General features: G+C 46.1%; 3 protein-coding genes across 13 annotated transcripts; all 3 read left to right on the forward strand.

The window, feature by feature from the left end:
• The first annotated feature begins 39197 nt into the window (after positions 1 to 39197).
• aktip (akt interacting protein) lies at positions 39198 to 45644 on the forward strand. Of its 2 annotated transcripts, none has more exons than XM_062471354.1 (10): positions 39198 to 39620; positions 40362 to 40489; positions 41942 to 42150; positions 42245 to 42309; positions 42428 to 42528; positions 42850 to 42938; positions 43822 to 43920; positions 44022 to 44129; positions 44295 to 44355; positions 44559 to 45644. In XM_062471354.1, the coding sequence occupies exons 2-10, from the start codon at positions 40442 to 40444 to the stop codon at positions 44664 to 44666; spliced, it is 888 nt and encodes a 295-aa protein (XP_062327338.1). In that variant the 5' UTR covers positions 39198 to 39620; positions 40362 to 40441; the 3' UTR covers positions 44667 to 45644. The 2 variants fall into 2 exon arrangements, with proteins under 2 accessions (XP_062327338.1, XP_062327339.1); XM_062471355.1 differs by having other exon boundaries at positions 40365 to 40489.
• Positions 45645 to 46291: 647 nt separating this feature from the next.
• On the forward strand, positions 46292 to 97281 carry chd9 (chromodomain helicase DNA binding protein 9). Of its 6 annotated transcripts, XM_062470948.1 has the most exons (40): positions 46335 to 46438; positions 46521 to 46592; positions 49371 to 51037; positions 65416 to 65822; positions 73314 to 73425; positions 74586 to 74732; positions 74977 to 75045; positions 75177 to 75232; positions 75392 to 75509; positions 75719 to 75805; positions 76152 to 76289; positions 76560 to 76681; positions 77570 to 77813; positions 78727 to 78903; positions 79021 to 79164; positions 79537 to 79792; positions 80348 to 80558; positions 81721 to 81916; positions 82032 to 82229; positions 82713 to 82898; positions 83077 to 83187; positions 83361 to 83569; positions 83738 to 83937; positions 84095 to 84254; positions 86191 to 86280; positions 87004 to 87107; positions 87225 to 87342; positions 87610 to 87667; positions 87914 to 87962; positions 88090 to 88324; positions 88475 to 88680; positions 89170 to 90084; positions 90263 to 90426; positions 90547 to 90777; positions 91662 to 91836; positions 92065 to 92213; positions 92403 to 92633; positions 92807 to 92950; positions 93043 to 93147; positions 93253 to 97281. In XM_062470948.1, the coding sequence occupies exons 3-40, from the start codon at positions 49490 to 49492 to the stop codon at positions 94219 to 94221; spliced, it is 9039 nt and encodes a 3012-aa protein (XP_062326932.1). In that variant the 5' UTR covers positions 46335 to 46438; positions 46521 to 46592; positions 49371 to 49489; the 3' UTR covers positions 94222 to 97281. The 6 variants fall into 6 exon arrangements, with proteins under 6 accessions (XP_062326931.1, XP_062326934.1, XP_062326933.1 ...); XM_062470947.1 differs by lacking the exon at positions 46521 to 46592 and having other exon boundaries at positions 46292 to 46438; XM_062470950.1 differs by lacking the exon at positions 46521 to 46592 and having other exon boundaries at positions 46292 to 46438; positions 90547 to 90726.
• A 330-nt stretch (positions 97282 to 97611) lies between these two features.
• Positions 97612 to 105023, forward strand: LOC134027811 (retinoblastoma-like protein 2). 5 transcript variants are annotated; one of them, XM_062470956.1, is made up of 14 exons: positions 97612 to 97988; positions 98093 to 98147; positions 99273 to 99403; positions 99615 to 99724; positions 100465 to 100568; positions 100740 to 100877; positions 101527 to 101691; positions 101881 to 101983; positions 102099 to 102296; positions 102476 to 102684; positions 102890 to 103066; positions 103249 to 103434; positions 103643 to 103813; positions 104135 to 105023. In XM_062470956.1, exons 3-14 carry the CDS (start codon positions 99330 to 99332, stop codon positions 104357 to 104359), a joined length of 1860 nt encoding a protein of 619 aa, XP_062326940.1. In that variant the 5' UTR covers positions 97612 to 97988; positions 98093 to 98147; positions 99273 to 99329; the 3' UTR covers positions 104360 to 105023. The 5 variants fall into 5 exon arrangements, with proteins under 5 accessions (XP_062326940.1, XP_062326939.1, XP_062326937.1 ...); XM_062470955.1 differs by lacking the exon at positions 98093 to 98147; XM_062470953.1 differs by lacking the exons at positions 97612 to 97988; positions 98093 to 98147 and adding an exon at positions 98774 to 99034.
• The last annotated feature ends 39156 nt before the right edge of the window (positions 105024 to 144179 follow it).

A 144179-nucleotide genomic window follows, 5' to 3' on the forward strand; every position in this document is an offset into this window, starting at 1 on the left:
CCTCGTTTGACTGGGCTCCAGTTCGTTCTTGTGGCGGTCCCAGCCAAAGAACCCAATCCTTCTGTTCACCAGAAGGTTGCTCAAATTAACATGAAAAGCTTTTCCTGTCCTTTGACCATTAGACAGCCACCGAATCCAAACATGTGACTGTACCAATTCCAGACCCTATCCATTCATCCACCATTGGGGCTGCAGGCAGAATGTTGGTTCACTAATATCAGGTTTGGGTAGATGAAATGGTCCTCTTCTCAAAATGGATCTGAGATGCTGTCTTTGTTGCAGGCCCTTCGTGATGTGGGTGGCCAGAGTTGAAAGGCTATGGGGAGTGGGAGTGGGTCTGGGGCCCCCAGGTCGGAGGTGGGGGGCTGGGGCCCCAGGGGTGGAGTGTCTCCTCCAGGCTGCCCTACCTGTGGGTATCAGGTGTTGGGTGAACTGGGAGGCTGGGCAGAGCCCGGGGTAATTACACGTGCAGTTGAGGGGAGGGCTCTGGGGTGTAATGAGGGCTGGAGGATGTCGCCATCTTTGCGGGTGGTCCCTCTGCTCGACACTGATCCCTCTGCTCCTCTGTCTGCGTGTGCTCACGCGAAACACCCCGTGTCCCCGTCCCCCGTCCCCCTCGACCCCCAACCCAAACTCCCGCCCCGGGACCAACGGACCCTACGAGCTGCTCCCCCGCCCCACACCCCCGTCCCCCCAGCCAGCCATACTCCCCACCAGCCCCAAGGCATTTCATCACATTACATCAGATCAAAAGCAATAAGCTAATTACAAACGACTGTGGGCACGCAAGCAGTAAATACAGAATCAACATAATTGATTTAATCCTCTCAGTGCTAAGTGAAAAACTTGTCAATGCCCTGGCCAAAATTACAGCCTTCTTTTCCGGAGCAACTGCGACAATTGGCTGTATTAAAAGGATCACATGGAGTTCATTCAACCCAAGTAAACTAGCGAGGCACCAATGTGAACCATGCAGTGATGCTCAACAAAATGGAAAAAAGACATAGACATAATCACAGGCCTTGGCAATGCGCTGAAGACACTTCTAGTCTTCCTTGTTTATTTGTTCTTCAGTCTTTTTTCATTCTCGGAGGTTTTTTTTATGCGTATGAGCTGTCTTCAATCATTCATTGCGGCGATAGAGGATGAAAAATGTTTTATGCATAGCGCAATAAGCATCTTAAAAGCAAAAGCATTACGAAAGATACTGGAAATGCAAAAGGTTCGGTCCATCTTTACTTATTCATGACGTTCTGAGGAAAAGAAGCGTGTTTTAGAGCAAATCCGTGTTATCGCTGGAGAAGCATCTTCACCAGCAGTCGTTTCCCACCTGAGGACATGGCCCGTAATGACAGTTTGAGGTGCAGTGCCAGTACATACTGCATGCTCATGACACATGCAACAGTATAGGGTTCTCTCCATAGACTTCTGAGTTATAATAAAATGACTGAATCATCTCACTTATAACTTTAGACACAGGGTCTGTCCTCCAGTAATCATAGCTGAGCTCTTTGATGCAGATCCATGTACTGTCTGTGGCCTACAGTGGCTGACACTCACTGCTCAAGCCTGCCCAAATGTCAGCCTATTATTATAAAAATGTATTTGATTTCACTGGGGAGATCAAATCGGTGTGGAAAATGTGGAGTTGTCCTCAAGTTTCCTCTTGTGTTCTCTAAAAGTACACTTTGACTGATTCATCTATTGCCAGATTCGTCTTCTACCAGTAGTTTTAAGAGGTTGCTGGCTCCTATCTCGACAAGATTATCGGACATATGTACGCTATGTACAGGACCTCGAACATCTTAGGTAGTGCCCTTCACAGAGGAAAACATGGATGGAGCACGTCATGATTATATGTCAAGAGCCTTGTGCTTGAGAGTGTGTGTGCGTATGTGTGTGTGTCTGCAGAGTGTGATCTGTGGGATGTTTGATAGCTCCAGTCATAGGGTTGGCAGTCCTCTTTCTGACCTCTCAAATGTCACATATTGCTCCAGCACTGTTTTCCCTGTGATATGTAGGCTCTTGCCCCATGTTGAACTACGCCCCAACCCCAGAGATGAGAGCAGAGTTTGTTGAGCAAGTAAGCCATCTAATGGACAACAATGGAACAAGGACCTAACAGAATGTACTAAAAGCTCCTTGACTGCATAAACAGCAAAGTTCTTTCTCTTCAGGCATGAACCTCAGGAGAAAGCAGATCTGTGTTTCCTTCACAAGGACACGTCACGATCGTTCTCATCTCTGACGGTGGAACTTAAATAGAAACAAATGGAAAAAGATAGACTTTCCCCATCACTGTTTATTCTGGACTTGTCTACTAGTGTACATTCAGATACAAACAATTGTGGACTCTCTGTTCTCCCAAGGTTCTCCATGCAGCGTGTCTGTCCTGCCCTTGGTGTCCTCAACAGAGCTGTCTGGGACTCGTTACATGGTCATTTCTCCTGTGTAAATAACCTCAAGTTATCGATTAAAAAGCGGGACACCATGAAATTCTTCCTACCTCATCTGGGTCTGATCAATGCTTTTTTACGGCTTGGAATTAAATGTGCTGGAGACACGACGCTTGCATGTATGGGCTCTAGCTGGGGGAAAGCTGCTGGGCCTAGTGGGAAAGTGATCAGGTTTTTTTAGGGACATGTTCCTTAACCACTTCCATGTGGCCTCAGTCAGTCTGGAAGTGTAGAGTGAAGTGGCAACAGTTAATAACACAAATGAAACGCATGGCAGTTGGGAGAAACATACCAGCCAGCCTGTTTGAAATCTATAGTCATCACTCAATGTGAAGACTGCACTGAATCCCATGGGCTGTGTATTCGACCTATTGGGTTTAAAGTACATTCTGTGCTGTTGATGTTGGGCTGTTTATCCAGCACAGCTTGACAGAGTTTCATATCCTGGGTCATGTGTGTGTGTTTCAAAGAGGCGTGTACAGTAGCAGGTGGCTAATGCCTCCATTTTGGTTATTCAACACAAAAGTCCATTATGGTCGGCGAGCCGTGAGAAGACGAAGGGAAACAGCTTCTCGAAATGGAATCTTTAATTTCACAGAGCTCTTGCTATTCCATTGCATGGGAGATTGTGTGACAGAAAAGAGGAATCAAGGCTTTTGAAAGCACATTAACCAGAAAGCAATTAACCGACATACAGTAGTTAATTTTGTATTAATACTTCAACAGCTGGAGCAGATTGGTCCGTCAGTTTATCTCCTCTCCAGCTGTTCTTTTACTGACAAGGACAGTAAAGAGGATTTGTCTGTAATAAAGTGGTTCCATATATAGATGCTTCTCTTAGCAGGGCCCAGAGGGAATGTGGATTTACATAGAAAACTCAGGGAAAATGGACATCTTTTTCAATACCCTGCTGGTCTTCCTTTCAGCACGCACACCCAATTGAGAGCCACTTCAAGTCTTTTTTTTCTCTTCGCGGAGTGTTGTCGTTGGTGTACATTTCAAGAGCCTTTAACAGCATCTACTGCAGATGTGTAGCTCTGAGCAACATTTGTTATGTTGTGAATTGGGAGTAAAGGGTACAACCAGGAATGTCTGATTAATGTTCCTACATCTGGCTAGACTGAATCTCAATGCATGCACTCGTCGAGTACCCTGGTTCTATTATGAAAAGCCAGAAGGCAGGAAAAAATGAAATTAAAGTTGTTTTTTTACGATTTTCTTTGGGGCAACAGCTTTCCATATTTAAAGGATAATGTGGGTTCTATTTCTGTATTTGTTTTTGGATCTGTGGATGCCAGAGTGCTTGCCTGCCCACGGGGTCTTAGTCGACTGTCAAAACAAACAAGGCAGGAACAAGTAGATAGAGGCTGCCACTGGTGCCACATCCGTCCTGTCTGCAACCAGCTTCAACCACAAGACATGTAGTTCTGCGCCCAGGCAGTTATCCCACCATGCCACATGCCTGCCTGATTAAGTGAGTGCTACGTACGGCTGAGCGACAAGCCTTAGGCTGTGGAAGAGCTCTCCGCTCTCCTCTTCTCCGCTTTCCTCTTCTCTGCTCTCCTCATCTCTCCTCTGCTCTCCTCTTCTCTGCTCTCCTCTTCTCTGCTCTCCTCTCCTCCGCTCTCCTCTTCTCTGCTCTCCTCTGCTCTCCTCATCTCTCCGCTCTCCTCATCTCTCCCCTCTTCTCTGCTCTCCTCTTCTCTGCTCTCCTCTTCTCTCCTCTCCTCTCCTCTCCTCTCCTCTTCTCTTCTCTTCTCTCCTCTCCTCTCCTCTCCTCTCCTCTTCTCTCCTCTCCTCTCCTCTTCTCTTCTCTCCTCTCCTCTCCTCTTCTCTCCTCTCCTCTTCTCTTCTCTCCTCTTCTCCGCTCTCCTCATCTCTCCCCTCTCCTCTTCTCTGCTCTCCTCTGCTCTTCTCTGCTCTCCTCTGCTCTCCTCTTCTCTGCTCTCCTCTTCTCTCCTCCCCTCTTCTCTCCTCCTCTCCTCCGCTCTCCCCTCTCCTCTTCTCTTCTCTTCTCTGCTCTCCTCTCTTCAGCCCACAGTGCTTCTTCCTGGCATTCTCAGATATCAGGCACTTGTATGTTAGTGTAAAGAGGTAAACCAGTTGATTGGTTGCAGGTGGTTCTATGTATCTCCTGGAGAAGGTTGGCCTGCAGTATATCCTGATCCAGTCAAAGGTTTCGGTTTGACACAAGAGCCAATCAGCATTCGCAAGTCTGATGTTCCCAGCCCTTTCCAAGAAGAGTGAATGGCAAACTTGTTTGAGCAGTGTGTGGCATCATGGTGAACTCGAAATTGATGGATGTGATTTGCATGTGACACTGCATGTGCTAGGCTGGTGTAATCCAAAGATTACAACACCAAAGAATCCAAATAAGGCTTGTAAGGTAATAGTTCATGAGGAAATTCTGAACATTGAATTCATATATTCACATTGAATAAAGTAATTCAGACAAAGAAAAATGGCCTTGATTGGGACCATTATGACTTTACCAGAAAAATGTGGAGAAAATATCCACCGGTCTAGAAATAACATCATAAGGAACATCTGTATCTTTTATACCCACATTTAAAATCACTGCTCCATTTAGTCTCATTACATTCAATGTTTTACACAGGAAAAATGAATCCCTTTTGCAAGGCCATCTCACTCACACATGCCATATTTGTTTTGTTGCTGGGATACTTAAAGTCTTGTGGAAAAAAAGTGAGAGAGAAGTAAAGAAAGTTTTGGAGGGTAAAATAAGTGGCAAACATTATGTGAGTGAAAACCATTAAAGGGTCTTAATTTATGATTCTGGTCTGTTTGTCATTTGGCTTGGCTACTGCATTGTTTCACAAGACTTGAGTGGATTAATTACATTCACATTCATTATAAAGGACCAGTGTGGGAAGGAGAGGAGCGGGGAGGAAAAGGGATAGGGGAAAAGGAAAAAGAGAAAGATAAGGACTGAGATTGAGGAGGAGAGAGAACAGAATAGGGGGAGAGGGTGAAAGAGGGTGGGGAAAGAAGGAGATAGAAGGAAGCAGACAAGCTACAGAAAGAGGGGTAAATGGAGGCATTCTGTGGCTGAAGAGGAGGATTGAGGAGGCTTGAAGAGGCTTGAGGAGGATTGAGGAGGCTTGAGGAGGATTGAGGAGGAACTCTCAGGCCATGCTTCTAAGATGTGTGGTGGGGCTGTGGACCTGTGTGTTCCCATTTTACTGTAAACACAGGGGGAGAGGGACGAGGCCTGTCACTACACCAGTTATAGCACCACTGAGGACCGTGGCATCTCTCTCTCTCTCTCTCTTTCCCTCCCTTCTCTCTCTATGTAAATACCTTTTTCCTTCTCTTCTCTCTCTCATTATCAATTTTTGTCTCACACACACTCACCATCAAACACTTGTGTCATACACACACACACAACCCGCTCACATGAGACAGAAAGAGAACCAAGCTCACGTTGGACACAGTTTGCACATTGTGGCTGAAACTTTTACAGGGACAGTCAGGCAAAGTGAGGCTGTCTGTTCAACATGTGCTAGTGTCTCAGTTGATTTACAGTTGACATGTTACCTGATTTCACCCCACCTACACACACACACACACAAACATTTCACCCCACCCACACACACCATGTCCCCCCACCCTCTCTCGGGTATCATTCATGTGACTGGGAGCTGTGAGAGGCTGTCCAGTGTCTGGCAGGAAGAGATCTCCTCAGCTGAAGAGACTGGTTCGACACCTCCATACTCCATAAAGCTGTTCCCTCACTAGCCTCCAGCACCACCGTGCAGCACAGGATATCCAGCCTGCCGGGGTGGATGGGACTTGGGGGAACCAGGTGTTACTTCCTCCTGTGCCTTTCTTCTCCTCCCCTGGAGGACGGAGGTGGAAGTTGCGGCCTGCAGGATGGAAGGCATTAAGACCGGGTACGACCTGAAACTTGACCGCCGGTTCGCCCAGCTGCTCGACATGAGAGTGCGGCACGACTCAGGAAACTGGAAGGTATATCAAAAGCATAGCAACACATTTACTAGCTATTTCCACACAAAAAAAGAGCCACACGCTCGATTTGAACTGGAATAGCCCTATATGGAACATGAAAGCATTGTCTGGAGATTGGAGTATTTGTGTAAATACGTATAAAAAAATGTTTATGAGGGATCAAGATGGTTCTCATGCATTTTTGTCACCTTCTTGATTTTTTTTATGTCACTTTCTTTGGCTGTTATGTCCCATAAATGATTTTATTGGGTCCACTGTGCCAGCCAGTGTTCTCACATTTTAGTTGCTTTGCAAAGAATTATGGAAATACATGCTTTTGTGTAATCTGCCTCTGGGAAATATCTCTGACACTGGGTACAAGGCCCGCTACCACACACAGACTCAAAGCATGTTGACTTTTAACAGTGGTGCTGCTGTGCATCACAGTGTTTCTAAGGATTAAGATACAGAAATGAAAGAAAAACAACACAATGGCGGTGCCCATACGAGACAGGATGACAAAGCCCCTACCCTCCTGCCACTCAAAGACCTCCACCCTCCAGATACCCTTCAGCAGGGGTGAGGCACAGTGGCCCTCTTCCCTCAGTGTCCCTGTCACACTCCCCACTGGTCTCATATCCCTCTGGTGTTGTGTAAAGGTCTTTTATAGGCCTCTGTGAATTAACGCCCAACATGCCAGAACAGTTTGCCCTCTCTGTTTCCTGTCAGCAGCTCACTAAGTCTTCAGTACTGTACCTACTCAGGGCTGGTTCTCTTCACCGAGCTGCCTCCCTGACCCTTCTGTGATCATCTGTATTACAGGAGAGGGCCTTTGAAGGGACGACTCACCAGCTGAAATGATAATTATGTTCCAAGATCCAGAACATGGCGTAGGAATATGCTCAAGAGCTCGCGTTTTGTTCGAAAAAGGCTTTCCTTTGATTTTTCCATTTCGAGTCTGGTATCGTACAAATATGCCCCCCTGCCCTCACCCCCCCATCCTCCCCCGATTTGATACATGCTGCTCTCATCAATGAAGAAAAGAGCAAATCCATAATAACTTGCACATGTTGCGCTTTTGTCTTTGTGGTTTTCATTCGGCTATAAATTGAAGGTAGAAACATTTTTTTCCCCTCTACTTTTAGGTGACGTGTAAGACAGGTTTAAATGGGTGTAATTTCGCTTTGAAGCGACTGACTGTGTGACTCATTAAATGGTGCCCGCTTGCGTGTACACATCGTCGTGGTTTTGGAAACCGTGCACATGCAGGCCCTGCGAGTCACCGCTCCCGCTCCGTGTCCTAGCTTCGCAGAAACACATCTGGCGGCCATTCCATTGAACAGGCTCGCGCCAACACGAACACATTAGGCGTTAGACCAACGCTTTCAACCCTCATCTAACACCGAGCGCATGACAACCGAAATCGAAACCTTTCGGTGGAGCTTCGACATTTGCACTTCATTTTCAGATTTCGACTTTCCCCTTAAAAGATCATCCTTGACGCCACACAACATTCTCTGTAGTGAAACGGATCCTTATTGAATTAGGGAGAAGACATCGCACAACCATGTAGCACAGCCACTCTTAAATCTGCTGTGGTCGGGATAAAGGGAACTGTTCATTTCTACATTATACAGACTGGAGGTAATCTGATGAGTGGCATGCTGTCACTTGCTCTCAGCTGACCTCTGGAGTTCATGTTTCTGATTGGTAGAAGGCCAGTTCCATGCAAGGCCTCATACTTGACGGTGGACCCCGGGCAATATTCCCCCTATTCAATGATTAGAATACAAACACATCTTGTATTTTTCTTGCTCTCCCACAGGAATGCTCTTTGGTTATTTGTCTGCAATTCCCCCTACCTTAGCAGAAGTTGTCCCTGAACATTTACATGTGCAAGTTTTCTCAGGGAAACAGTATTCTCTGACTATTAATTACCATACTTACCACAAAGGACTGTACCCAGTCCTTTCAGAACTGTTTGCGGTTTTGAACACTGCCATGTATGGGGACAGACTGTTTATATAAAACTATAATCCCTCATAAACCCTGGCTCCGCACATTTAGCTATGAAACTGCATTTTTTTTAAAGCCCAACAGACTTTTCCATTCATTTATGATTGGAAGAAAACTCATTAAACTACTGGAATAAATGATTGAAATATGTAACTGTACACAAGGTGGAGGAGTGTCACTGTGGGACTTTCAAAAGCCTGTCATGGCGCATTCTTGACAAACCTTTGAGAAACCTCACATCTCAGAACTGCTGGGATCATACATTGTTCAAGATCACCATCTCTTTGAGTTCATTGCATCTTTCCATTAGCTCTGATACAGTACTTGGAAAAATAAAACACATCAAAGATAAGACAAATACAAAATAGAACATATCCAGATATGAGCTTTAGAAAACACTAAAGTATGTGCCTGCGCTGGGGTTTTATGGCTGTCATAAAAGCATTAGGTTGAAGCTGTTGCATCTGGCGGTCACAGTTCCTCAACAGTGACTATGTTACATCATGGTGCCTTTCTTTGAGTGCTAAAGAGGGGTGACTCATTTCTGATAAACATCTGCATCATAAAGACCAGCCTTGCTCCCCTCGCTTCTATGGTGCAGTGAATATCTGTAATGCGGCCACAGCATTTTCGAAGGAGATGAGATTATCAGAAGCATACACAGCTGCCAGGTGATGTATTGGGTGCAGATTGAGTGAGTTCAGGCCTCCTTTCCATGTAGGGCTTGTGCAGATTATAGTGCTGTCATAACGGAATGTCACCAATTGTTATTCTCAGTGACCATACCGTTACTGCTTTATAGTTGTTCCTTACCAGATTTACATTGCACAGGCCCACTGCAGCATAGTTTACAATGAGTATATGTCAGGAAGAAAAGGATAGAATGAAGACTATAGCAAAATCTGGTTTGAGAAAAGTTCCTGAAATTACTCTTTATGAGGTTACTTTTGATTAATTGAGAAATAGAAAAGCACATACAGAATTCTCCATCTTACTGTCTACTTTACGATAAGATGAATATGCCTCTGGAAACAAATGTGCTTATAGCATTAAAAGGACCCCTGGTGATTTTCCCCCTCCAAATCATTCCAGACTAAAAAGGTTTAGTCAGATTGAGTATGGAAGCAGAAGTCAATAACATTACTTACAGACTGCTTGCTAAATGAGACTTGAGTTTCAGCAGTCTTAAATAAAACATTGTGTCCTTGCTCTGAAGCAATACATTATCTCTCCCATAATGGTAGACACATTTCGAGAAACTGTTTCATCCAGTGTGGTTATCAATAGCTGTCGTTTTTATTTTTTTCTTTATTTTTCTCATTAGTTTGTTTGGCTGTTTGTTGTTGCTCAACTACATTTACACGGTGCCTGTTTCCAGACTGTTTATGTGTCTCAAAGGTTGCTGCCTTGTTTGAATCAGCATTTTATCATACGCCAGTCCCTTGTGGAATTCTCTAACAACAGTTCCCAACATGGAGCCCAGGACTTGGTGATGAAGTGACAACACTCGCCTCCACTGTTCTCAGTTCTGAAAAGCTGCCTCTGTCACCAGCCAACACTGTTGTTCTACAAGTGGAAACCTCACTACAATTAAGCCCCACTGGTTTGGTCTGGGGTGGTAATATGGCAGAAGCTCTCTACTGGCATCTCTCTTTCTCCTCTCTCTCTCTCTCTCTCTCTCTCTCTCTCTCTCTCTCTCTCTCTCTCTCTCTCTCTCTCTCTCTCTCTCTCTCTCTCTCTCTCTCTCTCTCTCTCTCTCTCTCTCTCTCTCTCTCTCTCTCTCTCTCTCTCTCTCTCTCTCTCTCTCTCTCTCTCTCTCTGTCTCTCACCCTCTATCTCTGGCTTTTCCACAATTCAAAATGAAAAATAAACTAACTAGAACCAAACTAAAAAGAAACATACTCAGACAAGAGAGCTGATGTCCCTTGAAAACACAGTGACAAGGGTGAGAGTTTCCATTACCAGCAGCCAGTGGAACCAGGGACCCAGTATTTTGAGCGTAATTGGGAGATTAGTGGCCGACCTTGGTAACACGTGTGGAGGTAAAGTATGTGGGGTTCTGAAGGAAGTTTGGCACGCGCACAGCTGTGTGCTTGCAGCCGCTGCTCGTCTGTTTGATCTCCTGTACTCAGGTGTGACAGTGCTTTGGCAGGCTGGTGCAGGCTGTGGCCCCCCTGGGCTCACTTGTACGCTCCATACGAGAGCGTGAGAAAGGGCACCTGCCATGCTTGCAGAACAATGATACGTTTGAACGTTTTGATAGAGGTCAGAAGAACAACCAAATGCATACGATATTACTCTCCCTGAATTTTACATGTTTAGATTGTATGTCATGGAGAACTTCACAAGACAAACAAACTACCAGTTACAAGACTTCCTTAAATCAAAATTCGTACAGTACTCCGTTTATTTTTTTGATGCCAATGATCCACTACGATTTCATGGAGGCATCGCCAGCTCAGCAAATTCAAAGATCTTTTGGGAACCCTGCATTGTCAATAAATCAGTCCAAGCAAGGATTTATGAAAATGACTGCCCGGGTGAACCCAGAGGTCAAACCACGGTTTAATACGGTCCCTGGCAATAAATCTGGGTCATATTCTACAACTGTTGTTTAATGTCCATTTACAGTTGTAGAATATGACCACAAGAATACAAGCTTGAATATCAGGATACATAAAAGGAAACCAAATATCATTTTTATGTGCCGTCTGCAGGACACACCTATTTTTTATAAAAGCATACGTTTGATTTTATCCTATAAACCTTGTCTGCAAAATAGGAAATTAGCCTATTGCCCTTTTGGTTAATGAGTTGCATATTTTTTTCAGGAATCCGAGTGAACAGTTATTGCCATTTTGTCATGGTTTGGCGGCCTGTGTCCCAGCTCTGTGCTGTATTATTTCTTATGGGCTAATTAAGACATTAGCCATTATAGAATTCCTCCACACTCTCTGGGGAGGTAAGGACTTCTCTTTAGAGTTGTTCCAGCTTCCCTGCTCCTCTGTACAGGCATGGCCTCTCGTTCCACTGCAGCTGAGATGTCTGGAGGAGAGACAGGAGTCACCGACCTCTCTGAACTCGTCCACCCTGTCAGTTTCCAAAGCAGACGACAACCTGGAGAACGGAACAGCTGTACCCAACCCCGACGCTGCTCTAACCTTGATAAGACGTACGGTTCTTTCAGTGAATCTCAACTAGAGTTTGTTCATTTTGTTGGTTTGCTGTGTGATTTTTCCAAAGGTCACTGTCTGTGTATTTTTCATTAGCATCTCAGCGGTGCTCTTTGCTCCGCACAGATAATGAGAACCATTGCTTCGGAAGAACACAAGAAACATTCTGGTGTCAGCAAATGTCGCAGCTTGATGGCATACAAATGTAATTTATCAGCGTGTTTATGTTGCCGGTTTAGCAGGACAGTTTTATGCCTCACCAGAGCAGGGATGCAGTGTCAGTGCATAATGACAATGTCACTTCTAATAACACAGATTTGGTATTTGCGGCGTCATCCTCATAAAGTTGCTCTGAACATTTTGTGAACTGTGACAACTTTATAGCTGTATTTTACTTTCTGAAGCTGACTGTAACTTTCAACATGAACAAATGACAATCATCTATTTTGGAGTGTAGCTTCAGAATTGGGCCTAGGTCATGTCCATTTTGATGTCTTAGACTTTTTTATAGTTGTTTTTGGACAGGCTTAAGTAGTAGGCTACTATAGTTCTACTGAAGGTAAGAGAAACGATCTGTGTCCCCGATCAATCTAACTTGCAATAACTCCAATGTGCCAAACCACACTCCATGCAAAACAAACCCGACCACATTCATTCTCATGCGGAGTTTATTTGTTGAGCTTGTCTGGGAAGGACTCGTCTACTTCATTAATGCTTCTCATGTCACATATTTGTGCCTGGTTTGAGATTTATATAGATCTGATAAGTTATTTACTCTAGTTTTATAACATGTTGTTTGCTGGTGTGTCTGTGCGTGTGTGTGTGTATTCAAATGAGGACCAAGTAATGGACATGAAACGATCTGTGTTTTCTCATAGATTTGGCGACGACTGCCCCCCATTTTCCTCCACTACCCCTCTTCCATGTAACATGGCTGTAGATTCTGTTGTTAGCCATTGAAGTATTTTTTTACGTCAGTTTTTAACAATGTGTTCTGCAGAGGTTTGGAGCTCTCTCCTTCCCACATAATGACCGTGTGAGGGGAGAGCAGGGGATTTTTATGGTAACTCTAAAACATGTTGGCTTTTCTTGCTCTGTTTCACCCTCTCTGGGGGAAAAAATGCTTTGATACAGCTCAACGCGTTTGGTTTTTGTTTTGACTTTACAGAATCACCAAGTAATTGTCAGACTTTATCAACGTATCTTTTCACCTCAAACCCCCTGCGGATCACTGGTTTCCAGAGTTTCAGCCTTGTGGCATTACTTGGGCACGTCCCTTCAGTACCTGTCCAAAGATCCTTGTCAATGCTAATTACACTGACCGACTGCTTAATGCATTTAGGAGGATCCCTGGTACATCATGAGTTGCAAGGGTTTTTCCCAATATGCAAACTAAACCAAGTAAATATGTCTACACTGTTTACTGATGTCTTGCCCAACACCGAGGTTTTAGAAGTGTCACGCTTGGAGTCCATCCACTGGACCCATGAAGGAGCATGATAACAGGGCCCATTTGAATGTTCTCATCTTGCACTAAAGCTTCTGCATGCCAGCTCCCCCGTGAGGTATGCATTCCCTATGGATGCAGTCATCACTTGGGCTAGGTGGATTTCACATGGGTGATCACCACTATATCAGAAACAGATTGCTCCAACAATTATCACTTGCCTCTCCCAGCAACTGAAATGCACCGGAGACTCACAATATAACAGGAAAAAAGAAACAAAGAATAAAGTCTTTGAGTCTTAACCCGGGGATGGGGGAGGGGTGGATGCAAACCAAAGGAATCATACGCAACTGGGGCACATTTGTGCACAGAACAAAGATTCTGCAGTGAGCCATCGATGAAACATATTGCTTCATACTATGTTATTTGCAGATTTTCAGTGAAAGTGAAAAAACAAAAGCAGACATTTTTTTTATAGCTGCAGCCTGATGATGAGTTATGCACATGCACTCTTAAAATAGAGACTAATATTTCAGTTTCAAGCCCATAAATGTGTTGTAAACCGCAACACGTGTGTGTCCTCCGTTAATCACAAAGTCAGACCAAGACTTGCACACTGGCTACTGCAGACAGACAGAAAGACAGACACACTGTCATGTCCACTGCAAAACACAACAAAGACCTTGGAGAGACCAGCCATTTCGAAGCCTCGTCATGTTCTTCCCTGACCACCAGCCCATCATTTCAGAGCCAAGTCATCTCCTCTGGCCAACAGAGCATGGCCACAAATGTGTGACACATCGTTTTCAGATGACAGGATCACAGAAGAACAATATTTTTGGACAAGGGTGTAACGTATTTCAGAGACCCACAGTTCCCCAAAGACATCAGTTCATCAATCGTCAAGTTTATGCAGCTAACCCTGACCTGGAGATTGGCTTGCTGAACAATCATGGCAAAACACTTCTGTGGGGTATCGCTTGGTTTTAGAACAGTTAAGTAATTGCTCTCTTTTGCATTGGCTGACATACTGTAGTTTTGTGATCATATTATTGCATAGCTCTGTCTTCACTGCACTGCTAATGGTCTGACGATTGTTAATCCATAAACCTTTCGCCAAAGGAAAGAACCAAGACAAATAAAGGCCGTCCTTGTATAAGCAGGCAGCTTTCATGTTAGGTTGTAGCACAGTTAAAGTGTGCCTACTGCAGTGCTCACTGACAGCAGCTAATGGATAAGGCTCTGGTGAGGAAGAAGGACGGAGAAGGCTGACAGCAGGCTCCTGACTGCATCGACGCTTGCTGACACAGAGCTCCATGGCACCAGTATCTACTCAGAGCTGTTGCACGATGTGTCACACATTTGTGGTTTGTTGCATCTGTGATCTTCCATATATCCCCTTACTGACAGCCTGCATAGAACCCTGTCGAGATTCTCATGCTGCAACACTTTATCGGCCTCAGGGTCATAATTGTATTCAGCACTGGCAATCAGGTTCCCCAATGGAGAAGTTGATCTGGCAACTGGTCTGGATGGATGGATACTCTCCTAGTCTGTCAGTCTTGCCCTCTGCCAGGTCGGCCAAAAAGGAGTTTACAGAACAAAGAGAAAATTTCCAGAGACAATGTGGAGGTATAGTCTAAGAATAGTGTTTGAATTAAAGGCACATTTTCTGGGGGGTTTCTCTTGTTTTACTCTTGTGCCAGAATACACACAAAACATATACCCTAATACTATATTTCCCAAACCCGATATGGCCACCTGCATAATTGAGCGAAAATGTCGAAAAACTGGAGACATCATAAATGTTCTACAAGAAAGAGAGATCAACACAGCAGTGGATGTCCATGTTGTACACCTGGGGATACATGCTACAGTCCCATCACAGTGTGTTGGATATGAATCTTAACAAAGCGTTGGGGATCCATCCTTGTCCCATGAGGAGGTATTATCCACAGGAAGAGAGGTAAGATGGAGGATAAGCTATGCTAGAGAGAACCTGTGTTTCCTTTAAGGAATTATTTTTACCACTGCACTTTATGTAGATTGTTAAGAATTTCCTGGGATGCTAAATGCCTTTGTTCTCTTTCTAAGAAACATGCAAAGCAGTTACTTATGTTTCCTTTTGTACCTATTAATACCGGTTGATGTTTACATTGTAGTACTTATGAATATACAAAAGAAACTATCAAAGGAAGACTTGTTTCTGAAGTTATGTATGATTAGGGTATTCAATTTGGCTTTCAAATCCCTATTCAGATACTTTTGCCACTCTTAAACTAAGCAGAGAACATTTGAAAGAAACTTTTGTAATTGCGTTCTCTCAACTAGCCGCTCACGGCAAAATCGTCTTTTTGGTGCTTGAAATGTGCCCAGGGCAGATACAGGTTAGACACTCAAGCAAACCCCTTAACTCCTACCTATACTCTTGTGGCTGGCAACAAGCTCTGATGTATTTATGAGTTCAGTACATCTTGGTCCCCCTCTCTTTAGCCCCCCCCCCTCTCACAGCACTCCAGGCCTCAGTAAAGTTGACAGTTGAAAGTTGCCTGTTTGTTGCCGTTGGAGCATGTGTGACGGCTCCGATGCCTGATCAGACCGCCATCTCTGGGGTTCGATGTGGGCTCCCTCGCTACGCTAACCAATCAGGTGAAACAATAAATGGATGCGCTGCAGGCATGACGGCATGAGGAGCAGAGCACGGACGAGGCGGCGCGGCGGCACGGCGGCTACTCACCGGACTAATTAACCAGGCAGACAGGGCTCGGCGCCACAGCCCTAGACAATTCCAATCTGAGGAGCTGTAATTGAAGTGACAAGTTAATTACAGCGCGATATTATCATGCTCTCCTTGTATGCCTCCATTGCCCCCCCCCCTTCCCCCCAAAACACATACACATTCTCTCTCTGTCTCCCTGTATATCTCTCTCTTTCTCTCCCTCTCTCTGGTCTAATATTTCAGAGAAGTTCATCAAAGACGGTCAGCCAACAGGTTCTGATTGGAGACGTACGCGTCCCCCCTCTCACCTTTTCACCACTGCTAGATTTATAATTAAAGGGAGATAAGTTCACCGTGTCTCATTTTAATTTACAACATTTATGAGCTGCACTTTGTAGACACCCTCCCCCCCCCTGCCCCCACTTGCCCACTCCCTCCTCCATCACACAGCCCACCAGCAACAACAACCACCATCCCACTCCACCCTATCCCACCCAGGCCCTCTCTCCTCTGCTCTCTCCCCTCCTCATCTCCCTCATCTCCCTCCCCTCTCCAAGACTCTGTAATTAGTGTTAGCATCTTTCTTTTAAACAAGCTACATAAAGTTTAGTGGCAGGATTAAATCGCGTCATTACCATAATGTGGCCATACGATTTGCCCCTATCTCCCTGCTTTTCCGCCACATCAAAGCTCGATGGAGCGCTGGTGTAATTGGGCCATGCAGTCTTGTCAAGATGATTCAGGCTGATGGCTGCTCCTCTCCCTGAAAACCTCCTGGGCATGATAATTAATGGAGAAGAAAGTCAAGGGAACGTGAAGAGCAGAAGACGAAGAGATGAGAAAAAAAAACTTTGGACAGCTCAGCATGAATATTTGACACGTTTGAGTTATCCAGGGTTAACATAATCAATTTGATGTATAATGCATTGATTAAGAGCTTTGTTCCTTCTCCCAGACTTCAAAAATGGACATTTGCTTTGTCCTGGAGCGCTTTCTAAACGATATCATGTGTGTTTTGTTCTGTGTCTCTATTGAATACCAACACTGGAGTCCTGTGGGTGATTCCAAAGATGAAAAGTGCTAACTATCTGTTTGGATGAAAAATTATAATAGATAATAGAGAGTTTCAGATTGACATTGTCTCTTTTGTTGATGTTCTTGTCTTAGGACAGCTGTCCCTCAGCATGTTCAGATGCAGTTCATGTTGTAGTAGCTTTGCCTGTAGACTTCCAGACACAATCCTAGTCTACCATTCCCATGTTAATCTTCTCATCTATTTGTCTCTTCAGACCATCACATGGCATTACTACATCTTCCAGACAAACTAGTGAATATTTATTTTAGTAAATCAAATATTCACAAGCATCCTACACATCAAACTTTCTTTACAGGCCTGTGGTGCCCTGTTGTCTGTTGTTGTTGTTGATGTTTAATAAACTTTGAAGTGGTGATGAACAAGGCAAGACTTCAATCCCAGACGGGTGCCAAGTGTCTTGTGTCCTTCACTATGAATTTTTGTAAGAGAATTTAGTCCGGGTCACCGTTGATTTGTTGCAAATTAGCACCATATGTTTCATCACTGTGTTTACATATGAATGAATCATTCTGACAGGAAACACAGAAGGGGTGGCTGAGGGTGGGTGATGGTCTGAATATCGATGACACCTCTGTATCGGTGGTGCGGGAGGGAGAGAAAAGGTCCTGTCAATCACGCGACCCGTCATCTGTTCACCCAGCGAGGGAGGGCGGACAATGCTGGTGACAGAGGGTGACAGAGAGACAGCTGGCCATCCTGCTGGCCCAGTCCCCCCACCACCACCACCCCCTCTCCCCTTCCATGATCTGCCACGCGGTGACACCTTCGCCAAAGAGGGAGCTCACAACTAATCAAAACAATGGGCCAGGCACCCGCCCTTAGACAGTGTGCGCAAGTGAAGTGTCAGCGAGAGAGAGAGAGAGGCAGAAAAAGAGAGAAAAAGAGAAAGAGAGAGGGAGAGAGGTGCCAAAATATCACGTCAAACAATACCTTCTCTGTCACCACCTCCCCCCCGTCCCTCCTCCCCTCCTCCCTCCTCCCTCCTCCCCTCCTCCCTCCTCCCTCCTCCCGCCTCCCTCCTCCCCTCCTCCCCTCCTCCCTTCCTCCTCCTCAGCCAGACCTCACCCACAGTGTAGGACACCTGGGGTTGTCAGCTAAAACCGAGTAACCTTTCCACTCGTTTCATTTCTTTTCCCCCAAATTTGAATATGAAAAGCCTCTCTTTCTTACCCAGTCAAAGACCATCACTTTAATGACATTTGGCAGTCATTTGATTTATTAGGTTTCAGAAAGGAGGGGTGGTATCCACTAAATATTTCATATGCCATGCTAATCCTTGTAATATTGCCAGCTGAAGCCATGTACCTGCATGGCAGAGAAGTGAAGCTCGCTGGAAATCTCTCTGTTGGATAGCTGGAAAAGCCTGTGAGTCTCCTGAATAATAAAATAGCCTTATTGAAATATTTAGTCTTTGATTCCCATTAAAAGAATCTTTAAAACATGAGATTTACGTTCATGCACAGTTTCCTGAAGAAAATAATAGATAAAGGAGAGACAGCGATCACAACACACTCACACAAAGAGAGGATGAAGTTACTGCCTGTAGTTGGGTTTCTATCCGTAGCCCACTCTGAAATGGATTTTGGGGAAAAAAGCATAGCATTTAAAACAAAGAACATGCTACCATGGAGAGAACAAATTGAGTAGAGTGGTTAGAGTCGTTTTCGGAGTGGTTTTTGTGATTGGATGTGTCGTGTTGCTCAATTGTTGTGGGATAGAAAGTAGTAGTGTGGAGATAAACACATTTATAAAACATTGGATGACAAACGAGGCTTCAGAAATGGAAAAAAAGGCTCTCTAGTTTCAGCAGTTTAGCGAACTCCCAGACAACATCAGCCCCATCAGACATCGACAGCCATATGTGACATTTGACAGCAAAAACAACCGTCAGACATCACACTAAGGATGTGGCATTAGCAATGGCCTTCAAAAGGAGCCAGACGCTTTGACTCGTTTTATTGTTTGACAGACAGACAGTTAGACAGACAGGCAGACAGGCAGGTAAGATGGCAGGCAAGCAGGCAGGCAGGGCAGCAGGCAGGCAGGCAGGCAGGCATGCATGCATATGCATCTTTCTACGCAAGCCCTTAAGCTTAGCCTGTCCTATGTACACTTCCCGGCGGTCATGTGCATGTACTGTATCTGTGTCTGTGTGTGTGTGTGTGTGTACTGTATATGTGTGTGTACTGTATATATGTGTGTCTGTGTACTCTATCTGTATGTGTGTGAACTGTATATGTGTGTTTGTGTATGTATTGTGTGTGTACTGTATGTATGTGTGCAGTACCGGGGCATGGCTGGATGAATTCACTCCTATCCACAATCTCTATGCAGGAATGGCGAGGCCTTTCATATCCAGGTTTGACCCTGCCGTGACATCACCCCAGAGTCATCGATGTTAGTGGTGATGAAACCCCCCCCACAGCTGGCCCACCATGACTGCGCACAAAACAAAAAAACACTTTGAACTCTCTCCCTCCTTTGTTCCAGAGCCGGGGTGGTCAGGCCCAGCGCTGCTTGCCCTCATGTGTGGCTCACATGTGGCCAGCAACTGAGTAATGCTGCCTCTCCGGTCAGACTATGTCAATAACCAGACCGCAAATATTCCAAGACTGAAATAACAACAACTGTAACACAGTAAACGCAACATATTCCGACATGGTGACTTAACCAGCCGTGTCCTCAATGCTTTTTTTTTCTTCCATTCTCCACCGCATGACTGCAGGCTATGTAATCTAAAAGAAATCATGAATACCCAAAGGCATTGGAAACAGGGAGACGAGGTTTAGCTGTTGTCTCTGGAAAAGACTCAGATCTCTCGTCTCTCTCTCACACTTTACTCGGTAAACATTGTGTGCGTGTGTGTCACAGACAGTGGCATGTGTCATAACAGTGTGTTAAGTATCCACAGATTTATACCTTCATGTATTTGCCTGTACATTATCACAAGGCTGTATAGATCTTATGGATGTGCTGGCTGTGTTATGCTATAATAACTGGTTCTCTCTTGAGAGTAGTCTGTGTAACCAGAGACTTCAGCATGTTCGCCTAGCCTATCACAGGACAGGATGACAGCTACCAGGAAGTAGGAACGAGGAAGTAGTAGAACTCCAGTACAGTCACTCCCAGAAGTCTTTACACTGGAAGGTTCCAACTGCTGAGAGGGCGGCATTGTGGGTAATGAGGCAGGTGGCAATGAGGATACCAAATAATCCTCCTCACCACCATCCTCCTCTCCTCCCCCATCATTCTCTCTATCTGCTCACAGAGACAAGGATGACTATGCGCGTGTATTTGCATTTGTATTTGTGTGTGCGTGTTACTGTTACACACATGCACACACACACAGACAGAGCAGGGCTAGTTAGAGGAAGCTGATCAGAGCTGTAGAGAGCCTGATTGGACATAACAGGCGTCAGTTGAGCAGAGTGGGCGGGGGGAGACAGAGCCCCCTTGAAAGCACTGCTGGGTAATTTGCACACAGTGATATTCACGCCGTGACAACTGGAGGCAAACAAATGAGCCAGAGGAAGGAAGGAAGCAGCAAGGCAGTCCCAGCATGCCTCAATGCCCCCCCCCCCCCCCTCTCCCCTGACTGCCAGCCTCGCCACCAGGGCCCCAACACACGGGAAGCACAATTACAGACCAGAGCGACTCCCTAAATTGTGAAGAGGAGGAGAAGTGACACCCATAAGGAGCGCATCACTGTAATGGAACCTAAATGAAGGCTGTGCATAACCAGGGAGCTGCAAGCACCTGGGCAGAGAGGAGGCCAGGCAGCCTGTCAGCACGGTGTCAACACCACTGTTCTCCTCGTCCCCGCGTCCGCATGCATAATTCGACAAATCATTCTAATGTCAATGGCAATCATGTAAATAGGTGGGCTGCGATGGGGAACGTGTGTGTGTGTGTGTTTGTGTGTGTGTGTGTGTGCGTACGTGGGTGCGCGTGTCGATGTGTGGATGAGAGCAGGCGTACCTAGACTTGGGCGAGTGAGTTCAGTTCCATGTGGTGATCAGGATGATGATGATGAGGAAGGAGAGGACTATGCTGTTGATCTGCATAATTGTGGGATGATGACCAATTACAGAATGATGTGGCCAAGTCAAGTTGTTCTCAGTGTGTTGGAACAATTACACTGAGTCACACACAAACACTTGTAAACATGGACACACCATAGTTATTATTATGACATTATGTTTTTTTTTTCTTATTTCTTATGGTTGCTGAAATGTCTCAGTCCTCCAGCCTGGTTTGACGTCATAAAGAAAGCCTGTTATCTGCTGATAGAGATTAATCCACCTTGGTTTATCATCCTTTTCTCTCTCTCTCTTTCTGCGTCTCTCTCTCTCTTATTCTCTCTCATCTGGGGGTGTCTGTGCTGTGTCAGAGGGCCTAATTAGACATGTCTTGGTGGTGTGATTCAGGTTGAGCAGAATATTATATTTAATAAAAATGAGATTTGCCAGAACGGACGCCCGCAGTGGAATTAATCTAAGCATAAGGTTCACCCATGACTGTACGCAATAAAACCATATGATTGGGCCTGGTGGGAGACGGAAAATTTGATAATTCAGTCAAATCCTTATTGGGTCTTAGGGGAAACACTTTGTGAATTTTGGCCACGTATTGAGTCTCATTATTCTGCATGTTGGACGATCGAAGGAAATGTGTTTGGATCGACTAGTGACGGACCTGCCTTTGGGTAAAATTTGAATACATTCATAATCTGGACATCCTGGACATCCTTCACTGGGATCACAATCATTCATATTGAATGTTTCAGTTAAAAGGCCCTTGTACAACTAAACGCCATCGCAGTGTTCAGAGGTCCATTGTCCCCTATGAGTGTGCAATTCCGCAGAGAGAATGAAACACTGAGATGCCTTACTATGGCCGGAACATCTGTTTTCTACTGCATCATCAGAAGTAACACAGACTGTGTGTGTGTGTGTGTGTGTGTGTGTGTGTGTGTGTGTGTGTGTGTGTGTGTGTGTGTGTGTGTGTGTGTGTGGGCATGTTGCAGGAGGTTAAATCACTGCTGTTGTCAGAGGCCGTGCCATGGCCAGGCCACACAGCATCATAATCAGCGCCTCCTGGTGCCAAAGAGCAGGCATTAAATCCCCACCACCTCCCCTGCAATTGAGACTGTCGCCGTCATTAACCTGGGCTGACATACCGCCAGGCCTCTCAGCCCACCGGCTTCCATCCCCACAGACAGCAACACACCACTCGCCTGCTAGTGAGAGACACCTCCTTCCACATGACATCCAGATCTGAGACTGTGCCTGTTTCTGTCACTGCTGGCTAGCTAGCTATCCGCGAGTCTCTCCCTGAGTCGGCTGCAGTACAGTGTAGTCCCAAGCTCTGGGAGTTCTGCATGTGTGTTTTTGGTGGAGAGTCTGATGGTCGGGTTTGTGTCATGAAGCTGTTGTGTGTGAAGCTGAATATATATCAACCACCGTCCTGTATCGGCACTGTGTGTCAGCTATCGTCGCAAATAAAATGGAAGACTGTCCGTCATCCATTGTTTCCCAGCCAATGTCCTCCACCTTCCCTCAAGTGCTTTAAGGACTGAACAAGGATGCTAAAAGAGAAGGTTCATCCCTCCCGAGCTCCTGTCCACATCCCCTGCTCCCTCTGGCCCACACGGCAGGCAGACGCACCCCTAACACAACACCAGGTCACTGGATAGTTAAATCCATTGACCTATCCCAAGGATGAAGATCAGCCGACCTGGGCTTTCACCTGTGCAATACAGACCCAAGGCTTTAGATTCACTCGGCTTACTGCCGAGTTCATATCCTTGTGACTGGACGCAAGTCTGTAGCCCTGCCGGTCAGCGCGTGGCTCTGCTCCCTCTCAAACGGAGTTCTTTCTTTTTCTGTCAGTGAGAGATTTAAAAAAAAAACAGCGGCGCTGCCTGGTCAGCGTGAGGACGGCGACACCCTTTTTAATGAAGGCTTGTACAGTAAAGTGTAACACATGATTTACTGACAGTGAGTTTATTTTATGGTGTTCCACTCCTGCCTGGGGCCTGATGAGGTGGCAGTGAACCGTGGGGGGAAGGAGGGGGGGGGGGGGGGCCGTCTCCCGAGGCTCTGACAAGACATGGGTCTTGTCTTCTCTCTTTACCCCGACAATTATAAGCGATATTCTCCCATTCGTGTGATGGCTCTCTCATCTCCGGCAAGATATATTTATCGGAGGATAATTGGCCATTAAATCCTCACTTGACAACTGTGAAAATGCCACCCCAAGAGTAATCTGGCTGGCAGAAAATGACAACGGTTGGCAGAGCTGTAGACTGCTGGGAGCCACATCAGGAGCGGATGGTGTGTGTGTGTGTGTCCCCTCACACACACACACACACACACACATACACGTACATTCGCATACAAACAAACACACCCCACGTACAACATAACTGGGCAGGCAAAACGAACCTGCTTCCAGACAATCTGCTTTTCTGCTTGTGATATCTGAGAAAGAAACTGGATGTCGTCCTTATTTAAACACAGGCCTTTGTGCTTGGATTCGGACTGCAATATTTCCTATCGTTGGGTCAGTGGAGAAAAGCTTTGATAGTTTTATCACAAGTACTCCATATTCAATTACTGATGTCGGCGGTTCTTTGACAGCCGTTATGTAAAATTTGATTGCACTTAGCTTTGCGTTTGACTGACATAACTTGATCCTTATCAAGAGGTTCAAAGCATGCAAGCTTACCAGCGTTGGGATCCCAGCCAAGGCATGTCAAAACACAAGTTTGTTGCTTTAAATTTTTGTCCCTTAGCCAGTCCAAACGCCTTGGCCATTGCTCAAGCAGTTAATGAAAATCAGACAGCAGATAGCTGTCATTATATACGCAAAGACAGAAAGAAAACAGAGCCTTAATATCATTCAAGTATGAGCCCCCTGGGTGAAAACTTTCCTTTATCAATGTTGTTCTCCTCATTCAAATTCATACCAGATTTTTGATTCCAGTAGTCATTTTAACAAGCGGGGGAAGGGGACTACCAACAGTAAAGCTTGCCGTTCCCTAAGAATGGCATGGCAGCGTGTTGTTGGTGTTGCTCTTTATTCATATTTTCGACGAGAGTACAGCATTTTTGGGGGGCTGACCATGTGAGAGTGTACATTCATCCTTTACAGTGATGCTCTTGGGCGTCTGTCTTACCTTTCTCACCCCTTTATCTGGGGAACACATGTTGGAAATGGAAAATCTATCCAAAGATTTGTTTGTCAGTTAAATGTTTGTGCTCACAGTATGCGACCCAGCCCCTGTTGGTTGGGCGTATGCTGACATCCAAACACTTGGCCCATATCTCCATCCATCATTTTGACTCGACACAAAGGCACCTCCTTGATTGGAAGCCGTGCTGCTGTCTCTCCAGGGCAATGCAGTGGCGGACAGTACACTGTATGTCGACAAGTCACAGGCTTTCAGATGAATTTAGAAATGGGGGGGGGGGGGGGGGGGAGTTGGTGAAGTTTTTCTGGTGTGTCGTCTGTCTGTTCAGATGTCACCGCTGTTGCACATCGAAGGGTCACTTAAGTCACAGCATCCCACTCAAACATGTTTCTTGGAACACTCGGACGGAGGCCCGTCAAGAGTTGAAAGCTTTCTCTGATATACAGTACGCCTGTAGTCTGGAGATTGTCAGCGACAACGCATGAAGATGAAATAATAATAATCTTGCTAATAATGTGATTCAAAAAAAGGTATGGAGTAGGTGGAGGGGGGGGGGGTTGTATCTAAAAGCTCCAGACTCTGTTGTTTATTAATTCAGAGCGGTGTTTCCTTTTCACAATCCATGTTATAAAAAATTACGACATTGTCTTGAGTGCAATCCCATGTTGGAGTGAAAATGGGTCTGGGAAAACAGGTGAATGGGAGAGACCATCAACTATTCACCAGGAAGAAAGAGACAGAGAGAGAGAGAGAGAGAGAGAGAGAGAGAGAGAGAGGTATTTCTGACTCTCTACCTGGTAACAACAGCCAAAACCGACCCACTCTACATTTTAACAGTTTGTCGAAGAGAGCTTTTGTTTGTTCCTTTTTTTTCTTCTTCTCCTCTTCCACATCAGTCTTTTTCTCCCGAGACTTCCTTCCATCCTCGCAAACAACAACTCCCTCCCAGTCGACTCTGTTTGATGGCCTACATTACATTCTCTGTGCGTGGAGGTACAGCGGGTCTTACATGTTGTGTGTGCATAAAAATGTGGTGTAAATGACTCAAACAAAAGCAAGGAGCAGACGTTTGGGGAGGGAAATGAAAGCGTGTTCCGTTGTGGGGGACATGTTGCATCACGAGATGCTCGGTGTAGACTAAACATCGCCAGAGAGAGTTCATGTCATTGATGTTTCGCTGCGTGGGTGCGCCGCGTTTGCGGGAGCGCCGCTCGCGTCCCTCACACATGAAACGTCGCCAAAGCTCCTCCGGGACCTCCCGGCGGTTGTATCTTCCCCCTCTGTTTCAGACGAGACAATGATCCTGTTTGAGCACCGTAAAGCACATGAGGCTGTCTCGCTGGAGAGGAGCATTGATCTCAGGGCACTGTCCCATCAGATGGGGATCTTTACAACCTATCCAGAACATATCGACTCAATTGAGTCTCATGTGGGCCCAGGGTGAGCATGGAGGGAAAGGTTTGATGTTCAAGCATTGCACTGGTGCTGTGTAAGCCTTCCAGTCCGTGTCATAAATCAAATCAAATCAAATGTATTTGTATAGCCCTTTTTACACGCAAGCATGTCACAGAGGGCTTCACGTACGCCCATAGAACTGCCCCTCAACCAACCTAAACCCTCAAGGAAGACAAGGAAAAACTCCCAGAAAAACTCAACAGGAGAAAAAATGGAAGAAACCTTGGGAGGAGCAATTCAGAGAGGGATCCCCTCCTCCAGAGACGGTTGGTGAGAGAGAGGAGCAGAACACAGGCTAAACATAGTCATACAGTGTCGATGGGTTTTGAAACAAGTGTGTCATAGTAACATCATGCTCGCTTCTGGACAGTGTATATCCTTTTCAGCAGAAACACAAAGTTCACATAGTAGGTTCCACAAGTGCGGAACACCCACTTAATAGTGCTCCACCGCAAGTTGGATTTCCCTATTCGTAGGCCCAGACTGGACCCTTGGAGAGTGTTTGCTGTGGCACATCTGAGCTACGCCACCCCAGTGTTACACATCTCCCTTCTGTAGGACTGCTGTAATGTGCCACGCAAACGCCTGTTCATTTCAAGTCAAACCTCACCCCTCAAAGAGTCGTCGCAGGAATGAAGCCCTTGGTTCTCCTTCTGAAAACTAAAGGTTCTGCTGTTATCCGTGAAAGCGTCACTAAAGGAGAGCCAGTTAAGCCCCATTAGGAGCCTGTGTCCTGTGACGATCTCATTGGAAGTGCTGGATGAAAATTGCCTGGATTAATACGTTAATCCACCTCTTTAAAATGCTAATGTCCATTTTATGCCCATTAAATCTCAGTGTGCGTTTTCTTTGATGCATGCAATTTCTATCAATTAAACACAGAGAAGAGAAACAGGCAGAAGGGAGATTAGTTCCCTTGCTCCAAGCATGAATTTCTCCATTTGGTTCCATATTTATCTTGAATGGGGAGACGAGGGGGTGTTTAAAAAAACATGCCAGTATATGAACAAGGGCTGGGATATTAGAGCTCTCTGGGTTCCAAGAATGTGTGTGGCTGTCTAATGCAAAATATATTTCTCTGTTTCATCATATAATGTTCATAACATTGTGAGTGAACGTGTGTTAGTCAAATTGGTTTCTTGCTGACTACAGCAATAGACCACCAGGTTTAATATTAAATGTCATGTAAAGTGAAAAATTGATTTCAATGAAGTCTCATAATCAGTTATATGGTTTTACAGACTCAGTTTGTCATATTGTGGTACATAGTACCATGCAATTTCACAAGTAAATCTTTCTCAGGTTTTGCACGACTGTAATGAGGAAACTAAATATATACAATGTCAGAGTAGCTAAAAAGAAAAGGCTTTACTCAAATGGAAATGAACATTTGCAGGATGCAATGAATTCCAGTCACATTTAAAGGTGCACAATTACGAGAAAATGATGTATGATTCAGAGGTATCATCCTATCATTGAAGAATCAATATCCAGATTGTTCTGTGCCCTTTCTGCGGTCAGCACCACTAAGTCATGTATATTGATCATGCACCACACACACAAATGACTGAGCCGCTTCATGTGTCTGTTCAGGCAGCCGTTGAGGCAGGATAACCATGTGGATAGGAACGAATGGCGTGGTTGATCTTGTGGAATTTCCTGCCTCCACAGATGTAGGGATGACTTTCTGATGCCCTCGCTCTGTGCAGACCAGGAGTGACATGGCTGCTCCAATCACAGACTTGCAGTGTGGCTGGCCATAAACTGCTTCCAGATTTGTCACACATACACATGCACACACACAGACACACGCACAGACACACAGGCTCATTGTTCACAGTCAAAATGGTTCCAGTAAACTTGCATTTATCATGTGAGCGCTATTTTCGAGGTGGAACGCTGAGAATGATTTATTGAGATATTTTGACTTCTCCCTCCCAGCAATCTCTGTCATAAGTCAAATACATTGCCGTAAAAGTAAAATGCATTTGGTGCAACATGGTATAACAGCTCAAACCCATCTTTTATTTACTCTGGCATTCTGACATGCGTGAGGTCACGGTGTGCCGATGTTGCGTGTGTGTTTGTGCCTGTGTGTGTGTGTGTGGTGACTGACTCAGGCGTTATAACATGGTTTCCAACCAGATAAACTTGTGAAGGCAATTGCCCATTTAGCCTGTGGAGATGATTGAAGCCAAACCCACAGCTTTAATTGTTCCTTCTTATAAGAGCTCCCAAGTTGCTAGGCACCAAGAAGTCCTGACACCTTGCCAGTTGTTCTTTTAAGGGTTGCTGATATACCCATGTAAGGCACACACTTGCACAAACACAAACATACATACACACACACACAGTTACCCTCCTCTAATGTTCATGTTAAAACAACTGCCCCCTCCACAGATGCAAACATACTCTCCTCCACCAGACCATGAGCATATGTGGGCTCTTCAACAGGATGGGTCATTCATTAAAATCAACCTAATTTTCCATGATGTATTAAATCTCTGCCTCCATGATGGTGAGCCCATTTCTTTGAGCGAATTAGGCGCCCACTGCTTCTGTGTGATCAGAGCCCCAGAAAATGAGTCCTGCGCTGGTATTAGATGGTGTTCACAGCCTGCTAATGGTCAGGAGATGGAATGGATTACCACGCTCTTCATTATCGCTCTCCGACAAAACTGAGCACCTAAATATGCGTGCATGGTCACAGCAATCTGTGAAGCAGCCCCAACACACACATTAGCAGTAGATGCCTCCTCCGATTACCATACACACTGTATTTATGACTGGATGGCGAAAGGCAGAAGGGGGTATAGCCGTGTTTTGCTGGTTGTTGTCAATCAGCAGTGGTGAGTGTTGCCACTGATGTCTCTTACTGGCCAAATATCAAACTAGCTAATAACACGTGACTCTACATATTGCTATTTTTGGAACCCCAGGAACCCTGGTACTATGGCAACATCTTCGGTGCCCACCTCAGCGGTAGCAATACCCAAGCGCTGCCCATGGCTGATCCCACAGACGAGGCCTTGCTGGATGGAACTGACAGTTTATAAATGGTGGCGCAGTACAGCTTTCTTGGAATTGTTGTCTTTGTTTTCATTAGAACGCCTCATAGGAGGCGGCAGTGATTGAGACAGGTTTTCTCAACTGGATGGGTAGTGGAGCAATTGAAATAGACTGTGATCCTATCTTAATCTCAACCATGGCATTCTGGGGAAAGAAAAAACTCAACTATGTGCTGAATCGTTAGCCAACAGAAAAGCATTTTTGTGGACTTCACATCCAGTTTATTTTCCAAAAACTGGCTAGAAGAGTGGATGGCTTAAAGCATGCAGTTTTCTGTAGCCAAACCACTCAAACCATTTGGCGTAGGAGACAAACAAAGTCTAGTCATTGTCTTGTCATTCTGCTTGTTTAGGGTTGAAGCTAAATTAGCTGCACCAGAGTTTTAGAATTCTAGGTCCAGTGGGACTGCATGCTCACCCATAGCCCAGGCCACCATTTGTTATTATATAATTTGTCATTTCTGTTTCCCAGCAAACAGGAAGTCCTCCAAACCAGTGCAAGACAAGGAGAAGCAGAAAGGGTTGATCGGACTGGACAGCTCCACGCTGGGGTGGTTATCTGACATTTAGGACGTGTGTTCTACCCACTTATTTTCTGGTTGGATCCAGCAGAATCAGAAAGCCTGCCAAGCCCACAGCTACACTGTCATTCTCGAGTTGATTTGCCTTGGTTGGTTTCTCTACTGAGACACAAATGCCATACAATCCAGACTGGTCCAGTACTAAACAGCCAATCACCCATGCTTGTCACAAACCGACCAGTCACAATGTTCCTAGCAGACTCTGTTAGCCATAGTAAGTACATTATGACAGTATCACAGCATGGGCCAACTCCACTGTAATCTGGCCATTTCCACATTCAACAGAGGCCATATCTTAACACAATAGCTTTCAGTACACAATGGTCCAGACACCACCACATCTAGCAATACTGTGTCTCAATGACGTACTTAAGCATTTGTTACAGAGCTCTACTGCAAAATTTTCCTCAGAGGGAGAGAAGACCATTATCTGCAGTATATACAAAAGTACAGGGGCTCCCAGCAGACATGAAGATGATTAAGGGCTAGATGTCATTTCTCATGCCTTACTATATCTCTCTAAATGACTCAATATCTCAGTGTTGCTTCTTCCATTCTCCTTGCTTCTTGAACCCCTGCTTCTTGTAGGGCATAGGGACTGACAACCATGCATGGGTATTATCAGGTCCTGACCTCAGTCAGACACCAGTGCTTTGAGAAACAACCATGGAATGATAAAACTAGAGTGTAAGTCAATGTGACAATTTGAGCACATGTGGAAAACTATCAGCAAGTGCCGGACAGCCAAAAGCGAGTGGGCTTTGTGATGATGGGAAAGTATTAAAGGAATGCACACATAAGAATCACACGCCCTTGGCTCCAGTCTGCCAAAACAATGTAGTTAACCCTGCTGGTCATGGAGCCCGTCGTGTCTCATCTCCCCACTTACTCTGTGCTGTGTAAGACTGCTAGGCTTCCTCTCTAACACCATGCAAAATGACATTAGTATTCAACGAGACAGACAGACCATCAGGCTCAGGTTGCAGGCAGCACTCAGTGTTTGTGAGCATCAGATCTGAGACACAGCAACATCAATAAAGGATCTCATTTCGGAGCCTCACACGAACAACTGTACTTCTTTCAACCTACACTGTGGGTATCAATTGTGCACTGAATAATAAAAGGCAATTATGTAGCTATACAAAGCCCGGCGGTAATGGGCCTTTGTTTTATTTTTGTACTTGAAATGAAGAGACATTCTGTGGCTGAGCGTGTGTTCTTTTTCTGGATGTTCCGGGTCGTGCTCGGGACACACTCCACCACCAGCCTGCCTTTTATTGCGATCGTTGCCATCCAAATGAATTAGACGGCAGGCGCATGAAAAGGGAGCAGATCTGTGGAGACAATCCCGCTAAAACCTTGAGGAAACAGAAGCAGGCTGCTCAGATTGTGTGTCCAGATTAATTATTCAGGCCTTGGCTTCTCTATCCAATGACCCCGGTAAAGAAGCACAAATTATTTAACATGCTGCCAGATTGGCGTTCAGTGTGGGGGCATGAAGTGACAGTTTCCCAGCGAGGTTTCAAAAGACGCATCATGTGTTCCCTGCTCAGGCCACACGCTGCATGATCGAGGGCCTCATGGGTATTCATGGGCAGAATATAGAATATAGTCTCAACCACTATAGGCCACACAAGGCAGATGAGATAAGAAGGGTAAAATGTAAGCTTGTGTTGGCAATGGTGAGTGTCTGGGAACAGATGTAGGTGCAACTAAGCCGGCGACCTGTTCAATGTGAGATGACCTTTTTACTGAGTTCAGATGCTCGTGGGATGTTTAATGGGTGGCTCCACAGTTTTAAGAGGAGTCCTGTGTGGGTGTTTTCCACTGGAAAGATCTTCCGGGTTAACAAGAGTTTAAGAACACATAACTAAACTGTATGAGGGAAACTAAGCTCGTATAAAAATGTATTTTAAAATGTTTGATACAATTATCAGAGTGAAGGTGCCGCCCTCATCTACAGCATCCACTAATTAAACATCAGGGGCATGTGGTTCTGTCTTGAGTTTTTATAACACCACATGTTGAAGCAGTTGGTGTCTATTAATGCAGATGGATCAGGATCCAGTCACTGGCCAGGGAGGCAAGAACTCTTGTCTTCACCAATGATTCACCTATTCACACATTTAGCCACATTTGATTTTAATGGACTGAAGTGGGTAGTCAATCAATTACATCCTTCTAGTAACAGTCGATTTGGATGGATGACTGACCAAGCAATGCTTTCCTGCTGTCTCAGTATTACTCACTGCTTCACAGCTATTTTCTCTGTGACACTGGTGACACGATGCCATTTCTGGAAACATAATAGTCCCTGTATGCAGTTATTTCTGTAACACACCAACGTGACCCAAGATGTATGATTTCCACAGGGAGTCAAAAGGTGTGATAATTTCAGCATGTGCCCAAGAGAGAGAGAGAAAGAGAGAGACAGAGAAAAATACAGAGAGAGAGAGGTGTTGGAAGGAGAGTATGGAGGAGTCTGTTAGCCTTGATCTTGTTAGTGGTGATTGGGGTCTCTAAGACCTCACACTGGGCTGTGGGTGTAATTGCCTCTGGCAGGCAGGCGCGGGCGCCCGTAACCGTGTGGAGAGGGGAGGAGAGTGCCATGCCTTTGTTTGTGGCAGTCACCACATGTCTGCCTGTGTGGCACCGCCGCAATCCTAGGCGCGGGGGCCTGGCTTCAGGGAGATGATCGTTATAGCACTGGTGTTGGCTTTTAAAAACGTTTTAATGGGAATGCATTTCACAGGCGAGAGCAGCGAGGTTTGGGAAACCAAGATTACAGCAACCGGGGCATGGGAGTTCAACGCAGAGCCAGGTGATCCATCAGTGGAGAAAGCCTGCCATCTGCTGGTGCTTCTGGACATAACAGAAGAGCTGTTTGAGAATCTCATCTCATAAATATCAGCATCTGTCCATTTGTATAAAGATAAACTCAGCATAAGAAGTTACAGTAGAGTATTATTTATCTTAACATGTCAAATCCTCGTTGTCCTAATGGTAGTGCCCTATAATTTGGTGGTAAACATCGAACGTATCCCGTGAAGATAAAAGGTAGTACATTCGTATGAAAGAAAATAGTGCAGCTGTAGCCGAACATTTTCTGTGGTAAAATATTTATCTGAAAATAATGCAGAAGTTATTCTGTCTTTTTGGTTGTGTCTAAGGGATTTTTTGGTCTGAAATCAAGGCACATGCATGTGCTCCATTTTTCTTTCCATAAATTGCACTTGCACACAAACAGTGCACATGTCGTCTGTCGTGTAAACACGGTTGTAAAGTAATTACCAAAGATCCTTTCAACACATGACCTTTTCCGTTTACCTAAGGCACTTTGACGCTCTTTCTTAATGAATGAATTATGTAGTAGACTGTACGAATGAAAAGCATTTGCTGCCTAATGCCTTTGCCTCATACTCAAGAGTTGGCCTACCTTTAAGTGGATGTAGGGTAGTCCTGTTACGCCTGCGGTAAGTGTCTAGTTTAATTTAATTCAATAATCCCGATAAATGAAATAAATCCCTTTTGGGACATCCATTTCTTGAGTAGTGAGATAATGAGAAATGAGGTTCACAGAGAAAAATTAGGACATTATGGTTGATTGAGCTTTAACAAAAAGCAGAAATATTAATACCGAAATATTCTTTATGTTTATAATTTGCCTTTAATGAATGAACGCATCCATGTGGAAAACAATCAGAAACCAAAATGGTTGACAATGATTGTCAAGCTTAGTGAGGAAATGAATTAGCATTTTATTTCCACCCCCTATGCAAATTGTTTCACTTAAACTTTTTAAATGCCATTTTGCGTTCTCACTTAGCTAATTTTAATACGTTTGTAGATAAGAAATATAAGCGTGGACTTAAAGACACAGTTATAATACACTTTTATTTGATAGGTTTGTATTGATTCAGGTAAGATATTTTGAAAATTCAAAAATAAAAATACATCTAAGAGAAACCATGTGTTTTTGTGCTAAAGTGTGATTTTTCCGTGTTCCTTAATATGAATAATGTTTTTGAAATAAACCTCGAAGCTTTCATTTAATGTTTGTACGCATATGAATTATGTTGGCTATCTAAACTGTTATAATGTTATAAAATAACATTTAAAATTGTTTAGGCTATATACCTATGTCTCTTTTTTTGGTAAGTACGATCAATCAAACGATCATATTGTAGCCTACATAAATTTGATAAATCAAAAGATTTGATGCTTGCTAGTGCAACAATGCACTAACACATTGACATTTTACCATAGGAGCCTAGTGTGCCTGGAGGTCTCGTGTTTGGGCCTAATGTTTATCCCTGTAGCCTATGAGAGTTCAGCTTACTATTAAATTCGACATGAGACAAAGGACCGTGCTTGTAAATTAGTGATATAGTGGTCTAATATATTTGAACTAGAGGGGGTACAATTTCTGGGGAAATTGTAGGGTGTGCTTGCTTGCATCGGTTGCACAGGGGTCCGTTTTTGAATGACATTTTTACAACTGATATTTCTGTATATTTTATATAAAATGCACTTATTATTTATAAAGATTACATAGATTTAAAATCATATATTTGTTGCTGCTCATTTACAACTCAAAATACGAGTGAAGTGTAGAATGAAATAGATGTCTTCTCATTTCCCCTGCAAGAGGCAGCCTCATAGCTGAATCAAAACGAATAAATTTGGCAGAGCGGTGTAAAAATTGACCTAATCTCTATGACTTAAACGTCCTTTTAAGTTTTCCCTTCTCGTGATATTTTCAGGCATTTAGCCTACTCATATTGCATTCATTCATTAATAAAGAACCCCCTTTGAAGATTATTCTACGACGTAACCGGCAGTAGAAGATGGAATCGCGATTCAAACAGTACCATCTGCTAACTGAAAATATGCCCCCAAAAACGTAAATAAGCTTGACATTTATTTAGTGTAAAATCGCTCATTCATAAAAAGCTCACTGGTAGCGATCATTCATTGTTAGTAACGCAAAATGCGATATAGCCCTGTGTGGAGAAGCTGCCCCGGTAAATTCTACTACGGTACAGTACTAGACTACTGCTGTGTTCGTCTTGGTAGCGATTGCGTTGGTTGAATTCGATTTAACGTTCCGTTGTACGGTTTAGGCTTAAATTAATTATTTTCATGAACAGATTGACAACGTTTAGGCTGTGGCAATGAAGTTCAGGTTAGTAGTTAGATAGACTTTTGATTTAAGTAAGGGGAGTGCCGAACATTTTCTGTCGCTGTTTGACTTCCTAAACAGCTGTGTACTGTTGATGTTTTTGTAGTGTGTCTCGAGTAAGCTACAGCGTTGCAGTGAGCTACACTGGTTTGAAACCACAGGTAATGGGAATTTCACCAACAAATCGTTTACTAAACTAAATCCTACAACGAAAATGTATGTGAGGAATGTTTATTTTAACGATTGAAAACAGATACATCATAGACCACTGTAGTATGTGTTGCCCGGGCAACACAGGCTAATGTCATGATGCTAATACTTCAGTGAAATAGTAGACTACTGTTTCCGAAAGTAGATGTACTTCCTTAATAATATCAGCTTATATTGTACATTACACATCACAATTGTGTGTCATATCACAAAGTAAAATGAGTAAATAGTTATCACCCTGGCCTCTTTGCTTGTGGCGTTTCTGCAGCTGCCTTGCAGTAAAGCTATAGTTAGCCTAGCTATCCCCCAAGTTAACAGATGCGAAACGAATGTTCTGCCAAGGGTAGTCACGCGTGTTTCGTGACGTTAGTGACGTAGTGACGTTAGTAACGTCAGTGACTGTGGCTAGCAAATTAGCCACCGTTAGCTTCACTTTTCGCCACAAAAACTTAACTTAAGCCCAAACCATGCAACGTAAATTCCAATAGAAGCAACTCAATCGCTACCAAGACGAAACTTTTGACACCTACGTTGTCTATGTAGGCCAAATATTGACTGAGTTTTAGGGGGGCAAAAAGAATAATAAGAATAATAATATATATGTGAGAGAACAAAGGTTGTGCTCTCGCCGAAGGCTTGAGCACACCCAATTAGGCCATAATAAGAACGCCGCATTGGCGCTAGTAACCTGCTGTATCTACACTTAGTTTACAGTTATCTGCTTTATCAAACTAATCGCCTCTTAAACTATACCCTACATGGTGTCAATGAACGTGATGCTTTCAATCTATGTTTTAAAAGCCCTGACTCTATTTTTGCAAAGACCTATCCTTGTCTTAGGGCGCCCTCCAGTGATTCAAGTCGAGTTTTCAGAGATGATACCCAGCTGTGCATTACAGGATTGAGTACACGTTTTGTTTTGCGACTCCCCCTTTCTCTCTGTCTCAACCATTGACTGCCTGTGGATCACTCGGGCACACCGTTGCTGGTGGCAGCATCATCATTTGCGAGGTAAAATTGAATAACGTGTCCTTGGACATCTGTTGTTGAGCCAACCCTCAAAGGTAATCACACTAATGGGTTGCTATGTTATCCACACAACCATAAATACAAATATATCTAAAGAGAGTTGCTCACGCCGAGTTGTGTGCTAATCAATGGAGCAGTGGCATCTGTTAATGAAGGTTTGGGAAGTGCAGAGTAAGATATACGTTAAGATCGATTGAAGCTTGGCAGTATGGACTCACCGTTCAATAAGTGACAGTCACGGCTCCACCGGGACCCAACAATTACGCACACGGACTGGCAGTCTTGGCAGTCCTGCGCAACCACACAAACACATGTCGGTCAATTTCTGCGTGACATTCACGCAGCATGCATTGACTGTGAGTCCATGAACAACGCTTTGATTCAAATACAGGTTACACGCTGATTTCAGATACACACAAGATGATGTTGACTTAAGTCACACTTTTAGACATAAAGGCTGCAATATATTTCAACAACATGAAAATGAACAGCACATGAATACACACAATGGTACTGTCTAAGAATAGGAACGCTCCTCTCCATAGAGATATGAACAAATTTCCTTTTAGTGCAAAACAATCAACAGCTCTCTCATCACCATCCATCTATGATGAGAGTAGGACCTCCTTCAGATTCCTCAGAGACAATCTCCCTAATGCCCAGAGAGTGAATCGCAAATATTTTTTGTGCCTGGGCTTATAGGGGCACAGAGAATGTCTGCATTGAGATCAGACCTAGCCAGGCTTTTTGGATGACTTCTGCAGCCGAGCAATATTCATAAATTTAATTTCCAATACGCTCTCCTTTTATTAGTTTGGGTGTTATTAAATGAGATTGCTTCATCTTAATATATTTCCATGGCTGGGGAATGTGGCTGGGAGCTGATATTCAAATCCAATAACATGGCCTGTACTTAGTGCATGGCACTAATAAATGCCAGTGTGTTGATGCTTATGCAGACAGGGCTCATGGTGGAGTCGGAGCAGGCAATAATGCTGTGGATGTCATTCCGAGTTACAGGTCTGTCTCCCTCCACCCCCATGCTCTGCTCTCCTCCGCATGTGTAAGCCCAGGTGATCAGGTAAAAAAGGAAGGGATGTTGTCTAGTGAGGAAAGAAGATGGTAAGGAGATTTGAACGTGTTCCATAATAAATTGACTGGACTAGATGAATTCTGGACAGTGTCTTTGACCTGCTACTGTTCACATGGAAACAAAAGATGTGCATCCAAAACTGACCTCCACAACCCTTTAGTTGGCATTGGTAAAAACACTTGTGTGATGCAATATCCACTCAAGTCCAAAACTATAATTTTGGTCTCTCTGTGTCAGTGGACATCTGTCTAGTTGTTCTGAGTTAAATTGGACATCAATACTGTCTTGCCAAGGGGAGCGACTACAACACTCTCCCTCACATGCCATGTTGGCCCATTGGTTTGTTGCGTCCCTTTCTTGGCCCTGCAGGGTTAAAACATTGACATGCCTCTCCCTTTTCCCATTTTATCAGCCGAGCCAGACAACTGCTCGTGTAAAGGTTGCAGCTTAGGAAGCTTAGCAGTTTCAGACAGTGACCTTTACTTTTATTATGAATATTTCTATTTCATTATTATTATATAGTGAAATCTATGCACATGATCAGCACAATGGATTTCTTTTTCATTAGTTGTGTAAAATGCCAGTCAGGAAGTGTAGGGTATCAGGGGTTGCTCTCCAGATTACCCTCCTCGCTGCTCTCCCTGCTGAAGGGATCTGACAATTGGAATTAATATGCGTGGGGCTTTCTCCCTTCCATTTGCTGGTTGAGGTTTGCTGGGTGACTTTATCAGCAGTAACATTATCGAGAGCTTTGCCAGGAGCTTCTTCATCATGCTCACACCCGAGCCTGCCCAACACTTGTCACTGTCAATCACAAGGTGATAATACACAGATGATTCTCTCATTTGGTTTAATAAAATCTGCAGGCTTATTTGAACTGCAGTCATTACAGCAAATAATTGCTGCATTGAGGTGTTGGCCAGGCCATAGCCTGAGGGATAAGACGAGACTATTGCTATATGAAGGATTTGAAGGAGTATTTTTTTGCCTTTTCACTCCCCAGTTGCTCATATTCCTAAAATGAATATTGCATTTGAATCCATCTCTGGCTTTTCTTATTCAAACTAACATTGTTATTACTTATTATCTGGACGCGGAGTCATCCGTCCTCACTTTTTTATGTCTGTGCTGTCATAGCAGATTTCACCGGGGGCTGCCAATTGCAATTCTTAACTGTCATTTAAACAAAATTGCAGATCTGAATCGGCTGGTTTCAAACTCTCTGGAGGAATAGACTGACAGTAGATATAAATACGGAACATACTTCACCCAGAGTTCAAATTCAGGGTCCCGCTGTAGCCTACTTTGTTTCGCAGGATGTACTGTACATATTTGCAATAAATGTTCTAGGAAAAAACAGATATACTGTATGTCTTCAAACAAACTAAAGCTAACTATATGCACATTGAGCACATCTGGGTACAAGTTAATTGAAGATCCACAATTTGAGGTGTCCTAATATGTGTATGATAAACAGGCGTGAAGTTTCCAAATTTTACAGTTAGACTTCGTGGTCCCTGACCTTTAGGGGAAAAAAAGAAAACTTGATAATAACTTGATAATCTAATTTTAAGTTATCAAATTTAGTTTAATTGTTAAAATGTAAGCTTTTCTGAAAGACCAGTGATTGATGAGACAATATTGAGGATGGAACAGGGCACCTGACCGGCATGTTGTATCAGAATAGGCACATTTGTTTGAGCTGCTAGCGGGGCTTAGAAAGAGGCATTGATCACAGAAAAACAGTGACAGTGACCTTTTAACTTGACCTTTTAATTAAAAAAATTTGTCTGAACATTTTCACCAGGAGTATGGTTGTTTAGCTTCAATAAGTGCTTTTGTAATTAAAAATGTAAATCCAATCTTCTTTCAATTAATACTGAAATGTATGTGGCTGACCATGGAAGGTCACATTAATTGACAAGAAAAAAAATGACTGAAGGTATTCAGGGACATGACTGACTTATCTCAATGTCAATGAAGGCAAGGTTGTCACAAACTTGCTTGTGTTGCTCTTTGATTTGTTTGTGTCACAAAAGTCAGTGACCTTGCATTGTTGACTGCTCCAATCAAGAAACTGGACGTTAATTACCTTTCTCAGTGGAGTATACTTGGGACAAAACAAAACACAGATGATAATAATTAAGTCAGTCATTTGTATTTGCTCTGAAACTCGGACATGCCATTTCCTCCAATTAATTCAATCAGTGATGCATTAAATTAGTTTTTCTCCAGAATTATAACCAAGCGTTTTTGTCAGGAAATCAATCAATCAACAAATATCAAGGCCACTGAAGCATGGTTCACAATAAAGCAATAATGTGAAACAAACGAAAGGCTGATGATGCATTCCCCTTAATGGACTGGAGCTGTACGAGTTTGCTCTGATAACGTTATTCCATATGACTAATAAAAAATCAACTAACATCATTAAATAACTGAGCCAGTTGGTTTCAGTATGTCTATTTATTTATTTGACTCGTATGATATAATCGACATAGTTTATAACCAGGAAATATTATTTTATATTGATCCTAGTTTATAACCCTGAAAAGAGGCTTAACCATAGACCTTTTAGTGCTTTAAAACAAGACTTGAAAAGTCAAAGAATCATACTCCAATTGGAACCGTAGGCAACGCCCATCATCATCAAGTTAGATTGAATCCTGGTGGTTCGGCATTTGTTGTTCGTAAGAGATTACTTGCTAGCCTAGCAAGCTACTAGCAATCTTCGGTAGATTCTATCTAAACAGCTGACTGATATTCAAAGAATGTTGGTGTCCCTGTAACCATATATGTTGTTTCTGACAGTGTCTATACCTAACTGATTAATCATTTATTATCAATTTGGGCTGCAGACATCTAGTCTTAACAGCTCATCAAAAAAATAAGACCTGATTTAATTTCCTGGCCGCTGCGCTGTCAAAGAAGGTAAGTTTACAGCCAGCTAGCTAACGTTAGCATAATTTAGCTTGCTAGCCATGCACTGTTTTGCCACACGACAGCTGTCTTTTTTTATTAGCAATGTTTTATTTGTCAGGCAGGGTGTTACGTTAACTTTTGTCCTAGGTACAAAGCTATACTAACGTCGGTGAGCTACTAACGTCAAGCTACCTAAGCTAGCTAGTGTATATAGCTTGATAGCTAACTTGCGCTAACTGCAGTCGTCAACACAACAGACTGGTGGTGCTAGCTAATGTCAACGTTGTTTTGCTAGTCAGCTAGGCTAGCTAGCTTATGTTACCTTGAAGCTTGCGGACTATTTGCATGGCAGTATACTTTGTCTGTGCCTAAGATGACAAGAGTAAATTTAATTTTAAATTCCACGAGATGTCTGATTTGTTTTGTGCTTTTGCAATGCTACTAGCTGAGGTAGTCTACGATTATCTGGCAGAGAAATTCTATACCATGGCCATTACTAGTTTCAAGGTTGCCAACAGGGCTCAAGTTTTATCATAAGTTTGGCGTGAGAGCGTGTGAAATGGTTAAAATGCATCTCACGGCGATCAGAGACTTGGGAGCCCTAGTTGCAAACCTTTCCAAACTAATGATTATTATGGTGTACTGTAACTGACTAGTTAACAGCCTGCTGTCAGTCAGCCTCAGGTTGCTCATTGTGTGTGTGTGTGTGTGTTTAACTTTTCCAACCATTTGTTCTCCAAATCTAACCAGCAGAAACGCCAACGGATGGCAGAGGCAACACTTGTCGTGGGCCCGACATAGACGGACACCAATTTGGACTTTGATGAGTAATGAACCTAAATCCATTTTGGAGCATGTCTACCAATCCCGGTCGTAAGGTAAAATGACACCTGTGCCATGAGAGGCTTTGTTACAACCCATTTTCACTGCTTGTTTGGAATGAGTTGTATGTCTGTGTATGGCTGTTTTAAACCTATTATCTATCTTAAGTTTCCTAGGAATCTTTTAGGACTGGAATTGTTGTACTGATGTCTAGCCTAACATTAAGGGGGTGGTGTGATTTTCATGGTCTCTTTGGGCCTTTTCAACCATTCATAGCCAGTGACGACTAGTCTTTATAGTCATCCTGATGAGAGTTATGGTTAAGTATACGACTAAGTTGAGGAAATCACAGGGGGGAGTCAGACATGTGACTGAGATGATCACATGCAGAACTGGTGTACAAGGAGCTTGTGGTATGTTCCTATCCGGAACGGCCACCAGCTATGGACCTGTTGGCAACCATGCGTGCTAGATCCCAATAGATTGGATGATTTGGCCTTAAAGGGCATAGTTTAGCTGTGGTTAAAGAAAAGCCCTTGCTTTAGTGAACAAAGTTGTGGGAATTATTCAGGTCTTACCAGCTAAGGGAAATTTTAATCAGACCTGTCAGTGGATTTGGAAACTGGTTGAGTATCGGTCTGTGCTGTGTTTACTATAACTAATCACTGCTATTCTTCATCTAACTGACAAAGCCTACCTGTTTACAGAACTGAAATGTCTGACCTCTCGATACAGAACGTTAAATAAATAGGAGCTGACTGGCTAACCTTGCGAGTAAGGCAGGTACTACCTGCCTATATGGCTGTAACCACATTCCTGGTATTTTCCACTACTCAAAAGAAGGTGTGTCACAAATGTTTTAAGCGGTGCAACGGCTCTGCAATTAGCATGGGTGTGAGTACTCCCTGCCCAGTTCTCTACGAAGAGCTACTGTATGCTCATTGTAGCCAGTAACTGCAAAACATAGTGGTACATGTTATGCTTTAAGGTCTTGCATTCCTGCCGTAGTTGCATTAGTCATATGGGGACATGCTTAGTAGTCCTGTGATGCATTCCTGGCTTCTATTCTGCTGTGAAGCATCCCATGCTGCTTTGCAGGGGCCGGCGAATAGGATGTGAAGTGTATTTTAAAGTGCTGGCTGTCCCAGGCATGATCCAACGTCTGTGAAGGGAGGAAAGAGATCCCAGACGGTCACTGGAACCTGAGAAGGCGCAGCATATGGTCGTTGCCTCGGACAGCTTCTGCTGTCTGACTAATGGTGTCTTATAGCAAGGATATCGTGAACGTGGATCACGGGTTGAGCATGACTAGGCTTAGTTTTGCATAGCCTACCTGGTTTTCCAATGAGGTTCTAAGGCATTTGCAGCTACCAGCTCGGATGTAATAGTTGAATTGTTCCTTCCCCCCCCCCCCCCCCCTTTGTAAAATCAGCAATGTTTCAGGTTTGTGTAGGACCGGCTGACGCCAAATAACAGACTTGCCTGTTGCTCTGTGTGTGACTGTTCAGAGATCTGATAGCGAGGAGCAGAGTGGTCAGGGCGAGCAGAGAGCCAGCCCCGCCCGGCCGCCCTTTGGAAAGAAGCAGCTGCCCTCCATCCCGAAGAACGCGGTCCCCATCACCAAGCCAGCCTCGCCTGCCGCCTCAGTCCAGGCAGCCAACGGCACACACGCCTCCTACGGCCCCTTCTACCTGGAGTACTCGCTGCTGGCCGAGTTGTAAGTACAGCCCCCCCCCAATCATAACGGGTGCATGACCCACATTTTCCACCATCAATGTGACTTTGCCCATGTGTTTGTCTGTGGTTTGCAGCACGCTAGTGATCAAGCAGAAACTCCCAGGAATCTATGTACAGCCATCCTACAAATCAGCACTGAGTAAGAACCTCTCCTATGTAGGCTTATACATGAGACGGAAAATGGCTTATGTCCCATAGGAATGGAAGAATAAAAGGAAAGCATTCAGATTCATTGTTCCCCTCCTCCTTATCTCCAGTGTGGTTTGGGGTCATATTCATCAGACATGGCTTGTACCAGGACGGTGTCTTCAAATTCACTGTGTACATCCCAGACAACTACCCTGACGGGGAGTGTCCTGTGAGTATGCTTTTACTCAGTTACAGTGTGTTTATAAATGGAGCTGAAGGTGTCAGCTCAGTGCTAGGAACGATTGACTGCAGAGCAGAAGGCTGCAGGTCCAAATCTCCATCTGGACATCGCTTTGAAATAAAAATATAAAATCCGCTAAATGAATACGTAATTAGATAAACATTGTTAACACTAAATACACTTGGTCTTTATTTTGTTGTCGGTTTTTGAAAGAGGTCATGCATTGAGGGGGAAACCGGACCATGGAGTTATTGTTGTCAGAGAACCTCTGTATGTTTAGAATGATGACGACTTATTTCTGTATTTCAGAGAGTTGTCTTCGACATCCCAGTGTTCCACCCCCTAGTGGACCCAGTGTCAGGAGAGCTCGACGTCAGCAGAGCCTTCAACAAGTGGAGGTCAGGCCCATATGGTTTCTAAATTTGACAGTTGGAATGCTTTGGAATGTGTTGTGAATAAAGGCAATTGAGAGATTTTCCATCAGTGAAGATGTTTCCTCCATCCCAGCACATAGCCAATGCATAGCTCATCAGAATCAGAAAGTGTTTTAATCGCCATGAAAGTTTGCACAGACAAGGAATTTACTTTGGCAGGAAGGTGCATACATTAAACATGTAGGAATCTTAAAACTTAAATACTATACTAAAGGTTCAAAATCGAACTAATACTAAGGGGTTTTATAATTAAAAAACAAAATGTATATAAAATAAAATATAAAGTAGCCATAATTTACAATATAAAAATACAAATAGTACAAAAGATACAAGTAGTGCAAATTGCAATGTGGCAAGGTGTCATTGTGCAGTTTGTTATACGCTGTACATGACAAATGTCTGCTCTGAACGCATCTTAACACAGCATCACATTGACCCTGTACTGAAGCGCAAGCAAACATACAGAGAGAAGTGAGTCGTACAGTGTCTTTCCCTGAGGTGTGGCTGTATGAGTCATGAGTTATGACCGTCATGTGTATCTCACAAAGGCCCAGTGTTTACTGTGGCTCCCACTGTGCCCTGCCGTGCTCCTGGCCTGTTTGCTCAGCTGGACACGGCCCCTGGACGCTCCCGAGGAGCTAGAGGGCCTCTGGCCCACATCAACTTTGCACATGGAAATACCTGCAGTTTCTCACCAAATGCTGTAGCACACATGGGACGGTAGTTCTGCTCTACATTGCTGTTGTTTTGAAGGGATCATCTATTTGTATTTCAAAGTTGTTGTTTTTTTTTCCTTATCAAAAATAGTTTTTTTTCTTTGAATTTATATCTCTCCGTCTTCCTGTAGACGCAATCACAACCACATCTGGCAAGTCCTGATGTACGCACGCACAGTATTCTACAAGATCAGCACCCTGGAGCCACTTAACCCAGAGGCTGCTGTGCTGTGAGTCCCTGGCTGTTCATACTTTACCCTACCATAGCACCCCCTTTGTGCCCAGGCGCTGAACTCTGGTTGTTTATTAACACTCTTGAATGTTTTCTTAGGTATGACAAAGATGTGCAGCTGTTCAAAAGCAAGGTGGTAGACAGTGTGAAACTATGCAACAGTCACCTCTTCGACCAGCCGAAGATTGACGATCCGTATGCAATAAGGTTGTTGAATGTTCCCCGTGCCTTACATCACACTGGCCACAGAGCGCTGCAAATGCATAACCCTGTAAACATGTGTGATCACAATAAGAAACTTGTAAAATGGTAAAAAAAAAAAAAAACGTGTTGGTGTGATGGTCTGTTTGGTTTTGTTGTGTTGTTTCCCAGCTTCTCACCATGGAACCCAGCTGTCCATGACGACGCAAAGGAACGAATGTTCACACACAAAGTGAGCATACAAAACAGGCGCGGCAAGTAAAAGCTTCAACACCTTTTAGACCTGGACCTGTGGGACTCCTTCCTAGACTAGGTGTCAGTTTCCCTTCTGGCTCCCAGAAGGGTTGGCTTGAGCCAGCCAGGTTTTGATTGGTTTGGATTTGTGAGCTGTTTCCATGGTGCCAGCCAGTGTGTAATGTGTCTTTGTTGCCCTAGAGACGGCCTGAAGATCACCACAAGGGCCTGCAGGTGTCAGGATTGTCCTGGGTGAAGCCAGGAACCACACAGCCCTTCAGCAAAGATGACAACCCTCCCCTAAGCTGAGCATGCAGTCCTGCCAAAGAGCCACTAGAGGGAGGCACAGAGCAGAATACCATGCCACATAATGCACCTCAGCTGATCATGCTAATTGGCTCTCTGAACCAGTTGGATGGACTCCATTTTTAACTCAACACTTGCTCAGCTTTAAAAGCATTGTAGGCATCTGCTCCGATGGCTTCAGAACTAAAGAGTATCTGTAAATGTAAAGCAACTACGACAACTGGATGTCTAGTAACACTATAGGCTGCAATGCAATCAAAGAGCTTTTTTATTTCTTTAGATCCTCGCACATACATTGGGGTTGGTTATGATACCCTTTCAATGATGGTTGAATAAGAGCCAGAGAATAAGAATCTGCATTGATGAGAGTTGGGCTGTAATGTATGTTAGGACTGGTTATTAATGGGACATTGGAATGTTTTTGGAGTCCAGAGGTTGGGTGCAAAAGTTATAATTTCTTGTTTGACCACATTTACGCGTTGTCAAATTTAATTAGACTCAATTTTTATGTTTTTACTTATTTGATTATCTAAATTTTTCTATTTACTGTGTAAACTCTTGTCTTAAATAGTTCATAATATATATATATATATGTGATGCAGAGCAGGAATTTAAGGTTTTAATTTAATTAAGCTCTTGTACTTTACTCATTTTAATTAATTTTGAATATCATAAGCCTACCCTTAATTAGTTTATTGGTGTGATCTGTAAATAATGGATGCTGTGGAAATTGCTGACCTCAAAAGGAATAATTTTCTTGCTGAAACTTGTCGGCTCTATACGCTGTGAATTCGGTAAACTTATAGGTGTTTTTTTTACTTCACATGCTGCCCTGTAGACTTTTGAACATGTGTAGGCCTACTTATTTCAACCCCCTAAAATCGAACAAAGTCGTCATCAGTTTCTAAACGGCAGTGCTGTATTGGCAATGCGTGTTTGAAGGCTTTTCTCTCTGAAGACGAATAAACAGATTTATGCATATTAAGGCCTTTCGTGTGCTTCATGTTAACAATGGAAGTTTTGGTTGACATATTTGAGCTTTACACTGTTATTTACTTCATAATGTGCCAAATGTCTGTTGTAAACTAGATTCATGAATGTGTAGCCTACCATAAAAAGGACCATACCGATTATTTGACGAGTAAGGCGTCATTATAAGCTAATATTTTCGTCTGCACTTCAACTCAAGTTCCATTACGTAAAAGTATTTGAATGGCTCCATGTATTTTATGCCAGATGTTCTTCGTAGAAACGACCAAGGTTCCACGTCAATACTAGTCTGAATGGAATGTGATGATAGGCCACCAGAGAGCGCCACATACTGACAGCTGAAAGCAGTTCTCCCACTATCTCCCTCTCCTGTCAACACAGTATCCTGAGACTCAAAGACTACAGTCATAGAAGTAAAACCTCCGCGGATTGGCTTTAGCCCTTGCGCAGCCATCTTGTGTGTCCTGACGTTAAGACTACAGTTCTTTGCTATCTATAGACGTAAATGTTTCAAGTGTAATGCTTTGAGAAAATATCAGTAAAATACATTTTATTTATAAGGAACCGGCTCGGAAATGGCCTCGAGACAATGAAACTTGGGCAAATTCTCAGCTGTCCAATCAGAAAGCAAGTAACTGATATGCAAATTGAGTCTTATCGTCGTCACGTCAGCATCGGTAGAGCCGCTGTGGTCGCCAGCAGCGGTGCAACTACATACAACTTCGCCGATATAAATCTCTCTTTATTATCTAAACTTTTCAGTCATTACATATTGGTCTAATATGGTAAGTACTTATCATTCTTTAAACAACTAATTCAACATTTTGCTTCCGAGGAGTCAGCCTAGCTGTCATTTTATGGATATAGAGACACTGACGCTCGGTCTGGCAGCCCAGCTGGTCACTACTGTGGCTGTGTGGGATTCCCAGTCGGACTCAGGCAAGTAGGCTACAAGCTAAGCGCTGTTATTCGAAAGAACACTAAAACACATGGCTTGGTTGGGTGTGTACCTTTTTTAATGTATGCACTTAATGTATCTTTCACGTTGAGGTTTAATAAAGTTGAAATTATTTTAATAAGTACAAGGGCTTCGCTTTGTCGTTGTGGTGGTCGCGAATTGACAGCGACATGCTGTTCAGATGTTGCTGTGTGAGCGTGGCAAGCATCGTTATCTTTTCTTAACGCTTATTGTGCCATTCAATTTGATTTTGTGACACGTCGATAAAACGAAACTTCGTCAATAGACAGTGTCTTTTTTGATGGTTAATTTCTCGTCAATGGCTACCCAAGCCCATCCACCTCTGCCCTCCATATTCAACCAAGGCGTCACGACACCATTCAAGGGGCTTGGAAAGTAGCGTTAGTGATGTGGGAACACGTGTGCGATTCTTGTCTTCAGCGGAACAATCTAGTAAAAAATCGTTTCCAAGTTTTTGCCAGTTTCAAGACGGACAAAGTTAAGGTTGACCGTTTCTTCTTCATCTTGCCACCTCTTAAAACGACTTGCTTGGGTAACACCAGTGGCGCTGGATTATCGCCTTCGGAGGTCAGGAGGAGTAGCAAGGCCGCACATTGCAACGAGATGACCAGGACAAGATACACGCTAGTGAGGATGCTGCTGAACTCAGAAGACTTATCTTGTCCAACGTCCCCGTTAGTTACTCTTGATGCATGGAAAAGTAATGTACACAATTCTATCAGCATGTTTCACCCGTTTAGTTTCACTTAGTTGTTTTGTTATTGATCGAAACGCAACTTAATCTAGTTCGTCAGCGTCAATTTGCAAGCAAGAAAGTAGCGCGTGGATATAGCAATTTGTATGCAAAATTATTATGACTCCTCAAGGATGCATTTACTTTATCATTAATGCATTGAGATCAGGACAGCTGAACTAAAGTTAAAAAGTTAGCCTGTGATGCTAGTTGGTTTTTATAAATTGTGTGTTTAATTTGTGTGTCTGTCCCGTTACGATTGGTCTTATCTCTGATTTTTGTTCATGGGTAATAGATCAATCATCTGGACAACGCCTTTTATATTTGTGTACATACTGTGGTGTTGAAAAAGCAAGGGTAGAGATCCATTTGTGGCCGTGCAAAGTCTTAGCTCATGATAAACAAAGAAGCTCGCTTGGGTAAGCAGGAAACCACAGAGACTAGGCTAATGCACGAGTTAGGATGGGACCTGTTGCATGTACTCTAAACTGTACGTTTTCCTGGAGTAGCCTGATTTGCTATAGTCTGAATTATTTCGGTTATTTAAAAAAAATTCTGAAAATATCCATATTCATGGTTAAGTAAATTGTGTTGTGTTTTGCACTAATCATAATCATAGCTTTCATCCCAATCCATGATGAGGTGGGCTAAAGTTTGAGGGACATTATAAGGGACATAATGGCTGTATCATGCTGTAAACTAGGGAGTTTGTTTTCATTTGGCGTTGCCATTCAACTCAATGGTCCAAGGCAAAACTGTGGAACATGCATGTTACTGTGCCAAAAACCACTTATCTCTCAGCTTTTGTTCAGCAAGAGGTTAGGTCAGAGTCACAAGAGATACTCAAAGCAAAATAGCAAAGACATGGGCACTTATACCCACATGTCAGAGCCTCATCCTCCTTTTAGAAATGTTCTTGCACTCCTCTTAACTTGAGGTCACCAAGTCAAATGGGGACAACCTTGTGCACCCTCTCTAGTCACAGAATACAAAATATGACAAACCAGCAATTATTCTTAGCTGTGAGTACAGTGCTGATAACCTGTACCGTATCGCCTGACCATTTCGCAAATGTGTCATCTCAGTCTGGGCGTTATCGTCGGGCGCAGACAAAATGCCTGTGGACATAATTGGATAGATACAACCAATCAGAGCAACAAAACAGCATGTTGGTTGTTTACAAAAATGCCTCGAGTCGCTTCTATGTACAGTTATTGTATTAAACCCGCCCCATATCAGATATACGGTTGTGATTGGCCCAGCACTTTCCTTGCCGGAGGAAAATCTGTTAGAATGGGAGGGTGTCCAGATCTGCCAGAGCATAAAGCATGAGCTCACAGATTCGTCTGGTTCCCCAGGCTAGGCCACCTGTAGCATGAGGTCTCGTCACTGATATGTCGAGTGTGTGTGTGTGTGTGCGTGTTTGTAGTGAGTCAGCAGCGCTCAGCATGTCGTGACTGACCGGGGTGTTCTGTCATCTACTGGTTTGTGGTTTAAGGCTGCCTGGCTCGGTGCCTGTTAAGATGGCATCAGCTGTCTGCACCTCCCACACGGGATGCAAGAGCAGGCAGCTTCACACGGCTGGGAGGATCAGTGGGCTCCAACAGAGGGAGGAGGCACCTGGCTGGTGGCTGGCAGTTGGCTTTGTTCAGCTGCTACTTCACCACCACACATGTAGACGAGCTACCTGCTGCCAGAAATAATTGATGGTGCCAATTATCCCATTTCAGACTGACCTAACTGGCCATTACCAGGCTTTTCTGGAAGGCTCTGGTGCTTCTAGACATTGGTTTGTTGTAGGTTGGGGTTATCAATTGCACAGTCATCCATCGGTACCTTTTTACAATACTAATGAAATAAAGATCCTGAACTGTATATACACGTGAGCACAAAATAGAAACTAGATTTGAATTAATGACCCAGAAATATCCACAACTATGAATCAGCTCAGTGTTTTGACTCTTCTCAAATCTAATTGAAAGTTCCCCTTTCCCCCCCAAAACAGGACCCTGTGTGATGGACTACCTGTAGCTCAGCAGCCTGTGTCGCTCCTCAGCACAAGCTAGGACCAAGCAGCAGTCTGAAGCAGGGGAGACAGGCACGTGTTCCACGACAGATCCCATCATGGACTTCTTTGATGACCCCAGCCTGTTTGTGGGAGGGCTGGAGGGGTTGGCTGAGGAGGGCTTCCCCCCAGGACCCTCGTTGGTGGATGAGCTGAACCTCAGCGCTGGCTTCGAACCCCTGCAGGTGGAGACTCTGGTCCCCGGAAAGCACCCCGGTATGCTCCCACCAACCCCTTCCACAGCCAGCCCACAGGCCATGCCCTATGGGCAGCAGATAGCTCACTATACTGCTATTAAGGCACAGAACCCTATGGCAATGCCTTTTCCTGGATCAGAGGGCCCAGTCGGAGGTGGTGGCATGATAGCCCAACAACATACCCAATACCATAGTGCCCCCATGAGCCAAGCTCCCCAGTCCAATGGGCTGTTCTCCAACAGCAGCCCCATGTGGGGCAACCAGGACCAGAATGGGAATCTTTACCACTCACATGCCCAGCAACAACAACAGCAACAATTGCATCATCATCATCAACAACAGCAGCAGCAACTGCAAAACCAGCAACATCACCTAAGACAGACACAGCAACACCACCCATGTCAACAAGTACCACCGCCACATCACCAACAAATGCAACAACGGCATCCACAACTCTTAAGTCAGCACCAGCAGCATTCTCTACCACAACACCACAACTTCCCCTTTCACCAGGGAAGCCTCACCCAAAGCCAGCAGTCAGTTCACCACAACCAGTTAACTATTGGGGGAGCTCATTTCCACCCCAGGCCTGTGACTAACACTGGATCTTTGCCCAAATCCTATGTGGAAACCCCCAATGCCTCTCTGGCCGGGGCTCCTCTACAGCAGCAGGGTGGATATCAAATGGCCCAGGGGGCTCAGGCCTTCCCTGGGTCAGGACAGGAGGACGCCAGCCTGTCCTTCTCCATGCAGTCCTCTTCCATGGGTCACACCCTGCCCTCCTGCTCCGTCAGCTCAGCCATTGCCTACCCTTCGTCTCAGTACTCCTCTTTCCCAGGACAAGCCAACATGCCCAACCTGAGCCAGACCTTGTCTTCAGCCCCGGTGTCCATGACCACTGCCACCACAGCCCCTCACCCTTCCTCAGTGCCTGAGCTCTCCGCTGCTGGGTGTGAGTTTTCCACAGCTCCCGGTATGGGCCAGCCTCAGGTCTCCCAGGTCAACCAGGCTGAAGAGTGTCCCTTCCGGGGCATGCGCTGCACCAGACAGACCCATGGAAACTATGACTCCTCTGAGATGTTCGGGCAAGCTATGAGCTGCTACCCCAGTGTAGCCAGCCAGCTGCCCCTGGAGCAGGCCCAGAGCTGTGGCTCCGCTGGGGCTCCAGCTACCACCAGTAATGGCTATCAGTCCCTGGAGGACAACCTTCTTCCCGTGGAGGCCCGAGGAGGGGGCTTTGAGGGCCTGGAGGCCCCTGATCTGCTGGCTGACGAGCTTCTGCCCCAGCTGGAAGCGGCCCTCAGCCAGCAGGATGGCTCCAACTGCTCCTGGACCAACGGGAGCCCGGGCAGGGGGGGAGACATGGTGGACAGGAACTCCCCAGCTATGGACCTCTATGAAGAAGAGCAGGTAAGCCAATCACAGCACACATTTGAATGAGATGTACTATGAAATTATTCTGGCCTCCCACAAGTGAACTTCTGCGCAAGTCAGGATAATTTAGTTGTTGAAGAGTTCCTCTTCAGGTCTGTCACCCTGGCAGAGAGATGTCAACACATTCCAACATAGGAAGGATGAAATCATTTCATTCTGCTAGCAGTATTTAAGATTAGAATATATAGTATTCATACTTAATCTTTGTATTTAACTATGCTACATGTTAGTCCTGTTCATTAGGATCAAATCAAACGTATATTGGAATGGCATAGAACTAAAAGCTTTCCTAAATCTGATTCAAATTATAATTTTCCTACCTCCTTTGCTTTGTCCCCTACCATTTCAATTTCAATTCCATTTGACTCCCTTTTCAAATCAACATTTGCATAGGAAAGAGGAATTAGCATCTGAAATGGAATTAGCAGTTGAAATGCATTCAGCAGATTAAGAGAAATTAGTGTTTTCTGTACTGTATAGCCCAGGGCAGCAAGCCTTTGGCAGACTTGGAGTGGGAGAGAGGAGAGCGAGCTTGAGAGCTTTGACATGCTGTCCTGCATATCGTCTGGCAGACACCAGCCACCCATGTAATGTTTAACCAGCCCTGAAAGAGCACAAGCAGGTCTGTTGGAAACCAGTATTCAGAGGTGGAGAGTAGACAGGAGTGTGGGGGTGGGGGGGAGGGGAGGTGTGTGTGTGTGTGTGTGTGGGGGGGGGGGGGGGGGCTCCTGTAAATGCTAATGATCCATCCAGCCTAGCCTCCCAGTGCTCAGACAGCAGGTAGGGCCTGATTAAGAGTGGCAGCAGTGTCTCCAGGACTTACTGTAAGCATACTTAGGGCTATATCAAGATGTGGGTCAGGCCAGCCTAGAGGCACTTGCGCACTGCATGGCTGGAGAGTGGGGGTGGTTGCTGCTGTTGTGGTTGCTATCGCAGATTTGCGTGCGTGCGTGTGAGTACGCGTCAGTGAAAGGGAGAGTGGAAGGATAGAGGGGGAGAGAGAGAGAGAGAGAGAGAGGGGGGGGGGAGAAGAGAGAGAGAGAGAGATAGGGAGGAAGGAAGGACTGGAGAGCGAGTGCATTAGCTGGATCTGACAGGCTGGAGGCGGTTGGAGGAGCTGAGCTGACCAGTAGCGTAGCAGCATCTGCAGACCTCCCTGGCCCCCCAGTGACGTAGACCAGAGCCTCAGAAGCCTTGACCACCATCCAGCCTGTCAGTCTTCCTGCTCCAGGGCCCACTGCTCACACAGGAGACTCTGTACTGGTCAACACACACACGCACACGCACACGCACACTCTGCTAGCAACAACTAACAAGGCCCACTGAGATCAGTATTGAGTACCCCCTACCTGCTCAGTGTTGTGCTCTAATGACACACAGGCTGGAACATCCTGTCTCTACAGCACACCACCGTGTAGGTTTTTTGGGTTGTTGTCGCTTTTATTTATTTGCCAAGCCACACCCACTACAGAATGATGCGATCGGAAGGATCCCACTTGCCTATCCCCAGATGTTTGTAATTGAAACGGAGGAACGCTGAACACGAACGGTCGAACAAACGCCCCACCCCACCCCTTGTCTGTGTCAACATCCTGCCTTGTGTTGTTGCTTATGGGCAGACCTCGCTATTCATGTGCACTGGTGTGTGAAGAGCTGACAGCTAGTGTGCTTGCTGAGCAGACAGGGCCACATCATTGGACACTGCCCACTCACACTCTCCTGCAGTGCATGGGGCTAATTAGGACTTCCGACTGTTAACGATGGGTGGATTGCCAGACTCGAGCCGATTCTCAAAGCCTCACGATCAATATTGTTTTGCTGTGGTCCTCATATCCAGGGACAAGAAGATCGCAATTTGTGGTAGACCTACAGCGTTGCAAGGTGCTTACAGCAAAGTTTAGTTCCACAGTTTGACATACCCATTTATCTTTTCAGTCATACTCACTGAAATCTCTTACTGAAATCTCCATTTCAAAGAGGCCTAGCCTATATTGAAATGCCTTTTTCTACCAATCATGTCATATATTACAATGTTGTTCTTACTCCTTGCACACTGTCGCAAAGATGGAGCGAGCGATGTGTGTTGTGGAGAATTAGAGATGGCCCTTCCTGTCCAAGCCGTGTCCCACAGTGCTTTGCTGTGACACGGGCTGCTACTGCACACACTTGCAGACAGGCTGACTTCTTTCAACAGAGACGCTTTGTTCAGAATTGTGAAGCCAAGCGATTCTTAACACTTGGGGACAGCATAACTGAAAACACTGCTTCGTTAAAATAATTTCACTTCCCACCAAATAATTAGCATTTTAAATAAATGTTAATTATATATGATGCCCAGCCTACTTTTAACCCATTTCCAAGATGAGTTTGAAATAGTGGGCCTTTTGGTCGACACACTTTGCATGAGGAGCAGTCTGTTTGACCAGGCCTACTATAAACTACATTAATTAATACGAAAGAGCCATCATAATATAATGGGCTCCTAACACCATGTGCTGCCACAGACTGTCTAGACTCGCACCAGGATTGGAGGAACACGTGATCATGTGACGCAGCCGGAGCCCAGACGCTGATGGCTGAATAAGCTGATGTGCTGTACTGCAGGTGCCTCCTGCCTGTACTGCTGGTTTAGTCTCGAACTCCCCCATCCTCTCCTCCCCTTCCCTCTCTACCGCTCCGCTGGTGGGGCGTGGGCCGAGGGGTGCATGTTTGTGAAGCCCGGGGTGTCTGTGGGCCCCCACTGAATCGCTGTCTTTGTTGCTTCCTGACCTTCCCCAGCGAGGTTTATATAACTCTCAGCCAGGCCGTGCCGCAGCCAGCCCTGAAACCTGACACCATGTCACTCTGCTGTGGGGGAGGGCCCCCCCTCCCCACCGCTGGGAAACCTGCCCTCTGTGTGGCCGCAAGATGATAGGCTGTCTCTCACACTCACACACATACACCCTCTCCCCCTCCCTCCCTCCCTCCTCTCTCGCTCTCTCGTGTGCTCCCAGCCTGTATCCGGCCTCATCTGCCTGTCAGTGTTGGAGGCTTGCCAGAAGGGGGCGGGGACAGCGCGGGTCAGAGGTGAAGAGGAAGCTTTTTAAAGCAAGCAGTCTTGGTTACTGGCGGAAGGGGAGGGCTGCATAAAGGAGGGGGGTGGGGGGGGGGTGGTTGTAAGAGAGGGAGGGGTGAGTTGTACTTGGATTCAGACTGTGAGGAGCATGTGGGAACCCTTCCAGCCCAAACTGCACAGTAGGTCTGAACAAAAAGCATTATTTTTTTGTTCTGCTTTTTCCCCCTTCTCTATCTTTCTCCTTCGCTCTGTCTTTGTCTCGTCCGTTCACAAGGGATCAAGTTGCTGTGACTTTTTGGGCCGAAGGTTGGTGGGGGGGGGTGCCTCTGGGAGCGTGTGTCCGCAGGCCTGTCGAGCGGTCAACGCAGAGTTTTGTGTGACTGGAATGCGAGGCTTTACGTTGGTGACTCGGGTGACCTCCGTGAGCCCCTGTCAAGTTAACCTCTTGCAGACAAGAGCAAACTCAAGCCACTGGCCAGCTGAAGATCGGGTCTCTGGGGACAATGGAGTGACTGGAGTGGGAGGGAATATTTAATACAGGGCTGTCAATGAGAGGTTCCGTGCCTGCTCAGAATAATCATGGGATGTAAAAGAGGAGGAGGAGGGAAAAAAAATGACATTGTGCTTGCTTCATTTGTTTATAGTTGATACAGCGGTTATTGTGCTCAAATTTGTTGGTTAGTGTTCAGTGTTTGCTTTGTCCGTAAAATGGCAGTTAGGCGATCGGGTGAGTTACTGATTTGTGTAAGTCACTATGTGGCCGAGGAAACAGGTTTCTCAGGTAATTCGGTAGTAGTTAGGGAGAGTTACCAACTTTGCTGGTTTCCATGGCAGCCAGTCAGGCGAGAGTTTGTGGAGAGTTTGTTTACGAAGATATAACTTCATTTCACAATATTCAAATTCGGTGAAAAAAAGGACAAACCAATAAATAAATCAGGAATAAAGTTCATTTGGAAACTTTGCAGTACCTGTTATACCACAGTTACCATCACTGTGAAATGATTTTCCAGCAAATCAACTGAAGTTAATGTTTTAACGTCTTAGAGGACTTGCAATACGGAAAGAAACATGCTAATTGCTTTCCCAGAAATGATTTCCTAATTCAGTCAGCTGATGGTTGAAATTACTCTACACTGCTCGGCATTAGAAGATTGTAACAGCTTGTTGCGGGTTATAATGACCAGGGCTATCTCACGCAATACTTACTTTATTTCACCATCACCTTGACAGACTGTCTCTTCTATGAGAGACTGCATGTGTCTTTCATGCTGTCATCGTGTAGCCTGAGGTGACTTGCTCCCATGCATAGCCAGTGGAGGAAAGGTGGGGGTGGTGGGGGTTAAAGATGGAGAGCGGAGAGACATCAAAGTTTTATGCAAATTATCGTGACAACCAATCAGGAGAATGAATATTGGCTTCCTAATTTCTGCAACAATGTTCTTGTGCTCCCACTCCCAGCAAGCAAACACTCACCGCCAAGCATTACATTATTATGACATAGGCCTAATTATGATTTGTTATGAATTGTTATAATTATTTGAATAATAATATATATATATTAGTCCGTCACATTGCCCATGCCTAGCCTCAGTGTAGCCTAATTATTTGAACAAATTCCTAATCGTGTGTTGTCTTGTTGCCATTTGCACTATATCACAAATAGCACTGGCCCATGCAAACATGGTCGCTCCAAACATTCCCGTCTTCCTCCTTCAACACACAGCTTCTCCTCGTGCGTGACGAGAATGTCGCCTGCTAAACGGAAACGCATTCACATGCGTTGTTTTTTAAATTTTTATCGAGCTATTGTCTCCCGTCAGCCCGTGCTCGCCTGGCGCTGAGGGAAACAGACGGCCGCCTCTTGTTCCTGGGACGAGCGCGTGTTCACATTCCTGTGCAGGTCTCTCCGCGGCACTGCTGGACGTGGGCGTCCTCTTGTGACCCTGTCATTTCCCTGTCACCACCCACCACGGCTCCCAACGCTCCCACAGATCCTGTCTCGGAGCTGCCTACGTGGCTGTGCCGCTGATGCGTGACACAGCCGGCGTGACACAGCCGTCACCCAAGCAGGCCAGCTACCGGCTGACTGCATACAACAACGGTTGGCGAACGAGAGTTATGGGATGGCATGTATTTTTTATTTTTTGGGGGTTTGACCTCGACTCCTGACTCAAAGTTGTCCAGACTTCATAGTATGGGAAGACTTCCTAGATGTTCTCAGGGTCCTCAAATAGAATGGACCATGATCTACCATGCAAGTAGAACCACAGTAACTCTTGTTACTTGTCACTAATCGTTTGCCTGTGTGCCGTCACGATATAATTTATGTTCCAACATTCCGTCCATCCATCGTCAGTGTGGGATGTTGTAAATCGATTGTCAAATCAATTTTAAGCTATCAAATGCACGCACAGTCTCTAACCAAGATGTGTCTACACACACAATGGTCTCTTCCCCACTATGTAGCACAGCTCCGTGTGTTTGTGTCACGTTGTCTGGTGAGCCAGGCTAAGTAGTAGTGATGGAGGCCAATTTCTGACTGTCCTCAGCCTCCCTTCCTGCTCCTGTTTACAATGAGCATGCCTACTGTTTGTTTTTGTGTGTGTGTGTGTGTGTGTAGTGGCTCAGCCCCCCATAGTCTTCTCACAGGCACCTGTCTCCTGTTCTGGAGGAAGTGGAAATTAGAGCAGAAAAAAGCCTGACTTCAACGCCCCCCCGCCCCCCCCCAGGCTATCCAGCGTGCTCTGCACTTTCTCTCATTGTTGCTTTTCTCCTTCTCTTTCCTTCTCTTTCTCTCTCTCTCACACCCCTGTGTGGGGTGGGTCTGTGTGTCTGTGCATGTTCTCTTTTTTTGCAATGCTTCAATAATGAAGGAGCTGTAAAGGTCTGGCAGAAAGCCCCCTGCCGCTCACCCCCCCCCCCCCCCCCCTCCCCGGTGGCTTACGCTGCAGCCCCACAGGAAACCCCCACCCAGGGTCTGACTGTGCACGTAGAAAATGGCGTCATCCATGTGCGCACCCGTACAGTTCATCCTCTGTGCAGCAGTTCGGCTTGACAACACCGCCTTGTCTCGGTTGTGACATGCTATCTCTGTCCCTGTTTCAGCACAATCTCAAAAAGGGTACGGTTGGACCCACCTCCCCTTTGCTCATTGGCCATTGATTCAGATTGACACAAAGCCAGGCCTATACCCTGCTAAGGACAACATTCCTTAGTAGGCTAACCTCTGAAGCTAGGCCAGGCCTATATACTGCAGTGCCTAATGGGATAATGAGTATCCTTAGCTAGCCAGACCTGCTACTTTAGACCACATGGCCCACAGCGGCATGCGCTCACAGGCAGCACAGAGCGTGGCCTTGCACATTAGGCCACAGAGCGTTACTCAGGGTTTCTCATTTACGTACCAGCCTCCTGTTTATTTGCCCTCTGACCTCCTGGTGTTTTTTTTGCATAGCGCGGCTGAATCTCTTTAAACCTAATGACTGAAAATCATCTCCAATGACCACAGATTGACCTCTTCCCTCTCCGCCACCACCCTGCTGTCCAATGGGTTCTCTGACGTGACCAGATGCACCCTCCTTTCCCTCTCGGTCATAACCATAACCCTTCTCTGCCCCCGCTGAAATGGAATGGCCCGCGATGCTGCTCTTCATTAAATGGAGTTAATTAGCAGAATGACTAATGGCGAGCCGTTATTAAACATGCGTCACAGGAAAGATATTTTGAGGTGTGTTGGGGCCCCCTGCAGTGAAGACACATTTACTGTAGCAGCCACAGCTATCCTTCTAGCTCCAAAATGCTAATGGTTGCATCGGAGCGGAATTAACATGCCAAGCTGTGTGCCCTGGCCCGGCCAGAGAGCTTTCTAGCTGATTACTATAAATATCTCTAGACTGAGATGCGCGCACACGCGCACATGCAGTGCTAGCACCCTCCTGTGTACGTGTGCAGTGGTAAACACGGTCCGTCCCCCCCCATTGTGGTTGTCAGCAGCACGTGACAACATCTTGTCAGAGTTCGCTCTTTTCCTTTGTTTAGCGATGCAGCCCGGAACCTCCCCCAGAACCTGTATGTCATCTCCGTCAGCCCTCCCCCTAGCTCACCTCCGAGTGCCACGGCCCAGCCTACAATGAGACATGCTGGCTAGACCTGTCCTCCGTCTGCCCCCGGGTCAGAGCGGGGCTGGTGGGCAGCGTAGTAGTAGCGAGTCACACGTCTGGATACACCCCCCCCCCCCCCCCCCTCCTCTGAAGCATCATTACTGCCTGATGCTCTTTTTAATGGGTTCAGGAAGCATTGCTGTGCATCATGTCCCCTTTCATTTATCAGTCTCCCCCACACCCCACCCACCCCCCTCCACCCTTACTGCCGGGGGCCTAATTAGCAGGGCCTAATCTTTTTTCCCCCCGGCTTGACAGCATAATCTATATTCCATTATCCAGGCCATAGGTTTGGGCTCTGGTTATGGTTGGGAGGGTGAGCGCTACACTGTTTTTGCACACAGGGCCGCATCGCACCATTCTTGGAAGCGGCACGCTTTCCAAAATCATTTTTAAGGAAGAAGGTGTGAACGGGGTTAGACCTACGCCACATCTGAACTGCCCGAGAAGAGAAGGACCCCACGTGTGTGAGGGCGCTGCTGTTTGAGAGTACGACTGGACCCCTTCCTGCTTTGTAGTCAGGTTTTTTTTTGTTGTTTTTTTTTGTCTAGCGTTGCTCGCTGGCTCTGTTTGCTCACAAGGTACACCGTGTCCACATCCTCGCTCTCTGACTCGTGCTTCAAACCGAAAAGCTGGAATTGCGGATGCTGGAGCAAGATGCTAGTTGGCTACGGACCTTGACGAACCGGCGCTTTTAAAAAGCGCCCTCCAGCTGGGCAGCTGACGGTGTGGTGTCTGCCTGTGTGCTCTACATCGCCCTAATGGTGCGTTAGTGGCTAGTCTCTCAGACTCGCTGTGGCAGATATGAGAGTGGCACACTAATACAGTGATGTGATGAGGTCATAATGGAGAACTCGGAGACTGCCACCTGTGCCTCGGTCTCCGTGTGCCTCTGCCTCTCGTTCATTCTCCCTCTCTTTCATTCTCGCTCAGCGCAGGTTCCTTCTCACTCAGCATTTGCGCGTCTCGCTCCCACTCACCCCCTTGCTCGCTTCCGCCCCCCCCCCCCCCCCCCCCCCCCCCCCCCCCCCCTAGCGGGGGAGACCACTCCCCCTCGCACAGATCTGCTCGGCCCAATTTGCATTTTAACTGTTGGGTTGCCAAGGAGTCACGGCTCGCCGGGCCATGTGACCACTGGAGCGTGTGTGTGCGTGCGCTGACTGTCCCCCTGTTGTCTCGCTGGCTTTCACGCACACACACACACACATCTCCTAACCACGGGAACAATATCGTGCGAGAGCCACACGCATCTAAAGAGCCTTTCTGTGTGTGGTTCTATGTGGGTGGGATTGAAGCTCCTCTCTGTACCTGTCCCTCTTGTCTGGCTCTGTCTCACTCTCTTTCTCTCACTGAATGGGCTGTGTCCCATTATGGAGAGGCTAGGGCCCATTTTGAAAGGATGAAAGGATGCCGGTCGCATCGTGGCCCGTCACGGCCAGGTCGCGCTGTCCTAGTTTCGGTATTTGTTAGTGCTGTCAGTTAAACGTGTTATTAACGGCGTTAACACAAACCCATTTTAACAGCGTTATTTTTTTTTAGCGCAAGATTAACGTTCTTTTTGGCCTAGCAAACTTTGTAGTTTTTTTCACAGGCTGTTGCAACGACTACGACGTTACAAAAACTACAACATCACACCGGATCTAGCTAGACCGGAAACAAAACAACAGGCACGCCGCACATACTTGTTTGGGCTTGCGAGCCGGCTAAAGAGTAGTAGGCTAACGTTACGTTTTGAGTGGATGGCGAGCGCGAGACGCCGAAATGGATGCCAATAAGATTCTGAATGGAAAGTTTACTTTTAAAAAGTTGCCAAATGGTTCCTTTGACAATACCGAAGTGATCTGTGTGTTTTGTCGTTGTGAACTGAGCTATCATCGCAGCACGTCCAGTCTGAAATACCACTTGATGGCCAAGCACACAGCTGATGCGAATTCTCCGCCCCCTCGTCAAAGCCAGGCGATTGCAATGTTGTTTTCAATAAAAAAACATTTGCACTTAGACTAAGCAATCTGATCCACTGTTCCATGTTGAGAAGAGCATTAAAATGAGAAAAAATTACAAAAAGAAATCAAGGGACATTTAGAATAGATAAAAATGTGTGATTAATCGCGAGTTAACTATGACATTAATGCGATTAATCATGATTAAATATTTTAATCGTTTGACAGCACTAGTATTTGTACATCCAGCCTCCTAAAACGTGTTGATGGAACTGACGATCGCTGTGATTGGATGATTCCTCGCAACGATAAGCATTTTTTTTTGCGACGCCGGTGCTGGCATTTTAGCACGTCGTGCTTGGCGTAAGGAGCTGTGTGAGGCCCGCTGTATTAGCGTGTGTCCTCCTGGTGTGTGTCGTGTTCATACTACAGGGAGCCACCCGGTGCATGCTGGCTTGTTTAGTTCCCTGCCCTTGCTTTCTCTCAACCCCCTCCACCCCCACCCACTCCCCCTTCTCCTCCCCTCCCCTAAACACACACACACACTCTTACTCACTCACTCACACACACACACACACACACACACACACACACAGTCCAAACTCCAAGGCCTAGTCTGTCAGCTGTTGACAAAATAGTCTGAAAGTTGCAGATGGGGGTGGTTGTAGAATTGTTCTACATAGCAGAAGCAGGGCTTTGCATTTGATCTAGTTTGTTGCTAAAGTATCAAAACAAATGTCCCTCATTTTAGGCTAATGATTGCCAGTGTTGCCATTGATTGAGATGTCATTGCTCTTCTTGAACCAAGTGATGCATATGCCCTGGTTGTTGCTGTGTAATCCAGTGATTTATGAAATTACATATGTCTATGGCTTCAACCTCCCCCTCCTTAGCGTGTCGAGCACTTAGTGATCGTATCAGTGGTTTGTGACAAACCTTGCCCTCCTGCCAGACAGTGTGCGCCCTTGGTTAGCTACTTGATGTCCTAAAGCTTTATGTTAAAACTAGAAGCTTCATCTTGACCCTTGTCCTCCTTAGCAGGCAGCTAGCGGAAGGCTGTAGATTCTACATGGTTGTCTCTGGAAACCAGAGAAGACTGTGGGCTGCTCTTGGGTTGTAAAGCGAGTTGGGTTGAAATTGCCCTTCTGTTTCCTACAAGCTGTGCTGTTTTTCTTTTTTTTTTTTGCGTCAGAGGCCATGCCTGTCTGTGCGGTGAGGAGTGTATGTGTGTTTTGTGTGTTCTAAATGGGTTCAGCGAGGATTGTGGTGCGTGTGTGTGTTTGCATGCGTATGTGAGGCAGGCGGCCCAGGCCGACCTTACTGTGCCCTGTGCTAGGCTCCAGGCCAGGCCGACCTTACTCTACCCGTGTGCCAGCGCACTGGTACCATGTGCCAGCTGGTGCACATGCCCCCCTGCGTCACGTTTAGGAGCCCCCCTGGTAGGCTGTGGGCCTCTCCTTCCTCCCCTCCTCGGTCGCTAGGAGGAAGGGATATCTCAGCCAGTCCCGCCTGGTCTCGCGTGAGCCACCAGCAGGAAGCACGGCTGGGTGGACAGTCTGCCTCCCTCCCACTCTCACTGCTGCTCGCCAGAGTGTGTCTGAACACACTTCTGTGATGCTACTTCTCAGGGCCAGCTCCATCCTGTCTCTGTGAAGGGGGGGGGGGGGGGGGGGGCGTTGTCGATTGGGGACAGTGCTTGTGAATTTTGGCCACACGATGTTGGATCACATGTTTCCTGTTTGCTTCATTTTTTATTGTGAATTCCATCTAAGGGCTCATTTGTTTATTTTTTTATGTGGATGGTTATAATATACTCTGTCTGTGCCGGCCACATTTCTAGCTTGGATATGGCAACATATGCAATGTAATTGTCTTTGCTTGTATGGAAATGCAGTACTTTTGGGGTTAAGTTGTGAAAGTTAATGTAATAACTGCTAGCACCATCTGCTGGCCTACTTCCTTACAAAGAGCCAAAGAGAGAGACTGAGTGAGTGAGTGAGAGAGCGAGAGAGAGAGAGCGAGAGAAAAACGCGTCCGGATTTTAACGACATCTCTAATATTCATGCTGATGCATTTTGCTGCTTTGTGCTTTCATTTTCCACCGCTCTGCCGGAGACTCGAGCTCGCCACACACGCCCCAGCCAGGGATAGGGGAGGGGAGCGAGGGAAGAGGAGGAGGGAAAAAAAACAAGGGGAAAAAGGAAAACAACCAAGCGAGCAAGCCAACACAAAACCATTTTGTGTACCACAGAGTAGCCTACCTTAGCCTGAGGAAGAGCCGCGAAAAAAAGCGGAGCGACAAACGGAGCGGGCGAGAGAACGGAAAAGGAGCAAGGGAGAGAGCGAGCGCGGCGGAGGGAATCAATGAGAAGGGAGGAGAGAGGAGGCAGGAAGAGAGACTGACACACACGCTCGCGCGCGCGCACACACGGCACGGCTGAGGCGGACGGAGCCGAAGCAGGCGGGTAAGAGCAGAAGAATGAGAGCTTCCTGGACTGCCACGCACCTCCTCCACCGCCCACAGCGCTACTCCCACCGCTCCCAGTGAAGAGCCCCGGCTCCCATGCTCCTCCTGAGCCCTGCCCGCCGGGGGAGGAGGTGAAGGAGGCTCCAACACGCCACCGCCGCTCCGCTGCCTGCCTGAGGAGGGCTGAGGGGGGAGGGGGGACACGCAGCTCCAAGGAAGAGAAGACTGATCGTCGAGAGAGCGAGAGAGAGAGAGCGAGAGAGAGCGAGAGAGAGCGAGAGAGAGCGAGAGAGAGCGAGAGAGAGCGAGAGAGAGCGAGAGAGAGCGAGAGAGAGCGAGAGAGAGCGAGAGAGAGCGAGAGAGAGCGAGAGAGAGAGAGAGAGAGAGAGGGGGGGGGAGGGAGGGAGTGAGCGAGCGAGCGAGCAAGGGAGAGAGAAAAAACCCGGCGAAAGGGCAAGGCTTTTGTTAGCTGGTTTGAGAGGGGGAGGGAAAGGAAGAGAGAAAAAAAACATGTCTACAGTGAAGAGGCCAAGAGGAAGGGTAAGTGAGTTGCGCTGAGAGCCGGGAGGGAGGGAGGAAGGGAGGGGGAGGAGGGGCCGGCAGGAACTGAACAACCTCCTCTGCTACTGGCTCATGCTGCAGCCTCCACTGCCGCCATCTTGAACTCGTTGTTGCTTTTTTTCCCCTCTCCATACTCATTTGCTTAATGGTGCTAGGCCTTAAGGTGGCATGCTATGTTCCCTAGCTTTCTCTGCCTCCTCTCATGTTATTCCTCTGTACTTCGATTCCTCTGGCTATGTGGTCCGATGCAGTGGGAGGGTGTGCTTGTTGTGAAAGTGTGTGTGTGTCACATGAGCTGGGAACATCATCATTCACTAGAGAGTTCGTTGCGTGAAGGAGTGAGCGGGCTAGTCCAAACGGTTTCTATCCCCCCCTCTCTCTCCACCTTCGAGGGGCTGTGATAGAGCCTTGCATTTTCATGGGAGCGTGCAGTGGGAGAGAGATTGAAATCACTGCAGTGCTGGCAGCCTGTAATTTCAGTTATTTATAGATGTATTACACAGCTGCAGTGCACTTGGTTTTGGTGCATTTCTCCACTCTCTCTCGCTCTCTTTCTCTCTCTCTCCGCTACGACACTCACTTTTCATACAAGCTCTGGTTCCTGCTCTCACTCTTTTCTGTTCCCCCATTGCTTCCTCCCCCTCGTGTTTCTTCTCCATCTTCCGCTCTTTTGCATTAATTTCCCCCACCAATCCACCCCCCTCCAACTCTTTTTCACTTTGAACTTGAACGAGAACATTCCAGTGTGAAGCAATAATGTTCCCTCTCTAATAGCCTGAGCATAGTACACGTGAAAACCCGTGTTTATCTTCCAAACGAATTGCTATTTATCCCACCCCCCTCCCCCCTTGCTTTGTTTGTGTGGTTAGGTTCGAGATAATTCTCTTTATATAGCAGTGTACGGAGCAACTGGCGATAGTCCTGCCATGGAGCCATCCGCAACACGTTTAGATGAGGTCATCCATTTCTAGGCTGTGGGCGCTAGCCTCATCAGAAGGGCAGCTTGCACTGTATAGGAATACATGCAGTCATGCATTATTCAGGTATTATCACGTATCAGGCCGGCTTCATTATTCATGCGCGTTTGGCTCCACGTGCTCGCTCTGGCCCGTTGGCCCCCGTAGAAAGTATGTTTCGAGAAAGGCAACTAGGAGACGGAGTGGAAAAGTGAGTGACCAGCAGAAACGAGCCTGGCGCTTCAGCGCGTCTTCAGAGCGGAGACAGTAACGCGGCTTACTGGGAGATGTTGGATGTAGCGGACAGAACACTTTGTGGTGTGTCACTGGAGCTGCTTCTTCTGGCCTTTTCTAAGAAGCCATGCTGTTTGTTAAAATATTTCTTTTGAATATGATTCAGTGTAAAGTCTAGTTCCTCTTTGATAACAAACCTTGTGCTTCCTTTATCTGTATGCCACAGTACAATTTCAATCCTGGCCATTTCCTCTAAGGGAAATCTGATGAACAGTTACCAGCTTTTAGCTTAGCTTCATGACAACAAAAGGCTCCATTGCTCAAAGCACATTGCTTTGTCATTTTTATTGCCCTCCCCACGTCACCAACCACAGCAACTGCTATAAAACTGGATTGTAAGATGGGAGTTCTTACGCCTCTTTGACATACCATGTGCCAGAGTTCCTTTGCTTTTGAAATATTTTTCAAGTCGGTGAAGGTGTGTGTCAGTGATGTCGACAGGAAGATTCTTTCATGGGGGTATCGTAACAACTTCCCATCAGTCGTGGTGAGATTAGTCTGGTGAGGGTTTGGACTAACAGTTCAGGTAAAAGGATGTCTGGTGTGACAGCAGGAGAAAACGTTTCTCATACTTGTGTGAATTCCAGTCCTTTGTGGCTTTCTTCAGGTGAGGTCCAGAAAGAGGTTATTCTGAGCTTATGCAAGTCTGACAGAGAGTAGACTCAAGTTTCAGGAATTTTCTATGACTATTGGCTTCTGCATGTGAAAACATGACTGGCCAACAACCTGAAAAGGCATTTTTACAAGTTGACTTTGCTGTGAAACAATTTTAAAATCCGCCCCACCAGGACTTTCCAGTTGCCTATTACTCAGATGTATTTACATTATGTAGCTATGCTACATGACCTCACCTCCTTTGTGTTTGTGAGCCTTCATTCCGATTTATATCCTCACTCTAATTCTCATATTGTTTTCCTCCAGCCTCGCAAGAACGCTAATGGTCCGAGCCAGGCCAGGGTCCTCAGCCCTCCGATGAAGAGCAGCTCGTCGTCGTCCTCCTCGTCCACGTCCTCCTACAGCTCCTCGTCTGAGAAGAGGTCCCAGCGGAAGCTGAGCCAGCAGCTGGCCCAGCAGCAGCAGCTGATGGAGGGGTCTGTGGAGGACAAGCAGGAGAAGGCCAACCGGATCATCCACGAGGCCATCGCCAAGGCCCGCCAGCGGGGGGAGAAGAACATCCCGCGGGTCATGAGCCCGGAGAGCTTCCCCAGCTCCTCGCAGCACCGGCACCGCGAGAGGGAGCGAGGGGGCAAGTCCCGGCCCAAGGAGAAGGTGTCCAAGAAGGCGCGCATCGTGGCCTCGTCCAAACCCAAGCAGAAGGCCAAGATTGGGTAAGTAGCAACCTGACTATCCCACAATTGGCGAATGGATCGTTTGGCATGTGAAGGAAGAGTGATTTGTTTTGTTGCATGTACTTCAAAGTCTTCATCTTAAACTAAGAGCTGCCAGGCCAGATGGATCATTGTTTGTCTACATTGCTGCCACGCTTTTCAAAGCCCCATCTTCGTGTTAAGAAACCTATTTCCAGCGTTCCAACAGCTCTGTTGGCTAGCTACTCCCAGCTCCCAACGTCCCTGCCTGTAAACGAGATGGCAGCTCAAAGTTCAGCTTAATTTACGGCAAGTTGTACTCAACAATAAACCAGCTACAGCCGTGCGCACACAGACAGGGAGCAGCAACAGTGGCTGCGTTTCGCATCGACTTCTCCGCCGATATGGATTTGCTTCTGAAGGACTGTTAGTGGGTTGAGGCATGTAGCGTCTATGTAAAGATAATCCTGCTCCCATCCCCCCCCCTACTTCTCTTCCTATGAGGCCATGTAGTCGGTGGTAAGCCACACCCAGTGTGGGCTAATGAAAAATCTGCCGTTCCAAACCCGAGGGTGTATCACGGCATGTACTCGGCCAGGCAGGAATGCCAGGTCATTGGTGTTTGTTGGTTGGGAAGATGAGCTGAAGAAGAGAAGACCGAGAATTTACACAATGGCACACAATATTGTCTGCCCGCTTCATGATTAATGATTTTATGAGCTTGGCTGCTGGAAAATGGCTGTTGCCGATAATGGATTCAGCTAGCTGTGTGTGTGTGTGTGTGTGTGGTGTGAGGGTGTTAATGTTGCAGTGGTATGTGTGTGTGTGTGAGATAGAGAGAATGTGTAAGGAGAGGTGGAGGAGATCAGGCATTTGTCATGCTAGAGCTTCTATCTGGGGGTTAGTGCTGGTCTGCGTCAGTCTACATGGTTTATACAGGCTCAGTCCTACACCCAGAAGAGATGAGAAATTACCCAGACTACACCACAGCTAGCTTACACAACAACAGGAACTAGCATCAGGTTACATTTATTGTTTGCCAAAGCCCAGGGTACTGGACATCTCACCATCATTAGAGTACCAAGTAGGTTCTGCCAGTTTAGAATAGAAACTAGCTATACATAATAGCATGGTATGGCAAAGAGCCTAGCTAGACATTATCATCTTTTAGCATAGAGTTTGCTTGGCTAGTAGGTCAGAGGTTAAAGCGCCTTACTGCAGATCAACTATGCTGTTGAAAGAATTTGCTAAATGAATACAGCATTATTACATGACTGTATTTTTCATAGTGGCATCATTTAGAATAGAGGCTAAATATACATGTACATTGTAGTATAGATTAGCAAAAGAGGCTAACTAAACATTTGATTAGCATAGAGGCTAGCTGTACATTATAGTGATAATTCGCGATTTCAATGGACAGATCACACATTTAATTGAGTACATAACCTATTTTTAAACAATGCCCAACAAAGAAACTAGGCTATGTACAGGGAAGGTTGTCCACTGGTGTTTCAATGGCCTTTTCATGAAGATCGGCACGCCACACATTCCAAACATTTTCCAAGTCATTCAGTGTAATGAACTTTTAGGCTAGCTGTGTACGGTGGAATCTGACTAGCAAAAATTATTTTTTGAATCTTACTTTTAACATCCATACACTCCCTTCCTCCCAGTTACAATTTCACTATAGACCAGTGGTAGAGCTTTTAGTGTTATGTTCAATGTGTTTTGTATGTAGTCAGATTTAGAGTTACCTTTTATAGTATTAACAGGATACAGTAGCACTTAAGGTCTGTCTTCCGGGGAGGCACGGTGGTCTGGTACTGTAAGCCAGCTTTCTCCCTCATATTGAGAGATAAGCCTCCAAGCCAGACAGCCTCACGTCGTGTGTGTTTGAGTGGGCGGTTTCTTTAAAGCCGGTGGTGAATTTGGTATGCCCTCTGTGGCAGTTAATGACACACCCGGGGCAGGGCGAGGGTTCAGGCCACACTATACATGAAGGCATATAGAAGGGGTTGAGAAATACATGGTGCTTTGCTTTGGCTTGCTCCTCTTCACACCTGACCTTAGACTGTTAGAGAGGGCCTGTGTTTACAAGAAGATGTTGGGAGTGCGTCATGGCTGTTCTTTGGGTCTGGGAGGACCGAGGTGCTGTATTTGTGGATGGTTACTACGTTGGCGTGTTAGTGTAGGCGTTACACTACTTTGTGCAGTGAATGTGGGGGAGAGTGTGTGTGCGCGTGTGTTGAAGCGTGAGAGAGAGTGTGTGTGTGTGGAATCACGCTGGTGGTGAAAGGTGTGGTGTGGTGAAGACAGCATGAGATGAGTATATGATGAAAATACTCTGGGGAGGTTTCTGTGTGTGTGTGTGCCATCGCCCAGGTTCTCCTCATGAAATATGTATGCTCAGCTCCGCTGCAGAGGCGCTAACCTTCCTCCCTCCATTACTCTCCCTCCATGATGGCATACCGGGTGCATGTGCGTGTTTGAAGGTGTATTGTTGTCTGTGCTGGTGTGCCAGTCTGTCAAAGAGCAGTGGGTTTTTGCGAATGCGCATGTGTGTCCAGGGACCAAGCGTCTAATAGTGTTATGAGGCAGCCACAGCCTGCAGGTGTGTGTGTGTGTGTGTGTGTGTGTGTGTGTGTGTGTGTGTGTGTGTGTGTGTGTGTGTGTGTGTGTGTGTGTGTGTGTGTGTGTGTGTGTGTGTGTGTGTGTGTGTGTGTGTGTGTGTGTGTGTGTGTGTGTGTGTGTGTGTGTGTGTGTGTGTGTGTGTGTGTGTGTGTGTGTGTGTGTGTGTGTGTGTGTGTGTGTGTGTGTGTGAGAGAGAGAGAGATAGAGAGAGAGACCACCCCTTTGAGGGAGAGCTAAGACAAGGGGACAGGCTCTTTAGGGACACCCGCCCAGACAGTCTGTCTTCATCAGGTTGAGTTAAGTGTGCCCTCTGAGGGGTGAGGCCGAGGGCATTGCCAAGGGCTGTCTTATCACCGCGCTCTCTGAGAATCGCTATGTGTTTTTTCTAGCTACCTGCAGATAAAACAACCAAAGATTAAAAACACCATCCTGATCAGACAAAAGCAGATACAAATATTCCTCTTGCTCTCTTTTTTATTCTCCCCCATCCCCCTCTCTCAGCATTCTCCACATATTTCTACGGTGATTTGCGTTCTTCCCAACATGCTTAGAGCTGAGAGAAAAGGGCATTTTTTTAAATATTGTTTACTTGCGGACATGATCTGAATACTGGGCCAACACACCACAATGCTGTGTACAGTGAAATAAGATCAAACAAAATGGTGCCAGGGAGATCAATTACACGATAGAAAATGGGGCTTTGGGTCGAGCCTATATGCTGCAACCTATAGCTCGTATCTCCATTCCAAGCTGCTACACATGGCTCCTGTCTAATCCTTTTCACTCTCTCTCTAATTAGAAAAACAATCCAGTCTTTTCCTTCATCAGAATCAGAATCAGAATGGTCTTTTTTGTTGTATTTTTCTCCCGTGTGTGTATGTGTGTGTTTGAGCATGCATGTGTTTGTGTATGTGCGTAGGCTTTGCTTATGCGTGCATATGCAATGTGTTTCTTTGCGTGTGTGTGTGTGTGTGTGTTTTTGTCCCGTGCATGCAAAGCCTAGCAGAAATGTAGATCAGTGCAGTGTATAATGTCTACTTTAGCAGGGATCCTGGCGGTGTTGCTGCTGCTGCTTGTGCAGGAGAGATTACAGCCCCATTCATGAGGAGGAGGAGGTGGGGGGGTGGTGGTGGTGGGGGGGGCTACTGGGCTAGCACGCCGCTGTCTCACTAAGCCCCCACCCCAGGAGGTGCTCCACTCATTTAGCAACACGCTCTCTCTTTCTCCCTTGCTCTCTGTCTCTCTCTGTCTCTCTCTCTCGGTCTCTCTCTCTCTCTTCATTCAGGCACGCAGCTCTACTTAATCACACATTGATTTGGGGGTAATGACAGTGATGTGTGTACACAACCACACACACCTTGTGGAGCGTGATATTTCAGGTTGCTAGCCAACCCTCACAGGGAAGTTTGAACCTCAATGCTCTATTTTAACTGTGCCACGGCGCACAAAATGCCGACACACTATGACTCTCTTATCCCCTTTGGTGTACACACACACACACACAGGCACACACACATCAGTGGGCCTCTGGCCAACTAGGACAGGGCAGCACTGGGGGGCTGGGGGATGGAAGCCGGGTTATTAGGCTGGATCTGAGTCTGGTAGCCAAGTAGTCCCAAAGATGGAGCCAGAGCCTTGAGGAGATGAATCACTGTAGCTCACCCCTCGAGCTAGCCTCCTTCCTGTCAGGCTCCGCCCCCACCAGGGTGTTGGACTCGCCAGCACGCAGGAGAAGAAGAGAATGCACAGCCACCAGGACTGTGAATGAAGTGTCCATGTTCTCCCTTCCCCAAAAGCTTTTAAGTTAAAGGTCAAGGCTTTGTTTGTGTGGGCTGGTGTGCGCCTGGGCTGGTTGCTGCGTGTGACGTGTGCGGGGGTGGTCTGTGTGTCGCGGGTGAGGAGGGGGGGTTGCTGCAATGTGTGGTTGGAGTCAAAGAGAGAGAGAGAGAGAGGTATTATTAAATAATGTGTCCGTGTGTTCGTAGTAGTGGCATTAAACCCTGGGTGGGCCTGTTGAGAGCGGATCTGTGGTATGACGGGGGGGGGGGGGTGTAAACCTCAGGGGGATGGGGGGAGGGGTGGAGGGGGGGATGAGCTTCACGTGTGCGTCACCCCCCCCCGTCTCCTCCCATCATGTGCTCTGCTCCCTCACAGCATCACTGATGCACGGCTATCTATCCATGCGGTCCCGTCTCTGCCTGTCGGACTCACTCTATATCTCTATGGATCTCTTAATCTATATCCATCACTCAATCCTCCGTGTGTCTATCCATCCAAATGTTCTCCATCTATCCATCCTCCATCTGTCTGTCCACGTGTCATCTTTCGATCTATCTAATCATCTTTTTATCCACGTCACTCCATTTTCCTCTCAAATCAAGGATTGCTCAACACTGCACTAGTAGTTTCTCATCTCACCGTTTAATGTGACACCATGACAGGAAGTGAAATGTTAGTATTTGTGGCTTTCGCCTTTTTAGCAGCAGAATGCTCCGGGGCCTTGTTATCAGTGGCGGTCTGACGACATTGGCCTCACAGCCTGCCAGGTCACTACTCCCAACACAGCAAACTGCTCCACCATTTAGCGTTCCCCTTCTGAACCTGTGAGAGTTTCAGCCGGTCTGCAATGGATCATCACTCTTGGCATCCTTGCTCAGCTGTTCCCGCCACGGCGACAGTCGCGCTCGGCAAAAGCATTCGCAGGACGTGATGTCACACAGCCGCCGCCCACGCTGCCGACTTCGCTCCCGGGGGCCGCGTTGCCTGGCAACCCCAAAGTGTCATTGTCGAGAGGATTGGTGAAGTGTAATATCATCCGGATCGTTTTGGAGGCGGAGACATGATTGAGACGGCCAAGTGGAACGGGCGTGCACACCCGCTGGAAGGCTCCGGTGCCCCAGCCAGGTGTTCGCTCGTCTAACAGAGCCAGCACCAAAACATGCAGCCCTCTGGTTGTTTTTGTAAGAAGAGATGCCCCCATTGAGCATGGGGAGGGAACTGATGTGATAGGGTGGCCTATCATGATGGAGCAGACCCAGGCTTTGGCTTCTAACTGGGGCTGTGGTAAATGAATGTTGGCAGGCTATCCCTGGGAGAGCTGGTTGGTTGGACAGGACTGACGGTGTCTGTGCTGGCTGGCTAGGCAGAGTTGCCAGAATGGCTGGTGTGTCAGCATTGCTGGGCATGCTGGTTGACCTGGCTGCCTGCCTGCCTGGCTGGCTTGCTGTCCTGGCCCCTCTGTTCAACCCCCTCTGTGTTTCTGTATCAGTGAGAGACTCGCACCTTCACTTCACTGAAGCAAAATGCCCACAGGGAAACTCAGCTTCACCAAAGAGATGGCAGTGTCACAGCCGAGTGTGTGTGTGTGTGTGTAATGGGAAGAGAAGGAGAGGGGGAGAAAGAAGATACCGACTGTCTGCTTGCGTGCAAGCGTAGCAGCGAGTGTGTTTGAAACACAATCGAGCGAGTTAGACATTCTGTCCCTCTGGCTTCAGCTGGGAGGGAGGGAGGGGTGGGGGTGGAGAGTTCCAGAACGTGATAGACCATGGGGATGACGATAAGGAATAAGGCAAGAATGATTCAGTGTCTCCCACGTAGAGGAGACCGGAGCGGGCGGCCCTGGTCCCAGCCTTGTCAGTTCCTCCTCCCCTACACACACACACACACACGCACACACACGCACACACACGCACACACACACACACACACACACACACACACACACACACACACACACACAGTCACTGACGTCACACATGTCCAGGCTGAGGATTCCACAGCTCGCTGAAGTGGAATTGGGAGTTTTTGTCACCACATGACGATTGTTGATCCGTGTGTTGGGTTTTTCTGCCTCCGCTGATGAAGAGACCCCCCCGCCCCAATGTGGATTTGCGTTGGTTTCTCATGCGTTTGACAAGGGCCGCGGCTGCACAGGGGATCGAGAGTCTCTGGCTCGCTGCTGTTCAGACATTTCCATGTTTATGAGTTCACTGGGCTGTCGAGAGGGGGGGGGGAGGGAGGGAGGGAGGAGGTTCAGTCGCTATCTCTCTCCCCTTGATCCTGTAAAATGGATGACAAATGGGGCAGTGCGTCATGTTGATGTGAGCATGGCAGACACGCACACACACACACACACGCACGCATTGAGTGCTCAGATCAGAGGCCTATTGTATCACCTCCCAAGTGCGCATCCTTCTAATTTGCACGAAAATATGTTGAAAGAGGAAAGAGCCTTGAGTTGGAGGACTCCTCTCACACAGCCTGCAGATGACTCAAATGGCGTTCAGCAGCCTCGCTCAAGCTCCCCAGTCCAAACGTGGCAGTGTGTTTTTGGCCTTGTCACCTAACACACACAGAGCCCAGGGTTTCAGAATCTGCCTGCGTTGTTTAAGGCCTAATCACTTTGGAAGTAAATTTGATGTCGACTTTAATGATCATATCTCTAGTTATTGAATCAGTCTCTGTTGGGTAGACAATGTGGGTGTGTGTGTGTGTGCGGGGGTGTGGGTGTTTGCGTGTGGGTGTGTGTGTGTGTGTATACATACACACATCACATATAATGAAGCCTAATCACTTTCTGGTGGAAGTAATGACAGTAATAACAGCTGTCTGGCTTAAGTGAGGCAGAAGAGCTCTCTGCTGCTCTTCCCCTCACGAGCAGGGAGTGTACAGCGCAGCATGCAACACTCTGGGGGTCATTTGATTTTTGCACAACAAGGACAATATTTATATTATCGCTCATCAATTATTCAAGGTTGCCTCACAGTTTCTATTAGTTCTGAACTGCATAAGAGCCTTGTGTGTCGTCGTGGTCCCCCCTGATCCCCTGCTCTCTAATTAACACTCGCATCATCCCGTCTTCTCTTCTTCTCTCTTCAGGAAAATCGTCATCAAGTTCGGGAAGAAGAAGAAACGGAAGCCCGCCTCGTCTGAGGAGGACGAGTCGGACGACGACCCTCCGGCGCGCCGCTCGGCTAAAGACGACGACTCGGTAAGTGCCCCGCCCCCTTCCAACCCCCTGGGCAGTAGTACTCCGACTCTAATGAGGGGAGGTGTGCCCCGGTTGCTGCGGGTGTTAAGGTCCCGCTGAGCGGCCGTGTCCCCAGGGCTCCGTAGCGTTCGCGCCGCCACACCGCCACTAGACAATGATTCACAGCTGCTCTATAGAGCCAAGGCGCCCGCGGGTCAGGGCCAGGCCAGGGGTCGGCCATCTTGACAACGTGATATCTTAACTGGTGTTGGAGGCTGACAGACAGGACCTGAGGGGGGGATTACTGGGTCAGACGCTTGACTGGGAGGACACGCAGCACAGGGATCAGCGATGCTTCATTTAGCCACAGAAAACATGGCCTTGGCCTTTTCTGCCTTGCATTGATTGGTGCTGTGGACTCATGCCTATTCATATTCAGTCGTTCTGCTACTTGAAATATCTACGGGAGCCATACAGGGACCAACCAGATGGAAGCAGGGAGGAAGTGATGCGTTTCTGAGGTGGAGTCGCACGGTGGAGCGATCACCGTTCTGTTTGACGGGTGATGAGGGATTTCTGGGGACGACCAGCTTCTCTATCCCCCCCACCTCCCTCTCCCTGCCTTCCTGCCTAGAAGCTTATAATTACGCTCATTAAACGGCGCCCTGGACTTAATTAAGGCTGTTGGATGATGACTCATTTAGGATGATCTTGTGGAACTACAAGTGGCGTGTCAGGCAGCTGGGAGGAATGTACTGTCTCTGGGTGTGTGTGTGTGTGTGTGGGTGGGGGGGGGTCTGTTTAGCTGTGACACACACAGTGTCTGCACGGTCAGCCCTCATCCACATGCATCCTAATACATGCAGGCCATCCTAGTGACTTCCAGGGCTAATTGTACTGTCAACCATGGCTTCTAACAGGGCCTCACAGATGTGTCAAACATATGAAGCTAAGGCAACACGTTTCCCTGTCAACCAGACAGGGAAGTAGAATTACAAGGTTGAACATTGATATTATGTATTTTATTCATATACTTTTATTCTTTTTATTTTGAAAGAAAAAAGCAATAAGAAATGAATGAGGACCAGCTACTATGGACCCAGGAGTGAGTGTGACAGCATCCTAGTCTAGGATCAGTGGTGATGTTGGGTCTGTCCTCTCTGTGGTTCTGCTCCGCGTAGAAGCGGCGCTCCAACCGCCAGGTCAAGAGGAAGAAGTATTCGGAGGAGCTGGAGGCCAGGGTGTCGGACGAGGAGGTCAAGGTCATCGTGAAAGCCAAGAAGACCAGCACTGCAGCACGGAAAGACCCCGGCATGCAGCTGTTTGTAGTGAGTTCTTCCTTGCCCTTCCCTCCATCTCTGTCTCTGTCTCTCTCGGTCTCTCTCTTTCTCCTCCTTCTCCCACACACGTACAGACTAGCTAAGAGCATTGAATAAAACTAAAATTGTTTTCTTTTATCGTATGCATCTCATATAAATGCCGGAGACCATATGAGACTTGAATGTGGAATACAAAGGACCCAATGCTAGAAATGTTTCATTATTGATATATTGTGTTTTCTCCTTGCCTCAGGAAAACCCCAGTGAGGAAGACGCTGCTGTTGTTGACAAAATCATGTCCTCCCGCACCGTGAAGAACGAGGTACAGTCGCCCGTTTCCTTCCACGCAATAACACTGAGGGCTTTGAGTATCTGTACGTGTTCCATCAGCCCTCGCAACCTCTCCATGTCCTTCTTCATGAAAATATGCGACGTCCCTCTATTCCCTTTCAGGTCTCTCCGGGGGTTTACGTGGAATCGGAGGAGTTCTTTGTCAAATACAAAAACTAGTAAGACTCCTCCCCTCTCCTCCCCTGCACGGCTCATACGGCCGTTAGCTCATTGTGCACTGCGTACGCCCGGACACAGAGACAATTGGGGCTGATTCCTCGTTAGTGGTGCTGCTGGTGTGTATCCCCTGGTTGACTGTGTGTCCCCCCCCCCCACAGCTCCTACCTCCACTGTGAGTGGGCCACAGAGCAGCAGCTGGAGAAGGACAAGAGGATCCAGCAGAAGATCAAACGCTTCAAGATAAAACAGGCTCAGAGGGCACACTTCTTTGCAGATGTAAGTGTGTGTGTGTGTGTCTGTGGGCGCACGTGTGCTCGTCTGTGTTTGTGTGTTCTCTTGTCTTTGTGTGCGTGTGTGTGTGTGTGTGTGTGGGGGGGGGGGGGGGGGGGGGGATATGCTTGAACAGGAGCCCACGGCTGTTGGGCTCCTGTTCCAGATGGTGCGAGGGTGGCCAGATTGATTATCTCTGTTCTTGTGCTTTTCAGATGGAGGAGGACCCCTTTAACCCGGATTATGTGGAGGTAGACCGAGTACTGGAGGTGTCCTATTGTGAAGACAAGGACACAGGAGAGGTACCGCTGCTTCCTCTTCAGAGGAATGCCTTGAAACGGAGAGGCCATGGGGCTGTCTTTGTGTGAAGCTGTGTGTGTGTGTGAAGCTGTGTGTGTGTGTGTGCGCCTATGGCTATGGATGTGCATGTGAGCTCGCGTAGCCGCTGTTGTGTGCAGTCGTCCTTGTGAGTGTCTGTGTGGGTGGTTCATCTTACCCTCCCCACTTACACACACACACACACACACACACACACACACAAATCGCTCCCTAGCCCCTATCGAGAGATTGTCTGTCGGTGTAAGAAAATGAAAGGGCGGAGATGGGCTCTTTGTGTGGGCTGATACCAAGTCCCTGCCGTTGCTGTAGGAGGTGGTGTACTACCTGGTGAAGTGGTGCTCCTTGGCCTACGAGGACAGTACGTGGGAGCTGAAGGGGGATGTGGAGCAGAGCAAGATAGAGGAGTTTGAGCTGCTGCAGGCAGCCAAGCCAGACTCCCGCAGGATGGTAGGACAGAGAGACCCCGCCTCCCACACCTCTGACACACACCCCCTGCTCAATCTTTCGGTTTCGCTCTCTGTTATTCTCTCTCGCGCAGTGACTCTCTCTCTCTCCTGCTCTCTCTGTCTGTTGATCTTTTTTTCTCTCCTCGCCATCTCTCTTCCCTCTCATCTCTCTCCCTGGTGTTCTTCCTCTTTTCCATCCTCCTTTCACATCCCTCTTTCACTTTTCACATGTTCTCTCTCTCTCTCTTCCCCCCCCCCCCCCCCCCATCAGGAGCGGCCCCCAGCCAGCCTGTGGAAGAAGAGGGAGCAGTCGAGGGAGTACAGGAACGGCAACGGCCTCAGGGACTACCAGCTGGAAGGAGTCAACTGGCTCCTCTTCAACTGGTACAACAGGTCAGCAGCACCCGGGGCCAGACACACACTCACACACACACACACACACACACACACACACACACACACAGAGAGACTAGGCGGCCAGGCAGACCCAGAGCAGGCCGGTCCTCTGGTAAAGAGCAGTGTTATCCCAGGCAGGCCAGGCCGAGGTTGGAGCTCGTTGGAGCTCCAACCACACACACACACACACACACACACACACACAGGAATCCCATGGCTTGACGAGGATTATTATGGATGACGTACAGAGATTTCTATTTCGTGTTTGAGAACTGTCTGAATTTTTGCAGAGGGAACAGTCTGGTCTGGTTCGGTGGCATAGCACATCTCTTCTGGTTGGGCAGAGATTATGTTGGCGCAGTGGGAGATGTAGACACTGAATAATGGATGGGCTTTCCTGTTGTCTGTTTGGAGCATGTTGTGATTTGCCTGAGTTAACATTAGTAGCCGGGCCCCTCTAGGGCTGGTGGAATAGTCCACAGAGATGTTCACAACATCCTCAGCCTCATTCGTGTGTGTGTGTGTGTGTGTGCGAGATGCTCGGGAATTAAGCTTCACACTGTATGTACAAAGACATTTATCAGAGCTGGAAAAATAGCTTATGAGGCCAGTGGGAGTATCTGCACATTGCAATTAACGTCAAGTCAGAACACCCCCACCCACTGGACAAGCAGATAAATGGTCTCAACCGTGTACAGCAGTACTAATTCTGTCTACAGCAGATCTGCAACTTGGGAGTCACTCTCATGACTGCAAAGCTTTTAATAGCTGAGGAATCTTTCTATCGCTCTCTGCTCTTCACCTTCCTCTACCCCCCCTCCCATCCCACCTTCCTTAACACTCTTTATTTCCCTTCCCATCTCTCCCCCCCTCTGTCCCTGCCAGACGGAACTGTATCCTGGCAGACGAGATGGGCTTGGGGAAGACCATCCAGTCCATCACCTTCCTGGAGGAGATCTATCGCGTGGGCATCCGGGGCCCCTTCCTCATCATCGCCCCGCTGTCCACCATCGCCAACTGGGAGCGCGAGTTCCGCACCTGGACGTTCCTCAACATCATCGTCTACCACGGCAGCGGGGTCAGCCGGCAGATGCTGCAGCAGTACGAGATGTACTTCAGGGACGCGCAGGTGCGACACCACCGGGAAAAACACACACACACACACTGTTTGTTTCTCACTGTCTTCTCTCTCACTCACACACACACACACACACACATGCTCTTTCTCTCACTCACACACATGCTCTTTCTCTCTCACTCACACACATGCTCTTTCTCTCTCACTCACACACATGCTCTTTCTCTCTCTCACACACACACGCATGCTCTCTCTTTCTCTCTCTCACACATACACACACACACGTTATTGCACAGACACCCGTGTGCCCCCCAATGCTACATCCTCAACACGTGAAAAAACGTGACTCCTACGGATGAATCAGAGAGCTGGGGGTGTGATCAGTGTATTACAAGTCTAGACAATGAACACCCTCAGTGGGAGAAGACTGCACACGGCCAGGCTAACATGGAGAAGATGGCAGTGCTCTCGCCGCCTTAAATCCCAGCATGCACTACTACTCCGCCAGACAGACACATTGGAGGAGGGAGGTTTGAAGGGTGGCACATGTCAGCAGCCCCGGGGCATAAGCGTTTGTGCGTGGCGGGCCCTCGCCGGGAAGGCGTGGGATGCAGCGTGACAGTGGCGGTTGTGAGCGGTTAGCATGCAGATGTACTGTGGGAGGGCTGATGAAGCACCACCAAGGCTGTCTGACAAGACGAGCTGTGATGTCACCACCGCCCCCTGGGCCTCATCCTGACAGCGCAGATCAGACCTGCTTCAAACTACCGCACTGCTCTTGGGAAATCACACACACACCCTTTGATAAGTTTACACAGTCTACCGTTTTATCGAATATCTATTTTATTTAGTTCCTGTCGTGATATAATATCTTAGTACTTCCTGAGGGCCTCCAGCAGCCCCACAGTGCTACAAGGGGCCGTATTGATCTCTGCGGCGTATCCCTGCTCTTCCTCCTTCCCAGGGCCGAGCGCTGCGCGGGGCCTACAGGTTCCAGGCGGTCATCACCACCTTCGAGATGATCCTGGGCGGTTGCCCCGAGCTCAACGCCATCGAGTGGCGGTGCGTCATCATCGACGAGGCCCACCGCCTCAAGAACAAGAACTGCAAGCTGTTAGAGGGCTTCAAGCTCATGAACCTGGTACGGAATGCCCTGGGGGAACAAACGCAGGGGGGCGTCGTGATTCGAAACACACGAACAACGTTTCTAGCAGAGTTGACGTTTTTGTTGGGGCCTCTCCTTGTGGTTGTGGTGCAGGAACATAAGGTCCTGCTGACGGGAACTCCCCTCCAGAACACTGTGGAGGAGCTCTTCAGCCTGCTGCACTTCCTGGAGCCGTTACGCTTCCCCTCCGAGAACACCTTCATGCAGGAGTTTGGAGACCTCAAGACTGAGGAGCAGGTATGAGGCCTTGGCACCCAGCTGGAAATACTTTGTACTGTACTTTTTCTACATCAGGAGAGACAAATGAGTTGTTGCATGCTATCAAGGGACTCATTTCCCTCCCCCCCCCCCCCCCCCCCCATCACCACACCTGGTGTTAGCACAACGAGGGGATCGAAATAGACTTGATACAAATGAAAGCGGACAGTACAATCATGCTTTTTCAACTAGGTCATCCTGACATTTTGCTTAGTTAGGCAGACACAGACACAGAAACACGGCTGATAATCAAACCCCCCCTTTTTTTTATTGATCATCAATGACTACCCTCTTTCCATTTGCCAAACATGTAAAACACAATTTGAACAACTGTCTGTGTGTGTGTTTCAGGTCCAGAAGCTGCAGGCCATCCTGAAGCCCATGATGCTGCGCCGCCTGAAGGAGGACGTGGAGAAGAAGCTGGCCCCCAAGGAGGAGACCATCATCGAGGTGGAGCTCACCAACATCCAGAAGAAGTACTACCGCGCCATCCTGGAGAAGAACTTCTCCTTCCTGGCTAAAGGAGCGGGCCAGGCCAACGTGCCCAACCTGGTCAACACCATGATGGAGCTGAGGAAGTGCTGCAACCATCCCTACCTCATCAAAGGTAGCTAGTAGTGATGACGAAGGCTGAGGGGCTAGTTGAACGCCGCCTAGTCAGGGGGGGGCAACGGGCGGGCGTGCGAGCGACGCTAATGTGACGAGGCCTTTGTCGAAGGCGACAAGACGTGACGTGCACGGCTACAGCTATTGCCACGTCTTTGGCAGCCTCGTGTCAAAGGCAAGGTTATTTCCCCGCTGAAGTCTGGGTTTGACAATACCTCCCATATATGTATGTGTAGGAAACAGGGAGCCAGCATGTGACTAAGCTCCTTCTCACACATGGTAAGGAGGACGTGTTTGTTGAACAGCCCTAGGGGGGAGAATTAGCAGAGCTGAGTCAGTCGTATCTCACTCCTCTCTCTCTCTCCCTCTCCCTCCATAACTCCAGTCCAAGCTCTGCTCCGACTGATTTAGTGCAGTTCTGTAACATCTTAAGGAACACAGTGGGTGGTGTACCCTGTGATGTTGAGTTAATTTGGTTTTAATGCGATCCAAAAAAGGGAAAAGGCCCACATCAAGCATAGACACCATCCACTGATCTGCAACCGTGTTGTCTCAGGGGCCGAGGAGAAGATCCTGGAGGACTTCCGCGAGGTCTACAGCCCCGCAGCCATGGACTTCCCCCTGCAGGCCATGGTCCAGTCGGCCGGCAAGCTGGTCCTCATAGACAAGCTCCTGCCCAAGATGAAGGCCGGGGGGCACAAGGTGCTCATCTTCTCCCAGATGGTCCGCTGCCTGGACATCCTGGAGGACTACCTCATCCAGAGAAGGTAACGGATGATTGCCAGGATCGGGTTGGTTTACCAGGGTCTGGGTCCCCCCTCCACCACCCCCACCCTCTCCGGTGAATCACAGACACCCTCCAGCTTCAGTTGTTGTGTTTTTCACAGCCCCTCCAAAAAAAAAAAAAAAAAAAAAAAGTCAGGCGTAACAAACGGACTGTGTTGCATAATTTCCCTATTTCTCAGATGTTCTCCAGTTGCCGTGTTTCATGTTTTTTATCTGCTGCTGGCTGACCGCAGCTCAGCAAATGCTGAATCATTCTCCTTCCTGTAGCTTTATGACATTTGGTGGGGTTGAAAGGAAGGGAAGCGCTGAATCTCTTAGCATGAGTCCTACCCAGTGAAAAAGAGAAGCGTTTAGCTGTGCAGCGCCGGCTAGAGCAGTGAGATCATCAAGGCAGGCGAGCAAGCCAGGGTGCCGGAAGACTCTACCAAGATCCCCTTCTCTCATTCAAGGCCTTAATCCTCCTGGCTGAATGAGCTTCCTGTTTGCTGGCTAAATCAAAAGCATATTATCCACCCCGAGCTGCTGCTACTGCCGTGGGATGCCTGGCCTGTATATCTCTCTCCCGCTATCGCTCTCTCTTTCCCTCTCTCACATACTTACACACACACACACACACAGACTCTCTCCAGTCCCTACTCTCAGCTCCAGCCTCTCCCTGCCTTTTTTTCTTTTTCTTTTGGCACTTAGAACAGACCCAGAGCACCAGTGTAAACATGAAGCACAGAGCGCCCCAGAGCAGGGCTTAGCCAGGGTTCAGCGGCGGGTCACGGGGGCCCCCGTTGGGACGCTCCCACATCAGACAGAGGGGTCTGCGGGAGGATGGAAGTGGGTCACCTTCCAGGAGAGCGGAGGCAGAACGAGCTGTGGGAGGGTGAGGGGGGAGCTGGGTGGAAGGAGCGGTGAGGCAGCTGTTCCTGGGAAAGTGATCAGAGCTCAGACCCTTCTGCTCTCACTCAGAGATCGAGTTACGGTAAAGAAAGGCACAGGAAGCGTACAAAGTTAATAAGAACAGAAAGGTGTTGGGGGGGGGGGGGGGGGGAGAGAGAAAAAAACAGTAGTAGCAAAAGTATTATTACACTTCAGGGTATTCCCTCAGATTGTGTGTGCGTACTAGCCTCCTGGGGGTCCTTTGTTTTGTTCCAGGTACCTGTATGAGCGCATCGATGGCCGGGTGCGAGGCAACATGCGCCAGGCAGCCATCGACCGCTTCAGCAAGCCAGACTCGGACCGCTTCGTCTTCCTGCTGTGCACGCGTGCCGGCGGCCTGGGCATCAACCTGACGGCTGCCGACACCTGCATCATCTTCGACTCAGACTGGAACCCTCAGAACGACCTGCAGGTGAGCCCGCACACACACACACACACACAGGACACGCGCACACACACGTATACAATTGTTTGGAAATGGAGAAGAATGTGGTGGGTAAGCCTTGTATGGTTGGCGTCCTTCTCAGGCCCAGGCTCGCTGCCACAGGATTGGTCAGAACAAGGCCGTGAAGGTCTACCGGCTGATCACGCGCAACTCGTACGAGAGGGAGATGTTTGACCGTGCCAGCCTCAAGCTGGGCCTGGACAAGGCTGTGCTGCAGAGCATGAGCGGCCGAGAAAACAGCCTGGGAGCGGCTGCGGCAGGAGGGGGAGGAGGAGGAGGGGTGAGCCTAGTTAAGCCCCCCCACACACACACACACACACACACACTCTGAAGAATGACCAGGGCTCTTCTACCTTCATCTGCGGCCCAGATTGAAGAGGGGCCAGACAGGGTCACCATCACAGAGAAAGCTAAAATAACCCTCCAATCACCCCAAGTGCAAGGCGTGGAGGCGGAGTCTGACTGGGCTCTGAGAGGGAGTTAAGGAGAGGAGCAAGGCTTCACTGAGCTGCTTTCATCTGAGGAGAGGGGCCACAAACACTGTCAGGATCTGCATACTAACACTGGGAGTCAGTCGAGGTGGCGCCTCGCCTTCAATATTTCAAAGATCCAGAACGTGATCAAGTTCAGCTGCAGTTCATCCCACCCCAGCCTGTCTGCCTCGGCTCACTATGGTGGTGTGTTTCTGTGTATGCGTGCGTCTTCATGTCCCTGCCTCTGTCTGAAAAATGGTTGCAATATGCCTTTTCCCCCCCTGCTCCAGCCCGTGCAGCAGCAACTGTCTAAGAAGGAGATCGAGGACCTGCTGCGCAAGGGGGCCTACGGAGCCATCATGGACGAAGAGGACGAGGGGGCCAAGTTCTGTGAGGAGGACATCGACCAGATCCTCCAGAGAAGAACCAAGACCATCACCATCGAGTCAGAGGGACGAGGGTCCACCTTTGCCAAGGTACACACACCCCCCCCCTCCTCTTCCCTTCTGTCTGATTCTGCTACCCCTCCATCTCCATCGGTCAGAAGCTGTCTGTATGCACACTAATGCTGCAGGAGGCTGTCTGTGGATACGAGGCGCAAGGAGCCGACAAATCTGATTACGGCAGCCTGATGTGATTTGATGTCTGTTCCAGGCCAGTTTCGTGGCGTCCGGAAACCGCACAGACATCTCTCTGGACGACCCCAATTTCTGGGATAAGTGGGCGAAGAAGGCCGAGATCGACCTGGACACGGTCAACGGCAGAGTGAGTTCTCCTCGGTTCCGTCACGTGGTCACGTCACCATAACGGGCTTTCGTCTTGTTTACCGTTCCGCTAATGGACCGGCTGTTCGGCGATAAGCGGGGAAAAAAACGCTAACTGACGCTAACGACCTGTTGATTGGTTTGTTTTGCCTCCTCGTCGCCGTGGCGCTACAGAACAGCCTGGTGATCGACACCCCCCGCGTCAGGAAGCAGACGCGTCCCTTCAGCGCCACCAAGGACGAGCTGGCCGAGCTGTCGGAGGGGGACAGCGACAGCGACGACGGCGGCGCCGGCAAGCCCAAACTCCGCCGGCCGTACGACCGCCTCAACAGCTATGGACGCACAGAGTGCTTCAGAGTGGAAAAGAACCTGCTCGTATATGGGTAAGAGACCCAAGCTAGCCCCACTTCCTCCTCCAGCCAAGTGCGTGGTTTCTCAACCTGGCTAAAAGACCAGGGTGATCATGTTGTCCTGTGGGCACGGTACACAGTGACGACAAACGTTCTGGATTAAACTGTGTGTGTGTGTGTGTGTGTGTGTGTGTCGTCCAGGTGGGGCCGGTGGAAGGACATCCTTCTCCACGGGCGTTTTAAGAAGCAGTTGAGCGAACGCGACGTGGAGTCCATCTGCCGGGCGCTGCTGGCCTACTGCCTGGTGCACTACCGAGGAGACGACAAGATCAAGAGCTTCATGTGGGACTTGATCGCCCCCACCGAGGACGGGCGCACCAAGGAGCTGCAGAACCACCTGGGTGAGAAGACCCAGAGAGAGAGAGAGAGAGAGAGACCTCCCTTCTGAACGCACTTGAAATGATGCCTGACCACAGATGTCAGCACAAACTGCCACAAGCGAACCAGGCCTGGACTGGGTCTAACCCCCCCTCCCCATGTGCCCTGTTCCCCCCCCAGGTCTGTCCACCCCGGTGCCTCGCGGCAGGAAGGGCAAGAAGATGAAGACCCAGTCCAGCACCTTCGACATCCAGAAGGCCGAGTGGATCCGGAAGCACAACCCCGAGCACATGCTGCAGGATGACGGCTACAAGAAGCACCTGAAACACCACTGCAACAAGTAGGCTCCGCCCCTCTCCCGCGCCACGCTCCATGTGCTCAACCTGGAGACAGTTTGATGGTTCTAGTATTTCAAGTTTGGTTCGAAGAAACCACTTTTTTCCCTCTGAGAGGGTGGATTGTGAACAGGCTTGTGTTGAGTTGGAGCAGGACTAGATGATGGACTTTGTTTGGTTGGCTCCCGTATGTGTTTATAAATTAGGTATTCAAACAGGCAAGTGAAAGTGATTAACCCTACTTGTTGATGTTGTCTCTAAAAGATTTTGAATGCATGTGTGTAATTACATGTTTTGCCATGGCAGAAGGTGGTCTCTGACCTCCAAAAGCATCGTAATTATGGAGAAATTGAAACATCTATTTATCTCTTTTTCAACCATTCCCCGAATCATTACACACGGTGTATCTGATCTCATTGGGAGCTGATATGAATCGTAATGGGACTTTAACTATGCTAATGGACATCATTGATCTTTTATATACAAGAAGGAGAGAGAAACGGTGAAAGAAAAAAGAAAAAAAGACGCAACAAGATTGCAGACCGTAAAACGTGTTGAGATATAGAGCTTAAATGGATGCTGCCGGCTTTTCTAAAGAGGCGCTTGTGTCTGCCGGCTTTGGACACAGAGACCCCGGGCTCCCACAGAACCTTCCTCATTGTTCCCCAGCCAGTAGTGCTGAAGCCAGGGATCGTCCGATGTGTGACACGCCGGCCAAACGGGGACACACACTTTGCTGACCGCTGCGTTTTCTGGCCCCTGTGGACAGGAATGTGACTCACGACCATGTCCCCCTTTTTTCTCTTTCTTTTTTTTTTTACTCGCCCACAGGGCAGTGTAGTCCAGTCGGTGGTACATGCCCAGTTTAATGATTAATGGTGCCGCTTACGTACAGTAGCACACACAAGTGTAGCGCTGGTGTGGTTCGAACTGGTTCTGTGTGTGTGAGAGAGAGCAAGAGAGAGAGAGGGCTGTGTGTGTGTGTGTGTGGTGCAGTGAGATCATCGTGTGAGACACACAAGGGGCTGAGAGTCTGAGACCGGCACACACTCCCGTAAACACCCTGGCTGTCTGTCTGGGATATGGGGAGGGGGGGGGGGGGGGGGCAGGGAGAGTGATGTAGGGCTTTGCTGACAGCCACAGGAAACAGCAGCTGCTCCTGGGAGGCCGTAGGCCACAGAGGAGAGAGGAACAGAGGGGAGGGGGGGGTGGAGAGAGAGAGAGAGAGACAGCGACCTGTAGCCTTGCCTTTCCGCCAGGCCTCACACTGCCTCCAGACCACACCGCCCTGGTCGTGACACTCGTACATCACCGCTGGCAGGCTTAGCACCCGCTCCTTCCTGCCTAGGTCACCAGGACAGACGAAAAAAACAAACACCAGCCCAGACTCGGGAGCAGCTGGGCAGACACCCAGCTGGCCCGTCGTCGGAAGGGAGACTAGAAGCTTCTTCCCGACTGTACCCAGACTGTGTGCGAGATATGGCCTCTCCAGCCTCGCCACACCCTGTTTCTGCCAGACCAGACTGTCTACCCCCCTGTGACCCAGTCACTGCCTCGTTAGCCCAGAGAACACGGCACTCGTCTCCATGGCTCGAAGACTCTGCATCCCAGCAGAGGGACATGGCTGCCTTTGTACTCGTGTGCGTGCGTGAACAGTGCTTTGTAGTTCCATGAGTTCATGTAAGAAATTGTCCCTAACAATATGACGTGGCAAAATGTCTCCGGCACTCTGAAGAAAGGTTTCCGTGTCTGATTGTTCGGACATGTACTTCAGGGTTTTGTGAGCTTTGAAGCATGCGTGCGTGCGTGCGCGCGCGTGCGTGTGCGCCCGTCAGTCAAAATGAGAGACAGATAGCGTTTGTGTGAGTGAAAGCCTTTCTGCCATGTCAGCGTTAGCGCTGTGCCAGGCTCTGTTGTGACCAGCGTGCTGTCTGTGTGCAGGGTGCTGCTGCGGGTCAGAATGCTCTACTACCTGAAACAAGAGGTGATTGGAAGCGAGTCCCAGAACGTACTAGACGGCGTGGACTGCAGGTGAGTTGAACTTTCACCTCTTTTACAAAACACAAGAGGTTCTGTAGGCTATTCAAAGCTGTTCTTACAGCTTTGTGGACATGAGACCTAAACCGGCCAAGGAGGATTGCTGTGTTGTATTATTTCTGTATTTAGACTAGTTATATATCAGGATATAAACATGTTATTTCTGCCTTCTGGAATACTGTATAATTTATATGTAATATAATATTTGTCTGTCAATATGACAGAGCCACACAAGTACTGTTGGTGTGGCCAAATCAGGAAGCTCAAACTTCCATAGCTGTTATTTGTCTTCCCTGCCCGGCGATCTGGATGAAACCAGGATGAATGGAATATTGCAGCATAACTCAGCTTCAAAAGTTCAGATGAAGGCGGATCTAAAGAGGGAAGGAATAGGCAAGCCTGTACTGTAGGTCGCCCCCTGCTGTTCAGAGGAGGGTGAGCAGCTGCTCGCCACCTGTAGAATGATGCCGCTGAAGCAGCTGCTGAGCAGAGGAGAGGAACACCAGACAGGGTTGTTTTTTTTGGGGGGGAGCACAATCCTAAATGAGATGCTGCTGATTTAGAGCACAAGCCGAACGCATTCCTCCTCCACCTGTGGGGTGAGGGTGAAGGAAAAGTCAAAGTTTCAAAGCGAATGTAACCCCGCCTGAGAGCAGGTCACCGTCCGTGAGAACCGTGTGCATGAGCAGTGTCTCCATCCACGTTTCTGTGCCGCAGTGACATCAAGATCTGGGTGCCCGACCCGGACCACTCGGAGCAGCCCGCCCTGTGGTGGGACGTGGCGTCTGACAAGTGTCTGCTGCTGGGAGTCTACAAGCACGGTGAGAGACCGGGGGAAACCGGCAACGCACGCCTCACGTGTACACGCCAGGGTCACGCAGCTAAACTCCAGTGTTTGTTTTGCCCACCGCCCCCCCCCCCCCCACACTCTCTCTCAGGTTATGAGAAGTACAACACGGTTCGAGCCGACCCCGCCCTCTGCTTCCTAGAGCGGGTTGGCCGGCCGGACGAGAAGGCCATCGCTGCCGAACAGAGAGCCAATGACTTCATGGACGGGTACGCGTCGCTCCACTGTCCAGTCAGCACGGCTGCACTCTTCACACTCACCCAGGGAGACATCGCTCACATTTCCCAGTCATCGCACCGAGCATTATCATGACTGTAGAAGCCATCTTGTCCAGAGAGATAAATTGGTCTGTGCGGAGCTGGAGCGAGTCACAGTGGAGGGCGGTGGAGCTGTTTCTGTTCTGCCCCCCCCCCCCCCCCATCCCCCCTGTGGGGCCTCTGACTCTGCTGACTGGCCGTTGTTATCTGTGTGCACAGGGACGTGGATGACCCAGAATACAAGCCCGCGCCAGCCTTGCTGAAGGACGATATGGAGGTGAGGCCAGGGGGCTGGCAGCCCTGATAAGACCCCCCCTGTTACACCAGGCTGTCTACGTCATGAAAGCCCTCATGAAAATGAACCATAAGGACACTGGGAACTTTGCCATTTCAAAAATAAACGTGACCTATTGTTTGAAAAAATTAATAATGTGACGTTTCCTGAGACTGAATGGATACCCCTCTCTCTCTCTCTCTCTCTCTCTCTCTCTCTCTCTCTCTCTCTCTCTCTCTCTCCGTACAGGATGACGCCTCCTCTCCGGGAGATCTGGTTGTCACTGACAACGCTGGAGGTCAGTCGCTATGCAGCTCTGGGGTTTCCAGAACCCCCAACAACCGTCATGCAATCAACAACGGTCACATATATCTATTGAGCACCGTGTCCCAGACTAAGGGGTGTGTGTGCGTGTGTGTGTCCAGACGCAGCTCCAGCGACGGAGGGCGACGCGCCCTACTGGCCCTCGCCGTCTGTGCTGACGGCCAGGCTGAGGCGGCTGATCACCGCCTCCCAGCGCTACACCAAGAGCAGACAGATCCTCCACATCCACCAGGCCCAGCAGTCCGTCGCCATGCCCTCCACGCTCTTCCCCATGCCCCCCACCCTCAACGACACCCTCAACCCCAAGATGGCCGCCAAGATCGAGCGCCAGCAGAGGTGAGGGAGATCCCTCCGTCATCCCCAGAGGATCTTAAAACTAGGATGACGCCAAGTCATCGTCGTGATTCAGCCCTGACTCTCATCATCCATTCTTCCCCCCCCCCCCCCCCCCCCCCCCCGCTCCCTCCTCCCCCTCTCCCCGCCCAGGTGGACCAGACGAGAGGAGGCCGACTTCTACCGCGTGGTCTCCACCTTTGGCGTGGTGTTCGATCCCGACCTGGGCCGCTTCGACTGGACCAAGTTCCGGGCCATGGCCCGGCTGCACAAGAAGACAGACGAGAGCCTGCAGAAATACCTGTGGGCCTTCACGGCCATGTGCAGGAGGGTGTGTCGCCTGCCCCCCCGGGAAGCAGGTGAGGGACACCAGCTCTCTGTCTCGCTCGCTCGCTCTCTCTCACACACACACACTGTCATTCTTTCTGTCTCTCTCTTACATTGCATGTTGTCTCTCACACTTGGAGAATGAAGTCATTTCCAATGAAAGTTTCGAACATGCTTTATTCAGGGCTCTGTTGACAAAGGGAAGCCAGCTGCAGAATCAGGGAGGGTGACCAGGTTGATGATTAGTCAGAAAGTCAACAGTGGGTCAGAAGGGGTCAAAGCACAAGGTCACTCAAGATCCAACCTCATCTGTAGAGATAGTGCTCAACTGTGCTTACACCCTTCATCTCTCTGTCTCTCTGTCTCTCTCTCTCTGTCTCTCTCTGTCTCTCTCTCTTGCTGTCTCTCTCTCTCGCTGTCTGTCTCTCTGTCTCTTTCTGTCTGTCTCTCTCACTGTCTCGCTGTCTCTGTCTCTCTGACTCTCTCTCTGACTCTCTCTCTGTGTGTCTCTCTCTCTCCAGACTCGGCAGTAGACCCGTCTCTCTCCATCCAGCCGATAACAGAGGAGCGAGCGTCGCGGACCCTGTACAGGGTGGAGTTGCTGCGTCAGGTGAGGGAGCAGGTCCTCCGCCACCCCCTGCTGTACGAGCGCCTGGCCCTGTGCCAGATGGGCTCCGACCTGCCCGCGTGGTGGGCGCCCGGCTCCCACGACCGCGACCTGCTCATCGGCGCCGCCAAGCACGGCGTGAGCCGCACCGACTACCACATCCTCCGCGACCCCGAGCTCTGCTTCATGACGGCCCAGCGCAACTACAGCCAGAGCAAGCCCCCCTCCCACCAACCCCAGCCCCGCCTCCCGGCCGCCCCGCTCCTCCACCCCCAGTACCAAGCCAGCTCCGCCCGGGCCGCCTCTCCACTTACAAACACTCCCGCCCCGGCCCAGAGGGACCCGGAGCTCCCCGTGGTCGTGCCCAAGCAGGAGCCGGCCTCGGAGGGGGAGGAGAACGCGGAGGGGCCGGCGGAGAGGTGGAGCCCCCCGCCGGGCCCCGCCACCCCCACGGGCCTGGAGGAGAAGCCCGGTCTGGTGAAGACTGAGAGCGAGAGGAAGATGGTGGCGGCCCGCACCAAGCCCCTCACCCCCAACTCTGCTGAGAGGAAACGGAAGAAGGCCAGCAAGAGGAGCCGGCGGGAGGCCCGGAGGGCCGAGGCCGCCTCCGAGTCGGACTCGGACGGCTCCTCCTCCAGCTCCTCCTCGCACTCCTCCTCCTCCTCCTCGTCCTCGTCTTCCTCCTCCTCCCGCTCCGGCTCCAGCTCCTCCTCCTCCTCTTCATCCTGCTCCTCCGGCTCCTCCTCCTCGTCTTCCTCCTCCTCGTCTTCCTCGGCGGACACTGAGAGCGAGGGAGAGGAGGGGCGAGCGAGGGAGAAGAAAATGAAGGGTGAGTGTCTAGTGTGCGTCGATTGATTGATTGCATGTCCTTGAATGACTTTCCAATATGTTAGCGCTTTCTTGACCATACACTTTAAGAATAGGTTCACATCCCCACAATTTTATTAATGATACAGAAAAAAAAGTTGGGGCAAGTTGTAAGGTTTCCCCTGTGCGCCTCCCTCTAGTGCCCACGGTGCCCAGCGTGAAGGGATTCGACGAGGACAGCGTGGCGTCGCTCCCCACCGCCCAGGACGAGCTGCAGGATAGTCACCCGGCGGAGAACGGCGTCAGCCACTCGTCCCACCCCTTCCAGGGAGGCTACATGCTGGCCGCATCCTACTGGCCCAAGGTAAACCGGCGCCTCCGTTTTCACCATCGCCGCAACCACTTTGAATGGAGTGGATCTGGCGGGGAGTGGACACGCCCGAGCCTGGCTGTGTGTGTGAGCTGTCCGTCCGTCTGTCCGCAGGACCGCGTGATGATCAACCGTCTGGACAGCGTCTGCCAGGCTGTGCTGAAGGGCAAGTGGCCGGGGGCGCGGCGGGCTTACGAGGCCGGCGGGGCCGTGGCCTCCTTCTACACCACCAAGCTGCTGGACAACGCCAACAGCCTGTGCGAGGACCCCTCGACCTCGCCGCAGGGGTCAAAGGTGAAGAAGCATGTTGCAGAAAACAAGGAGTTCTCAGTCAAACTCAATGACGTATGTTGTTTTTCCGTTTCTCCCCCCTCCTCCTCCTCCTCCTCCTCCACCCAGTAGGACCTGCCACCTCCACAACCTACCCCCGAACGCAAAAGCTAATTACGGTGTCCAGCATGTTTTTGGTTGGGGCTCTTGGTTGGCTGGGTCAGGCTGCCCCCTTCAGCACTGATCCATTCACTATCCACCCACTGCTGCTTCTTGAGTTCTGACCAGCTCTTAATTAGGGCTGTAATTGGGGCGAGCGCATACACCCCATTCAAGCGAGGAGGGTAATCAGTCATGATTTGAAGGGGTCCCATTCATAATCTGATTGATGCAGGGGGGGGGGGGGGGGGGTCTCCGACTGGGGGCTTCCTCTAATTGGCCTGCAAACCGCTGATATCTTTCAACACTAACTGCTTCCTACTCGCTCTCCTACAGTAGAGCCACATCGCCATAGTTACGTGATATTATGGGGTGTGACTGGCGCATCAACCCCTCCCAAACATTCTGCTTCGCCATACAACCTTGTTCCGGCCAGAGAGCCTGGGGGTTGAACCTTGACGTGAAGATGCTGACAGCTGCTACCAGTTCATTTTGTTTAGGTCGAGCTCCCCAGTAACCCCCACATCGGACTTAGTGTCTTCTCCAGCTGTAAGCCTGGGATTTTAGCCTTTCCATGCTGTGTGATTCCCCCCTCCAGAGACCTCTGGGCCCTGTAGAGAGTCACTATAGTGCTGGAGTTTAGTGAAGGGACCAAGCGAGGGCCGAGCAGTGCAGTTCACTCCTTGTTTTATTTTCTATTACTTGTTTTTTATTTTCTTGAGTTTGAGAAGGGCAGAGTACCTGTGGCCGTGGCTGTGTGGCTTCGTGTGTGTGACTCCCTCTCTGTGTCCGTGCCGCAGGAGGGCGGTCTGAAGCTGACCTTCCAGAAGCAGGGTCTCCCCCTGAAGAGGCCCCTGGAGCCGGAGGAGGCCCCCCTGGGCCAGCAGCAGTACCTGGCCCGGCTCCACGACCTCCAGAGCGCCTCCGACACAGGCCTGGCTGACTTCACCAAGCCTCAGGCCAGCTCCCCTCACGGTACGCTCCCTGGCAGTGCCGTCCTGTCCATGTCTGGAGCTACGTTTCATATGCTTACCCTCCTTGTTCAGCCTTTTATTGTTGTTTTCTTCATTTCTTAGGTTTTTGCAACCACTAGATGGCAGCAAAGCCCCTTTAAACAATGTATTCTTGTTATCCAACTCCTGTCCATACATGAGAGATCCAGACCCTTTATCCAATGTTGATGGTGTGGTTGCTGTTCTCCAGAGCCTCCAGGCCTGGCCGGTCAGATGAGGCTGAACGGGGGGATGGACGGCCAGCCGGTGGTGAAGAGGAGGAGAGGCCGGAGGAAGAATGTGGAGGGAATGGACCTGCTCTTCTTGAACAAGAACAGAGTCCCGCCTGTAGAGGAACGCGTAAGGACTCACCTCTCCTTTCCTCTTTCTGGGTTCTCCCTCTTTCCCAGTCAATCCTCTCTCTCTCTGTCCCTGGCTCCCTTTCCATTCAAGCTAGTCTCGCTGTGGACTCTCTCAAACCCTGATGTGCCAGCATGTACTCCAGCGGTTTGTAGCTGCTGACTGATGAGGGGGGTGGTGTGTCTTCAGGTGCCCCCAGCGTGGGGCGGGATGGCGCAAGCCGGCCTCCCTGGAGCCTCCGTGCCGGCATACGGCCAGGGCGGGCCCCAGGGCCCCGTGGACATGGAGAGCAGGGTCCCCGTCATCAACCTCAAAGACGGGACGCGCCTAGCTGGGGACGACGCCCCCACGAGGAAGGACCTGGAACAGTGGCTGAGGGAACACCCGGGCTTTGTGGCCGACACGGGGGCCTTCATCCCTGTGAGTCCCCCCCTCCCGTCCTCACCCACCCCCATCCTCCTCCCCACCCTCTGATTCCCCATCCCACCTTTAGGGGCTGATAATGGGGAGCGTACCTGCTTCAGTGAGAGAGAGGGTGTTCTGGCCCCTGCAAGGCTGTGCTCCAGCACTAACGCCCTGACCTCCGTCCCCAGGGCGTGAATAAGATCCAGATGCAGTTCCAGGACGGGCGGCCCAAGCAGAAGAGGCACCGCTGCAGGAACCCCAACAAGATCGACGTCAACAGCCTTACGGGCGAGGAGAGGGTGCAGATCATCAACAGGAGAAACGCCCGCAAGGTGAGGGGAGGGGTCGCCCAGCAACGGTGCCTGCTCTGGGTGCACGTTTTGGGTGTTTCTTTGTGACTCACCTTGTTCCTCCCCCTCCGTAGGTGGGCGGAGCGTTCGCCCCGCCTCTGAAGGACCTGTGCCGGTTCCTCCAGGAGAACCCGGAGTACGGGGTTCCCCCTGAGTGGGCCGATGTGGTCAAGCAGTCGGTGAGTCTGCTAGCGCTGAAGCACCAGTGCCTCTGTAAGCCTCCAGCCTTGGTTCGATCCCCTCCAGTAAAGGTCTAACCCTGTCTTTCTCCTCCCAACCCCCAGGGCTACCTCCCAGAGAGCATGTTCGACCGCATCCTCACCGGACCCATCGTTCCAGAGGAGGTGAGCCGGCGCGGTCGGCGGCCCAAGAGTGCCCTGGCCAAGGCTGCGGCTGCGGCTAACAGCGGGGCAGCCGCCCTGGGTCTCAACCCCCTGTTGGCCAACGGTCTCCTCTCCGGCATGGACCTCAACAGCCTGCAGGCCTTCCAGCAGAACCTCCAGAGCCTGCAGTCCTTGCAGCTCACCGCTGGCCTCATGGGCTTACCCCCTGACGCCAGCAACCTGGCCGCCAGCAACCTAGCCGCAATGTTTCCCATGATGCTCTCTGGCATGGCCGGACTCCCCAACCTATTGGGAATGAGCGGGCTTCTGGGCAAGCCCCCCCAGGACGGGACGGGGGGTTCAGAGGACAAGAGGAAGGGAGCAGCCAGCAGTAACAGTGGAGGAGGAGAGTCTTCGACCTCCAAAGCCCACTCGCAGACCCCCGCCCACACCTCCGACACCAAAGGGGACAGGACAGAGGGTCAGAGCGGGGAGCATGCCTCCACCGGTGCCAGCGAGCCCTCCACCTCCTCTGCCACCACCCCACCAAGTGCTTCTGCTGCCGCGACAGCCTCCAGCCATCCACTGTCTCTTAACCCCTTGTTACTCTCCAGTATGCTTTACCCAGGGATGCTTCTTACTCCAGGCCTTAACCTCCCAGCGTCCACCTCACAGCCACAGAGCACAAACACTGACCCCACCCCTTCCCCTGGCACCTCCCAGTCACCACCCCAGGATATGGAGCGACCAGAGGAGAGGGGCCAAGATGATGAAGATGAGGAGGAGGAGGAGGAGGAGGGAGAGGGGGAGGAGTCTGCAGAGCAGAAGGACAGTGGTGCAGAGGGGTCGGGGAAAGCAGAGTCATCTTCATCAGAGTCGGGGAGCTCCTCTTCATCATCCGGTGACTCAGACTCCAGCGATGAAGACTGAGCCCATGAATATATAAATATAAATATATTTATGTATCTCCTAGAAATGTACACATATATATACATATATATGGATTTTCTTGCACTTACATTGTGATTTCTTTTCATGTAAATACAGAAATCTAACGCAAACGTGTAAGAACTGAAAGAAAGGAAAATAGAAGAAAAAAAATGAAAAAAAATGACAGTGTTTGTTCAAAGGTACAATCTTGTTTTGAGAGGCATTTTGCATGTCAAACTTTAGTAGATTTCCGAACTTTGTGAAATTGTATAACACAATGATGTACAAATGCAACAAACGGAAAAAGAAATCAGACTGGCATTATTGTAATTATCATGTTGGGATTTAATTTTATTAAAAAAAGAGGAAAAACATTCATGCTCCAGCTGAGCTGTACTATTAATATATTTTGGAGTTGGGAGGTTGAGAAGAACTTGACAAATATTTTGTTTGGATTCCTTTGTAAATACAGGTTTCCTCACGCATATACTTTGCAGATCGTACTTTGGGAAAGTCAGCAATAACTCGGGCAGCTAATGAATGTCACTGAAGCTGTAGATTCCTTATGTCGGCCATATTCCACTGCACATCCCAACCAAGGCCCCTGTAGTGTCCACAGCCTACCACTCGACACCCAGCAGTCACCATGTCAAAGCAGACTCAAACGGATTAGATATGATTTTGTCTTCTGACCGTTTAAAATCCCGTAAATTAAATTTTATACAGTACAAGTGTCTGCCCCATGAAGCACTGTTAGGATGGAGTGCCAAAAGCTGCCCTAGTCTAATGAGGCAGAGATTTATTCAAATCAGTCTGTGTTCATAATCACAATCAGGAAGAATGTTCTGACAATGTGAAAAGAAATGACATCCTGGCATGTTTAACAGCATCTTACCTCAGTTTTGCAAACAGGATTGAGTTCACTGTTCAAACAACCTATGTCTGTGGCGTGTGTCCTGTGTACGTGTTCCCACTGGAACTCTAATGGGTACTCTTGAGAGCTTCCACTTGCTTTGGCTGTTTGCTTTCATTGGGTCGAATGTCTGCTTATTTGGGCTGGGTAAAGTCAACTTACAGTGGATTTAACCCAAACCAGTGTGTGTGTATGAGCGAGAGAGGGATTATTGCACTGTGTTTCTGTTGTAAGGGAAGCGAGTTGTGAGTGTCAGACTGTATGCTCCTGTCGACCGGTTGGTCACATGATTAGCTGCAACTGGGATGTTAACGGGATGGTACTACCCCTTGCTGGAACGGTCCGGCCGGGCGCTGTCACCCAGAGCACACGACACACTCCGTAACTCCAGGACGAGTGTTGAGGGACCCCAGTCCGTGGGATAGGACCTTGCCTGCTGGGTTCAATGTCCAGGAAAGGGTTGGCTGGTCTGTAGTATTATCTGTGCTCCTCTCATGACGACACTAGCTGCCGGAGCCGTCTGTGGAGCTCCATGCCTCCTCTCCCCTCTCCCCCCCTTCAGCACTTGACTCGGTTCCAGATGACTCTGTTTCTGGAAGCAGTTGGGCGATCTCACACAGTGTTTGTGTATCAGGAAACATGTTGGGGTTGTCTCTGTATCAATTAGATTGCAGCAGAATATAATTTTACATGAAATTTAGTTTACACCTGACAACTGTGTAAAGCGTCACTACGTCTTGCAGTGATGCGAAATATCAATTAAAGTATTGGGCTGTATGGATTTAGTGTAGGCTTTCCTTTTCCAGGCTTAATATCTACCTTCCAAACAAGATGTATTGCTGACTGTGGTCTTTGTATTCCAAGGGAATTCTCTGCTTCAGGTGTCTCTTTTTATCGTAATCGGCAAGTTTTACTGATCCACTGGTGAATGGAGCTGTAGAAACGTGTAGAAGTGACCTTACAATGTATCTCTGTTCATCTTTCTTCTATTCCCCAGTATCTGATTAAACAGATAGCTTATATGTTCTTTATTTGATGTGGTGTGTTTGTTTATGATCACTACATGGTTAATCTGGGCTCAAAAGCTGTTGTTGCAAGACTGTTGGTACACTTTGGACTGCTATACACATTTCAAAATAGTTGTCTGTTTTATTGTCAACATTAAAAAAAATACATAAAATTGACCTGTGGTAAAGAAACACATTGAGCCACTGTCTGTCTCCATGTAGATGTCAGTGTTGTTGTACTGAACCTATGCGTCAATGTTGAAGCCCACTGAGTTATGTCAAGACTGACAAAAACACTTCTCTGACATAGCTTTGACATTAGGGTGTATTTCCCTCTCCGCCTATGATGTCCTTAACAGTGATTTATTTTGTATGTGTTGAGTGGTAGCCATCTTTGTTATGCCTGCTTTTACACCAGGCAGAGAATTCAAAGAACACCCTTCACCTGTCATTTTTTTTATACTGCAAAAACACTTTCCCTTAAACTAACTGTGCCCTTAGGCAAACGCCCATACACTGCTGCTTCCTGGTTACTAATAATACTCACCCAACTATGATTGTTTTAGCAGGCTTTATATTTTAACTCAATAGCGAGATGGGTTGGTATCTTACTGAGAGATGAGCCTGCATTTGCAGAAGACTGGTAACCTCTACGTTATTGAGAACTAAGAGGTATCTAGGGAGAAGTATCTAGGGAGAGTTAACAATGTGAGATTGAACTAAACCTTTTATTCATGTGGTTTGATTTGGTATTTTGGTTACTTTCGAATATATTTCCCAATGCCACATACATTGAAAGTGCTGGACTCAGCCACAAGGATATTACCACCAATATGCAAACACAGAATAAGACACCATACACTACTACATGAAAGTAAATTAGTTGCTGGATTGACAAGACTAGATTATTGCCTTTGTATTTTTTTGTTTCAAGCTTGATAATATCCTAAACGTCATCTTAAAGTCGATTTCTTGTTATTTTGTTGCAATATTTGCAAGTTGTGGTCTGTAGACAAATAATGCTTTATGTAGTGGAGGAAAGGTGTCTTAAGTCATTTGTAATTTATTTGATTACTTTCTATGAAGTTCTATAGAGGAAATTGAGGTTTAATTATTTTTATTAAACATATTCTGACTATCCATTAAGACTGTCTTTGTCCATTCCATCGCTATGTAGCAATTACCTTCAAGTTCCTTGAAAATATCCAGAATACTTTTTAATTTTAAGTTATACACCATAAATATGATAATTTGTGGTATAATTGACCTCATAGTGAAAACTGTTATTAAAATATTAAAATTTAGTCTACTTTATTTTTTCGGTCAACCTGGAAACAATGCAGTGTCATCACATTACCTTGTGGTAGCGCTACTGTATGCCTTCTCTCCCGCCAGTGCCTCAGCCTTACATGGCCTCCCTTATCATAGCAACAAGTTGGGGCATGCCTGTGAGGCAAGTGGTTTTTTTCTACCTCCTACGCTACCAGTTCCTCAAACTAAAACGCCTTTCTTTCGCTGAAAATTAAGTAGCACCTAACACCAGCTGGCGTGTTTGTCGTGCAGTCCCAGTCGCTTCTAGGTGCGTGGCAATAGTGTGCAATGTGAACAAATTTATTGTTAGTCTGCAATATTTCTTATTAGAAAAATATGACGCGCATAATACCACGCCCACCTGTAGTCCTGTGGCATCTGACGAAGTCCGAAGAAAAGAAGACAAGGGGGTAGAGACACAGTGTAAGGGAGAGAGAGAAGGGGGAGGAGTAGCAGCCTGTTTCAAGTCAGGACTTATCAAATCTTGATCCCGAAGCTTTAACCTACCACACTGCAATCCCTCTAAACTGTTTCTTGTAAGTAACTTCCTTAATTGCTCATTCATTAGAGTACTTTTTCTTCCTCTGTCACTTTGTCTATGTCCATCTCTCTCTCTTGTCCTGTGTCTTCTTTTTTACAGACTGTGATAGGTGTAGGATAACAAGGATACAGGATGTTGAACCTGCCCTCTTGAGGTCTGTTATGTGGGATTAGTTTTTGTGAATATAGATTAAATATGAGATGAGCTTTGTGTTTCTTTTGCTGTAGACATACTATAATATGATTTGTGAATGACAAATCCTATCAATGAGCCCAAAATGGAACCGAAAGGAAGCCAGTGTAAGGCTACTCATTTTGCTACTATCAAGCTGAATGGAAAATACGTAGACTGTGTTTATAGGCGAATGCATGTGTACCCTGTACAGAAAGTATTACTGCCAGGATTTTAAAATGTGGTTTTTACCAATGCGCTGATTGAGCCAGCCAAAACAGCTGTGCTGCTTAGTGTTCAGGTTGGGGGCAGAAATATTGGTGGGCAGCTGGCAAGTTTTAACATACCCTTCCAATGTGTGGTCATCCACACTGTTGCAATAACAATAATATATTGTAATCCAGATTATTCAAATTATACATATTTATATATATAAATAATTGGTTGTGCATACTATGTTTGTGTATTTGCATGCTCCACGTGTTGGAACTTCCGTACTATAAACATGAACGTCGTTGTCTATCTCAGACAGGATGGGGCGGAACCTACTTCCTTCCTGGTGGGAGATACAGCTTACTACTGAGCCAGCCATGATGTAATTACAACTATATGTGGCTGCTGCAAAATGTTTTCCAGGGGCCAGCCAAGGCTATGGCATAATGCTGGAGAGAGGGAGAGCGATAGAAACACTCAAGTAAAGAGAGAGAGAGATAGAGACAGACAGACAGACAGACAAATGGCAAGAGAGACGCTATATTTAGCAACTCAGTGAGCTGTAGCACACAGGCACATGGCAAACAAGTTCCCATTCAGACAACTTGTTGCTCACAGGAATCTGGATGAATGAAGCGTCCTGGCCACACATTACTGGTACTTGAGTGTGAAAACCTTTTTGGTGTGCAAGAATACATGTGGTGTCACTTTCTGTTTCCATTATCCAGCATCATTTTGAAGGACCTCGTGCTAAATTCTCCTGGGCTTCTTTACCCTGAAACTGGATAAAGTGGAGTTCTGGATAAAGAGGCCAATCAGGTGTTGTACCAACCTGTGTCATTTGGATGTCTTGTAATATTTTTTTTTTCATGTCACGCTATGTATTTATGTTTAGGTACACTTGTTAACTCAACCAGAGAGACAGCTGCACAAGTGTTGGGTGGCGGTTTCCATGGCAACACATCCGCAAGGCATGCTGGGGCCGAGGAGACTTGGTCCCAGTGTCAGCCTGACCAACATATTCAGGTTAGCAGCACGGGCTATGGATATGTGTGTGTGTGCCTGCGGGTGAGTGGTGTGTGGATTACATGTGTGTGGGTGTGAGTGTGTGTGTGTGGGGGGGGGGGAGGTCTTATCAGTCTTTCTTGATAATAGATGTATAGGTGGAGAGGGGGTCAGGTTTGTAGGGGCCATAAGAGATTCCTTCTCATGGTTCCTCTCTGGCTCGTTCCTTCAGAACCTGTGCCAAAGATCCATCTGAGACCGTAGCCTCCAGACTGAGGCACATGGCTGACATCTTTATCCAGCACTTTGAGGAACCTCATGAGAAGAGCGGCCTGGGCACAGGTGGGTGCTCTCACGTGCTGCATTACATTTGAGCTATGATATTATGATGTGTTGTGTGTGTGTGCAGTGGTGGACTCAGAGGGGCAGGAGAGGTGGTCGCCCCCCCTGGTGCCCCCACGCTAGCAAAAGTGCCCTCTTGGATGCCCTTATGGTAGATTAAACATGATAAAGGGTCCTGTATGGTTGCCCAGTGTGCAAGAACATGTGATAAAGTCCCTTCTATGGTGCCCCACCTGTGAAAAGAACGTGATGCCGTGCCCTCTGTGTGCCCTCCCAGTGGAGAAAACATGCATCTTATTTTGACTCAAAGATAATAATAAAATGAGTCTGACATTATATTACATGAAGCTTTTTTTGCGCGCAAATAATTGAGAATCTTTTTTCCAGCGTGCAAGCATTTACTATTAATGTCCCTGACTAAGCTGATATCAAACTTACGTCCCTGAACTGTGCTGCAGAACTTAATGAATAAGGGAAAGGTCTGTTCCTTTGTTTGACAGTCCCGCTAAAGAACATGAGAGAGAACTTGTGACTGGGGTCAGTTCGTCTAGGAAAGCCATTTGAAGCTCAGAGGAAGAGGTATAAAGGCCCTGTAAAAACAGAGCAGAGATGTTTCGTTCTTCTCTTTGTGAGGCCATCTGGTGATGTGTTAAGAACATTCTGGATGGTGGTGAGAAGTCTGATTGAGCTTCACTGGTGTGGTCAATGAAGAAAATGCTGCATTTGTTTTCTGTTTGTAGAGACTGCAGTCCAGTACTGCCGGGAGGCAGAGGCTCTTTACTATAGTGTGCTGGAGGCCATCATTACTGAAGAGAGAAAGAGGCTGCGTGACAAGGATCTGTCTGTGAGTCTGCTGCCCTCTGCTGTACACAACTGCATCTTCAGAACACCCATTGACTTGACATTATCCACTGACGGAATATCAACTAATATCCACTGGGGGGCAATGTTTGACCATGTGATGAAGTGAAAGATATGGTTTAGCTGTTGATGGACATTTCTGTTTCTTTTTCAGTGCATTCTGGGGCATGACCTGTTCCAGCGTTCCCTGGTAGCCTGCTGTGTGGAGATGGTTCTGTTCTCTCATTATTTCAGGGGTAGCTTCTGTCTGGTCCTCAAGATCTTCGAGATTGCGCCCTACGACTTTTACAAGGTGGCCTACTAGAGTACACCTCACACGTGTGTGTGTGTGTGTGTGTGTGTGTGTGTGTGTGTGTGTGTGTGTGTGTGTGTGTGTGTGTGCGTGCGTGTGTGTGTAAGAGAAAGAGAGAGAGTCATGTGAGTTAGACTTACAGTCTGTTGTTGTGACTCTCTTAATGTATTATAGACTGTATATGCATTTTGTGTAATGTTCACATAAACATTCACTATATGTTGTATGCTGTTATGGCTGCAAAAGGAAAGCCAACACCACAAGGATGGGCATGTTTTGGAATGGGATATCCAACAAGCTCATAGGTGTGATGGTCAGGAGTCCACATAGGTTTGGTGATTTAGTGTGTACTAGTGCCATTGCTGTCCAATCTTTCCCACAAAATGTGATTATATTTGTCACAGTAGCCAGACGTTGTAAAGTCCTAGTATCGGTTAGATGTGAGTGTACATAGGGACTTCAACAATTAATGCGAGCTTGCGCGAGAAATGTATTTGCATTAATTTGAGTGCTAAGTAGTTTTTGGAGATTTACATAAAATAAACTCATATTGGATTCACGTTGGACTCATATTGTTATATTTGCCGTAGATATTTAACTATGAATATTATTATATTTAACTTGAATGTATCCGTTTTGGTACCTCTAGGTCATAGAGCTGATGCTGCGCTCCGAGGAGGCCTGGCCACCAGCTGTGCCCAGGCACCTGAAGTGGGTGGAGGAGCAGGTGTTGGAGGAACTGGCCTGGAGCAGACAGTCCCCTCTGTGGGACAGCATCAGAGCTGTCCAGGGCGCCCTACCCACCTGCCTGGAGGTGTGGCGCTGCACCACACCTATACCTAACCCTATGAAACCCTAATTTTTCATTTCTTGACCATTTGCTGTCTACAGAGGCCTTAGCTGTTTAACAAACCGACTAAGGTGGACCATGATAAAATAGTGTGTGTACGCACTTGTGCAAGGTCCTTAACCTTGAAATGTTCTGGATCTGTGTTTGTTGCAGGTGACGCCCTCACAACACCTGGGCGATAGCACAAACGCCCCTAATGTCCCTCAAAGGACCACGGGTGACATTGTAACCCGTAGAGACCCAGGTAGATCATCAGGTCGGTCACATTGGATCACGTCAATGAACAAAAGAATGTTGTTATGAAACATTAAATACATTGTGGTTGAGAGGGGAGCTAGTGATGTTGACTTTGGCTTCTTTGTCTTTCCAAGGGATCCCTCAATCTTCTGCTGGTCTCTGTGATATGTACAGCTCCCCCCCTGCTGGTTCAATAATGACCTCTGACCTTGCCACACCAGTTATAGAGCCACAGTCGTCCTCTGTCATGGTTACGGGCCAGATAGTGGTCACTATGGCAGCAGCCACTGTCACTACGAACAATGGACAAAGTGTCACCATACCTGTCCAAGGTACTAAGTCCACACCTCTGTGCTAAAGCTGCGTATCATGTTTAAGTAAATACCGTAGACAATGCATACTACAGAGTTTGTACAGCTTTGTTCTTTCAAACAGGGTACAGCAACAATTGAATATTTGAATTGAAAGAAGATTATCTTTGATTCCTTTCCTGGTGTCCTTTTTCTATCAGTGCATCTAGGGGGGCTGTTTTTAATGGGACAGCCCACTACCACACAGCAACTGCCCAGTAGTACCACGCAGCCGCCCCAGGCCCAGGGCCTTCACTCGGCCCCAGCCCCCGCCCTAGTTCCAGCCCTAGCCCCAGCCCCAGCCCCAGCTTTAGTCACAAACACAACCAAACATCATGGATTGGGCTCGCTGTCTCTGTTCCTCCGAAAGGTACAGAAGTTCTTTACATTTTCTAGTTTGGGTCCACATTCCAGTAAGTAGCGCTCACCAGCGAGCCCTCTGGTTCAGACATGAGGAATGGTTGGTGGAATGTACCTTCTGTTCAAATGTACCTTCTGTTCTTTTCAGTCTGTATTTCAGTAATGTGTTCCTTACATAACCAGACATGTTCCACGATCAATTCTGTCTATCTCAGGTCTACCTCCTCACCAGCAGGCGCTTGCAGAACGTCTGTCCCAAGCTGAATATCTCAGACGAGCTGCGACTGAAGATCTGGACGTGTTTAGAGCATTCTCTGGTCCACTACTCTGAGCTGATGAAAGATCGCCACTTAAACATTCTCCTCATGTGCGCCATCTTTATCATGGCCAAGGTACTGTCCTGTGGTTGGTTCCTGACTCTTGGTCACCAGCCTGGTTTATCTTAGCTCATGCTTTGGTGATAGACACAAACACATGATGTGTTACAAGGCTGAGATTAACTGTAGGGTAACATGTTTACAGTAGACTGCATTGCTGATGAAAGCTAACATCGTTTGCATTACTCATTGTGCAGGTTTCCAAAGAAGACATTTCCTTCAAGCATATCATGCTTGCCAGCTGTGCTGCATCTGGGGCGTCCTCCAGACTAGAGCAGGGGGAGGAGAGGAGGGCCCTCATCAACTTCTACAACACCATCTACAGCACACATATGTACAGTTTTGCCGTGCGCTACTCTCCAGAAGCACTGACCAGGGCAGGGGTGAGTTTGCAATGTATACAGCTCAACTGAATAGAGATTACAATAGTAATCAACAATACGACTTGAGTAACATACTGTCGTATTGCAGCATACTGTTACAGTATACCATATTACAGCATACAGGTACATTAAATATTCTAACTTAATTGAGTTATGATATCCTGTAGTGAAAGATATGGACGTAGATTTCTCTTTGTTTTTTGTGCAGGTTGAAACCCCTCCCTATTCTCCATTCCCCACCCTGCCAGCGAAATGTCCTCACAGGCTCCGCCTCCATCGCTCTTTCTACATCTCACCCCTCTACGCTGACACCCCCCCCCACTCCCCACCCAGCCACGCCCGCAGGGCACTCTACTTTGTAAACAGGAGTTCCCCAGGGGTGAGAGTTTGATACTATCTAAAATTACAACTAATGTGGTTCTGTTGGGTAATGTCTGAAACCTTTCTCAAATCTAACCGCATACTCAGTCATCCAACTGCATACATGCACTATTTTCAGTTCTATTCTCTCTCACAAGAGGATACCAGTGGTGTCCATTCTTGTTGTTGAGTTGAAGAAATCACATAACAGCAGAGCATTCTCAACCATCTCAAGCTGCTCATGAGCTTTTGATGTCATGCGCTGTTACATGAGCTTATTCAGCTTATAGTGACTGGAACCATGCAGCTTGCTGATCACATGATTCTCCCTGTCCTGCAGTGTCTGCATGAGATCAACAACATGGTCAAGACTGCCACCAGGAGGCGTCCTAGAGCTGTAGAGGCTGGGGTGGAGGAGGATGAAGAGGATGGACGGCCCCCAATGAGGAGGCCCTGGAGGGGGCCCTCATCCTTGCAGAGACGACTGGCAGAGCTGGCTGATGAGCAGGCCCGGAGCAGAGCACAAAGCCACCATGCCATTCCACCAACCATTCCTCATGTCTGAACCAGAGGGCTCGCTGGTGAGTGCTACTTACTGGAATGTGGACCCAAACTAGAAAATAATTACGATACAATATATCCCGTTAACCTTTCGAGACAAACTTTTAGCTAAAGTATATCAGCGTTATACACGTTCTAGCACTCCAAAACATTTTTGTCTTCAAGCATTATGAAGAAACGAGGGGTTGTGTTTTCTACGTCTGCCCATGTCTTGGAACATCATCGTAATTTGAAGTGTACGCTAATGAATTTGATTCTGCAATTCTGTCTTTCAACCGTACAACTGTTCCTCTGCTTGTATTTGCACTTACAAGCACTGTCAACTTTTGGTCCCACTTCCCTTAGGGAGACATGAACTGGCATTGTTAGGAGCACGTTGGGAAGATAGTAGCTACTATAGTGTTAATCATGCTTTTTCAATTATTGTGTTTTCTTTAGAACGGTTCCAGTGTATTTGCACTAAATTAAGACATTGTTATTATAACTTTGGCTTCCATCTTGCTGTATTTACGTTTGAATGATGTGCCTGTTTTTCTTAATGGAAAACCTGATCTTTTGTAGAATTCTGTATTACCCAATCGAATAGAACATTTTACAGTCGTAGAATAAAAATGCTGACACTTGAACTTGAACTGGTGTATGCAGTATATTGGTACATTTGTATCAACTCTATTAAAATAAAATACAAATGTGTGTTGCCTATATTTAAAGCCCAAGGAATTCCATACACAGGCAAAGGTTTTGTCATATGTACTGTTGGTAATAATTTGTCAGGCTAAAAGTCAACCATTTTACTCTGGTTATCAGCATCATAAATACACCATCAAATGTGCCTCTACCCATTTCTATATATGACTAACTACCAAAAATCCAAATCCATAGTGTGAAAAATGGTTGCTATGACAATGAAGTGATTGACAAACAATCCCTGCAGTGTTTATCAGTAACCATGCCCTGGCACGCCATGAGGTTAATTCTCAACCAATGTTGCTTGGCGAACGCATCATAATAAGCCACTGGGAGCCAATCAGCAGTGGCCTGTAAAGTAAAACCTGAGAGACCAGTACACAGGTAGCCGTGCTCAACTCAACAGGAAGTCCTGCAGTTACCATGGAGACCGAAGGGTTGGGGGGGAGAGGGGTTGGCTGTTTCAACAACAGTAATTGAGCTTTTAAGGTTAAGGACAGTGTGGAAGTACTCTATACGCCTTCAGACTTTGATCAACTCAACAGCCTCAGCAGAACTCAGCTTTTAATCAGTTTGCTTCCCACTGGGTGGGACTATGGGGTGCAGTTTGAGCAGGGGGGCAGAGGTGGTCGACCATTCCAAAAAGCCAGAGGAAAGACCAGGGTCAGCCACCTCCAACCAGGTGTCCGACTCAGAGGAAGCTAACGGAACAAAAGAACAAGACAAAGAGGAGAAAGAAGAAGAATCAAGCTGAAGACGACATCCATCTTGACACCCTCCCAAACTTTCCTCAAAGTAAGACCTGACAGGTTTTTGGCTAAACACCTAACACTGTGCTTTGTGAAAAGTGGGGAGAATTCAGATGAATGATATTTAGTTAGATGAAATACTTCACAAAAAAAATCATTCTTTATTCTGCTTTCAGTGGCACAAGGATGTTTCGTAATGACTTGGCCATAAACAGGCAATTCATGACTCTTACCTTGACTCACTTTTATCCAATCACCTCTATAACTTCACTGTGTTGTCTACCAGTGTCTATTCGACATGACAAATGGTCTGTGTGAACACTGAGATTGGCTCTGTGTGTCTGTGTCAGTGTGTCTACAGATTGGACTGTCCGTGGGTGAAGGAGAGCCTGTCAGCATGAGAGGGCAATGCTGCACAACTGTCCATCAACTACTCGCCTGGTGTCATCTGGACCAGCCGCGCACACACACACACTCACACACACACACACACACACACACACACACACACACACACACACACACACACACACACACTGCACAGTGTGTACTATCCACACACACACACTCTGCAGTGTTTGGATCAGCCAACCTCCAGCTTCTCTATATTTTACCAACCCCATGTTAATGCCAAGATAGAATATCATGACTTCAGGAGTTTTAAAACTATTTGGATTTAAACGACAACACAGTTGTTATTAACATTTTCAGTAATAGCAGTCTGTATAAAAGCTCATTTTATAGTCACAATAAAGTTATGAAGATTTGTTTCTTTGCTGCTTTGCTGCTTGATCCATCTCACACCGTATTTATCCCACCCTCTAGTCACAGCCCTCTGAACCAAGTTGAGATCATTATTTTTTCTTTCTAATGCTTCATATTTCTACAACATGTCATTCAAATATTTTTTTAAAGCCTACATATTTCCAGAATAGTCTAGTGCTGCATAGCGGCGTGACTTTATTACCAGCTATGATATTTTTCACTTCCATAGAATCGTTTCTTGGTAGAATAGTTAACAGTTGACCACCAGGTGGCAGTCCAGCTCTGCCCACACAGTTCTCTCTCACGCCACCAGGGAGCAGAAGTGATCCGTCAACACCAGGGAAATCTCTTGAGGCTGGCTCCATTTGCTGAAGACATTTATCTGAAATGTATGTTGTAAGTTTATTACCAGTTAGTGAATAGAGCTGGAGGGGAATAGCCATTTCACAAAGCCATATCGCAAATACCCATCGCAGAGGCAGCGGGAAATTACATGAAAATATTACCATTACACAAATGGAAAGTGTGATTGAATAATGTGTTTGAGAAGATGAATGAAAAGCACTTTGTTGGAAAGCGTTGTGCTAAATAGGATTTTAATTTCAGATGCGGGATAAAAGAAGCACATTTTTGCCCCAATTTCATTGCGAATTGATTAGTGGGTCTATAGGCCTACCTGCAGAGTGAGGTACTCTTATCATCTCATTATCAGTTAATTAATATGCATGCACATATGCCAATTATCTGTCCTCCGCCATTTAGCAGAAATGAGACATTGATGTTCTAATGGTGGCAGAGGTAGGAGAAGGGTAACTTGAGGCATTGTGAGTGACACTGTCTTCAATAATTGTAAGAGATGATTGGTTTATGGTAAGAGGAATCTGTCAGAACCTGATTATTTCAACGTCATCCAATGTAATCAACCATATTCTCCTCTAATGACCTAGCTACAGTATATTGTTGAAATTTCATCACCAGTTAACAACTGCTCAAGTGCTAGGTTACATTTAAAATCATAGGACACAAAACTGTATACAAAAAAAGAGATTGAAAATTTAAGTATGGATATGTAGTATTTGAAGGACATCTAGTGTGGAATAAGCTATTAAATTCTCTACTCTGACATGGCTTGGTCAGGCTTTGGGCTTGGCTATTAAAGGATTCAAGGCCACACCCACTAGAGCACAACGTAGGCGAGCAAGAAAATCATAATTCTTTTATGTCCTGAACTTAATGTTCCACTGTGCATATTGTATCGGTGAAATATGAAGCCCTCTGAAAACTACGCTAGATCTGCGTTTCATAATAATGCCTCTCGCGCCTTCATGAAATGCACAATGTCTGTAGTGTAGGCCTATCGAACTTTCTTTTGCTGTGTATCACATAAAACATGTTTCTATGTATTCACTTTTACATTTAATGTAGATAGACTTTATTTGATGTAGGTTGACTACGAACATACGAGTGGACTATTTCAGTACAAGTATAAGAGAATTAAGGTAATATTGGGTTTACATTACAGATAAGGATGAAAATGTAAAAAGGGACCTCTGCAATCTCTGTGCTAGTTCTATGCCATTTGCTATGTATAAAGGTCTGTCACAAATAAGTAGGCCTATTCATATTATTTTCAGCAAGCTGCTCTTTAAAGATGTGTTCTTCACAGGGCCTTCTTTATGAATTTATGATCAGACATGTGACAGAGAGAGTCTTTAATCTTACACTGGCCTTGAAGAGTGTCACTGATCTCCCAAGAACCGCCGGCGACTCTGATCAAATCCACACCACTACGTTCAATACTCCACAGTATCTGATTGTTTAGCCTATGGGGGTTTATTTATTCCAATATAAAACCAGCAGATATTCATAATTGCCTGTCAAAGCCATCTGGATTGAAGTGTCACCGTGGCCTTTGGAGTGCCTGTTCATAGTCATTTTGATTGAGCGCGAATAGAGAAAAAATGCTCTTTCGATGTAACCCTCGGAACACAATAGCGATTGCGATGAACTACAGAGTGTGCCTGAGAGGTCAGTTTTCAATTGAAGAGAAGTCAGACACTACATTTTCTCCTTCCATAGTCAATCCGAAGCCACCACATACTGTCAAGAATGAAATGTAGGCTATAGCCAAATAAATCATTCTTCAGGAACAGCAACTTTTAAAAAATACAAACACTGTTTGGTCTGCATGGTGGATTGTGACTTCTTCTCATGGCATTTTACTTGTGAATAGGTAAACAACTGTCAGCAGATTCTAATGGAAATTATCTCGGTGTCAATATCACACTCTTCCTTAGCCTCAAAACACCTCCATCTGTCTTGATAATTACTTGTCTTGTTCACCTTTTTGAATGGCATGCATTTGCTTTCATCTCCTTCTTTCCCTCCTCAGGAAGTGGGGGTAAAAACGGTGGCCTTGAGGAGGACAAACACAGTAACTGCCATTGGAAACACTTAAAGAGGTGATTGATTGGCTTTGATGTACTCCATTAGACGCTAAACTCTTCAATACACAATGCACAATGGGAACTTACCAAAGTTTATTTGCTGAAAACATTTGAAGTTTCTCAGAAGCCCGTCAGCTTTGGCTAATGGAGCATGCAGACATGCCTCCTTGAACTACAGTACCCATAATGAATATCTCTGAACCTAAAGTCCTAGACGCTAATCAGATTTATCTAGAGATGAAGCTCATGGTCCAGGAGCAGATCTTCTGTCGGGTAGGGCAAGGTAAGGTAGGATGATGTGATCATCCTGCATAAGGAGAAGTTCTAAGAATCATGTCATTCTTCAGGCACTATATACTGAGACAATGCATACTTCGGTTCTTCCTGCAGTATCAAAGCGTATACAGTCACCTGTCCTGTACTGTACTCGCAGCAGTCCTTCATGCACTGTTGTGATACAAGCCACTCTATAGTACAGTGCTACAGTTAGTTGATAATGAGACAAGGAACCATGAATGGACCTATTTTATTTTACCTGTTTGTTTTACCTGCCATACTTATCCTGGGGAGTGTGGACGAGGCAAACCTCATACAGTACTGTTTCTAACAAGTCAGCGCTTGTTCCTGATGTGGTGCTTCTAGGTGAGGGTGGGTGGGGGTGCAGCAGAAATGGGGCGGCATGACTGAATGGGCTCTGGCAGCTGTAGTGTAATCACCCTAAACCCACCAGTGGTCCAATACAAAAGCTACTGTGGCAGGTGGAACTATTCATCCCAGCCATTTGTTTTGCTAGTATGTATTGTGAGAGGGGAGGGGAGGAGAAGAAGAAGGGAGAGAGTGAGCGAGAGAGAGAGTCCTTTCAAAGCAAATGAAGAAAAATAGGAAAATGTAGTCGAAATGTCATTCATTCAGCGCTGGTGTCAGGGTGACCTTAAAGAGAATCATCTCACCCTTTTGTAAATGCAGACAAGTGGATTCTGCAAAATATCAAATTTGATAAGAAATAGGAGTCCATGTGAAAGCAGGTGTGTGGTCTTTTTGATGGTGGAGTGTACAGTTGATACGAGGTGTAAGCTTCTATATAGATGGACAGTAATATTCTGCCCTCTGTTCTCCATTTGAATAAATACAATATAGCAGATATATTTGTGTCAGCGAGTTCCAAGAGCTCCTCGTTTAGCAGTCATGCCAGGTGTAGGGTAGCTAAAGTATGGGCCCCTCTGTAACTGTTGCTCATAGTCTTCTGTTTTCTAAGCTAACAGCTTCCTAGAGTTACCCATGAACACATTACACATTCATGGTATGAAAGTACCGAATGTATAATGTATTGAATGTATGAATACCTTCATATAATGAATCACTGAGAGCTGTTGTGTGACATGTGCAGTGAGATTGTGTTCTGATGTGATTTAAATTGCATCCATGTTTCTTTGATGAGGCTTGGCTTGGTGATACCAGGAGTATCATGGATATCCTATTCTTTCAGTATATCTCTTCTGAGTATTTTCCATGTATATTTAGCAGTACATTCGCTGCCAAACTAATCATCCCCAGTGTGATAATAATAATGTATTTCTTCTGTAGTGCACCCCAGAGTGTCTAGCCATGACAACTGTCCAAACATCTCCTAGTGGCATTGATGTTTGCCTCATGCACATAAAAATGCATAATAGCCAGCAAACAGTGTTATTACTTGGTGTGTCATCACCAGCACCATAGCATTGCACGCTACATTAAAAACATTGATGCTTCAATATGGTTGCTAATCCTCTCCCAGTTTGTTGCTGCTTAGGATATTCATGTTAGGGTCTATTTACAGTAATCGTATCGTTATTTGTTTATTTGATTGTGCGTAGTTGATATGATTATCATTGGACCGGCATTGGATAGCTACCTCTGAGAAAGCATGTTTGTTTGTCTGCAGATCTCAGATAACAAGGCCGGTGTCTGTCATGATTGAGCGACCTGCAGTATCTGACCTCATCTCAGTGAAGATAATTAGAGGTGCTGTAGCCCAAAAAGACTGAGAGGCTTTTGTCACTGCTGAGACACAGAGCAACTACTGTTCCTTCCTTTGAGACCTCCCCATGTAGAATATACACTATCTATGCTTAAACACTAATGTGAATGGGGGCTCTGGATACAGATGTGAATTTACCCCCTCACTACATTTTCAGTAAGACATGTCATATTTCTTTTGTAAGTTTAGGCTTACCCACAGTAGGCTTCATCCCAATGGACAGATATGTCAGTTGTGAGTTATTTCATTTCTCAAAAAGATGTTTGACCACTGCAGAAGAATGCTATTAATGTCCCATCATAAATACCACAACTTGTCTCCTGGCCCTCATCTCACACAACATCAGGAGTCAGAGACAGAGACATGGGCTCAAATCAAGTCCAGTAAAAGTTACGTGCTACTGAATAGCAGCTTGAGACAAATTTTCCATTTACCCAGAATAGACAGACTGTGTGATGTGGAATAAAAGGATACTTTGCCTCAGATGGGTTCAAACTCAAATGCTGTATAATTGGCCATGAGGGTTACATTATGTATTTCCAGATTTGTTTTCCCATTTGATGTTTGAATTAGAAGAAATTGTATTTCAAGAACATCTTTGATGTAGGGTTGAATTAGATTTAAAGGCTAAGGATTTCTGTTGCCTCTCAGAAATGATTGGTACACAGAACTGGACTCCATGCATATTTCATGGTGATTGCTTTCTTCTTTTCTAAGTCCATGCTGAGATCCATCCTGGCCTGTTTTGCATGGAGCTGCAAAATGATTCCTAATAGTCATTTGGAAACTATGTTGGTGTTTTAATTAGCTAGAAGGCCTTTAGCCAAACTACCCTCATCCTTTACTTCACACTGCGGCTATGGTGCCTTGAGGAGAGCTTGTTGTAAAGTGCTGTGATTGCAGTGGCCTTAAAATCGCCCTCTGAGGGCTATGGTGCACTACAATGGTTTGTGTGCCCATCACTTATGGCTTTGGTTTCTTTAACATCAACAGATATGGCTTTAGATACACTCTCATAAACACTACATCTGCTTGATTAGAGTATGTTCATAAAAATGGACACTGTGTATTTTGTGCATGTGTGTGTGTACATGTGTGTGTGTGTGTTCTAGGGAGATGTTCCAGTGTAGTTGTCCCTGCCTACAGCTCCAACAGCCACTTCCACCATAATTACACAACCATCATTAAAATGCTAATTCATTGAGCTCAAAGGGTAATTAAAAGGGTAATTAAAAAGTATTTGTTCCACTGGTCTACCTATGTGAGTACTGTGACCATGCAGTAGCCTGTCACCCTTTTGAGCAGCAAGATTTACTTCATTCCTGGAGGTTCAGATAGGTGCAGGTCTGCTAGTATAGCAGGAAGACAAGCAGCTAGTTTGCCAGTAGAACATACTAACGCAAGTATCAGAAGAATAAAGTACGTAGAGATACTGCATAGAGTACACCGTATATACACAGTAAATACAGTACATCCATACACACACACTCACACATACATGTGCTGTACATTCTGTATATGCACCATGTTCACCAAGCTCATATCAGTTCAACTGGTCCAGGCATAAAGAGATCAGATTTGAACTTGAACATATTGAAGTTAAACTCAATTGCTTTTGGGCTGAGAGGCAAACCAACTGTGACACCATCTGATGTAAATAGTCTTGGTTTTGTGTGCGTACAGGGTATGACACACCGCCAAACTCTTCCCATCTGGTATCTTTTAATCCTACACAGTGTTTCTTTGTGATATCATAAACTATGGGCGCCCCGTTTGAAAAGCAGCCCTGTTTATCCATTTAGAAAAGTCCACTGTCAATCCTGCCTGTGTTAATGAAAGTTAGTACAGATGGAAGCTCTAAAATGAGAAATGATGGATCCTCTCCAGCTTGCTGGGATGCTGCAGGCCCATTTGCTTTCAGGGTTGCTGAAGTGTCAGTGGTTTAATTTTATAGTGTATAGTTTTCCCTGATTTCCCACTGGAACGGAGCCCTGCCGGAGAATGCTGAACATCTGCTGCCACTCAGAGAGATACATATAAAAACCATCATTTCTATCAACGCTGCAGCAGAGTCAAGGAAGAGAGCCAAGCAGCCATTAGGATACCTGCCTCCTCTCTGTCTCATGTGGGCTCCTGGGGATTGGCAGTCTGAAACCCATTAAATTATACTCTGTTACCACAGCATTGGTAGCATTTGAAATAAGAGCCTCGAGGCAGTGCTGGAGAAGGTAGATTATCAAACAAAACAAGGGTTGGAAAAATCTGCCTTTTATTTTTTTAGGTTTATGTTGGGTCTCAAGTGTTCATTTCTATAGTTTCTTGTGAAGTAATTTGCACACATTGCATGAATTAGACAAATGATTATTTATTTGAGTAGATGGGGCATGATTTGTATGCCGTACTGTTGGTCATAAATTGTAATTCACATTTCACTGTTCCTATTTCATTGTTCAAGAATTTGTAAGATCACTTTTTCGATCAACCACAGATGGTATTACAGCCTGTCCCTGGAACCACATAAGAAGCAATATTAGAAAAAAAATACTATTCAGAGAAATAATTTCTATTCCAGTTCCGTAAACAACTTTAATCATGTCATTTCTCTGTAGTCAGATTGTGTTTCCAGAGTTTATTGCTTTTTGATTGTATTTCTTGATAGTTTTGTGTCTGTTTTTCCATTTGTTATTTATCTTATGTGATTTGAGCGGAGTGTAATGTATTTCTTACTGCCGAGCAGAATTGAAGTCATTTGGTCTGTCATGTCTGCTCTCATTTCTTGCAAATCAGATGGAAAAGCCTGCAAGTCATTAGATGGGGATGAAGCAATAGACTGAAATGTAACGTAGACACATGGAGGATAGCAGACAATGACCTTCACTAGAAAGCAGAATAAAAATGAAGTCTGTCTATCTGTTGCATTCTTTGCTCATTCCGTGACTGAGTCCAAATAGCTGGCCCCTTACTGTAACCTTTGGAATCAATGTAGATTTGACCAAGAGCTGCCGTACTTGAGGTGTCCCTTCCTTGGATCACAGGACTGTACACAGAACTGGCAAAATAGAATTTGGATTGGACTCCTATTCCTCTCCACTAACCCCTCTCCCCACCTTCTAAACCCCCTCTTTTGGAGGTCCAGAGATGTGTTAGTAAATGTCAGATTGGTCATGCTGCACATAGGGAGAGGAAAAGGCGAAACAAACAGACAGCTGGTTCCAATTATGGTTTTACTAGGCGCTGATGGGCCAGTAATTACGGGATTAGAGACGTGTAACTGCACACAGCTTTGGGTCCTGGTCTAAGAGCGAGCGAGGGAGGGCAGGAGAGAAAGAGAGGGAAAGGCTGTGGCCAAGCCAAAAAGCTCACACAGTGATGTTTACACATTACTGCAATGGGCCTCTTAACGTCATCCGTTGCGTCGGTTGGCTGACGAGTTGCTGAGACAGCCACTGTGGCGTCCGAGGTCTCTGTGCAGAGTGAGAAAGGCCATCAGGTCGCTAACACATGCCCAGGTGACTGCACAGAGGCACTCGGGGTGAGGGCCAGAGATGTGAGACAACTGCCAGCATTCTGCAGATAGGTAGTTGATCATTCGGCCTCTGCAAGACAGTCAGACTATTTGCAACCCTCAGTTCATTGTCGTATTCTAGCTTGCCTCAACAAAATTCTATACCGTTCCAATGCCAGGGCTTGATGGGGATGTGAATGTTCAAGGTTTGGCCCTGTCCGGGCAGGGTCTCTGACAGAATCCGGTCCCAATGTCTTTAGGGTGCTGATGTTCTAACAGGAGACAGAGAGCCGCTGGTCAGTGTCAGCCATGCTGTAGCTACCAGGCTACAATGGTGTCATATGGTGTTAACACTAGCCGACACACAGGCCACAGGCGCACATACAGAGGGCGCTGCCTGTACAATGAGTTTTCAGGGTCAGATCTACTGTCCACTCCACTCTAATCGCTCTAACCTGCTTTGTGTCCACCTCCCTGACCCCTGAAAATCCCCCCTCAATGTGTGTGTGTGTCTGAGGTCCAGAGTCTGATCAGTGTTAGAGACCGCCTACGTGGGCAGGGAGATGGACAGACCAGTGACAGCCCCTCCAGCCTCATCAGTACCCCCCCCCCCCCACCATCGTCTAAATCGTCTCTCCTCTACCCCACCCCTCAGCCTCTCCGCCCGAGGCCCCTGGTCCCAGCCCAGCGTTGTCCCCCTGGATCAGATCAGAAGGCCCCAGAAGTAGAGCGTGTGTTCCAGCTCACGCTCCTGTAGCTTGGAGAGGAACATATGGTTATCCTGACACACGTGGTGCAGGACACACATGCACACATGGAGCACACTGTAGCACATTTATGTGCTGTACACACACACACACACCCACACACAAACACCCACACATTTACGGTAAAGTGAATCACCAGCTCTACAGCAGAAGCAGCACATTCTCTTATCCCCTAAGCAACTGGAAAGGACACCGCAGCAATGCCATAGCAACCAACTGGATTAAATCCAACATAATATGTATTAGATTTGATTGAGTCAAAGTGCTGGCCACGATCTAATTAAAGCTAATGTGTTTATATTTGTGTTGTGGGCTGGTGATTGCAGTCTCGGTGGACTGGGAGAAAGCGAACGCTGACATGATGAGGCCAGTGTTTTGGCTGCTCTGCGGCTCCCTGTAATTGAGGGCTGTGAGTTAGTTTGCCATAATCGCTCTGCTTTCCTTAAAATGAGAGGTGCTGGTTCACTGGCCCCCCCCGATCTGGTTTTCATCAAGCTCTCTTTTAAAGGGGCCAAATTTGTCCTCTCTACTCCTAGTTTGGACTGCTTAGCTTCGATTTCTGGTAATCTGAAATCCATCTGGCACATTGGCCTTGGTGGGGTAGCACTTGTATCTTATTACATGTAAATTCCCTCCACATAGATACATACACATGTCAACTATGCTAATCTCAGTCACTGTGTTACTAATGCAAGTGCTGTTTGATGTCATAAAGCACACGTTTAGAGAGTCTCTGTCCCATATCAGCAAAAAACTTGTGACGTTTTGCAAGGCAACTGGGGTATTTTTCTCCATCGTCTCCCTCACCTGTAAAACCTAGCTCTACTTTATGGGCTTGTTACTGCCACAGGGTTACTTTGTTATTTATTAGCTGTCCACAGCGGATGGATACGTTTCTCTCTCTGCAATAAATTAATAAATCCTGATTTCTACTCTGGCTCAATCAAAGATATCAGAAAAAAAATCAATCCTGTGGTGCTCTTGGTGATTAAAGTTAATGAAAACGACCTGGTATGCATTTGTGTCTACACAATTTCATTTTCAATTAAATATACATATTGCCCAATTTATGGCATCTCTTTTAATTCTATTATATTCTTCAAGACTTATTAGATCATTTCTAACTAAGGTATGGGTGCCAAGATACTTTCCCATAAGCACTATTTTCCTAGATAAATGAATACTTTAATAAAGATACATTAAAGACATTTAGATTTTTCTTCTAAAAGGTTAAGGGTGTGATCTTTTGACAGGGTACAACTTTTCCTGGCATATAACATTATGTGTGTGTGTATGCACTGTGTGTGTGTGTTTGACTCCCAGTTTAATGATAAAAAGGCTGTCTAATCTGCAATAGCACAGGATTATAGTTAATTTCCATAGCAACCCTCTCCCTATTGTAAAGGGGTGAAATCCTTTCTGACGTGGAGCAGTTGTTTTATTTGATGCGTGTTCATTTGATTCTGCCTATGCTCCAAGATAGCTGCACAGAAATAAGAGACATACAGTATTTTCTGATTGCTGGGGAATATCCTGTAGCGTCAGAACAGTTTCCCCTGATGGTTGTTTGAGACTCATTCCATTCCATAGCCGGGTTCCTCTGGATTTGGACAAAGAGGCAGAGAAGAGAAGGAGAGAAGAAAAGAGAAGAGTTTGTGCACTCTGTTCTCTGCGATAATGAACGCTTTGTCAGGAAGAATCCATCAACGGTCACTGTGGGGGGAGCAGAATGTCAGGGAAAGTTATGGTTTGTTGGCTTTTAACCCACGTGGCCCTGCCCTGCAAAGTAATTGAAGTACAGAAAATGTCATGTTGTTGTACTTCATCTATTTGTATAGCTGTCTGACTGAATGAATAGAAATATTGCTGTGGCAACACAGTGAACAACAAGTATGGTGTGTCTTTTTCTGACACCACTGCAGCCTTGCTCGTTAAAGTGTGGTGAGGAAAGAGAGGTATACAAAAGAGTACCCTTCATTTCATAGTACAGTAAATATTATATTCGTCCCAAAACACATACACTCATCTTTTAGATTTGTGTTTACAACACATCTTCTCATGGGTGTACAGCAGTAGTCAAGGCTCAGACAATATACATTGTAAGAAGCACAGGCTTAAGCACTTGAACTACTCAGATCAGCAGCTGTCTTATTTCCTGAATCTTTTAGGGATTGAAAAATGATATAATAGCATGCTGCAGTGCATACACATTTTTCCAGATGTTGGTAAACAACGAGTAAAGTGAAGGAGTATAAAGGGGTATTCTTACAAAACACACCCCTGTGTTTTGCAAAGTGTGAAGCTTTATTTGCTAATCGGATAACAGAATCATCTTCTGTGGAACTCATTGACAGAGAAATGTGAGATAAGCCCAAACCCAGGTATAATTTGACACATGGATGGTCACTACACAAACAATGACAACTTTCACAAGCTTATCTAACCTTCACGTTTAAGGCGATTCCTGTTTTTAAAACAGGAATTTACCAGGTTGCTGTTGATTATCATCTTGTATATAGAGATTTCAAACATATTATATTTTGCACTTGCCCACTCTGCCAGTGTTCATTTCTAAAGAGCCTGTGGCCACATTGGCCACATAATGTGTACTAAAAAAAGAGACTTGAACTCTGAAAAGGTTTTCATTCGTTTGTTGTATGCAGCCCACAGTAGCTATGTTTTCCACTCCACCCGGTTCATCAATAGAGAGTCAAAGCACAACTGGATTTGTGTTTTAGGGGAGACCTGCAGGAGTCTGAGGAACATGGCTTGTCCTGCAGGAATTGACTAATCCTGCAAGTATCACATGTCCAGCAAAACTTCTGCCAGATGACAATCCTAATCACCTGTACTGGAACACACCTTGTCCTTCAACAAGAATCAACAAGCACTGAGTTGCAGCAGGAAATGCTGCAGGAACCCATCTTTTCCTGTATTGTGTAATCCTGCAAGACTGTCTCAGGCCCTGTAGGACAGATATCGTGTTGCTTTGCAGGATCTTTAAATGTCCAACAGGGCAGTAATAAGTCCTGTTGGATTCTTGTAGGACTTTAAAAAGTCCTGAAGGATTCCTGTAGGACATTTTTGTAAGAGTGGCAAAATATATATTATTTAACTCCTATAAATGAAAGTAGCAACAACGAAAGTAAAGAATGTCCTTCAACATTCAGCTTAATGTGAAATTCTGACATTTTAATCACAACAGTACCTCAGATCTGTAAGATCTTGATTGAGTACATTCTGAAAAGGCAGGGATTCCTCAATAGATCTCCATTTGTGTCTGGCTAAATGACATGAGGATGGGGTAACCAGGGTTGGAGCTCGTTCTAATTGGAGGAGGCTGCCTGGGGTGTGTTGTGGTGCGTGGATGAACCTGCAATCCGGATCCACTGTGAGGTGAGTGACACCTCCGAGTAAGCAACAGGCTAGGATCCTCAAACTGATCTGCTCTTTTAGTTGTTCAAGCATGGCATCTAATTCCTGTTCCGAGGCCAGAAATAACTGCCAGTGTCAGTCCAGCTGGGGATGAGAAATCCAGGCTCTTCTTTGAGCCGGGGGCTAACGTTTTATGTGAATAATGGGAGAATGTGTGAGGATTTATCTGCCTGCAATCCTATGTGCTGTTAGACTACCCTGCCCTATCAACACAAACACCTGGACTCTAACAGTTCATCGGGGTTAGTAGCGGTATTTATGTACCCTGGTAAAGGAAAGAAAACAACCACATATTTCCTAGCACCTTTAAAATGAGAGGACAAAAAAGGGGAAACAACATGGGGTGACAGAATAGCGGACTTTCTCTGGAAAATGACAGGTCATGGTCTGCAATGTCACACTATCAATGCTGTGTATGACCCAGTGTCCCCCATACTGTATGTTAAGTTTAACACAATGATAGGATTCAAATATTATGATTGGACAAGGGAGTAAAAAAAATCTGCAATCTTGAGTAATTGTTCCCTGGAATGAAATTGATTCACACCCAACCGAGCATGAAATGACATTGGCAGATGACATTGCCTGTTGTGCTGCGACAGTGGCTGGAACACAACTCAGTTCTTATACAAATAATCAGCATCTTTACTGTGGCAAAGCGAGAAAAAAAGCTTTATATTTCAAAGCAATCATTACATGCCAACCACTCTTCCAAATGTGCCTGTTATGGGATGAATTAATCCTCAAATAGAACACTATCGGAATCTTGCGGTTTGAATTCAGTTACAGAGAAAATTAAGGATTTCTCCTTTCAATTTGTAAGTGATTAAGAGGTTGATTACTTTCATTGTCTCATATGTTGTGAGTGAGCATTCATTTCCATCAAAGCAATTGGTATTTTTCATTTCCGCCTGATTAGACAGAAGAAAAAAAAACTATTATGAAACAAAATACAATCAAGTGTAAATGAGTTCTCTTTAAAGATAAACGAATTCTCTCCCTTCAAATTCTTGTCACATGTAACCTACACAATCTTAAATATGTATGCCTGATGCATGAAACTACTTAAATATTCATTAATTCCAAAGTGAGTATAACCATGTCTTTATTGACACCAATTTCCATAGAGCACCACCCAACATTGTTACACAACACTGGTAACCCAGTGGTTGGGGGTGTGGAGTCGGCCATCTTGTGATCCTGCTGGTTTGATTGCATGGTGAGAACAGTTCTCTCAGTCTGGCTCCTATACTGAACAACAATATTAGCTCAGTGGATCTCCGGAGGCATGGGACTACTCGGCAAACAGACTGACCTCATTCTAAGGCCCCCTTGCCTGCTTTGCTGCTTGTCTCTGCTGCCACAGCCGGCCCGCTGAACTAACACTTACGACACAGTGGGCATTTGTCTGAGCGATGCCTCCCCTATTTTTCTTCTGTCCAACCAACGGTCTGGGTAAATAGAAATGTTTGTTCAGAAGAGAGCCTGCCAGTTGATATAAATTATGCGGCTATAGATCATACACTGGTTCAGTGGAAATCAATAGGATTTATTGACTCAGTTCAAGAAAAAGAACAGTGGAATATGCGTCCAACCAACATGTGCATAGATCACTTAATAAAATTAGCTGCATGAGGATCTCATTTTTTTTTTTATAGAAATGCTTGTATTTTTGTGTAGCCTATTTGTAGCCTATTTGTTCTGAGCAAACTTGTATCAGAGTTGTAGATCATACACAAATGTGAAGGATTCTCAGATTATTGAAATTTACAACGTATCATATTGGCTAGCTCACAGGCCAAGATGACAGGCATCTGTATGCCAAAATCAAATCATCCCGATAAGATGTCCATGTTTCTTTGTTGATTAAAACGACTGAAAGCACACTTTCCACAGCCTCACAGTAGAACATCTGCATATTTTTCAATAGATTCAGATGATAACGTGCTAGCATTGGGCTGATGCCATGCTGGCACAGAGAGGGCGCCAAATGAAGACACAGTGTTTTTTTATCACCCAGCAGGCATGGCTGTTCCCATGAGCCTTCAGTGCAGTATCTCTATTGTCTCCCCGGGAAATTAGAAGGAGAGGGAATTAAGAACCAGGTTAATTAAGAATGAGCTTAAATCTCAAATGCTAATCACTGCGACGTACTTGCTGTGCTCCATATCTGCAGTTTGTTCTGATGAGTGAAGGGGAGGAGAAGGATTGGAGTCAGGGAAAAAGAAAAGGTGCTTTAAACAATAGTTAAAGCTGATTAAGATGCTGACTATACATTAATTCTCTTGCGCTACCCTGTTATGCAGGTACGTGAAGTCCAAGACACAATTCATCCTGAAAGTTACTTTATGGTTTATTAAAGGCAGGGAGCGACAAGGAATAACTGTGGGGCCTGGTACAAGGTAACATTTGTCTGTGTGTCACTCAAATTGAGAGAAGCTGCCAACAATATTTGGCTCTGTCAAACTTTGGCCCTAAATAATGGCAAATTACTGACAAGCCCAGTTTCTCCTGCAGGTCGAAACAGACCCGCCTAGCATGAATTCTACTGCACTTTGAGATTACCAGCCTGATTAGAGGTCACATGTGGTACACATACAAAGATGTAATGCTCATTATGGTAAACACAGCGGAGATGGACTGTGTAAAGTGTATATCTGTAGGCCTAGTATGCACATGATTGTGCAGATATCCCGTGTGCACCTGTTTTATGGATGAAGCCATTACAGAGGTTGATCATCATATGGTATTGCTGACAGTGTGTGTGTATGTGTGTGTGTGTGTGCATGCATGTTGTTTATGCTCCCCCAGTTTCAAGTTTGTGGCAGGTGGGGGATCAACAGAATCTGATATGACATGTTTAGTGTATGGCAAAGTGACCTTTTCCTGCACAATGAAAGCAAATCACATGAGATTAAAAGGGAAAATGTCCCTGTCAGTCCAGGGGGTCTTAGTAGTTTACAGTAGCAGATGAATAGAGATGACTGGACTGGGCTGTGGCACTCTGTGTGTTTTTCTATTTAGGTGGATCTACAGTAGTCAGCCCCTGGGAAAGTTGCTGTCTTTTACTTCTCTTCCACTGTTCTCCAGACTGGTATCACTTGGTCTACCAGTTGTTCTCTCTCTCTCTCTCTCTCTCTCTCTCTCTCTCTCTCTCTCTCTCTCTCTCTCTCTCTCTCTCTCTCTCTCTCTCTCTCTCTCTCTCTTTCTCTCTCTCTCTCTCTCTCTCTCTCTCTCTCTCTCTCTCTCTCTCTCTCTCTCTCTCTCTCTCTCTCTCTCTCTCTCTCTCTCTCTCTTTCTTTCTTTCTCTATTCTCATATGTCTCTATCCCTCTCTCTCTCTCTCCCTCTTTCCTCCGGTGTGGGAAACCCTCCCAGGTCTGAGGAGGAAAACAAACACGTCTGAGAGGGTGGGCTGAGATAACATGAAAACGATTTAAGCCTGACCAGCGTTCTGTTGTGTGTTTAGCCTTTCACCGTGCTTGACAAATACAGTGGGGGGATCCTTCTGACGAAAACACAGAGACAACACAGTATGCTAATGAAGACAAACAAGCCTCCTCCCAGGTGATGTTGGGTAAAGTTCAGCTGCTACAATGGGAGCTGGGAGGCGTTCATCTGTGCTCACCAGTGTCGAACATCATTCAACTGTTAATCATCACTCATCTGATGTAGTCTACAAAGTATAAGGATGTTGACCGTCCATAAGCTCCCACAGCTTTTCTCTTTGCACTGCCCTTTTATCCATAGAACATTTTAAGCAGTAAAGGGAATCCGTATTGCACTGCATCTCAGAGAACTTTGCTCTGCTTGGAATAGGAGGACGGTAGTAATGTGCCACCAGCAAAAAAAGAGAGCCGGTTAGTCTTGAGGACGAAATTGTCCTTTGTTTATCTCTACGGTGATAGCGGCTCAATTGTTGTATTTTTCCTCATCGTGTTTTCTCTATGCGTCTATTTTCTGCGGACGCCCAGATACATGGGAAAATAGGAGCCTTTTTATCTCTGCTTTTATCTCCGGGCTTTGGCTCCAGCCGAGCTCTCAGCTGCTAAATCAAACCCTTAATTGACCCATATCTGACTGCTAAAAGCCTAATTAGGCAAAGTGTTTGTTGCATTTTGTGTACACTTAAATAACTCTCCACTGGCGTTCGTATAAGGGAACAAACACTCAGCCACTCAGAATGGGGACCAGAGTAAGGAAAAAAAACAACCCCAAAAGAATCCCCTTGATGTCTGGCTGTGTTGTATGTAGCTGTGTGTGATAGGACTCTGGGGAACAGCCCTCAGATCCCACTCGGCATCACAGCGGGTGTGGGGCTGCAGTGTAGCGTGTAGAGACGGCCTCTCCTCTCTGGTAAGAAGCATGCTGATGAAGGACATTGATCTGAAGCTTTGTCCTTCAGGTCCTCTCTGGTTTCTCAATGCTCATGAGGGTCTGCTGCTAGATCCAGTCCCAACAGATGGTCCACTGTACTGTATCTGTGGCTGTGGCATTGAGAACACATTGGAATGAACACCACACAACTTCTTCACCTCGCTTGCATACTGCAAAACCCCCCAAATATGTTCTCCTTCTGGGGGCGACTTTGACATTCACACTCCTTTAATCGCACAGTGAATACGTCAGCACCAATGTGAGATGTCTCCAGATCACAGTAGAAAAATACCAGCCATGAGGAATTCATTGGGCAAAGATTCCTGGAACCCATTCCAAAGTCTTCCTTTTGGCCCTTGTGCCATACGTGCTTGGAATAAGCCATGTGTGCTTCCAGCAGGCACCAACAGGGGGCACTGACACGTTACAAGACCCGGGCGATCCGTTCTGCTCGGCTGGCACACAGAGATGTTTGCAGTAATTTAGTTCCAGTGCCAATATATAAATAGGAATTCTGCTGTTAGCACAAAAGAGCGGGGGAAAAACATACTGCCGAGTGAATGTGAATTGCTCCCTAGCTCCCATTTCAACATCAAAGTAATCAAGGAAAACAAGCTTTTTTAATCGAAAGTATGCAATTAGAATAAAGCAGTGCTGTCCTGTGCCGCAGCCTGCCAAGGAAAAGGGACCAAAGAGAGAGGAAGAAAAAGAGACAGAGAGAGAGGGAGCGTGAGAGAGAGAGAGAAAAAATGAGAAAGAAGGCAAACAATCTGTACAAGCACCCCTCTGCAAAATATAAACAGTTGTATTCCTCATATGATGCTGTCCAGCCGAATAAAGAAATGTTTAAGCTGGCTACATATGGGTTAAGATGGCTGAGGTGACCATTCCTTTGGACCACAGCAGCGATGTCACTCGGTTAACAGAAACTGCAAAAAAAACAAAAAATGTCCGCTTGTTTACATCCACAAGACTGTGACATAAACAATGGTGCTTGTGAATTACTCCACTGCAGAGGCCCCTCTCGTCCTCCCTCCCTCCATCCCTCCCTCACAATATCTATAGGCATACCCCATGCTGTCTTATCCTATGTGATGTCAAAACAATGATAAACATTTGGCTGTCTATAGGAGCGCTCTGGAAACTAGCCAGTCTGAATGGGCTGTTTTGTTTCAGGGAACAATGGCAGTACCAAAAGTACCAAACAGCTGTGGTGTGGCCTGTGCTCACCAGAGACTGATGACAGTCAGGGGAGATAGTAGGGGAACTGTGTATGTTTTTCATGTTGTACTTGCAGTGTGGCTCTACCACACATATCAGGAATCATTTGATACCTCTGGCTGTTGAGTGAGGGCTGAGTGTGTCAGCTCTTCCACCGGGAAATCATTCACTCTATCGCTCTGTCTCTTTCTTTCTCTCTCTCTTTATTTCCCCTCTCTCTCTATATAACTCCTTTAAAACAGTTTTTTGCAGCTACCACCAATGAAAGCCAGCAACTCTAGACCATTGTAGCATGTGTAGTACAGAGACAGCACAATGTACCAAATTCACTTTACACGTGTGCTAGTCATTTTCAGCAGATGTCTCCCACTCTTCTTGGTCAAGTAAAGGATGAATAAAAGAAAGCACATTTAAGAGCCTTTTGTTGATGACCTGTGTACTGTAGTGTACTGGTCAACTCCACTAACAGAAATGGACTAAACAGCTGTCATTTCATATTGATTTCTCCCCATAACCCAGTGTAATAAACACTCTTGAGAACGTCTCTGGTTTACTGGGGTGAGTGAGTGTGCAGTATGTAGTTGTGTGTGTGTGTGTGTGTGTGTGTGAGTAATGAGTTTCCATCACGTCTGCGGAGTGTTGGCCTGGCATCTTCTCATCCTGTCAAGACATCACAATCCCCTGTAGGAGCCGTGTGTCCCCCCCCCCCCCCGTGTCCACGCTCCCATCCCCCCTCGTGTGTCCATCATCACGGCAACAGCAGTTCATGTATACAGTACACACACACACACCAGACCTATGTCCAAAATCCCTTTGCCCTTTGCCTTCATGCCAATCACCCCCCCACTGTCCACACGCACGTATACACACGCTCTTGCTCATTTGCACATGCATGCACGCATGAGAACATCCATTCTGGACACACTCAGCACCAGGCCCACTGCAGGAAGCGTAGTTAGTCCATCACTCAGACCAGGCCTCTCTGCTGTTCTACAACCAGCCCCCTCTGCTCCCCACTGCCCCCCCTCCCCCCCCCCACACACACACCAATCCGTGTCACTCACTCACACTGAGCCATGACAAGGGACTACAACCGCTAATTAACTCGGCTCACCCAATTAGCTTTATGGTTCTGTGCATTGAAACCACCACAGTGTTTGGCTGACACCGACTGCTTCGGTAAACCAGTTCGCAACCACAGTATCTTTAGATGTACTCTGTACAGTCCAGCATGAGTCTATGGTGTTTTATAAGTGTCTGAGTGCACTGTAACATGTTAGAATTAGAATCCGTGCAGGCAGGGGGCTTGAAGACGGAGCGTTGGGTTTGTTCCATATTCAATCGGAGCTGCTGGAGATTGAGAAGAACAGAGAGAGCTTTTGATTTCGAAAGGTGCTGAACACAGAACAGTAGAGATGTAGGCCATGCATGCTACGCTTCTCTCCATCTCCAGCGTCCCTGCTCTCCTTTATCCTAAACACACATCATCCCCCTTTTCTCTCCTGGAGCGGGGAGACCTCATTACAACAGGTTAAGGCAACTCACTAATGGTTTCTCTCTGCGTTAATAACGCTGGGTCACCTAATATTACACACAGCGTTGTGCTCTCCCTCGTGCTATTTATCATACATTATTAACACCCAGGTATCGTCATCAAACTCCCGTAATCAATGTTCTCGTGGCCCGGGTTAAGATGAGCAACCCTCGCCGTGTTAGGGTGACATATGGGTGCACTGTAACATGTTAGAATTAGAATCCGTGCAGGCAGGGGGCTTGAAGACGGAGCGTTGGGTTTGTTCCATATTCAATCGGAGCTGCTGGAGATTGAGAAGAACAGAGAGAGCTTTTGATTTCGAAAGGTGCTGAACACAGAACAGTAGAGATGTAGGCCATGCATGCTACGCTTCTCTCCATCTCCAGCGTCCCTGCTCTCCTTTATCCTAAACACACATCATCCCCCTTTTCTCTCCTGGAGCGGGGAGACCTCATTACAACAGGTTAAGGCAACTCACTAATGGTTTCTCTCTGCGTTAATAACGCTGGGTCACCTAATATTACACACAGCGTTGTGCTCTCCCTCGTGCTATTTATCATACATTATTAACACCCAGGTATCGTCATCAAACTCCCGTAATCAATGTTCTCGTGGCCCGGGTTAAGATGAGCAACCCTCGCCGTGTTAGGGTGACATATGGGTGTGGGGGGCTGGGGTGGGGTGGTAGCTGGCAGGAATACTTACGCCAACACTGCATCCAGTGTGGCTTTTATCAATGGACAATGACGGCGACAATAGGTAATTTGACTCCATTTACATGAAGCAAGTCTGGAGTCAGGGTCAGGTCCCACAAACAGAGGAATGGTTGTTTGTGCTGTGGGTGTTGTTGAAAGTGAAAGAGCACTTGGAAGGAGGGGGGGTGATTTAGTTAGTGTCATGTGGCTAGGTACTGCTGCATCATGGCAAGTAGAGAGAGGGCTTCACTGACACGCAGTCAACTGCCTTGGACATTGTGACCCATCACCTAGCCTGTCAATGTCATCCAAGCCTTTTTGCACCACAGGTCCTGTTACTTGTGCATAACTGAGTGGTTTGTCTGAGAGGAGTGAATTTCAATGTCCTTATTTCTTCTCTGCTGTTACAAATACATGAAGGCCTTGGGCCAAGATCCAGTAGCCTCTCTGTGTCTGCTCTGAATACAGAGCGTGCCCTGGTAAATGAAATGCGGCCCCATGCTAGACTTTGGAAATCTTTCCTCAGTCATTGTCACTCAAAACATTGCATTGCCAAGCAGGCTTGCTGATGTGATTTAGCATAATCTGAATAATGCCATTCATGGAAATGTGCTGTAGTGATGACATTTTTATAGAGCTTGGGCTAACACAACTGCTCCTCATTTACAATAACTATCACAGCTCCCGGAGTCCAAGGTCTCACTGGTGACTAGGCATGTTCTGTTACTGTACAATCAATGCTTTTTATTGGGAACTCTTAATTACTCAGGATGTTTCCACTGGCATTCACCCAAAACATGTTAATAAAAATATTTTCTGCCGCGCCAACATTGAGAGCCAGTTGTACTATTTCACCCTTTGGGGATTTATGCAGAGTAAAGTTGTGACACTGTCTTTTTAAATTGCTGTTTGTAGAAGCCAAAATCAATATTTCAGCAGCCAGTGAGTGTGTTGCCTAGTTACATTTTTTATATGATCTGTAAGGTAAATAATTGATACGACTGTGAAAGTATGACTGGGAAAAGTAAATACAAGGTTGCCTGTTGTAGAAATGTCTGTATTTTATATCAATCTGCTCAAGTCAAATCATTGACCCGACAAGTTAGACCTGTTTTAGCATTTCTACCAGTGCAGGAGCTGCAGTAAAATGTATTGGATGCGTGTACAACACAAACCAGCCGGAGACTAAATCCTCCATCGTATTTAAGGAGACTGCCTCTTCTTGTGTTGAGCTTGAACACATCCAAAGCAAGGCAAACTAAAATACCTCAAAGTTCTTGTTTTTGACATAACTGGAGTCTTGTCCATCACTTACGACTGTCGTCTAACATGTCAAGTCTTTGACAAAGGGAATAAGTTGTAGTGAAATCCTATCCACACTGACATCCTATTCTCTAAAGTGTCGGGTTGTGAGCATCGAGGTACGTCGTTTGAAGTGGATGTGTTTGGGTATTAAAAGTTGGGTCTGTACCCTGGGTCAGTTTATGTGTTTGAATTTGATACTATCTCTCCTCCAACCAGTATGGGTGTGAATAAGCCTCTCGGTTGCCTTGGTTTCCTCTGAGGTTACAACACCAATTAGTGTGCTGTTTCCTGACATCAGCCCATCAAAGCCGTGAGGAGCTTGCTTTTATTTCCCCCCACATCAAAGGCTATTATTCTTTCTTTTCTCCCTTCAAATCATCATCTACCCTCAGGATCTGTGCCCCCCCCCCAACCCCCTCCTGCCCATCCACAGATTGTTTCTCAGCCCTGTTCATAATAGGACCGGCAATGCAACCAATGACAACAACAGAAAGTGCTGCTGGTAGTACTGTGGAGATGTCAAACAGTTTATTGTCTTTCCTTTATTTTGCCTTTGTCTTTTTCTTTGTACACTGATGCTTATTATTCTGCCACAATGTGTGAAGTGCTAACCTAAAGGCAGCAGCAGCAGCAGCAGCCTGTCTGTCTGTCTGTCAATATGGCGGGGCACACTTCTTCATCTCCCCATCCGACTGTATCAGCAGTACAGGTTTAAAAATTGATGATCTGTGTGCAATATGTATAATAATGTTTTAAATATAAGATCTCTTGTGCTCCTTTGAGACAACCTACTGTATGGGCAAGCATATCCTATTGATCTCAGTTAGGTTTGGAATTAAAATACCTGTGGAGAGATTGACATCGAGGTTGAGAAACAGAGAGAGAGTAAGAGAGAGAGGGAGAGAGGATCTGGGGAACTGGATTGAGATTCACAAAACGGCAGGTGTTACTGGAAACAAAATAAACTAGCTATCAGAGTACATTGAACAGTGTAAATACAGAGTGACGCTTCCTCATTACACACCTTGCAAGCATTCCAACACGTCTCTGAGGTTGTTGTTGATGAGAGTCTGCATACATTACTGTTCTTGGGGTGTTAAAACCATTTGACACAGAGATCATAATTATCTTCCATCTCCCTTTTTGGCTTTACATCTCTCTCTCTCTCTCTCTCTCTCTCTCTCTCTCTCTCTCTCTCTCTCTCTCTCTCTCTCTCTCTCTCTCTCTCTCTCTCTCTCTCTCTCTCTCTCTCTCTCTCTCTCTCTCTCTCTCTCTCTCTCTCTCTCTCACTTACTGTGTCACAGATATCAAAACAACTCTGTTGGCCTGGATCTGCTGAATTAAAATCTGAGGGCAACAGAAAGAAGGGCTTTCTCACACAGTAAAGCTCATCCTGACCTCCTTGTATTTATATTAACCTAACATGGCTCCTTAAATGGATTTACACAAGGAATTAGCTAGAACAGTGTGTGCAGTGTTCTTGGGAGAGCACAGAACTGCAGGACCAGGTCAATACTTGATGTAGATCCAATCCCTTCTGCAGACCCTCAGAGTCCTTGCAGACGAATCACACTACCCGCTACACTGGTGGGCGCTGTGAGATGATTGATCACAGCTTCTGATAGGTCTCTGAGGTTCCTGAGGGTCCTACCCCCTTCTGGTGCCAGGGCAGAGGGGGGCACCTCTACATGCAGTGCCTTGGCATGGTGTGCCAGGCAACATCCCATTGAATCACACTCCCCGTGCTGGTAGGGTTATTGTTTTTTCCTTGACAGCCCAGTATGGGGTGTCGATGATGACAGCTCAGATACTGCATGATAGAATGAGGGCTTAATGTAACACAACACTGGGAGTAGATGCTCCTCGATGGACCCCTTGCAGTGAAAACACTTGATCAAAAGGACAACAGGAAGAGAATTCTTATTCCAATCAAATTAACTGAGTGCACAAAACGGAGCCTGTATATTACAATGGACTGAGTGCTAGATTTACACCTCTAAAGTGATACAGCTGCGGTGTCTTTCACTTTCATACAAGCATTGACCTTTATAAGAGAGGCTATAACCTAAGCTTCCAATTCCAGAATATACATATTAATAACAATCTTAAGGTCAGGAATTGATCATCTTTCGGTGAATGAGGTTCTTGAATTTAAAATGAAACTGTCATGGTGGAGCTACTCTCCTGGGTGACATAACGTTCCATGATGCATGTCAAAGGTCAAGGAATGCTGTCACTTCTGAATTAGAAAATGAAATATTCAATCATTTCCTGTATCTTATTAAGCTTCTCTCACGTACGGCATTTTAAAATGTCGTGTGGTATCAACTACATTCACTGCAGTCTAGCTGTTTACTGAACATCATTTAAAATATGCATGTACTGTTAGCAATGCAGACTTTAGCAGTTTTTTGACTGTTTTATAAAGGTCAAACATGATTCTTTCACTCATTTTCCATTTTCCAATCCATGACCTTATCTCTATTATGAAGGGGAGTTATCGTATTAGAGAGCAGAGGAACACTGGCTATACTGTTGTAGTACATGTAATCATATGGCAGTTGATGCACTGCCCCTTTACCACAGGACACAGCCACTTATTCCACACTGCAGGATACTTGAGAACGAGGATGTTGCAGACTATTTCTGTGGAACAATGGAGACCTTCGTTTTATACATTTGTAAGGATGAAATATGAATGAGAACAGATTTCACGGACTGTTAGACCTTTAGCTACTGTGAATATCGGTTCTCATAAGACTCAACAATTATTCTGCATTGCTCTTTAGATGTCTTAGCAGAGAGATTGGAGGGCGCTCATATCATGTGTACACATCCTGATTGGGTTATTGTGTTCCTCCCCTATGCCCTTTTTAGAAGAAATAAAAAGTATCTATTAGACAAATCAGATTTAGAGTTTTTATTAAGAATCTAATGCAAACCCATTTTGGTGATACTAGTCTTTTTGATTACGAAAGTTGACTACATTTCAGTGCAATTAAACTGATAAGATAAAAAGAGATAATATCAATTACTAACTGAAATCCAATGATTTAACTCATTTTCATAAGAGCCTGAGTGGGCAGCCAACACATTCAAAAGGCTTCTATTTCCATGGAAGTTTCAAATCAGAGATACTTGCTGATTAAATAAATAAAACAGCAATCAGTTCGAATTGCTGTTGAACCAAAAGTATATCACTCAACAAATTTGACTGAGATCCAGGCACTCATAGTCCTAAAAGGTTCATTTGACATGTTTAGTAGCAAACATACTTCAAAGTGAGTCTTTCTCATTGTATAAAGTACAGTAGGATTCCTGTGACATTTGACCAGCTTTAAAGAGGTCAACCTTAGCACAGTGCCAGGAGAGTCTCTTACTTGTTAAGGAAATAGTGGGGTCCTTCTCCCTAATGGTGTGGCATCACCATTAGACCAACCCATGGTGCCCTGAAAGAATACCAATGGGATGCTGCAGGGTCCTTGAAGAAGCCCAACTATAGACAGACAAGCACGACCAATTAGAGGGCCCTCTTCTCTTCGAGTCATGCATTCACATGTGATTAGCAGCAGAGAAGCAATGCATCAGGCCCGGCCCAACACACAAAACAAACCCTCCTCTGGGACCTTCTTTCTCCCATTTCCTTATTTATGTCAATTAAAAAGCTTTATTGTGATGTTAACCATGGCCGTAACCAGGGCCGTACAGAGGGGTGGGGAGGCCAGATTGGTTTCTGTGTTGTCTCTCTTGTCTCCTTCACAAATTCCCCAAGGTCCACAGGAGATATTTTCTTTTTATTGAATGATGGCCCCAACAAAAAATATCCGTTTATTTGGCTTCCTTGGAAACTCAGAAGTATTTTTGGAGAGTGTAAGGAATTGCAAATGTTCCCCCTTTTTAAAGACTTTTTACCTTTTTTGCATGTTTTAAGTGGCGTGGCTGGGGAAATGTGCATGAATAGGGGTTTCTTGTGTTGCCCAGACCTGTGCCATTGTGCTGTGGGTAGCACAGCTGCCCCTTGGTCTCTGAGAAACTTCACCTGGCAAGCAGGTGGCACTGCTAAAACAAACTAAGGACCATTACACCACTCATGCCCATTCTCAAGAAAGTCCCAAACTGGCTTAGAAGTGACATTATATCAATGAAATGTGACAACAAAAATTTTTCTTCAAATCTTTATACAACATTTTATTGTATATTAATACAATTACATAATACATTGATTTTCATGCCAGTCAACTATATTAATAATGTAACAATGATACGGGACAGTGATCATGTTGGGGGAGAGGGAGGTGGTGTGCTCAATGACAACCTTGTAGTTCATAAAGAGCTATTAGCCTCTTCTGACTCTGCTAATTAACTAAGAAGATGGATGACAGGGGGAAAAAACATAACAGAAAAATCATGAAGTGTGACAGTGACATAGAGGGGTGGGAACTAAGAAGCCAGAGCACTGGGCTGCTAAGAGGCAGACGCTTCCTCTCTCTCAGTCATGCGTAGACTGCCTGACCCCAGCAACTTACAGCTCTTCATTGGAAGAGACTGTATTCACTTTACTGGATTCGATTTTTTGAGCATGTATGTAACTTTCTCCATTGTTACAGTATGTGCTAAAAAGAAATGCATCACCACCCATCTGCTACAGCAAGGGACATAAAAAGCAACGTATTTCAGTGACGGTTTCTACAAAATGCATTGCGTCTTTTTATCCTCTAACAAAAGTATAAGATGGACGGGCCTTCAAGATGAAAAGCACTAGGAAAGATGGATAACATTGAAGATAGATACCATTCAAATGTGCTGTAAATGATCTGCATTCATTTGAGTGAATGATAAAACTGTTCCCCTCATTTCCCATGTGCTTTGCACTGCTCTCAGACAGTGACAAGTACAGGTCCAGGCACTGCACTTGGGCAGGTGACATCCTCTTATTGTCATGATACCTGTATGACTCCACATCTTAAGTCACACAATGAGCTTGCCTGCTCACTTGACTCATTCCATTGTATCGGACGTGTCTCCACCATGTTACGCTAATGTAATGAAATGTGCTTAGTATTGTTTGCACACTTTTACAAAAGGCTGTGGGTTTATTGCAGACGGAACCAACAGAAGGCATTGCATAGGAGCCATGACAGGAATATTAAGTGATGCAGCCTGAGCTATATGGAATATAAATGAGGTTATTTTACACTGCAGAGCTTTGCAAACCGACGCAAAGACTTCTCTCTTTGTAATAAATCATTCCCATTCAGACAGCCATGCACTCTTAGGGCACTGTATAATACCATCTGCAACAGAGGGAGAAGAGTAAATTGGTTTACATGGCAAAAAAAGGTGCTGTGCTTTGGAATGGATGATATGATGATGAAAGATGGAATATATTTGACTTATTGATGATAATGAACTTGTGGAGAGAAGAATGTTGCATGGAAGCTGTCGTGTGGGAGTAATATTAAAAAGGGGGAAACAGAGAGAAATCCCTAGCAAGCAGTAAATGTAGCCAAGTAAGATTTTCTGGAACAGCTTTTTGGGTCCCTAACCACCCCTTACAATGAAACAACATAAAAACACAATCTATGTGTGGGCAGTACTGAGAGATGCTTGTGCAAAGGTGAGATACATATTTTGTCAGAGATGCTGAGGCCAGTAGATGAAGTGACATTTTTCCTCAACATACTGTGCCACAGTAGCATCATGCAGTATTGTTCAAAAGCATAACCCCAAACTAGGATGGCTTGTGTGTACCGCAGATATTCTCTAACATACTTCTGCTCTCAAACCCACTCAGGTTACTCAACCCTATCCACGGGTCCACAGGGGGGTGCAGCCAAGCGCTTTGTGCATGAATAGGACAGCATGACTGAGGCTACAGCATGATCCAATATCATACAGGAGGTTGAAAAGAGAGAAAGGTTAAAACACGTTATTTTGTTGTTACTGAACTCTGCAGGATTGAACATTATGTCATCCATATTACAGCCGAACTAAACCTGCAGAGTTTATGCCCAACAGCATAGTTCCATGACCAAAAGGATGATGCCAAGCAGCATCAGGTGTGTGCTTCAATCACAGGAGTAGCCATTGTATTAACTTTTTAAGGTATTTTTTTTTTTACTATACCAGTATGACAAGCCATCAGAAATGTATGCACAGAAATCTATTGAGACCCTACAATATTATACCAAACACAACATGAGGTACAGTACTTGTGTCTGGGTGATTAGACACCTTGAATTGGTTGTTAGGGGATGTCTCCATGCTCCATTCTGATTGGCCTTCAAAGATCTAGCGGACTGCACCAGGGGTATTCCACTATCTGCAATACCTCGGAGATGAAATTCACACCCATCTGCATGTGGGAAATGAAATAACCATCCAAAGTGTCTGCAACTGTTGAACAGGAGCCAAAATCATCAGGATTTACACAACTGGCAGTGTTAGGGATCGACGCTTCATTATTCTCTCAGTGCTAGCACTGCCCATATCTCTCCACACACGCGTTGGCCTCGGACGGGGCCACGGACAGAGATATGACTGTGCCGCGCCACAGACTTCATTCTGATTAGATCATCTGCCTCGCCGGTTGTATTGTACTGTACTGACACTGGGAAGAAATATGATTTTCAGGGTTATTGAGATTCAACCCTGTTTTATTGCATCATTATCTTTTCAGTGATGTTTGGACAGTACTTGTTGTCTGGCATAGTGTGACTAATAAAAAAGATAGGTAGGCCTTTGGGAGTCACATGTTTCCAATTTCTCAGAGTCAAAAAGGTTTGGCTAACCATTAGCATATGACACTTGGTTTAGCACGGTATGTTATCATCAATGGACATAGACATTATTCTGTCCTTTAGTTAAACATTGATATTTATCAAGACAACATGGTGAGAATAAGTCAAACTAAATGAAGATATTATTGAGCAGTTTGGTCACTCATGTAGCTTAAGTCCCACAACGAAGAACATTCTCAAGATATTTATTTTAAAGATAGTTCCTCTCAGTATAACATTTTCTCAAAATCAATAAAAAATTGCTACATTCCTCATACCATGTAAGGCTTTGGAGCAAAATAGGGCCATATCTCTTAGTAAGGGAATAAAACCTTTAATTTAGTCGGCTATAAAACCAAAGGGTTTAGAGAAAATGATTCTTTCCAGGACATTAATCATACAAATGTAATGGGTTTCAAATATTGAATACAGTAGAATGTACAACTTGTATTACTATGACTTTCTTCAAATCGATCATGTAGGGGGAAAAAAATCCATTATTAAAATTATTCTAGCAAAGGCAAATCATTAGGATTTATTTTCTTCCCACCCTTTAGTAAAATGAAATATGTACCCCCCCAATGATGTACTGTATATGCTATAAGAGGGAGAATTTAATTATTTCTGTTTTTTTATTTATAGAAATGACTTGATTATATTAGAGAAACATTGTATGTATGTTACATTGAAGTATGTTATAGTATGCAATGAAGCCCTGAAGTCTTAATATAATGCACTTCTGTGTTCACATCAAGGCCGTAATCATAATATATATCGGGGGGGACACATCCCCTCAAAATGTCCCCCCCAATATATTGATATAAAAATAAAAATATAAATGTGCTACGCTATGACAGGCAAACCACCCACCCTGTCCGAAATTATAACTTTTTTTTAATTATCCGCCCCCCTCGAGGTTGACTCCATGGCTACGGCCTTGGTTCACATAGCCTGTCCTACTCAATGTGTGCTGTGATTTTTAGCCATTCATTTATCATTTTGTTTACTCTCACTATTTCTCAGTAGACATAGTGCAAAATAGACAACACAGTGTGTGGCTTCCAAGCTGGGATAACCTAGTTGTTTGCGGTTAAGTCACATTGATGAGGTCACTCCAGAGAAACTGGTAGCAGCTCTAAAGTATTATAACCTGTCCAGGAGCTGTTATTCCGTTGCTAAGAGTATCAGATAAACTGACATCACTCTCTCTCTCTCACTGTTGTCTGGGTGAGTGATTTCTGATGGAAAGTACTCTAATAGCTAGACCCAATCAGCCAAGCTCATTGCTAATCTTCCCTGTGGTCATACATTCTTTATGAACATTATATCCCTGCCCAGGTCTTGCCTGGTCTAATACAGAACGGCTAACGTTTAAATATGTCCATACAATTTCAATGCAATGAGGTCCTGCTGGAAGGATTGCTACAGATTAAATATGGATAATGGACACGTCGGCATAATTTCGGTCTACATCATTGTCTTTTTCATCAGTATCCATTAAAAGTCACCCTGCATTCAAGGGACATACCATATATCTCATTGCTACATCAGAGAAAATCCTCTTGAGGTGGAATATGTCATTATTTGATCAATTTGACAACAACTTGACTCCCAATCTGTGGTGGAGCTCTGTTCCCCCACCTCTACCACCTCAGGCCCTGTGATGGGAACTGGGGTCAGTCCCTTTAGTATGCATTCCTCCATTCATCAACCCCCCCATCTCTTTTCACTCTGTCTTTGATCACCTGGTATTCTTCTGAGGCAAACACTTCAAACAGAGAACCAGGCAAGGCTGTCGTACAAGCTAGCAACTATTTTTATCTTTCCATGTGATTGATTTCATAAGCAGGATCAATACTAGTAAATAATGCATCACGTCTTGTGCCAGTGTTATGGGATCTGAGCACCAGTGCCATTTCAAGACTTGAAAGAGGGGAACTATTCCAGCTAATGAGTGTGGACAGATTCCCTCACAATATGTACAGTGCAGTATGGAAGGTATGAATTATTTAACAGTACTATAAAGGGTTCATACAAGAAGTGTATTATTAAACAGTTGCTTGTGTGTAAGTGTTAGGACCACATTGAAATGTCCTTTGTAGCTGAGTGCTGGCTCTGTGTGACCTGTATGAGCTACACAAAGGAAATCAATTATCGTAATAGCAGATGGCTATGGAACATTCAATTTTGTTCTCTGAAACATATTGAAACCGCATTATTATGAGCAACAACTGTGGATTGTAACTAGAAAAGGGGTTTGTGTAGCATTGTGACCTGACCTCTGGTCAGAGAGACAGACACTCTGGCCCCTAGTTTAAGCGTGGAGTGATACTGCTACAATCCTTCACTTGTGACATGTCTAATAGAGCCCTCAGTCTCACCACTTTAAGCTGACATGTTCAATAAATCCCTATAGAGTTACCCATGATGGATATGAACTCTTATGTACTTGAGTTGTCTGTGAGCTGCTACAGTAACAGTTTTCCTTGTTGGTGTTGTTCTAATAAGTATGAGGGAAAGTATTATACCTCCAGTTCTCCATGGTAGGGGTTCCCTGGAGGCTTGATTTCATCTTCCTTAAAAGGAACCATTAAGTTGTAGTGACAGAGAAATGAATCCGCTCTAGTGGTGAGAACAGCTTCTCATCGGCAATCATTAGGTTAGCACTCCATAATCACCCTGCTCATGCTGTGTTCATCAGCCCGCTCTCTCCGACGGTGCGGCCGGGCGAGTGAGGCCACTATCGGCGAGCCAGGATGTGGAAATTGCTCCATAAAACAAAAGTAATGCCCAATAAAACAGGAGAGCAACTGGCATTTGCAACATAAAGCTGAAGGATTACCATGAAAGTACACGGTAAACATGCAGTTATTTCTCCAATGTAATCCAAATTGTAACCTTGCAATTTTGCTTGGATCCAAGTTTAGAGGCCTTGGAAGCTGTGTATTAAAATGAGGAATCGTGCGCTCAGATGACATGCAGTTCAATAAAATACATTTTCATGTTAAAACTCCATGCTAGCAGGAGTGTCTAATTCTAAAGCAGTGCTGAGATGCAAAGGATCCACGTTGTGTTTGTGGCGGTAAAGGAGTTTCACCAGCGGAACAATCTGTCTTCATTGAGCTCCTGACTTGATGAGGCAACCTGAAAGGTAATTAAGTTTGAAATGTTGCCTGAGCTCTACAGCCCACGCTTTGAGAGAGTAACAAGCTACAACAACAAAAAAGCAATCTTTAAGTTATGGTCTGTCATCCTGTGTTTGTTGACTCTGTCAGGAACTTGTAAATTCTATTTGATCCAGGTACAACCTTAAAGGATTACGATTTTTTTAGCTTTTCGATAGCCTACACATGAATAAAACAATGCAATATTCTTCTGATATCAGAGATGGAAGAAAAACAAAAAGTGTTCATAATCTCACTCAGCTCAAGGAAAATGATTTTAGACACACTAAAGTGATAACGTTTTTATTCTGTTTTCAACCATTCAAATTAATTGCCAATATACTAAGTTGTCACTGTCAATTTCCCATGTTTTAATAAATGTTTCTCTTGTTAGAATGATGTGAAAACAGTGCCTTTTTTGCCATCAACATGTGCAATTCAAATAATTGTCAGTAAATAAATCATGTCGTGTAGAAAACAGATAAGTTCTCGAATGTGCATAATTCACCCTAACCCTCACATACATTTACATTTAGTCATTTAGCAGACGCTCTTATCCAGAGCGAACATTTACATTATTCAAATGAAGCAAATGGCAACAATGAATTCTTCACTGGAATTTGGTTATAGGTTGTTAAAGGTGGCTGCTTTTCAACGTCTGTTGTGTAGCAAGCAGTTTGGTTCATACAAAACATGTCCAGCAAAAATAAAGGTATAACACAAAAAACTGAAAGCAACATTCAGTGATTTGATTTGCAACTGTACATAAATTGTTCTCCAAAAATATTCATCGGATGTTTTCTTTACAACATAATGAGTATGGTTCGCTTTTAAAACCTCCTATTTGTAAGAGTTGTGGATGAAATGGAATAGCAATGTGTTTGTGTGATACATGAGTGATGTTATATTAAAGCCGAGGCCCCAATCTATTCAAGAGCTTGTGCTGCCCTATCTTCACAATTGAGTTAGCTCTGTGCAATCGCTGTCTATTCAAGGGCTGAGAAATTGAGTTTCAAGCCTGAAGCAGTACCAGACTCATGGAAAACAGAGAGTAAAAGAGAGAGAGAGAGAGACAGAGGGAAAAAAGTTTTTAAATGACACAAGGTGTATGTATATTTTGTAAAAACCTAGAGAGAAGCAACAGTGTCCTTGAAGCCTAAAATGTCACTTTAGAAAGTTTGAGACAACCACAGGAAATCCTGGTTTATCAGCTGATGGTTCCAGAGCCAGTATAGTCAATTCTTATTGAACAAGCTAAGACTTACTTACTGCATTCATCTCTATGGTCTCCAACCATTACTTGGTGTGTTAAAACTGTAAATGTTATTTCTGTCCTCCTCCCCAAAAGCAACTCATTCATGGACAGACAATTTGGACATGCATGCAAAGGGAGTAACAGACTTACCTATGCTGCTATGAGCAATCAGAACTGAGATTAGATCATGTTCAGACTGCCCATTGCATGTTTGTCATTTTGGAAATGATTATATGTAGACCATTTCACATACTGTAGGGATCTGCTGTGGTACTGTTTTCTTATGTTTCTGACTGGTTTTATTTCTCTGGTTTTATTCAGGGGCTGGACTTCAGGATGACCTGTGATCACATGATACAGCCATGTGCTCCTGTTGTTTGAAGATTTTTGGTGCAGGAGGACTGCGTCAGTGAGCCTCGCACAGATTTATTTTGCCATTGTACTTTCAGTTTAATCTCCGTAAATCGGCCCTCTTTCTTTCCACTAGTGTGCACAGATTGGATAAACATTGTGATACAGAGCCAAATATCCCAGAATTGTTTTCTCCTTCAGAGGCAAAATAAACTCTGGCTGTCAGAAATGACCCCAAATTTGGTTGCGTTGTCATTACGTCTGAATGGCTGGCCATATGTGTCCGCATGGCACTGGTTGTCTAAAGTGCCATATGCCATCAGTGAAAGCAGTCTGTTGCACTCATTTGAATAATATCTGTATCGCTAGCAGAGCACATGTTGGGAAATTCCATCAGCCTGGTAAAAGGCTTGTTTATCCACACAGAATTTGTATAAGTAACTGAGTTTATGAATTACATGATTGGGCCTGATTTAGCCAGACATCCATCTCCCTGAAACAATTGCTTTTTCTCATTAAGTTGATGGTGGATTTCTATGGACCATATGTGATCTATTTTGCCAAATGGTTTTTCAGGTTGGTTGTGATCATTACATGGTATTTGTAATCTGTTGAGGTTAAGATTAGAGATCGCACCATAGCCCAATCAGATGCTAGAAAGGGGATGTTGTGAAAAAGGTTAGGCCTACAGTGTCTGTCCTGCACTTCACTTTACTCAGAAGTTGACAGAAGAAAACGAATAAATAAATAGATACTTGGTTTCCAAACACCCGTGGTTAATGGAAAAAGGTTCCAATCCATTCCACCTCAGGCCAATACAATCTACCTCCCTGTCTGAGTTGATGCAGGGGTTAAAGATGGCTACCGGCAAGTCCACACCCTCATACGTGAAAACAAAGCTCTTTCTCAGAGGCACAAGGATGTTTTCTGCTTCCTCTGGGCTATAAAGGGACTGACTGAGAGTGTGTTTTATATGAATGTCTCAAGGTTGCTCTTCATTACTTCCTGGGCGGATGGACGTGCCGGCAGTGTGTTTACGCTGTATTTGGTTTTGTGGACTTCTAGAAATCAAACGGGAGCGTTCACAGGTCATTTGATAAAAGCCTCTTAAAGGTTCTGTTTATACAAGGCTTGAAACAAACTATCACCCCCAAAGGAGCCCTTCTTGTTCTTTAAGTATGCAACCAAATCAAGAAAGCAGTGTTTGTATTGTTTGAGGAAGAAACTAAAATATAGATAAATTCCAGGGAAGAGAGAGAGAAAAGAATGCGGGGAAAAAATCCTATTTTAACAGTTTACCAGTGATATGCAGATTTACAAGATTATCTTTGTTTATTTTGTTAAAGCTGCCATGACTAGTCTTGCTTGCAAACTAATTTCAGTACATATCTGGTGTTAAATAGAAAAGTAAGTCACTGAATCTTGAATTACTGAAAATAATGTTTCACACAGTACTGCTGCTGTGGTTGTCTAGTCCTTAGAGGTAGGTTTGGCATGTTCTACACATTATGTTGTGTTCTGACATTGCAGAATATAAATAATTCAAAAATAATTGTGGTGTATAAAGATGAAGGTTTTGGTCAGGTAGACAGAGGTTTCTTGCCAGTCACGTTTCAAATAATACATGATAGAGCCACGAATGTCCATTGAGAATAGTTTTTTTTTTACAGAATATAATAACATAGTGGGTAAAGGCCTTTTTGAAGAAACTTCATGTACACACAATAGAATGAGCAAAGCAGACCTTTGGATTTCTTTCAACCAGTTTGCATTGTACCCTGGTGCTGGGCAACAACTGACATTAATTGACAGGATCACTCTCGCCCTACTCAAGCCCTTCCTTTATCTTGGTCACATTAACTTGATGGTTTTTCCATTCAAGTTGGTCCAAGTGTGACTAAGATTTTGCTATCTATTTTGTATAGTGCACATTCCGCTGGCAACAATTAGTGACAAACTTCTAGTAATTTCAACAATTTATACACCAAATTGGACATACATAATGTGTGTAGTTTGGTATTGGATAGAAACATAATATTGCTAACAAAGTTTATCATGATATTTACCATCCATTGCTCAATACTAATTTGTATGATGGACTTGGTATAAATGAAGAACAGCCCAGGCAACAGCCCAACTCAGGGTGACCTCTCCCCGTTCCTGTGAATTAAAGAGTCCCCCCCACTCCCTCCATTAGCCCAACAACACTTCCTACTTCTCTGCTGAATCTCAATTGAATCTGCTTCACTCCGGTACTCTCCATATCAACATCAATGCATTAGCTCCTCAAAGTCAATTGGGTCATGTAGCCTAACACAGGCCCACATTGATTTCCTTCACAGTGCCCTTATTTGGCCAGCGGTGATGTGCTCCTGGCTGACCAGGCAGCTGCTAAATGCTAAGGCCTCTTGTTAATTGGATTTCTGCTTGTCCCTCACTTTTCTTAGCTCTGGCTCCTTTCTGGCTATTAGGCTGAAAGTACAACTTGCAACTAAACTGAGAATCATACACACATCTTGCAGAATCAAGAAAGAGATTTATTTGGCAAGTACAGTATGTACTGCCAGGTCAGCCACTGTGTGCTTGAGTGCCTTGATTGTGTTTCAAGAGCCTCTGTTTGCTGTGTAGTGCCCCAGACTGGTACTCTAAACAAGTCTAGATTACATCTCATATTCATTGGTCATTGGTCCATGTTTGCCATCAAACATGTCAGTCAGTGCAGATTCATTCTCAAGGTCAAGCAATTTTGCAGCAATGCTGTGAAGTTCAAATGAACAAACCATCACTAAAACAACAAAATAATATACTTTAGCGGTAACCATGACTAGAAATATGTACTGTGTGTGTAGCTCTCTGAATATGTCAAGTGGCTTGGAAATGAAGATACATGCGACATATGCAGTATTTGTCCTCAAAAGTCTGTAAAAAAAACATTGTTTGACTGCAGTCCCCAGGACACTTGAAAAGGTCAAAATAGACTTAAAAAGAGACTTAAGTGCTGTAATCAATAGAGATGGGACCACACACCAAGTACAACAAGTATAACATTATTTAAACAAATCATTACTAATTCAATAATAACAAAATCATCTGTGATAAGTAACAAAATAACAGTCCGTCATTTGGTGGGGGTGTGTGTTCCAGCAGATTCGACCATGTTGGATGTGTGTCTTTAATTAGGTGGGGTCAGACTTAACCGATAAATGCTGAGAGGAAGGAGGAGCAGGTTGCCATTGCTGTCATTAGGATAATCACTACTCTAAATGAGGTTTTGATGCAGTGTGTCCGACAGGTGTAGTGGCAAGATAGGGGAGGGTGGGAGTCTACGCCAAGCTGCCGCAGCTGTGTTTACACTCTTTGTCTGGAACAAAGGGCACTGTCATATCCTCCATGATTGATGCGGCTGCAGAAGAATAGTTAGAGCATATTTACATGACTCCCTGGTGAGGGAGGCCGACACGAGCCGGGCCTCTCCTTGTCGGGCATTATTTGTCCTGCACACGCTGAGGAAGAAGTCTTGCCAAGCCGGTGTACAGGAGTCCTGCAGCTCATCCAGTGCCGTTCCCCTGTGATGAAATCAGTTTACCTTTCCGACAATGATTCACTATATGGCCAAGGCAGCCAGACACTGCTGCTACCACATCATCTATTCTCATCTACTGCCCGCTTTACTTAAATTGTGCGATTGTGTGCAGCATGTCGCTTACTGTAAAGATTCATTTTTGAGCAGTGTAATCAAATTGCACCTCTTCCTTCATTCTGAAATTACTCTTACAGATGATTTAGAGGACTCTGGGCATGCATACAATGACATTTCAGAAGCTCTCTTTTTCTTGATCCTGTTGAAGGTCTCTCAGAGAGCAGCTCTGAGGCCCTATCTGCTCCAGGAGTCCTGGATGAGTCTCAGCATCCTGGACTGCGTTCAGGGACAATGGAGTGGAGAGGATATGTGCTGTTCTATAGACTGAATAATGAGGTTGTGTGCTTCAGAGAACGACCCTCCCCCCCTGCCCCTGACAAAGACACCATCCCCCCACCCCACCACCTCCCCCAACCCTGCTTTGATGGAGACTGATATATGCATAGGCAAGGCTTTCATGGGGTGCCAAATGTGACAAGGATTGAAATGTGTCTCAACCCTTTTTTCAGTCTCCCATCGCCTTCACTTTTGTGTTCATTACTTGTTATTGGACATTGCTTCCCTGTGAAGAGTTAGTATAAGTGAAAGACTTAGAAGTGGGCTCAGACTGCAGTGAAATTAGCTAGATTGCATTTCACCATCCCATGTGCAGCTCCCATTTTATAGATAAACCAACATTCTTGTCTTGTATGTCCAAGCCGATCAATTCGATGATCTAAAAACAATCTGTAACCTTTTTCCCTCAAAGGGGAGCAGTAGCTTAGCTGCTGCCCATAAAAGAGCAGTCGTTCTGTTTTAATGGCTGCCAACCCACATATGGGAATATGATTCATGTAGAGCAGAGCATAGTTAAAACAGAACATTGTCTCTCCAGGCTTGAAATACCTTGGCCTTGACTAGAGCCTCCCATGGCTATAATTAGACGTCTGGAACTGAACCGAAGGTGAATCAATGTCTTAAAACATCTCGCTCCAGTGTCGTGTTCACAGGCTGTTTTCAAAAGGAGCACCTTAAGACACACAGTGTTATTGTTGAATGGAATAGTGAATTGGTAGATTTTTGTTTTATTTTATTTTGGGGGGCATTGCAATGCCCTCTTGTCTTCATGTGTGTGTTCACCCCCCCCACA

This window comes from Osmerus eperlanus, chromosome 10 (genome assembly GCF_963692335.1).
Source record: "Osmerus eperlanus chromosome 10, fOsmEpe2.1, whole genome shotgun sequence".
NCBI lineage: Eukaryota > Metazoa > Chordata > Actinopteri > Osmeriformes > Osmeridae > Osmerus > Osmerus eperlanus.

Excerpts from the sequence above, each read along its gene's own strand:
- aktip (XM_062471354.1), top strand. The coding sequence starts at position 40,442 with ATGAACCTAAATCCATTTTGGAGCATGTCTACCAATCCCGGTCGTAAG. Across the intron at positions 42,151-42,244 it reads TACTCGCTGCTGGCCGAGTT|CACGCTAGTGATCAAGCAGA; the intron begins GTAAGTACAGCC and ends TGTGGTTTGCAG. Across the intron at positions 43,921-44,021 it reads AACCCAGAGGCTGCTGTGCT|GTATGACAAAGATGTGCAGC; the intron begins GTGAGTCCCTGG and ends ATGTTTTCTTAG.
- chd9 (XM_062470947.1), top strand. The coding sequence starts at position 49,490 with ATGGACTTCTTTGATGACCCCAGCCTGTTTGTGGGAGGGCTGGAGGGG. Across the intron at positions 75,233-75,391 it reads TTTGTCAAATACAAAAACTA|CTCCTACCTCCACTGTGAGT; the intron begins GTAAGACTCCTC and ends CCCCCCCCACAG. Across the intron at positions 80,559-81,720 it reads GACTACCTCATCCAGAGAAG|GTACCTGTATGAGCGCATCG; the intron begins GTAACGGATGAT and ends GTTTTGTTCCAG.
- LOC134027811 (XM_062470953.1), top strand. The coding sequence starts at position 99,008 with ATGAAGCGTCCTGGCCACACATTACTG. Across the intron at positions 101,984-102,098 it reads AGACCCAGGTAGATCATCAG|GGATCCCTCAATCTTCTGCT; the intron begins GTCGGTCACATT and ends TGTCTTTCCAAG. Across the intron at positions 103,435-103,642 it reads AAGCACTGACCAGGGCAGGG|GTTGAAACCCCTCCCTATTC; the intron begins GTGAGTTTGCAA and ends TTTTTTGTGCAG.